Source organism: Callospermophilus lateralis, chromosome 2, assembly GCF_048772815.1.
Source record: "Callospermophilus lateralis isolate mCalLat2 chromosome 2, mCalLat2.hap1, whole genome shotgun sequence".
In the NCBI taxonomy this organism is placed as follows: Eukaryota; Metazoa; Chordata; class Mammalia; order Rodentia; family Sciuridae; genus Callospermophilus; species Callospermophilus lateralis.
In genome coordinates, this window is record NC_135306.1 from 41,778,792 (window position 1) to 41,922,970 (window position 144,179).

Genomic DNA, 144,179 nt, shown 5'->3' on the forward strand with positions numbered 1-144,179 from the left:
GTTTTATAGAAGAGAAAGTTTTTATTATTGTTGTTTATTTACTTGAGTTTATTTTAATTTATTTCTTCACCTTATATTATTTTACAAGTTATAAAATAAGATGTTGATTAAGTTAAACCTATGGGAATGGATACCAGAGTTTCTCTGACTGCCCCCTAGTATTGGCTTTTCAAGACCTGGTCAAATGTTACCTTTTAAAATTAAGTCATAACATTTTATTGATTTTCAGGTAGAAGTAAAAATTCAATGATAGCTAGAATATTCTAAATTTTAAGCTCCATTCCCCCAAAATATTCCCCTAGTATGATTCTATAGTTATTCAGGACCAGTAGATGACAAATTTAATGCTTTTAGTTGTTTAAATTTAGCATTTTTGCTCCAGTTGTCATCCTCAGCTGTCATATTAGATTTACTAGTTGATTCATATTTGTTTTAAATTCCTCAAACATTAGTAATTTTAATTTGTATTGGGTATCATTTTGTAGAGATATTAAGTTCTGATATGTATGTATATAAATCTGTATATGAATATATGTGTGTATCTGTGTGTATAATATTTATTAGAATATCTTTATCTAGATACTCAGTTGCCTAAACATGGGTGAAACAAGTTAATATAAGTATACTCTTTGTTGAACATATAAAGAAAAGGAGAACAATTCTTCTCTTACTCACTGACTATAATCACATGAGTTTAGAACCTGTGTAATTAACCTGTGTAATTAGCACTACCCCCACTAATAAGATGTTTTGCTTTCAAACTTGAATCTGTATCTGAACCACCTGCACAGCAATCCATTTGGTAAGAGTTGGTAAATCCAAATCAAATAAACCCAAAGTGGAATTACCTGAAAAGTTAGACCAATCCCAAGTTATAATCTCTATAATTTTGGGGTTTTCTAAATAGCCATTTATATAGAATAAATGTTTAGTCAAGCCTTTCTTAGATATTAGCTTTACAGCAGAAAATAATTTTCTTACTAGTAGAGAAGTATAAGTTGTTAAAGAACAGACTGTCAAATTTTGACAACTGAATTTTGGAAAGTTTCTAATATGAATTATGTTTACCTGATTTCTTGCTTTTGTCATTACTAACGGAGTCTTAATTGACAGGTAGAAGGATATCACTTGATTACCATTTTAAATGGCTTTATTGATTAGCAGATTTTCCTGTAAGTCCAATTGTCTTATTTCTCCCTCTTGGGAAGTATCCTTCTGGTTTTGCATAGGTGTTCCCATATGAAAAACTAAGTACCACCTTTCTAGCAGTAGAGTTGTAGGTGTAAATCTTTAAGCTATAGTGTTCATCACTAAACTCTCTTAATTCATCTAAGATTTATTGACAGTACTAAGAATAAGGTAACTATTTACCTGAAACAATGGTCATGATCATTTGCCAGAAAATGTGTTAAATTTGTTTATTGGAAAGCAATTTTTATACAAAGTCCCTGGAAAGAATTTCAAATTGTGCTAGAATCTTTTTATTACTAAAACCTAAGCAACTGATCAAGGAATAGGGATGAATGCTGTTATGAATTTGCTAACACATCTAGAACTGTAACCTATTTTCACTGTTTCACAAGAGATAACATCATTTAATTTTGCCCTATTATAGTTTCCTTGTTTCCTGCTAGTATATCTTATCTTTCCGTTTAAATGTCATCTTTTTCACTATTTCATATAAGTAACGACAAAGGCAGAAAATTTATTCCAAGGAAAAGGAAAGTTTTTCTCCTCTAAGTGTTCATTTCCTTCAAAATTAAACATTTGATGGGTCAATGAGGTAAATGCTATGATTTCTTCTGGGGGTAGTGATTAAAATTCAGTAGATACATTATGATGTTGATTATTTTACTTTCAGGTATAAAACCTAAGGTATGAAACCTAAATGACTTCTAAAAACTATTTATTTTACCTGTATCATTCTATGATTTTATGAGTAAAAAAATAAAATTAGGGTGGTTTTTAAGTCAGAGGTTAAAGACATATTGCATGATAAATTGAGAGGAAATCACCACTTCATTGACTGTAGTATGAAACTGCCCTCAAGTAAAAGACATCTTCGTGCACAACTTATTTTTTATCTTCAAAAAGAACTTGGTGTCTTTTTGCACCAGTAGATAAAAGAAAGTACACAAAATTAACCTATTGTAAGTAAAGAATTTTCAAAATCTTAGAAGGTAAATACTACAATAAACATTATATATGCAAGAAGGTAAGACTCATAGAAATAAAGCTCTCCCAGTCAAAAGGTCAAAAATGGGATTTGAACCTAGGACTCCCAGCTTCTCATGGTTATTGAAGTTCCTATGTTATATTTTCAGGAAATTGGTCCTTCCACTTTGTCACCTCAGGTGCTGCAAAGGCATTGGGGGATGTAAATAGCATTGCTTTGTTACAATGTAGCATGTAATTGACAATGTTCTTGATCTTAGTATTTTTACATTATATAAAAGATACACTCTGCTTTCAGTTTTCTGTATTTTTAATGTGAATATATTACTGTATGCCAAGGCTAAGAACACAATGCATGTTAATGAAAACATTGAAGTCTGCTTTCCGCTGCCACCTCTGCTTTACCTCCCACTTCCTGTTTGAACTTCCCCATTATAAACATTTTAAACAAGTTGGTATGCCTCTTCTAGAGTGTTTTCTATCTGCTATGTATTCCCAAAGAGCTTATGTTATGCATATTGTTCTTTAATTTAAAGTCAGCAGATCATTCTGGGCTTATTTTCATATAATTTGCTGCATTTAAAGGTATTTACATGTCATTTAAATATCATTATCTACCTCATTTTACTATCTACATAATGGTATTGAGTTATGATTTATTTCTTTATTGATGAATATTTAAGTTGTTTCCTACATTTAATTTAATAAAAAATGCTAGAGTAAATATGTTCATGAATATATTTTAATAAGCATTTCTGTAGATATCTAGAAGGAGAATTTTTAGATAAAATTACATGTTCACTTATAAATTTTTGATATTTTCCAATATGTAATCCAAAAGCATGAAAACTTACATTACTAGGAATAGAGAAAGAGTCCATTTCCTGACACCCTTGCCTCTCAAGCTTTAATTTTTTTAAATATATGCTCCTCTTCCCAGTCTTATGGATGAAATAACTTGTTACTGTTTTCATTTGCCTATTTTTTATTATCAATCAAGTGAAGCATAGTTTTCATATACTTGTGTGTCATTTATATTTCTTTTCTTATGATCACAAATTCAAATAATTTTTTCGTTTTCTGTTCAAAATCTTTTGACTACTTTATAGTATGTTTTTACTTATAATGGCTATTGACCCCTATTTTACTATATAAGCCATAACGTATTTTCTTTTTATCAGTTTTTTATGTGTGCCAAACAACTAAAGCATAGTCTCTCACTTCTAAGAGTCAAAGAATTAGCACAGAGGTAAACAGAGAAATTGTTATGCTTGCATTGTAACTTCTACACTAGCAGTAGGAACATTGGTCTTAGGGTTCTGCGGAAAAAGCTACAACTTCCTTGTGAGGAATCAGATAATATTTCTTAGTGCACATTACAGAAGAGCTGTTTCTTTGATGGCACACATAGAGCAGAGTGACAAGAAATAATGTTGGGATGATTTGTTTATGACGAGATTGTAATAAGCTTTGCTGGATTTAAGGTGAAAACAATGCCTAGATAAATTAGGTATTTATATAGTCTGAAAATCTCACATTCTCTTCAAAGAACATGGGTCGAAATTGTGTACTATTTCATTGAATTGCCTATTCACCTAGAACCAAAAAAATAACAAATTATTTGAGAGTGAAGAAGAAATCTTGATATAAATGGGCATTATAAGATATATGTATGATTCAGAAGTTTTAGCTCTGTTATTGAAATTTTGATCTATCATAATTTTGGTTTGAGCCTGACTGATCTAGACTTTCATTTGAAGACATATTTATGTGAGGTGGCAGTGGGGGAAAACTAAAAAGGGAAGGAGAGGGAGAAGATTATAGCCCACAGTGTCCTGGAGCTTGATATGCACTGAAGCAAAGGTTGATTCATGGCACCTGCCTTGTGAAAGTTGCCCTGTTGAAGAAGACACCGTTGGCCAAAATTACCAACTGCCAACTGGGGCTCTGAAAGGGCAAGGAATTGCCATTTCTCATAACCTTGTTTTCCTTTCTTCAGGCTTTGTCTAGCCACAGTTCAAATGCCGAATATTACTTACTGTTAACTCTTCTTTTCCCATGCTTGTTATTTCTTCATGTACATAATTAACATATAATTTCCTAAATGTTCCACAGAAAATTTGCCTCCTGAATTTTTCAAATGATATTTTCTTTACCTGGGATACCCTGCTCCTATGATCTTTCCTCCCACAAGTCTTTACTCAAGTCAGCTGATCACATGGTAAACTATTTTTAAACCCATAGAGAATCTAGGCTGCATCTCTTCTGAAAAGCCCTCTTTGACTCCAGTTCTGCCTGGTCACCTCTTCTCTAGAATTCTGTGCTTGCTTATCTATCACTGTACTAGAAATGTGTGCATAAACCCAGGTCTCAGCTCCTTGAAGGTTGGGGCATTAAGTATTTCCTTTTTGGTTCTTCCACGATTAGTGGAGTTTCTTCCACATAGTAGAAGCTTAATCTATCTTTGATAAAGGGATAATTAGATATTTGTCAAATCTAAATTTGAATCTAGTGTTCCATGCTAATCCTTGATAGTTATAAACATGTATTCGAAAAGTGTATCCATTATATTTTTCTCATGTTCAAAAGATAGTTCTGAGCTAAAAACAGGCATTAAAGTCTATTACATCATTAAATCAGTTAGGATCAAATGTCATCAAATAAACTATCAAAGGCATTATTGTCTAACATAGTCCATCAAACATTGTAAAGGTAGTGAGTTAAGGCTTAAATAATATGTTGCTTTTCTATCTTCATTGGAAAAACCACATGGCTAAGCTTAATTTTCAGCTACAAAATGTAATCATTGTGGTTTTGGAATAAAGTCAGTCCACAGGAACCAAATTATGTTTGCAGTTACTCAGCTGAACTGCTGTTCCAAATGTGAGATTTTCATTAATGAAGGGAATAATATTCACTGAAAGCATGTTTTTTTAAAAGTGTTTGTTTTTTTCCTCTTATACCATTTTCATCAGGACAATTGTTTTTCTCTTCAAATAAGTGGACAATTAAATTGACCAATAAAAACTAGGTGTTTAAACATGCAGGGAAGTTTGAAGTTGGATGCCACAATGCCACTTTCTAAGAGCATCAGTTGGAGTAGGGGATTAAAAAAAATCACATATACCAATATGTATGCATGTCCTTAGACACACACACACACACACACACACACACACATGTATTATTCACAGGAGCCCCTCAGTAAATGAAGATGTCTGATTTATAAACTTGATCTCTAAAATGTTATTCATTATTCCTTAGACTAATGATCTTTGAAAGTAAGCTAAACCCAGTACAGAAAGACAATATTCAACTCTTGGCATATCAAGTCACAGTATGATTTTTAAGACAAGAGTCTTTTTTAATGTAAGGAAGTTGAAAATCACAAATTAGGTTGATGAAGCTCTGTCAAGCTTCTGCAGATTGTTATGAGTTGGAAAAGAATATTTTATCATTGGCATATTATTTATCCCTATGCAAATGGGTATTTTACATGAAATCCGAAAAATTTTGTCTTAACTAAGCTAGATATTTCCCCTGAAGAATTTTTACTTTGAATATTGTAAGTTAACTATTTTATCATTTTAGATCAAAGGATTGTTTCATTATAAACATTATGCTTGTAAACCTTTATTTGATTCTATACATACTTCAATATAATTTATAATTCAAATTCCTTATTTCCACTTAATTTCCTTTCCTTAATAGATTTACGAAATGCTCTATGTAGCATTACATACTGAGAAGTTATGAGGGGAAGGCAAAACATAAACTGACCCTGAACAAATTGTTGTCTTTCTGAGTCTCAGTTTTCACGTATTAATGATGGAGAATCTTTATTCTCTGTTTTCAGAAATGAATGAATTAGTATAACTGCTATGTAGGAGCTGGGTATATGAAAGCTCTTCATGAAATACTTTTTTAAAATAATGAAAATTCAATAATTTTGTGAGTCTCCAATTTATTTTAAACTCTTACAGTGGTACATTACAGATAAGATTTTGACTATGTATATTTAAAATACTGTCATTTACTTTATTTATTATTAGAAATTATGTTAATTGATTATATAAATTAATAAACTATGACTTCAATGTCATGGACTAACAATGAAATAGGCATTCTTCAGTATCATCACCAGTGATGCAGTGTTACTCCTTGGTAGTTTTCCTGTGAACATTTTACTATTCTCTAATCAGCAGTAACTTGTTTTCATCTCCTGCTGTGTATTGCATTTTCAAGGTTTAGGGACAAAAGTAGAAGAAATTTTAACAAAAGAAGTGAAAAACCAACCAGTAGGAGGATTGTATTAACTGTGCATACATTTTTCATTTCCTGTTCTATTTTTATTTTGTGTTATTTTACTTGCCATATTATTTCCATCTTTTTAGCTGTTTTCACTAGAAAATGATGCAGGCTTCTTTGCAGCTACGCTTCCCACTCAGTTTACCAGCAGGGATTGTCATATTAGTAGTATGATATAGTCCTTAACTGCAGATGCCTCTGTGAGTTCTACAGCTGTTTTACTTCCTGTGAGCTGAAGTAGTTATTTTAAATAGAGTAGATTCTATGATCTATATTGTGATATTAGGACTACCTTTACTTTTATCTCTTTTATTTCAGTTTTCTTGCTTGGAGTGTTAAAAAATGTGAAATATAAGATTCTAAGAATAAGGATAAATCTATCAAATATAGTACAGAGTAACTCTCCATTTGGATGTTTGAATCAGAATTTAGATACTCACTTAACAACCCCTGATGACATTTGTCCTTTAATAGACTTGTGGATTAGTTAGAACCTTATTTTTTAAAAAATGTACAGTTAGCAGGAATCCATCAGGTTATAGAAGACTAGGGAAATGAAGTTAATTACCTGAATTCATGCTAACATTTGTGACCTTTCAGACTAGCAATTCTCAGGATTGATTCTGTTGGCAGAACACAGAAATATCTTCTACTGGGTACTACATAATTGCATGCAAAGTGCCACATTGTGTAGCACAGATCAGATTCATATCACCCCCCTCCTCTGTCCTGGATGAACGGGGTGTTTGCTTCCCTCCTCTAAAACCTCAGTAAGTGGAGCATGTTTTTTTTCATAACATTTATTAAACATTTTATGATACACAAGTACATGATAAGAATACACTCTGAGAAATGCATTATTAGGCAATTTTATCTCTGTGCAAATACCACAGAGTGTACTTAGATACACCTAGATGGTATAGGGTACTACACATGCAGGCTATGTGGTACATACCGAAGTATATATAGTCGATTGTTGTTTGAAACAACATTATGAGGGACAGGACTACTGTTTCTTATTGCAGATGAAGGTAACTTTGTGCACTGAATTCCTTGGGGTCAGGGACCTTATCTCCTCAAATCCTGAGCACTGGATGATTAAATGTTGCATTCTTGCTAACAAAGATGTTAGTAAGATAATAGAAAATGTCCCAAAGGTTCTTAATAACCTCAGAAAAAGAAAGTAAAACACAACAATGTGGTAATTCATGAAGAAATAACGAACTTCACTTATTTTGGAAGTCAAATAGTACAAGGGTTTTAAAAAATAGCATTTTCTAATTAATCAGTGCACAAGAAAATTAGTTCAACCAGAACATTTCATTCTCAGAGCACATTCTCTCATATAAAATTGATAGCATATTTGAGAGAAATGAGGGAGTTATTTTTTAAGTGCACTAATTCATTCTAAAGAGGGGCTTGCTTGAAGTTTTCTTGCCTGAAAAAGTGTAAGAAAACTCAATGGCTCTAGAGGCTGAGGCAGAGGATTGTGAGTTCAAATGCAGCCTCAGCTATTTACCTAGGGCCTAAGCAACTCAGTGAGATCCTGTTTCTAAATAAAAAGCAAAACAATAAATAAATAAGGAAGGAAGGAAGGAAGGAAGGAAGGAAGGAAGGAAGGAAGGAAGGAAGGAAGGAAGGAAGGAAGGAAGGAAGAAATGTGAAGGGGGTGAGGAATGTGGTTCAGTGGTGAAGTGCCCCTGGTTTAATCCCTGCTACAAAAAAAAAAAAAAAAAAAAAAATTGTAAGAAAAGGAAGGTTAAGTACCCAATCAGAATGTATCAGTAGAAACAGAAGACACACTTATTTAAAGAAAGAAGGGACAACAAGAAGGATGAAATACTATAAAACCCACCTTCAATTTTTTATCATTATTATTTGGTCAACTCAGTTTCCTATTTGGGTTGGGACAGTTATTCAAGACACCTAAGATCTCATCTTTTTTGTTAAACTTAAATTTTTTTTGTTTGACCTTTTTAGATATACATAACAGTAGAATGTATTTTGACATTGAGAAAAACAGGTGAGGCATTCTGTTTTCAAGCCTATGCCAGAGTCTGCAGTTATCTACTCCACCCAGTGGGGATGCCTGAACCTCAGAGAGAAAAATTGGCCTGGTTGCACAAGAGGTTTTGCATAAGCCAGAACCAAATGTGACACTGTTGAAGAGATCTGGAGAGCTGCCAGGTGAAGTGACACATGCTGTAATCCAAGATTCTGGGTAGACAAAAGCAGGCAGATCCTAAGTTGGAGACCAGCCTGGCAATTTAGCAAAACTGTCTCAAAAGTAAAAACAAACAAATAAAGAGCTGGGGATGTAGCTCAGTGGCAGAGTGCCCCAGGATTCAGTCTCCAGTCTCTCTCTCTCTCTCTCTCTACACACACACACACACACACACACACACACACACACACACACTTGCACATCCATGCAGAAGAGCTGGAGAGCATTGTATAACTTATTCCTTTACCCTGCACAACATGAAGATATACTGTCTTACTGTTCTATAGTTCTCTTCCTTCTATTTTTTCTCTCCCCAATTTAGTGATGTTGATGGGCTTTCATTTATTCTCTAAATATTGCATAGATCTTTCTTTCCAGATATATATCTGAAAAGACACACACACACACACACACACACACACACACACGGACGCACACACCACATTCCTTCTTCTTTCAACAGGCCACATCTTCTGTGTTCTTATCTGGCTATGACACTCCTACCCCACCCATCTCATTGCTAACTCTGCTGTTCTCCTTTCAGTTTTCTTCTACATGGGCCTTCCTCAGAAAAGCCATCCTTCGCCCTCTCACTGCTGGATTAAGTGACCTCTCCATTAGCTCTGTGGAAACTTCTTGGTGCTTTTTTACCTGTTTTTCTCAATTGCTTATTTTTTCTTGTTCAGGAATCCAGGGGCTGTACTGACTTTGCTCTTACATCCTAAGCATTTAACTAGAACTATGTCTGTCACATAATAGGAATAAAATAAATATTTATGAATATACAAATCATTTTACAATTTTTTTCCACTTCAACATTTTTCATATTTCAATTATTCAGCAAGTGTGGCCTGGTTCTTGTGTGTGCAGTTTGGGGAGTTATGGAGCACTGATCTATAGCAATAGTAATGAACTTCCTGGGAAAATGTATTTGTGAATTTCTGCAAAACAGTCTTTTAGTTAATACAGATACTTCATGATGTACTTTTAAAAAATGATATTATGCTTTCAAGGCCAGTAAGATTTATAGATTGTTTTCATTAATTATAAATAGAAATTTTTGGTTTCTTCTTGCTCTTTAGATATGTGTTATGGGGGCAAGCAGTGAAAAAAGGTGGTCAATTCCAGTGATTTCACTAAAGAGAGAAACTTTATTGAATATTTTTTTCCATTTTTTTCTTGGCATCTATCCTTTCTGACTTAAATGCAATGATGTATAACATAGGATTCGGTTACATAAACATTCCTGGACTTTAGCAAATCACATGTAAAATGTTTTCTTGAATACATATAATAGGAAAAACAGATGAAATTCATGTAAAGAGTTTTATAAAATATGAATATGTGATTACAAATGTAAAGCTAAGTAACTGAGGGTATTTTTAGAGCATATTAACCTAACAACACTTATACACTGTGATCTATCAGTGAGAATCATATGTAGTTTTCCTATTTATTTCACTTCCCTCTTCTGACAAGTGTATTAATAACCATGTTTTTTATTTCTATGAGCAGAACTGGACTTTATCATCCTTCATAATCTCATGCTAGTTGTTTCATTAGCAGTTCTTTTAAAGGAACTCCTTTGGTGCATAATACAGAAAACATTTATTTGTTTTAAAGCTTTTTTTTTAAATTTAAAATAAATATTTGATATTTCTTGTATTTTTTCAGTTAAAGGAAGATTTTGCCAAGTTGGATGTTTTCTTCAATTGAATGAGAATGCTGTTCTATCTAGCTCATCTGATACAATTCTATTTAATGTCATATGAAAGAGTATAAAAGTAGCTCAACTTATTTTTTCAACTTTCAGTGGAATAGGGTACTATTTTTATTGGATCATAGGTCCTGAACTTTACCCAAACTGTGAAGTGCTGTGGATTTCTTTGTGAATCACCATATCTAAGCTAATGTGGTGGTGGTTTACAAAGTAATTCATAGTGCTTCACAGGTGCTTCTGCATTTGATCTACACCTTGAAGCCTAGGATCCCTATAATGAGTCATTGAGAACAAAGCAATTTGTGTTATAAGACATAAAAGGTCAAGAGTTCATTGGTAAATACTATAGAATTTGATCACTAGATTCTTGGAGTTAACAACACAACTATCTCTGTCTCTCCAATTCTTCGTTGAACAGTAATTTGTAATACTTTTTGGTTAAGAAATATAATGATATATCAGAACCAGATCTGTTGAATAGTACCCCAAATTATAAGTATGCCTTTTGAAATTTAAATATTTTACTTTTATTGAATTATTATACATATATTATTAAATTATGATACATAACTTATACTCAATGAATGTATTAAGTAACTTGACTGTTAAATGCTTAGGGGTTTGTAACCATAATTGTTAATGCAGTGGTTTTGTAAATAAACAGTATTTAATTTTATTCAAATTGGGATAACATTGTTGGTATGGGTAAAGAAATAGCCCTAATGTGTAAAATTATACATTATGATGGCACTTACTAAAATTAAATATATTATGGATACCCATGTCCAGGTACTTTCTGTGGAACCAGTTTCTATGGTCTTTTTATGGTAGAAGAGATAGAAGAAACTTCTAAGATCACAAAGCCTAATTAGTTGCTGACATGTTTACTAAAATTTGTCTGTTGTATAGTAACTTAAACTTTGTGATCATTTTCATCCTTAGTATTACTGAGACTGATTGATTCTTGAGCTATGACTCAAGCCATTGACAATTAATTATTAACTAACTGGTTCAGGGTATAAATAGTCATTTTGGTTTTAGTATATTCTTTTTATTTACAGGACTATTACTCAGATCTTATCTAAATTCAATAGCATAGCCATAGACTTTTATAACTATGAAAAAGAATTTGACCTTTTATTTCTTAAGTAACATTTTTACTCATAAGTAATAATGATGCAAGCTTCTAAAATTGCTTCTGAATTCAATAAATCTATTGTATTCCTTATGACTTTATTTTTGTCTTATGTTCGAAGTTATGAGTGTGCTCTATAGAATTGGGTGACTTTAAATCAATTATTAGATTAAATCATGGAGTCCTTCATTATATGAAAAAACTCACTATACTATTTTAAAATATATGTATATGACCAAAATGATTAATCCACATGTGCTTTTAACATTAAAATATGCCTTATACAAATTTAAAATATTTTACACAAATATTGTCTTGCTACTCTAATTTAAAATATGATTGTTGCCCTAATTTTTTGTTCTCTAATTCAATAATATTTATAATTATCATTACTTCTCTAAACATATATGTGTGTGTATGTATGTATGTGTGATCGTATAATCTCCTTATTTATCTCAGGACTTTGTGTTTCTAAGTAAGAAATCTCCTTATAGCTGTGGGAGCTCTAATGCTGGTCAATGGAGATAGATGGGAACATACTCCAAGAAGACAAATTTCAAATTTCTAAGATCCAGTTTTCCTAGAGCTCTGATTTCTTCATTTTATATAAGAAGATACCAGTAATATTACCTTAGAGCTAAGCTTAGGTTTCAAAGAGAATATTTAGAAGTACAAGTGCATAAATTTAAGCAAAGTGAAATTTTTGAGAGCAATTTAAATTTACTAGAAATTAAATGTATTCTTTAATATATATCACAATTATGAACATATTCTCCATCATAATTCTAATCTCAGGTTTTTCATATTTATCATAGCATAGCAATATTTTCTTCTTATTCTTAACAAACCAGGTTTACAAATAGTAGATTAATTTATTAATACAGTTTTGAATAGGACATATGAAAATAATAGACTTGTCATCTGCTACTAGGGACAAAAAATGGCATAAAATTCTCCTAATATCTTAAGAAATATATAAGAATACGTATTAAATATTTAGTTTGTTGGTCAGGGTTCCCCAGAACAAAAGAAGCAATGGGATTTTTCATGTAGAGAGAGATTTATCTTAAGGAACTGGCTCACACAATTGTGGAGGCATTACAAGTTCAAAATCTGATTGGATTGCCCAGCAGGATAGAGACTCAAGAGTTGTAATTCAAGTCCAAGGGCATTTTTATGGTGGAATTTATTCCTGCTCCAAGAGAGTCAGTCATTGTTCTAATAAGACCATCACTGTAGAACTAAAGCCCATCCGTGTTTTGGAGGGTAAGGTGCTAATAAAAGTCCTCTCATTTGAATGTTATTCTCATCCAAAAATGACCTTCACAGAAACATCCAGAATAACATTTTTTAAAAATATTTTTTTTAGTTGTTGAGCTTTATTTTATTTATTTATATGTGGTGCTGAGAATCGAACCCAGTGCCTCACACATGCTATGCAAGCACTCTACCACTGAGCTACAACCCCAGCCTCTCAGAATAACATTTGACCAGATCTCTGGGCACCATCATGCAACAAAGTGGACAAAATTAACCATCACCATGAGAACATTGTTTTTCAATAAAATTATTTTTAAAATTAAATTATTTTCTAAATTTAAAAAAAACAAGTTGATGTCTCTTCTGATTTCCATATTTTCCTTTTTTTGCATACATCTCTGAGTATGTGATCATTAAAATATATATTATTTAATTTATTATTAATTATTCAGTTACTTTAGAAACTTTTCTTTGTAATAAATTTCCATTGAGAACATTCTTATCTGCACAAATTGTAGAAATAATTATAACCTAGGCATTTATTATTTTATTATTAAATATTCAAGTTTTACTATTTTTAATATTTTTTTTTTAGTTGTTGATACCTTTATTTTTATTTATTTATATGTGGTTCTGAGAATTGAACCCAGTGCCTCACACATGCCAGGCAAGTGAACTATTGCTCAGCCCCAGCCCCAGCCCTTCACGTTTTACTTTTATGGGAGTTCAATCTTTTTTTTTTTTTTTAAAGAGAGAGAGAGAGAGAGAGAGAGAGTTTTTAATATTTATTTTTTAGTTTTCGGCAGACACAACATCTTTGTTTGTATGTGGTGCTGAGGATCGAACCCAGGCCGCACGCATGCCAGGCGAGCGTGCTACCGCTTGAGCCACATCCCCAGCCCGGAGTTCAATCTTTTTAAAAAAGAAACCTTAGTTGTTTTGTTGTTGTTGTTGTTGTATTTTTTTAAGTTTGTTATTTTATCTTTCATTTTAATAGAATTCTCATTTTATGAGTTCTTTTGTGAGCTTATAGTACTTGATGTATAGTAGGTACCATATATTTGCCAAATGGGTGAATGGATGGATGGAATGTGAATATTATGTTTTTTAAAATATATTATTTCATTGATCCAATATGCACATTAACATTAATGGTACTACTAATTTTGTCCCTGATCCTCACTCACTTCTATCTAGGTGATTGCTATGCATGTGTCATACTCCTGGTAAAGTTCCAATATAAGTAAATCAACTATTTTATCTAAAAATCAGTGAAGTGAAGGGAATCACAGGAGCATATGTGAATGTCATATCAAATGTGAGTAAGGGAAAGACTTAGTCTATTAGCAATCTATGGGTTTGAAAAGGTACAGTTCATTTGAATGCTTACTTTTAAAAGCACTTCAGCTGAATTACTCAAATTCTGAAGATATTAGCTATGTACTAATTAGCAGTTAGTAGAATATCAGCCTTTCATTTTCATGTGGGTATACTTAAGTGGTATAACTGAGCAGCACTGTAATCAGTGTCCTAATTTCATCTCCTTGAGAGACTGTACTTTTACAGCCTGTTCCCCAAATAATAATTAGAGGAGTAAATTAAATCTCTGCATTTCTGCTTTAGAAAATAATGTGGTGAACCGTAATCAAAAAGAAGAATTGGGAAAAGTAAACAAGACCTCCTTTGAAAAAGAACTAAGATTTAGAGATCTTAGTTTACTAAATCTTCATTTACTTTCCAAGTACTCATTATATCTCATTTAACCTCTGAGTATGAGTGCTCCATTGTACAAAAGAATAGAAGTGCCCTAACTTCTAAATCTCTGCTGAATGTCATAGTGAGTATCTACAAAATACTCACTAGCCATATTCATGAAATTTTTCAACATACAAAAGGAAATTTCAGAATAAGAAAAAAATCACAATAGCTTCATTTGGAAAATATTTACTTCTGTTCTCCTTAGTACCATCAAATTCCTTTCTCTTAAAGCATCATTGCTTGTGATTGGAAATTGACTTCTCCGTTTCATCTGGAATGATGTCTTAAGAAATATTTATATGCCAATTTTGGAGAAGGATTTTACAAGCACATAATTATGTCTATCTGAGTTGTCTCAGGTAGGTGAATGGGTATTTTCCGGTGAAGTAGATGCGTGAATATGAGATAACCATTTTCCTGATTAGATTTAAAAGTTAGCTTTTTTTCCAGGGCTGGGGTTGTGGCTCAGTGGTAGAGTGCTTACCTAGCATGCACAAGACACCAGGTTCGATCCTCAGCACCACATAAATGTAGAATAAAGATATTGTGTCCACCTAAAACTTAAAAATAAATATTTTTTAAAAAGTTAGTTTTCCCTATCTAGATGATATTCTCATTTCAGAGACTGCAACACAAGGAAAGAAATTGAGTCCTTTGGTGAATAAAGCAAGTAGGGTATTGAGCTAAAGAGATAGAATGAAAAACTCAGGAAAAAAATTAAATATAGTATAGTAGGTATAATGTAGTAAGTTCATTTGTCAGACAATGGAGAAATTATATCACTTTCATTGAGGATAGGAAGCATATATAAAACCATGTACAGGAGGGACTGTATAGTTTGAGAAACTTTCCCAAATGGTTCTTAAGTGTTCTTATTGGTCTGAGAACTAGTAAGATAAAATTTTATGAGGTCAAAGACCTCAGAAACTCTTAAAGAAGAATAGAGAATATAACCATAAAATTATTAGGAAGTAATATAAAGCCAGAGGAGGGAATTCTTTGGGATTTAGAGTAAAAAGTATTTTTCTCTTCTTAAGGCAAGGTTACCATGGAAACACCAGAGAGGGCAGGGCACCAGCTTGGAGCTCAGGTCTGAATAGAATCTCCATGTCAAAGAGGGTATGATAGTGCTTATTCAGAGTTAAGAATCTAGAGACCAAATAGAAGAAATAGCAAGAACTGCGTTCAGTAGAAATATAACAGGAGCCAATTATGGTCATCTAATTTTTGTAGTTTTCAATGAAATTAAAAATATTAAAGTGAAAACTTGAAGCACATAAAATAAATTTTGATTTTATTTTATTTAATGCAATATATCCAATATATTTGATATCAGTATCAAATATTAACAGGATATAAAAATATAAAGTATGCTCTTAATATTTTATATTTTACTTTTTATTTTATATTTTATATATTATTGTATATTTTATTTCATTTTTATATTTTATATATTTTTTAAGTTTTTACTGAAAGGTCTCAAGAGACTGGTAGGTATTTTATAATATATATCTTTTACTTGTTCAAAAGTCACATATTGGGTGATAGATAGCTCTGGGCTTGGACCCTGTGGATCTAGAGGACAAATACAAATCTATGTTAACATCCTTACTTGTTTAGCTCAGGTTGCTCTGCTAGTCTTCCTGTGTACCTGGCAGCTAGCTAGTAGTGTCAAAAAGTGTGGGTTCTTGAGTAGATTGCCTGGATAGCCTACTTCTACCCCTGCGTAGCCATGAGACCTCAGGCTGCTCCCTATGTCAGACTTGGCTCTTCTGTAAAATATAAAAACAGTATTTTTCCCACAAGTTTGTAATGAACATTAAATAGATTAATATAAAAGAAAAGCTTAATTGTTAGTACATAATAACAATTCCAAAATACATAGGTCAATGATTGTTTTTATTGTTGAAACCTGGCTTTTGCATCTAGAAATTTCTTCAGTCTTAGATCTGAACTCCCTCATTATATCTATACCTTCTTTTAAAAAATGCTATTCATTTCAAAGCTTCAGTTCCCTACTCTCTGAAATTTTCCTCTAGGACTCAGACTTCACATTGCCAAACGCAAATAGCAAAAAGAACCCAGACAGATAAAAGTATTTCAATATATATATATATATTAGTTCTAGGACTTGCGGAGGCTTTTCCTGAATTCTGTACCTTTCCAAATAAATGAGTACAAACAGAGATCATCATTTTTATGTGACAAGAAGCAAAATGCATACACTGTTGCAAATCTGAAATTTAGAAATTTAGAAACCCTTGATCTGCTCTAACTTCTCATCAAATAATTTCCTCATTAAATAAGTTTCTTATATCCATCTACATCTTCTCAGTATGTCTACGATTATCAGCTTATCCAAGCCAATACCATCTCATTCTGAATTATTATAGCCTCTTAAATGATGTTATCTTCTTTTTAAAAAAATTTTAGGTGTAGATCAGATTCTTTTCTCCCTTCTTAAAATGCTTCAATAATTTCTCATATATTCAGAAGTTAATAACTCAACCTTTTATGTTACCTAAAATTTAGCACTGCTTCCCTTCAATCCTTTCCTTCGCCCTAGTAACAATGATTTACTTTTGGTTCTTTATGCCTCCTCTGGTGGCAGAAGATTTGCAGAAGCTAATCCATATACTCAAAATTCTCTTTCTCACTGGTTTCTCTAGAAAATTCTTACTCATGATTTGGGCCTCAGTTTGTGAGAAATAAGTTCACCTGTCCAAGCCCGAAGAATGGACTAAGAGAAACAAGGAACAGTAAAAAGAAAAGCTTTATTTTAATGATGGTCTTGTAAGATTGGGTGTCTAGTGGTCAGGGACCCACAGATTACATACAACCAGTGTTTTATCCCCTAGAGTACACACTCCTTTCCCCAGTTCTGCATTGGCTGAGTACTATGGGGTGTACCATGTTCCCTAATATCACCTAGATTACTGTCTCTATTGGATTATTTAAACAAATATACTTTTAGTTGTGCCCACCTCCCTTTGTTCTCTTGTGGTGGGAAAATCCCTTAGGATTGGGTGCCTTTGGGCACATAAAACTTTATCTCTGTTGGTCAGTTGGTCACTTCCTTCTCACCTTCTTCTTGTCAAGGGACTGTGAATTTTTGTACTCCAGTTTTAACTGCTTGTAACTTTCATTCTTCTCTCCCCTACAACTGGCTATCTTCCATCCCAAGCTCTTTTACATTTAGAGCTAAATACTATATTTTGAAAATGAATCACCAGACTTTTTATTTCTCACAAGTTCAAATGTCACCTGTCTGGTGTAATCTAGTTAGGACTTCTCTGGTTTCTAGCCTCAGAACACGCATAGCACCATCATAGTTTGTAAGATATTTGTTTATGAGGTTACATATTAATACTAGTCTCTCCTACCAGACTGCAGTCTTCACTAGAGAAGTTACTTTTATTTTAGTACATTGCTTTTATTTTCAGGATTGCATATAGGTAGTTTTATATAGAGGATGATCAATGCATATATAGAAAGAACATCAAGAATAAGAATATATTAAACTGGAAGCAAAACACAAAGTGTCCTGAGAAGACTGATTCTCATTGCAAGAAAATTCTGCTCCCCCAAGTTGATCCTGGCACAGGACTCTGTTACTATTTCTACCATACTTTCTATTCCTAGAAGTCACTGAAGTCTGCCCTATCTTCATTTCCATTATGCCCCCAGGAACATTAATAGGCTGCTTCACAAAACTTGATGTATCTCTAAATAAAATCTTAGGAATTTCTGCCTTTTGGTTATCTTATTTTCATCCTGTTTAAAGTCCAAAAGGGAGTGTTTTAACTCTGCTTCTGCCTAAGGCCCTTTAGTCCAGTCCAGGTAGAGAGTCAGAGCATTGCTCTAGGCAAGAATAGTCAGAGTTGGGAGGAAGGAACCAAAGAGGTTGGTCCCTAAAGTCTGAAAGCAAACTAGAATTGCTTTAACCAGTCTGGGACCTGGAGAATTAGCAAATTGCATCAGGGACAGATAATGCTTGGCACAGCTATAGGCATCTAGGTTAAAATGACTCATTGAATGTTTTTCTCTCATGAAAGGATGAAACTTAAAGGAATTGCTTGTATGTGTCCAGGCACCTATTTTGATACATTTTCTATGGTGTATCTACAAATCATTAACTTTCAGTAGTGACAGGAAAAATTTGAATAGCTAAAATGCATAAAAATGAATAGCATATAGGCAATTAGTTTATGCATATTATGTAACTTACCTGATCATTAAACATTCATGCAGCTTAAGGGTAAATATGGAGTATCCCATATTATAAACTCTAAGATTCAGACATATTGATGATAAAAGGAAAATATATATAACAAATGGCTTTTGGTTTAGAGTGCATTACTCTGCTGCCACTTCTATTTATTACAGCCGTTTCCAAAACTGTATTAGGGGTAGCTCTTTTTAAAAATCCATTTCCCTGTATTCTAAATCCTATAGTGAGGAGTGCTCTTTCCATACTTCCATTTCATTGGTGCAGTTTGCAATTTTCTGCTCTCTATTCACGTCTCTGGAAGATCACAAATTGGCCCATCAGAGCAATTGGGCATTTTTTTTAAACCACCTTGGGAAACATGCACTGATAAGGAAGAGTACCCACCAAACCATCACTGTTTATCAACCTCTGAAGGAAATATAAGACTATGCAGCCAGCCAGTAGTGTGAGTGGGTTTATATTTTAATATCATTTATAACTACATTTGTAGTGTGCTTTATAACAGAGAATTTCTTAATGTACAGCAATTTTGGCATTGTATTCATTTGGAGGTATTTTGAAGCTCTGTTTGCAACTTAATGATTGATTTTGTCCTAAGTTTAGGAAGTAGTTTTTTACTACTAGTTCAAGTATGTGGCTGTGTTAGTTATTTGTGCCAAAGAACATAAGGTTGAATTTGCAAGTATTGGCAACTGACAGTTCTTTTTTTATTTGGCAGTATTGGAGTTCCAGATTGAATATATTGATATTTATTCTTGTTTAATTAAAAAAAATGTCACTTAGATTTTGAATATTGAAAACCTGAGACATCCCTTCATATCAAAAGTAAAAAATAAATGGAGCACAACTTAAAGACTTCCATTTTTAAGAGGTGACTTTATTCATGTTTGTATGTTTATCTACTTATTCAATGGATACTACTACTTACATATAAGCTGAAGAAGTTATATTGCAGCTCTCTTGAAATTCCATATCAATCAGCAATTTTCTATTCACAGCACATAAGCTTATCTCTAAGTAGGCTGAGCAAGAACAAGCCTCAGCATTAAAACACAAGTGCAGTTTCACCAAAATACGAGTTTGACTCCCTTTCTTTTTTAAAAAAAATTATTTTCTTTTATTTGTTGTTTTTAGATATACATGGCAGTAGGGTATATTTCGACATGTTGTATATACATGGAGGCAAGCCATTACAATTTTGATCTCATTCTTGTGGTTGAACATGATGTGGAGTTATACTAGTTATGTATTCATAAATGAGCATAGGAAAGTTATGTCTGATTCATTCTACTGTGTTTCTTATTCCCATTCCCATTCCTTTCCCTTCCTTCCCCTTTGTCTAATCCTCCTCCCTAATCCACTTTGTCTAATCTACTTCCCCTCCCTACCCTCCCTTTTTATGAGTTAGCATCTGCTAACTGCTGCTAAGAGAATATTCAACCTTTGGATTTTGGGGACTGACTTATTTCACTTAGCATGATTTTCTCCACTTCTTTACATTTACTGGCAAATGCCATAATTTCATTCCTCTTTATAGCTGAGTAATATTCCCTTGTCTATATATACCACATTTTCTTTATCCATTGATTCATCTGTTCTAGGGGACGTACATTGGTTCCATAGCTTGGCTACTGGGAATTGAGCTGCTGTAAACATTGATGTGGCTACATCTCTGTAGTATGCTGATTTTAAACCCTTTGGGTATAAACCAAGGAGTGGGATAATTGGGTCAAATGGTGGTTCCATTCCAAATTCTCTAAGGAATCTCCATATTGCTTTCCAGAGTAGTTGCATCAATTTGCAGTCCCACCAGCAATGTATGAGTAAACCTTTTCTCTACATCCTTGCCAATATTTATTGTTGCTTGTATTCTTGATAATTGCCATTCTGACAAGAGTGAAATGGAATCTCACTGTAATTTTGATTTGCATTTCTCTAATTGCTGGCGATGTTGCACAATTTTTTTTATATATTTTTTTTGACGATTTGTATTTCTTCTTCTGTGAAGTGCCTGTTCAGTTTCTTTCCCTACTTATTGATATGGTTATTTTTGTTGTTGTTGTTTTGTTTTTGGTGTTATTTTTTTTTACTTCTTTGTATATCCTGGAGATTAATGCTGTATCCGAGGTGCAGGTGGTAAAGATTTTCTCTTGTTCTGTAGGCTTTCTCTTCACATTCTTGATTGTTTTCTTTGCTGTGAAGAGGCCTTTTAGTTTAATGCCATACCATTTATTGATTCTTCTTCGTTTTTAAAATTCTTTTATAGTTGTAGATGGACAGCATGCCTTTATTTTATTTATTTTTATGTAGTGCTGAGGATGGAACAGAGTGCCTCACGTGTGCAAGACAAGCTCTCTACCACTGAGTCACAGCCCCAGTCCTCATTTATTGATTCTTGATTTTACTTCTTATGTTTTAGGAGTCTTATTGTGGAAGTCTGTTCCTGAAACAATATAATAGAGAGTTGGGCCCCCTTTCTCTTCTAGTATGTGCAGGGTCTCTGAACTAATGGCAAGGTCCTTAATCCACTTTGAGTTGAGTTTTGTGCAAGGTAAGATATAGGAGTTCAATTTAAATCTACTAAATATGGATTTCTAGTTTTTCCAGCACCATTTGTTGAAGAAGCTATCTTTTCTCCAATGTCGTTTACACTACCTCATAATTGTCTGATGATAGCTATACATTGGCTCTTAAACACAAGACAACTTAGGGGGGAAAGTTTATTTGGGGTTCATATTTTCAGAGTTCTCAGTCCATAGATAGCCAGTTCCTTTGCTCTGGGCCTCCGGTGAGGCAGCACATAATGGGAGAATTGCCCAGAGAAAGAAAGCTGCTCAGCTCATAGTGAGGTCAGGAAGCAGAGAGAGAAAGATGAGAGGAAAGGGACCAAAGGGAAGATGCGCTCTTCCAGGGCACATCCCCAGAGACCCACATCCTAGAGCCATATCCCACCTGTTTAGGTACTACCTAAAGTCCGGCCATTCAAACTAAGATGGACTGATTAGTTTAGGGTTGTCTTGATGCAGTCATTTTTACTTGTGAATATTCATGCCTCAACAGGAGATTTTGAGTGACTTCTCATATCCCAATCATAACAGGGACTTTCTAAAATTCTCAGAAATAAACTAATCTAATAATTTACTGTACCTCCATGTTGCTTTGCATACAATGATACTGAGTGCACAGTAATTATTTGCAATTAAAAGTACAACTAATGGGCTTCTCAAGGATCAATACCTTAGCCATTTATGGGTGTGGTTATTATTATTGTATTGGTTCTGGACTATTTACTAATATTAATAATATGGGATGAATTTTGAGTAGCTTGTTAAGAGTGAACATAAATTAGTTTCTCAACTGTAGCAATATTGATATTTTGAGCCAAATAATTCTTTGTTTTGTGCATTATATTTTAGGAGCACCTCCCTCTAAATTGTGACACTAGAAAATGTCTCACATCATTCACACATGCCCTTTAGTTGGCTGAATTCCCTCAGTTAAGTAGAAAATGTCTTGTGTAAGTCATTTAATAATTAATTCTCCCAACTGCTCCATGATACTGCTATATATTACCCCCTTGTTTTTAAAGTGAAACCTGTCTTAGTTTGTACAGGTGGGAGGCAGTGAGGCCCTAATGTAAACAATGGGTATCTCCAGAACATGTGATCCTGATGAATAAATTGTGTTGTTGCTGAATTATGTTTTCTTTAATATTTGACAACTAATTGTCAAATGAACTTTTAATTTGTTTTAAGATTTGATGAGTAATACATCTGTGAAATGCATTCAAGTTTGATGGAGGAAGATAATACATAATTGTTCAGGTGAACATGACTAATAGTCAAAATAGTATTTTTATAGGTCTCCAGAGCATCCTCCTAATCTCTAAAGAAAATCTCTCTGTATCATCCAATGTGCAAGCATATAGAAACAATAAAAGTAAAATTCAATTTGAACATCATTTATGAATAAATTTGTCTATTAGAGATGATATATTTATGAAATGAATGCATTAATAACAAGTGGCAGCCTAGTGGCAGGTCTGTCACTTCCTCTACATTCCTTAGTGTCTGTTAGATACTGTTTCCTCCTTTGAGAAATGGAGGCAAAATTCCAGTCCTGGTAACCACACACCTGGTAATCAGGTGTGTATCCCTTGGGCAGGTAGAAAAGTGATACATGGAAATGATCCCTTCAACTCCATGTATTGACAGGAGAATTCAGAATTCATCTAAGGCTGTAAAACCAACCTCATTTTAGCAACATCAGTACATTTACTTTGGGTCTAAATACATCATAGTGCACTTTAAAAAACAATATTTTTTTGGATAATGTATTACCATGGCAGTACCAATGATTTTAGTAACTGTCATAATAACTCCCTCAGAACAGAAACTCAATATGGATGGGACTATATTTGTAGGTATATATAAAAATAACTTCTCGTGTATTATATGCATAGACATTTTCACTGATTAAAATGTTGATTAATTCAATGAAAATTATTAAAAATGGTATAATTTCTCATAAGTTTCTGTTCTAATGACCTCAAATACTTAGGAGTGGTTTGAACTGCTTTTAATGTGTCTCTCATCCCTCAAATAAGGATTAACATAACTATCTTAAAGAACATATTTGACAACTATTCTAGATAAGGTTATATTAAATAATGGCTACTGCATTTCATCAAATATGAAGCTGAGGAGTAAAACACACCCCCCAGTGAGTTTCACCTTAAAGTCAAGGTTATATGCAAACTCATACCCCCTATAAAGGTTTGTGTCCTAATCGCTGGATGCTGAGGATAAATTACCTTCAATGGCAAAGGGGAATTAATGTTGAAGATGAGTTTAGGGCTGATAAGCTCAAGACTATTCTGGTTTATCTGTGTACAACCAATACAATCACAAGACCCCTTAAAATAAAAGGGACTAGAAGAGAGATAACAAGAAACAGAGCAGTGTGAAAATAATTTTGTTCAACATCACAGTCTTTGGAGATAGAAGAAGGGGCGGGTAGTCAAGGAATATGAGTATTCTTTAGAAACCTGGATGTGAATATGTCCGTCAAGTTTTTGTCACTATAACCAAAATATCTAATAACAACAACTTAGGAGGAAAGATTGATTTGGGCTCATGTTTTCACAGTTTCAGGCTATTTTCAGTAGACTCCAGGGTATAAATATCACGATGGAAAGGTATAGCAGAAGAAACTTGCTGAGGTCATGGCCACCAGGAAGCAGAGAAATAGAAAGGAAGGGGTCAGGAACAGCTATAGTTGCCAAGGCCCTACCACTGTCCTCCTTCCTTCCTCTAGTCACACTCCACCTATCTACAGTTACTACCTCTCAGCCACCACTTGCATATGGAGAGAATACTTAACCCTTGGAGGAGTGGGCCGGCTAGCAGTAAAAAGTTTGAAAAGTAATATCAAGAAATAAAGCAAAAAAATATAAGAAAATATTTTTTAAAGCAAGAGCTTGAAGAGTGGTAAAGACCTGATGGGGCTGATTCTAACAAAGGGAAACAGCTAAGAATGCTTTATTTATAGTGAAACACACCAACGGAATTCGTGGTGAGGAGGGATTCTTCAAGGTAAACAAGCAGCGGAATTGACTTGGTTGGAGACTCATCACTTGCACAGTAATTCTTCCTCTTACAGGCAGCTGGTGCCCTAAGGCTGTTCAGGCACACTGATATTTATTTAACACAAGTCTATCAAGCATCTAAATTCAAAGCTATTAAATTCATAAATTCTACATCAGCCATGGGAATTTGCCCCATTAACAGAGGCAGACTGCCAGTGGGTGTCTTTCAGCACCATTGTACTGAGAGAAACCCAAAAGGCCAGTCTAGCTGTCTCTGGAGTTCAAAGCAATAATTTATTTGCAGCTCCCAACAACTACTATGTAGTCCATTCCATTATCAATGGGTTAATCCATTGCTTAGATAGGAGCACTGATCATTGCTTTAAAGTTTCACCTCTGAACCTTACTGCATTGGGGTTCATGTTCTCAACTCATGGAAAATTTTGAGGGACATTTAAGATCCAACTATAACAGCAAATAAACAAATGGATAGTCTCCTGCAACTTTCAGAAATGAAGAACCCCTGTCAGCATCTCAATTTTAACCCAATGAGACTCATTTTGAATTTCTGACTTCTAGAACTATACTAAGCTTAAGCAACTCACTGTGTGATTTGCTATGAAAGTGACAGAAAACTATTGCACCAAGTGAACTTTGGTTAACATTTTGTTTCAGTTCTCTCTCTCTCTCTCTCTCTCTCTCTCTCTCTCTCTCTCTCTCTTTATATTTAATTTTATCATGTTCAAACTAGGTCATGATTTATTTACTTATTTATGCTTTGTGGTACTGGGCATTGAATCCAGGGCTTTGCATAGACTAGGCAATCATTACTAAGACACAGCCTCAGCCTCTATTATTATTAGTTTTTTTAGTTTTGATTATTTTATTTTTGTTTGTTCTTTTTAGATCTACATGACAGTGGAGTGTATTTTGAGATATTATATATACATGGAGGATGATTTTCCATTCTTGGGCTTGTACATGAAGTGGAGTTACACTTAATATGGCTTCTCAGGAGATGTCATTACTCCTGGGACTTCTAAGTTTATGTTTTTAAGTTTTCTTTTTGATTTATTTTTGTGTAACCTAAGCAGAGTTCATTCAATTACTTTCTATCTTCTGTCAGGCAACTGGTGATTAACTTGGGGGACAGATAACTAAGTATACAGAAACATGCAATTTAATATAAGAAGCTCTTGTCACAATTGGCCATTTTTAATACATATTGTGATATATATATATATATATATATATATATATATATATATATACACATGCATATATGTGTGTGTATGTGTATGTATGTATATATATATATATATATATATATATATATATATATATATATACAGGTAGATAGATATATATGACATGGTAGTGAGAATTCTCTGTCTAATTGAAGTTTCCTTCTTTTGGGAAATCAGGACATATTGGGTATTCTTATTCAAACCACAGCACCAGAAGTAATTCTATTATTTAGAGAACAGTATGTCATGGATTGGTATCAAACAGTCCTATAGCATTATTTAGAACTCAACCCATGCATCATGTGAATGTGGGCAGTTGTAGGATGTATTTTCCATATTCACCTTGCTCTGAGACTATGGTTGATATGCATCCCATTCTCTGAACATTGCTTGTTGAGGTAGAATTTTTGTAAGATAAAGCTGGAAGTTCTCAGACTAGTAGTTAACTTCTCCAGTTATGTCATTTCTATCTAAATTTATGGGCCAGAAATAGTTACCTAGCCCAATCCAACTTCAAAGAGGGGGTGGCTAGTAGATTAGATTCAATCAATTAGATTTATTGAATAGTCAATAAATTATTCTAGAAAGAAGAATGATTTTACATATCAAACCCCTGTGTTTAACCAGTAGTAGACATTTCTCATTCTCACTTATCTATGTCTTGCCACCTTATTTGTAGTAATACATTTGTTATTGCTACACCAGAATTTTTAGGTTAGTTAGTATCATTGTGGTCTCAATTAGACTTTATTTTTTTTAAATGCTGATGTTATATTTTCTGACTTGCTTATTACTACTGTGAAACTGCTATAAGAGTGCCTCATGCAATCTGAATCACAGTTAAATGAAGAAATTAGATTTAAAAAATTAAATTTTCCATTAGTAAATTATCTATATTACTTTTTAAAAAAGCTGTTTGAAAAGGAAACTGTAGAACCAAAATGGTTCTGATAAGCACTTCTTCATTCACTCAATAAGCATTTTTCAAACTTGTTCTATGCACCTCTCTATATGCTAGATTCTGGATATTAGTACAGATAAAATAGATAAAGTATAATTACAAATTATAGCACATTGTGAGGAGTACTGTTCAAGCAAATTTGGCCTCATGCTGCCTCAATGAAGTAGAATCCCTATGTAGTGAACTGCAATTTAACTTTGCAATTTATAAATAAATAGCAAACTTAGAGTATATTCTTATAATAAAAAGCAGAGTCTTAATCATAGCCACCAAGCTTTAGTCAATTAGAAGCTTCTAGATGATTATACCACACCTATAAGGCAAATACCTCAACACCATGGCCAAGTAAGGCAAATGTCTTGCTGTAATTAAACAGTCTGCTCCTGTAATCACTTCTGTTTTGTTTCTGTAAAAAGAAGTGTCCATGTTGCTGATGGAGATCTCTAAACCTCCTTTGTTTCTAATTGCTGCCCAATTCATGAATCGTTCTTTGCTCAAATGAACTCTTGTTAAATTTAACCCATCTAGACTTATTATTTTAACAATATTGAAAGAGAGTACAGGCCACTCTGGGAGCACATATTTCATAACTCAGGTGTGATAATAGTTCAGAAGGATTTTTTTGGAAGAAACATGAACTGAGTAGAGAGCTTAAGGAGAGGTAGGAGTACTGAAGTGAAGCAAGGGAGGGTAGAGATGGATATAGGTGAGGAGGAGAGGATATTGCAAAGCTGGGAAACTACTAGTAAGTGTAAAGACCTAAAGGCTCAAGAAATTGGGACTTAGCAATTGTAGGCTACCTAGTATCTTAGAATAATAATGATTTAACTTTTAGCACTGTAAAAGTGGGAGCTTCCTCTTTTCTATTTGTGCACTTTGCTGTAAATGGGAATAGATGTAAAAGTAATGTGATGCTATTAGATCAAAGTTTTCAAAGTCTCTGTAAACTCCAAAGATCAGAAAGCTTTCTTCATCCAATTTACATCTTATTTTGAAGTTCAATGAAAACGTGGAATAGGCTGCATTCTAGATTATACTGGTGTTGTTAAATGTGGGTTCATGTAGTTCACATACACCACTGCCTACTGGTTTGCTCTACTTTCACAAGCTAGATATAGTGTTGAACTAGCAGGAACAAGGAGTATCTTATGTATTTGCAGCTTGCTATACAAATTTTATTTCTGTTTAGCACAAATGTATCCATTTTGAAATTGAAACTATTAACCATCAAGTAGAGGTATTTTATTTGTGTATTTTAAAGAAGAAAAACTTAAAAATTTTAAGTTCTACAAGATTTTTTGACCAAATTTACCTACTGGTGATGGTGGAAACATCTAAGCATAATACACTGGTGTGGATGTTGAGACCACCATTCTTCCAGTACTCTAAAAATGTTTTGCATTTAGTACTTAGGATGAAGAGGAAGACTCAAGAAAATCTATTTCCGCTGAAGAAAAGTTTGATTGGTTTCTTCAAATCGCTATACAGACTTTCAACAAGTTGATCTTATTGTCTTTCAAAGGCCCAACACAACGTTAATGAGATAGATATAATTTCCAAATCACATACTTTATTCATACAAATTATATAAAGCAATGGTTTTGTTGTGTGTGTATTCATAGAATTGTGGCAGAATCAGTTTTAGGTATTAAGATAAGTATTTTTCCATGTGTCCTTTCACCCTGCTCAGATAAGCTGTGTCATCATGGTCTTTTACCCTGGAGGTGTCATCTCAACATGGAAGACTTCAGGAAACTCTTTGTTATCCTTCTTCCATTGTAATCCTTCTAGCATTGACGTGCTAGAACCTAGGGTTATAAAAACCACTTGAATGTTGAAAACCTTGTTGATGTGAGCCCTTTGTTTGGGAGTAGAGCAAGCAGAAATGTTGAAATGCATAATAAAGAGGTTCAACATTTTCTATTTTAGTTGAACAGCATGTTTCAGTTTCACATTTATAATTATAGTGTCTGAAATGTATACTTAAAATTTACATAGAATAAAGGTGTGAGTGTGTGTGTATGTTGGGGTATTTACACAAATAACTGTATATGGATATGTAAATGTTTGTTAAATTTTGACGTTGAAAGGTTAAGCTACAATGGGCATTAGGCTCATTTTAATTTAGCTCATTTTAATTTTATTTTCTGGTCTTGACATGTGACTCTTGGGAGTCGGTGCAAAGCAGAAAATCACTTCAAATAGACCTGTGAGCTTGAATGCACTCCACAGGGATAAGAAGCACAAGAATTAAGAAAAGACAGTCATAACAGATAGATGAGAGCTGACAAAGCTGCCTATGAGTCTTACATGCAACTTAAATGAAATGATGTCCATACATTCAACCATGTGATTCTTGTAAAAAATCTTACATGCAAGGTTGTCTGAATAGAAAGTGGTCAAGTCAAACTGTATGTCTATAGAAGACACAGCTGCAGTAATTTCAAGTTTCCCTTCTAAAGCTGTGCTGGCTTCATATTGACAATGACAGTATGCATTTCCTTATCATCTTCCCAAGACCTCCACACTTGGATTGGAGTTCTTGGGGCAGAAATCTGCAAGAATGGTGTAGCAACAGGGGCCAAGTTTATAGTAAGTTGCCTCACTATTTGCTACTCTTCTTACTCTCCCAGTGAGAGAATTGTACTTCCTCATCCCACTGACATTCAGCTTAGCCACATTGCTTTGCTCTGGCTATGGACATGTGTATGGTCTGGTATTGCCTGTTCTGGGAAGAACACTTAGGTGATATCACATAGGTTTTACCCTTTTCTCTCTGCCTTGAGAACAGCAGCATATAAAATAGGAACATTTAATTATTTTTCTTTCACTCTGGATTCCAAACCATATAAGGAACAGAACATTATTGACCAATATTCAATATGGAATGTGACTGAGACATAATCTAGCTTTTGTTAGCTCTTGAGCATTTATCATAGTTAATGTAGCATAATTAACAGAAATGACTAGTACATCTCATATTCTTAAAATAGAAACAGGAAAATCAAATGCAATGTCAGGAACAAGATCAAGACCAGAAATGGTAACTGAGACAATTAGGTTACGAGCTGGACAAACTGTAGAACAGAAATGTAAGTAAGAATCAGGGTAGAAGCAAAGCCATGAGTACTCTTGCTAATTGCTGTGGTCAGATATGAAAGTTACCAAGAACAGTAATTTGTTATGTTATATCTTTGGCTGTAGTGTTAACTTGTTGGCAGTTTGGTTGTTTTTGGATTAATCCCCATTTCTCCCTAATATTTTGTATTCTTTTAGGGAAGAGAAATTCCCAGGAAATGCAACAAATCAGAGCTTTTAGAAATAACAGCTCCAGAACAGAGATCGGTTTATGGAAAAACATTCTAAATTGCCTACTTGGCCTCCAGTAATTTTGTTCCACTCATTTGGGGAGTAATTGGCTTAAACGGGGAAGAACTATACCACTGAAGCTTTCAGCAAGAGCCCATCAAGTGAAAAAGTATTAGTCATACTGACTACAGTTAAAAGCTTATAGGCTGATGGGAACTGCCACTGGTGTACAGAGGTCAGCCTTGTGGGATTCTTTACTGGGATGAGAAAGATAAATGCACAAGGAGGTCTTGACTGTGCTTTTGATGAGTAGATATAGACTTCACACCCAGTGTTTCATCATTATTTCTGATGGTTGGGATCTGTTTACATTTGCTCTTACATGTGTGCACAGTTGTATGTGTCTGTCTTTAATGAAGCATTATTTTATAGAATTCTATTATTATAACCCTAAAAGGATACTTCCAGTGGGTTAATTAAATTAAAGACTACCTAATGGGCATTGTCTCTGATCTCAGTAAGATCCCATGCACAGACAAAACTTAGGAGCTAGCTATATTTAAGCTTCTTGTTTTCAATTTAAAGAAATTCCTTATCTAAAACATATCGTTTTATCTTACACAAATTGAAAGATTTTTAGAAGAATTAAGTGGAAAAATCTATTAAATATTATTTCTCAGGACTATAACATTCAAAATCAGATTTAATATAAATATTAAAATATTTATATTACCAGATTTAATATCATATATAGACTATCAAATTTTAACAGGAATGAAAGTCTAAGAAAGGCCTGTTAATTTTTAAATGCTTCAATTAAGTTTAAAATGACAACATTATCTTTTCATTCCCCAATGCTACTTTTAATTATTCCTTTTTGAATTGGAAGTATTGGCTATAATTAATTTTTTGAAAAGATGCTATGGAAGAACACAATGTATAAGTGTTTTTCATAAGCTCTGTTCAAGGGACAGTTTTCATAAGACATAATAGGAAAATTTAATGAAAGGCAATTCTTACTTTATTTCTTCTTTAGTCCCAAAGGAAATCTTGATGCTAATCCTGTACTATCTCATTGCTTTTACAGAGTATTCAGAGATTTTATTAGGGGGAAAACAAATCCTTAATGCCAAAAAATGTTCAGTAGTATATTACAACAACTATCCTTCTACTCCCGATTCAAAAGCATCTGGATACTGTTAAGTGCAACTTTTTATTCCTTATCGTAAGGCTCCTACATCATGATTACTCTATACCTAAAGAGTGCATTAAAGAAATGTAGTACATTGGTTTGATTTGTTGGTGTCAAGGAATTTCAAATACGCATAACTTTTTAATGTACAGTAAACCCTCACCAGTTGTGAATGATTCTTCCAGGGAACTTGTCAGTCCTCAGACTCATGAAATGACTAAATGATAATAAGAAAGAAGAATAATACTTTTATGAGATGTGTCTTCTAGTTCCTCTCCTGGACTCTCTCACAAACTCTTTCAATCACTTTTCACACCAGCCTTCAAGTGCTTCCAATGATAATCCGTATTTTAACAAAATGTCAAACTGAGTATGTATCTTGAAACTTTGGGATGACTGCTGAAATGGCATCTATGAGCATTAGATCTAAAATGGCAGGAGTCTACTTTATTTTGCTGTAAGAATACAGAAAGCTGGATGGTAGACAATTTGTGCCCATATTGAAGTTTTGATATTAGAAATTATAGGTCAAGGACTTTAATGATCTAACAAATATCCAGCAGGTTTTAGGGATGGATAGTGACTTTAAAATAAAACAGTTCGGGATGGAACATAAAAAAACAGTGATGTTTGCCTGTTAAATATATGCAATACCGAATATTTAAATTAACATTTTTGTAAAGCATGAATTTCCATTACTCTTGCATTCTATACTTATTACACTCAACTTAAAAACACTCCTATGTCAATGCCCTAACATGACCAGTATTCTCACAATGGATTATTTCCTTGCTTTCTGTAAGGCATAATAATGCCTTTGAAATTTAAGATGTAATTATAGCTACGTGTGCATGGTATTTACTGATATTTTAAAACAAAGCATACATGGTGGATCCAGGTGGATAATTAATTCAATTTAAAAGGACACTAAACCCATAGAAGTTTCCCTTGTCTGTAAGAAGTACAGCCAATAATTTGAACCCAGGTTTTTGTGATTTTACAGTTCTGTCTCCCTTTACATCCTAAGCACAACAAAACAAAAAGAAACAGAACATATGCAAAAATTCATATTGATAATAGTAGATCAAATGTAAACACAAAAGCAGCCTCTCACCAACGGTGCTAAATATGTACCTTTTTAAGGAAGTTGGGACCTAATCCCACATGATGAAGATTAGGACCTACTTTTTCTTCTATTAGACGGAGAATCTCTGGTTTAATTCCTAGGTTCTTGATCCACTTTGAGTTTTGTGCATGGGGAGAGATAGGGATTTAATTTAATTTTGCTGCATATGGATTTTCAGTTTTCCCAGCACCATTTGTTGAAGAGACTGTATTTTCTCCAATGCATGTTTTTGACACCTTTGTCTAATATAAGATAATTGTAACTTTGTGGGTTAGTCTCTGTATCCTCTATTGATCTACCAGTCTGTTTTGGTGCCAATACCATGCTGTTTTTGTTACTATTGCTCTGTAGTATAGTTTAAGGTCTGGTATAATGATGCCACCTGCTTCACTTTTTCTGCTAAGGATTGCTTTAGCTATTCTGGGTTTCTTATTTTTCCAATGATTGCTTTTTCTATTTGTATGAGGAATGCCATTGGGTTTTTGATCGGAATTGCATTAAATCTCTATAGTGCTTTTGGTAATATGGTCATTTTGATAATATTAATTATGCCCATCTAAGAGCAAGGTAGATTTTTCCATCTTCTAAGGTCTTCTTTGATTTCTTTCTTTAGGGTTCTGTAGTTTTCCTCTCCTCAGTCTATACCCAAAGGACTTAAAAACAGCATACTATAGGGACACAGCCACATCAATGTTTATAGCAGCACAATTCACAATAGCTAAACTGTGGAACCAACCTAGATGCCCTTCAGTAGATGAATGGATTAAAAATGTGGCATATATACACAAGAGAATATTATTCAGCAATAAAAGATAATAAAATCATGGCCTTTGCAGGTAAGTGGATGCAGTTGGAGAAGATAATGCTAAGTGAAGTTAGCCAATCCCAGAAATACAAATGGTGAATGTTTTCTCTGATATAAGGTGACTGACTCATAGTGGGGTAGGGAGAGGGAGCATGGGACACGAATAGATGAACTCTAGATAGGGAAGAGAGGTGGGTGGGGAAGGGAGGGGGAAGGGGTTAGCAATGATGGTGGAATGTGATAGTCATTTTTATCCAAAGTACATGTATGAAGACATGAATTGGTGTGACCATACTTTATATACAAACAGAGATATGAAAAATTGTGTTCTATATGTGTAATAAGAATTGTGATACATTCTTCTGTCGTGTATTTAAAAAAATAAAAGCAATTAAATAAATATGCACCTTTTAGTGATGACTTTCACTTGCTTACAGTTCAGCATTCATGTAGAAAGAGAAATTTTCCTAAGCAAAGATATGTGTATTCTCCCTCCTTCACCTTATCCTTTCCCTCCATTTCCTTTCACTGGATAATATTTTTGATAATTGTTTTTCTCCATTTAACATGCTGCATATCATGCAGATTTTTCACTCTTTCCTTCACATTTCCCCAATCTTTTATTTTCCCTATTTTTTAGCCAATATTTTAGTTCTCATGTCTTTACCAGTTAACCATGCAATCATTAAATTTTCTGTACAAAAATAATACAGGCCAGAAATTGAATTTTTATTGGTGTATTATATAATAGTGGGAATCATTATGACATATCTGTATATGAACATGATACAATCTGATCAATCTTATTCCTCTATATTTCCCTATTTTTTCTCACTCCTCCCCTTAATTATTCTAAATATATATATATATAGAAATGTTACCTGTGGAATCTTAATATTAGGAAATAACCCACTTTTAAAATGTAGACTCTACATTTGATTTCAAATTGTAAAATCACCACTTAAATAGTTAAGAAAGATCAAATATTGACTATTTATTATAATTCAACCTAGTATTATTTCCTGAGCTTTGAATATTTGTGAAATATTTTTATTTTTTTTATCTATTTTAAGGTGCTACACATATTTATTTTTAAAAGATATTCACATGACTTGGAGAAGGTGCAATATAATAGCCTTAATCAGAATTTGCCTCACTGCTGTCATTAGTTGTCATAGTTCAGTTTCACGCCAGCATTTATAATATCCCTTTAAAAAGAGACCAGCTATTATGTCTCATTAGGAACATATCAAATTATTAATGTATCTCTTCTAATTGTCACATTTATGAGAAAACTCTCCAAAACAAGCAGGAGTCAGTAAACTCTTCTCCATAATTATTCCTTATCATCTCAGAAAAAAATAAAATACCTTCAGAGAGATAGTATTGGTATTGCAAAAGTGGTTCCAGGATTTCACAAGATTGCTTGCCGAGATGATAATTCCCAAATAAGGAAACCATATATAAGCACACCACATCTTATTATGTATGTTAAACTGCATCCTTATCCTTAGTTAAATATAATACTTCTATAACTAAGTTGCTTTGATTGACATTATACGGACATTCTAAATCTATAGAATACAATAGTGTATAGATTTTCAAATAGAAAATAATTTTTATTTGGGGGACTATTGTTTCGCCCCTTTAATATATTAGTGATGAATTTTCAAGTGCCAAACACTGTATCACATTCTTGATGGTTTTCTAGGATCTGGGAACTGAGGCTCTAGCATCTATTGGATAAAGCTTCCTTGGATGAATAAAAGAATGGATTGAAGAGAGGCCAGAGTAGCAGCAAGGAGTTCATTGAAGGGTCTGTTGTTATGTAAGAGGAGAGTGGTTTAAAAGTTATGGTGATGGAGTGGAGATGAGAGGTAGTAGAGAGGGCAAATTATTTTGTTACTAGAATGTATAAAAGCTTTGGTAATAGTAAGGATTTAGAAGAACAAGTGAAAGAGAAGAGTAAAAAGTAAAAAATGACCTCCAGATTCTTTTCTTGTGCAACTAGGAGAATAATAAAGATACTGAGATAGGGAAGATTAGATAAACCAGCAGTTCTCAAACTTCTGGTGTTGGGATATCTTAGCATATTATAAATTATGGAGAATTACTCAAGTGTTTTCTTTATTGTATTTTTTTAGTTTTATTGATTTTAGTTTTTTTTAAATATTCGACAGCCAAATGCATATTTCAATATTTGCCATGATTAGAATTAAAACTGGGAAATTTTAGAAATACATACTAATTCATATAGAAATAATATTGATAATCACATATTAAATGACAATGTATGAAAACAACTATATTTATTTACTTTCTAAAGAAAAAAGAAAAACTGGCAACACTGTCTATTTTTTGTCAAGTCTCTTAATGTCTAAGTTAATAGACTTCTGATATTTTCTGCATTCTATTTATTGTGATATCACACATCATGGAGTTTTTGGGCAATATCACTGTTCACTTTTGATGAAATGGGAGTGAAGAGGCATCTTAATATAATTATGGAATGTTTTTGACCTGTAGATCCCCACGGTCTTTGGACCACACATAAATATATGCCTCTGACTTAATGTAATGCATTATTCTCAGTTTTTAAAATCTTAACCTGACTTCATTTCACTTATTTAGAGGATCAAGAGTTTTACTGAATTTTCTTTGTTGTTCTTCCAATAATGCATTGCCTATATAGGAAACTGTAGTAAATTCAGATTAAGTTTAGTTAATGATTTTTTGGAAATCTCTCCCCCTCATTCTCATTGCACCTCCCTCCATTTGCTAAGCTTATACAAATTCCTGATCTCAGACCTTGGTTTCCCCATCTGAGCTTTCTCTGGCATTTTGTGATTGAACAAAAAATCTTCCACAGAACCAAAGGAAGCAACCCACACTGTCTGTCTATAAACTCAGTTCTCAGCATGGAGGCCTCAGCATCTTCCATTATCCTAACTGCATTTCTAATAGTTAATGTGCTCTATTTGGGAACTGATCCTATTGTGGAAAGGCAGACTGGAAACTACAAAATGTTATTAACCAAGAAATCAAACTACATATTCATATATTTGATTCCATTTTTGGCAGACTGAATGTTTTGTGCATTTAGATGCATGACTTTCTAATATTCAGTCTCTTGAGAAAGCTTCCTTTTATGTCCCAGCCATTGGCTTAAATAAACAAAATAAACATAGCATCAGAAAGAACTGAGGGATGTATTTGTAAAGACTGATCTTATAGTCAAAAAACATGCTCACAAACACAACTGTAGATCGTACACTTCCATTTCAAAGGATAATTTTGGCCCATAATGGAGATCTGGTCTTTGGGGACTAAGTGATAGAATCACACAAACTTCCTCTGTGCTAGCTACTATTTAATAAATTGTGATTCCCTGCATATCAAATGGAACTGTTATGTGGTAGACGAGTCCATTCACTTAAAGGGGGAAAGTTTTGTCCAAATTATCTGTTTTTATTAAATAGGAGTATGTCCTTAAAATGATGTAAGGGGGGGTTGATAAAATCTTTATTAGAGTTGTCACTAAATATGAAGTTAATGTAAGAAAGTTTAGAGTATCTGATATCCACATGCACTAAGTGACTACCAATGTCCCAGGACTTGTAAGACTCCCGATTTTCATTTGTTCGATTCTCATTCACTTCAGAGTTATGACTGTTACCACTCTGGCACAGGAAGCATGCGTTTTCTTCTGTTATTAGCAAGACATCTTCTTTATCAAGGGCTCAATCGCTCAGTCCTTATCCATTCAAATATTTATTAAGTATCTGCTATATTCAGGTTCTAGAGAGACAACAATTAAGAAGAATTGCTGATTACCATCAAAAACAGCACGTGCTTATAGAGAAAAAGAGCTGCAGAGAGGGTAAAGGAAAGAGTATGGTAGTTACAATAATACAAGTAGACTTAGGAAGACATTGATGACTGTAGGTGCCAGATAATCTGACTCTTCTCAGTCAGACCATCTTAGGGGTAAATGACAGTTGCTTTGGCCTTCAAGGTACTAGGAGGATTTGATCAGGTGAGAAAGAGAGGGAAAGGAAAACAGGAAAAAAAACATGAATAGAGAACATTTTGAATAGAAAAAGAGCATGGTGGCAATCTGATCAGGCAAAATAGACATTCTATGTTCAGTTGGACAGCTGGCTCTCAACCCCATTTCCACAGAAATTAAAACCTTAAGTAGTAAAATACGTATTATGTATTTGACAAGGTTACCATTCACTTGATCTTCTGGTGATACAAACAGGTTTCCTTTCTGAAAGGAAAACTGAATTTGAATAAAGTATAGATTCTGTGGGAAATAAAGGTAGTTAGAGTAAGTGACCTGTAGAAGCCTCATCAATATTTCTGTATTTGATACAATTATTCAATGATTATTTTATAACAGGAAGGGAAACTTATTTACGTTTTGTTTGGTACTAGTTACTAATTTCTAGGTATCCCTTGCTTAGGAAAATCTTTCAGAAAAGCCCCATATCAAGTATTAGTGATTTCAGTGATCCTTGCTTTGGGGCAGACAGAGTATATACCAAGATTCATTTGCTTCTTAAATTTAGTTCTCTATCCAAATGTCAAATGCATTTCTGATCCCCTGAATCCAGAGGTGTCAATTTTCAACTGGTCAGTACTGTCTCCTGCCACATTTCACCACCTCCTTCCTCACAGAAAGCACATCTACCTGTGCTTTTCTTCTTAAGTATTATGGGAAAAACTTCCACCCATATTTGGCTATGTCTTACCTTGTTCACTAGTTCATTTATTCCAAGACCATTCACACAGTATACAAATAATATATTTGGAAAAGCCATTAGGATGTAAAATAATATATTTGGAAAAGCCATTAGGATGTAAAATAAGCATTCACGGTCTCTGTCATGCAAACCAACATCTAAAGTCTTTTCTGGTATGAAAACTGAATTTGACTAACTTATAGATTTTGTAGGAAATAAGGATAGCTTGAATAAGTGAACTGTGGGGGCCTCACCAATATTTCTATACCCAATAAAATTAAGCAATGATTATTTTATATCAGGAAAGCAACATATTAATACTTTGTATGGTACATACTATTAATTTCTACTTATTCCTTGCATAGGTATATACTTATCAAGTATGTATTTATTTATTATGTCTGTAATAAGTACTGGAGATGAAATAGTGAATAATGTGTGACATGGTTTCTCCACTTTCATTCTAGTTGGCTTCTATATGAGACAACTGGAATCAAAGAATTCACCTATGCAATACTTCAAGTTGCCCCAAAATGAAATAGATGTAAAATTCACAAATAATGAATTTTGCATCAGATCAATGGCAGACTGGGAATAGTAAAAACATTAAACAAAATTAAAATTTACAAGGTCAGTTATGAAACAGAGTAGGGGGAATGAAGTCAATGGGACAGACAGGGGAATACTAGAAATTATCCATCATCGATCTTTTTAGAAGCACTCTAATCCACTTAAACTAAGTATTTTCATTAGTGCAGGTGCTGTTTATTATTATGGTTGTTAGATAACTTACTTTTTGATTAGAATAATTTTTATTAGGGTTAAGATTACAAACATGAAATCACTTTCACATACTTGAGCTTGGAAATACAATAGAAGTTTGATATAAAACATTCAGTATATAATTTTAAAATAGATGCATAGCAACATTTAAACCTTCCTGGCACCTCCCTGTGGAAATTCACATTAACAATTACCATAGTAACAGATTCTCTAAACTTTCACAAAATGTAGGCACTTAAATGTCTTGAGAATTATGAATCTGATATGATGGGCTTTGAAAGATTTCTTGTTTCTCAGCTCAGTGTCTCTTATTTGTTGTAAATGTAATCAGTCATTTATTAAAAACAGCTTTGTGGTGTAGCCTTAACTTCAGCCATTTTTCCAATTACCTTTTGAATTTAAAAGTATGTCTGATAAGAGCTAAATCTTGCTAGTTTTGGAATATTTATTTTAATCATTTATTCATTTAGTTACTGCACACTCAGTACTGGAGTAGGATGCAGAAAAAAATAAGGGTAAGAAATGTTCTACATAAGAATCTTATACTTATTTAGGATAATTCAGTATTAAATGAACTATAAAGTATGAAATTCCATGTATGAGTGCAATAAAAAGCAGGGAGACCAGTGAAAGTTGAATAAGGCAGACTTTGAGGTGGGATTGTAAGGACAGAAAAATGTTTGAGGATGATGACATATGGTACCTTATCAGTATTATTTTTACCAGTTATTTTGTCTTAAGTGGAAAAGGCGTTTTTTTATCTATCCTTTCTTATATTCTATTTCTGAGTCTTGATTGTATCATTTCCTGAAGTTCATATTTTAATAATTTTTCGAACTCTAACAAATCTTGTAAAGCTTATACAGGCTGTGAATTCTGAGTACCTTGCAGATATTTTAGAAAGTTACACATTTACATTTATACCATTGATTGTGGCAATGAATATGAAGGTTTTTCTGAAAGTACAGAATTCAAAAGTATTTTCTTAAAAATATCAGTTTGATATATCAGTTATGTACGTTTAGGTTTCTTTAAATATTAAAGGTTGGTTCTTTCTTTCTTTTCTTCCTTCTTTCTTTCTTTTTTTTTCTTGTTATTGTTTTACTGTGACATTTGATTGGCAAGGTTGGAAGACAACCTCAAATGGGTAGGGAAAGGGATAACAGCCTGAGGTCAATGTGAAGGAGTCTCTGCAGTCTGTTCATGGGAATCTGGGATGTTCAGTAGATCTCTGAGGTACTATTTACAAAAGGGTTTCATAAAGAAACTGTGAAGGGAACTTGGGGAATCATGGTCAGTCTCATGTCGGTGTAAAAGATGGGTGATGGATGGCAGGAGACAATGTGCTCATTGTATTGAAGGATACCGTGGCACTCTTTAACTTTAGCTCCAGGGTTAAGTGGAACATGCTACCTAAAATCCAGAGTAGAGCTGAGCTGTAGTATTCCATCTCTGCTTTAAAGGAAGATGTCTAGGTTTCCTGTGACTTTATTCATAAACACAAAATTACTAAGTTGTCTATTCTGATGGATGTGAGAAACTTTATGTTTGAAGACCATTCTATTCACTGCTTATTCTTTCTCCACGACATAAAAGATGTGCCACTTCAGTGAGCCAGTGCTGTAAAAGATGGACTGAGCAGCCCTATAAATAGATAATAATACAAAATGTATCAACACTCAAATAAAAACACAAATACTTAGGAAAAAAATAATTCTTCTTGAATAAGGTTCAGCAAAAGCTTGAATCAGGCAGTGCATTTTAGATTATTTAAAATTCTCTGGTAGATGGGAAGGCAAATATGGAAAGAAGGACAAGGCTGGGTCAGTATTCTTACATGGAAAATATGATTTCTTTTCCATATTAATGATCATGTAGGTTATGACTAAAATTATTTTTTTTGTTGAACAACTTTAATCCTTGGTTTATTTTCTGGAAAATTCCCAGGGACCGTTCATATTATCCAAAGGCACCCTTCTAAGGCAGATCGAACAGTTCTGTAGTTCTGTAGAGCAGAGAAGGCACAATGTATGTTTCATAAAGATCATAGTTTTTCAATTTGTGTCATAGTTAATGAATTGAGTAGGTCCGTTGGTCTAATTCCATATGACATTTCCTTTGTCCTTAAGTTTCAGTAAGAAGTCTAAGCTGCACAAGTGGTATGAGATATTTATAACAAGTTATAAAAGCATGTGCAGGTACAGGAAAATGTCATCAGCAATGGAGTATTAAGTGCAGGAACCGATGCATTTGTTTTCATTATGTCAGATAAATATGAAAGGAAATGCTAATAAGAATGGGTTTCCTTTTAACACTTTGACAACTCCAACTGCTTTTCTTTATTGATATTAATTTACCACTAAATGGAAAATAATTTGCTAAAAATCAAATTTAAATTGACTAAAAGGTTTTCACTTAACATGAGCAAGTCAGAAAGTTCTAAAATTAAACTTCAGAAAAATAATAAAGCACTTTTACACAGAATGAAGCAAATTGGAAAACAAAATGCTATAAGAGGCCTCCCTTTACCTCTACATGGTCTTTTCAAATCTGATCTTCCAAAATTTGCTTAAATGTTCTGTAAGAATCCAAGAAGAACAGGATGTGAAGGGGTAACTGTAGCATTTAGATTCACACTAAGGCTGGAAGTCACTCTCACTAGTTAGTTTTACAGAAGGACAAATGTCCCTGTGAGTGTGTCCAGACTCTGTACTGAGTAGTTACTGAGTCAAAGAGAACCATGACTCCTTTTTAAAATTGTTGATATTTAATTTTCTTTGTCCACTTCTCTTTGTTCAGCCATCCATGCATTTTCTTACATTCATCTGTACCTATCAACTCTTACTGCTTTACTTATTCTACAATTTCTCTTTTACTGTTCATTTCTCACCCTCTTTACACTAACTCCACATTTATTGTTTGCTACTAATTTTACATTTTGTCTCCCAAAGAAAATTTCTGACTGATGTGGAAGGTAATTCATCAGCTCTGAATTACAGTTTTTTGTTCTAAATTTTTTTTAAAAAAAAAGAAAATGATAGAGAAAAATGGAGATGATAGCCAGGCCCAGTGGTGCATGCCTGTAATCCAGCAGCTTGGGAGGCTGAGGCAGGAGGATTGCAAGTTCAAAGTCAGCCTCAGCAAAAGTGTGGTGTTGAACAACTCAGTGAGACCCTGAATCTAAATAAAATACGAAATAGGGCTGTAGATATAGCTCAGTGGTTGAGTGCCCTTGAGTTCAATCACCAGTATCCCCCCAAAAATGGATTTGGGGAGCATTTAATAACAAAAATGTGTTTTTTGGGAGCATTTGATAACTGATGTCCTTTGGTGAGTGTATTTAGTACTGTGCTGCCTTCTGTCAGAATTTTCCTGTTAAGTTTGTTATTTAGACAGCAATTACCTTTGCACACTGACTTATTTTCTGAGAAAAGTGTAAAATTCCTATAGGGTTATCTCATATGCATTCAGTGGGACATTAGTCATTAACAGAAGTAAGAGAACATATTAAACTCATATTTCTATGTTTGTGTCAGGTTAAACCACTAAGCTTAGCCAGTCCTAAGCTTATTCCTTTTTTTATGGAGTTACAGGAAGCCTGTGACTTTTGTCTTTTGCAGACTCCTTTGTATGCTAAAGGGAATCCACCAGGTCCCCGTTCTCCAGAGAAGGGACTTCACTGCTGAAAGCCGCATTGTGGTGTAGACCTTGGCTCTTCTCATGCTAGTTCAGTGCTGTCATTCCTTGTCCTTTTTAGTGTGTGTGTGTGTGTGTGTGTGTGTGTGTGTGTGTGTGAACAAGAAGTGTCTGTGATAGCAGAGGTTTTGTGGTACAGAAGGAGAAGGGAAGATTTATAGCCTCAAGAGTATATAAAATTATAAACTCTAATAACCTATTATAAATCTAACCAGAGCTATTACTAAAATATGTATTTCATTACTCCCTTTGGGGGACCTAAGTTCTCTTACCTGGACTGTCACATTAGCTTACAGGTCTTCCTGCTATAATCTTTATGTCAGTGTACTTTATGGAGTGGCCAGAGTTCTCTTCATAAAACAGTTCTGTTCACTTCAATTCTGTGTTCAAAGTCTTCTGTGATTCCCATTTGCTCTAAGATAAAACCCACGCTTCTTGTTAGTTCTTTCCAAGTTATCCACGATCTCTTCCACTTGTTTTTCACATCTGTATCCTGTATTATACTCCACTGCTTTGCCCCCACCCCACTTATCTAGTGCTACCGTTATACTCAGCTGTCCTTATTGTCGGGTTATACTCAGCTGTCCTTATTGTCGGAGAGAACTTTCATGACTCCCTGCCCAGCCTTTCATCAGCCCCAAAAGCAAGCATTTTCCTTCCTGTTCATTTGTTGAAATGTTACCCTTCCCTCAAGGGCTAGGAAAATGTTCCCATCTCTCATCTACTTCAGACCAAATTTGTCATTCCCTCATTTGTACATTTGTATTACTCTGTTTTTATCCCAATTATAGTACTAGGGATTTTTATTTTCAATTTTACAAAATAGTCTTGATTTCCAGGAATCTACCTTGTTGTCAATATTTCAGGAGAATTGATTCTGAATGTATATTACTAATGTTTGTGTAATTTGTGTTCTGCTTGATACTCTAAAGTATATACACAACTGATTTTCTGCCTCCTTTATTATATCTGTCTGATAAAAAAACAGTCTCCAAATAAATCATCATTTGATAAATCAAATACTTTGCCTTTCCGTTCTCATGCCCCAGATGTAATTACCTGCTGAACTGTAAACAAATATCATTCCTTCTGAGTGTCCTTTCTTTTCTCTCAGTTTAGTTCTTGGTAGCCCCAATTCTGTTCATATACAGAGTATCAGCTCAGTAATTACAGGTTGAAAAGAACTGATAAAATAAGAGAAAAAGCCCAACTGCCAAGTACTTCAGTGATGATCTCCTGGAGGCTTTTCCCTCTGTGAAGAAGCTGAATGAGGGATAAGAAGGTGAGGGAAAAGTCCTTGTCTGTGCAATACAAGCAAATATTCAAGTGCTGAGAACCCGGCCATGGAAAAACTTCTGCACTATTACTCAAAGGCATTTATCATTGTTTCTCTGTAGGTTAATCATACACATTTGGTGTTATTTCTGAACTTGTTATGCTCCATGTATTCCTCTCGATTATTTTTAAGCTCTCCTAAGAATTGAATGACCTTACTCATAGTATTTTTTGTTATGTGTATTTAATCAACCCAGAGTCTGGTGGGAATGTGGATAGAAAAATAAAGATACTGTCTGGCTCTACCAGAAACTAATCTATAACTAAAACTTAGCATGTTCTTCAATTACAAATGAAGACAACAAAACATAGTAGGATTTATGAAGTTATAACTAACAGAAACAAGAGATATTTTCATAGCACTTTATAGTTGCTGTATTTGAAATGTTTATAAGCCAATCACTGTTTGAAAATAAATTTTGGAGATTCTTATACTGCTAGATGATATATGAATACATTACAATATTTTTAACATTTTGAAAATGAATTTTTAAATATAATTCCCATGGTAATCCTTCATATTTTATTTTATGATTTTAATATCATTATTCTGAGATGAACATTTAACCAGACTGCAAAATGGAATGAAACAAACTAGTCATCTGGTTTTGTTGGTTTTAGAGCACATGGTTAAGAATATAATACTTACATTAATTAATGCATACTTAGTGTTGTAGTTTAGATATTAACAATCCCCCAAAAGCTCATGTGTGAGACAATACAGGAAAGTTTAGTGGTGAAATTAAATTAGAGATCATCAGGAATGTCATTAACATACAGGGAACCCATTCTATGAAAGTCAGTCAGTTACATGTTACAAGTTTTACTGACAAAAAGAAATTTACAGTTATCTCTTTGGGTATAATATCACTTTCTCAAGTCCCTCCCAGGTCTTCTCCCACTCAACTCAACAATGTTGGAATAATTATGTGACCACAATTTTTCACTTATATTCTGATAGATTTTTTTCCTGCCTTCTTATTTTGTACTCCTGACTTTCTGTTATTTTCATACTTTCTTAAATATTCATCTACCCACATTATAGTAGACATCTTATTGCTTATACTCATTGTGATGGTTTGGATATGAGGTGTCCCCTAAAAGCTCATGTGTGAGATTATGCAAGAAATATTAGAAGTGAAATGGTTGGGTTGTGAGAATGCTAACCTAATCAGTATATTAATCCCCTGACAGAGATTAACTACCTGGGTGTTAACTGTAGGCAAGCAGGGTGTGGAAGGTAGAGTGTAGTCCCTTTGGAGTCTGTGCTTTGCCTTTGTAGAGAGCAACTGTCTCTCTCTGCTTCCTGGTGCCATGTTCTGAGACACTTTCCTCTACCACATTGTTCTGCCATGGCATTCTCCCTCACCACTGGCCCTGAGGAATAGAGTCAATTGTCTACAGATTGAGACCTCTGAAACCATGAGCCCCCAAATAAACTTTTTCTCCCCTAATAGATCTCATCAGGTGTTTTTTGTCACTGCAAATGGAAAAGCTAAAATATTCACTCATCATCAGCACATTGAAAGGCAAAAAATCAAGATTGCATAGAATGGATATATTGCCTTGGCAAACAGGAATAGTCAAGAAATTATCACAAGTAGAACAAGAAATAGAGGCTAGAGAAGTTAGAACCTAATTCTAGACCAACCACGATTCTAGACCATCATACGGAAACTGAGAGACAGAAATACTTCATCAATTCCGTTACAGCTAAATGAGTTATTCACCACTAAATGGTTTTATTTTTCATCTCTCTTCCCCAGAGAACTATATTGTTGGTTTTTTTTTATTCTCTTTTATCTATTAAGGAGCTCAGATTTAACACAATATACATTTAAATAAAACTCTTGTGTGGAATTTGTTTCTATATATTCTCTTTTATTAATATGAATTTTAATATTACATTAATTAAAACTTTCACACAGTTAGGATGAAACAATATCTTTTCAGTTGAAATTTGAAAAGGATAAACATTCTTTGAAAATCTTTTGGCATTGTGAAACCAAAAAGGATTAACTGTCTAAGAGATGGAATAGGTAATAGAAATTTCTGTGCCTGGGAAAATTGCTGCTTTTAAAATTGTAGTTTGAAATCATTCATGTAAGGGGAGATATTTTAAAACCAAACCCACAGCCTTATAGAAAATACTCATTGAGTTCTGATGCTATATGATTAAAGAAAGACTACATTTGGGTGTTTTTGTGCACAGTGAAAATAAAGTGCTTTTTTCCCCTTGACTATTGATTCCTTTTTTCCCTAAAAAGCATAGAATTCACTTATATCAAAAAAGGTCTGATAAGCTAATTATGTCAATAATCAAGTTATATTTGCTTAACAAATTAAGACTCCTATTAGAGGGCTGGGGATGTGGCTCAAGTGGTAGCACGCTCACCTGGCATGCGTGCGGCCCGGGTTCGATCCTCAGCACCACATACAAACAAAGATGTTGTGTCCGCTGAAAACTGAAAAATAAATATTAAAAAATTCTCTCTCTCTCTCTCTCTCTCTCTCTCTCTCTCTCTCTCTCTCTTTAAAAAAAAGACTCCTATTAGAGATAAGCTGTGGTGTCAGAAATAAAAATGAAAAAAAAAAAAAGAAAGAAATGTGTAAACTCTTACTTATGATAGCTTTGTGGCAGTGAATTTGTGAACCTGTGTGAAGAAATCAGGCATCTGCATTTGTCTGAGACACCTGGCAATATGATGTGTGATAAATGCCAAATGCATCATGCTAAAAACATTGCAAGGTAAAAGAGAGAATTTGCTTTCTCAAGGTGTTACTTTCTCAGAATTGAGGATATGGATCTCAAAACATGAACAATATTTCAATAAGGGTCACAGGAAGAGAGGTAGGACAATGGATCTGAGGCTGTCATAGAAAACATGTTGTAAGTAGAGTTGAAAAAGTGTATTGAAAATTTGGGAAATAGCAAGTAGATCTATTTTACCACATAGGATGATTAATGTAGGATGGTAGATTTTAAAGTTTTTAATAAAAAAAAAACTTTAAATTCTTAAAAGAATGCAAGCATAAAAATTAAATATTAAAAATAAAGAGATAATGATGAGCTTCCCTGACTGAAATAAAGAAATGTAGAATGGCAAGATATTTGTGCCCAGTATCTCTTGCTCATTTAACTCACCACCTTTGACTCCTACCTGAATTCTCAACTCTCAGACTTGCAATTACCATGTAATTTAGATTTCAGCTTTCCACGTGGACCCTAGATTCCGTTCTTTTCTGTTAAGTTTCTGTTCTCTATTTTTGTCTGAGCAATTGTTCTCTACCATCTATTCCTCCTGTTTCTTCTAGCTGTCACTTCAGCCAATTCTGCTATCCCTTTTGACCAAGAAAACATACACATCCTGATGACAGTGTCATAATAAATGTATTAGGTAGTAGGAAAGAAACTGGGGAGACATTCATGGGAAAAGAAAGGAAGGACCCATTCTTTATAATGGAAGATAAAATAGTATTTGTGATGGTTTATTTCAAACAGTGAAGGGACTGGAACAATTTAGACTTCATAGTTTTAGGTCAATGAGGATGTGCCTTCATAAAATAAATTTTAATAATTAAGAACATCCATGTGGCTTTCACATCTACAAAGCATATTTGTATGAGTCCTTGTATCTGCCCTCATACTAACCCTATGAAGAGATTTTGTTTTCCTTGATTACATAAGAAGAGGAAGAGAGATGAAGTAGTTTGCTTAAGGTCATACTACAAGTTAGTCCCAACAACCAATTTAACACTAATTTTTAGACTCTAGATACTTTCTTCAATTTGTGGTAAATAACTGATAATGTGCTGTTCAAAGCAGATGAGGCATTCTGCACTTGCTTTCATGCTGGGCCTTGTGATGAGAGCCACATTGCAATGTTGCAATTAGTCACATTTAACAGAGGACTAGGAAATGCATGGTATGAATATTGAATGGGTCTATTTTTTTTTCCTCTTCTGGTGAAAGCCATCATTAATCAGATGCCCAAGCTTTTTCTGATGAGCCTGGATGCTCCCTCTTAGTATGTCTCAATATATTACTCCAGGCAAAAACTACTAATAAATCAGAGTCTTCTGAATGTTGAAAGTCATTTGCCATTCTGACAATGGAAACTTGAAGTGACACATCTGCTGTAGTACAAAACTCAAATGACATACTTAATTTCCAGTCCCATGGGATAGCCCTTCCTAGCTCCTCATCTGAGACCAGTTAACTCCTCAAACATTAGGTCACACTTGTTAAACCTGTCCTGACCATATGCCTACTAACTGAGCTTATACCTTCATTCCTAGGACCCTATTTTTCATCCAGGGTCTAGAAACAGATGTTCTTTCTAGTTCCTCTTATTTGAAGTTGTATTCTATAACTCATTTTCTTCAAGCTGGAATCTTATCATGAGTTCTCCCCTATATTCCCAGAGACTAGAGTCCAGTTCCAATTGTCTATGTTCTTTGACTAGATCAGTTATGCATTACAAACTAGTTATAATATCAATTTCTATTCCTATGAAACAAACCACCCCCAAAGTTCACAGCCTTGAGAGAATAACAAGTGTTAACATTTTTCAGTAACTTCCAACATCAATATATCTTTTAAGGAATTGTTCCTCTGTGATTCAAGGGCAGTCAGCTAGCTGGGTTTTTGTTGTTGTTGTTGTTTTGTTTTTTGGTTTTGTTGGCCTGGATTTTTTTTCCTGATATTTTTTTTCTTTTTCTTTATCCTGATTACCAGTTAAGTACAGAGTTTTTAATTTTATAGCTTAACTGTGAAGGGCCATACTCTAAAGGCAATACATATAATTAGCTTTTTGGTCTAATCTCGTCCATGTGCACAGCTGAAAATATTGACAATGCTAGAGGGTCTTAAAAAAAAAACACAACAAAGTATTTACAACTATTACCTTTCATCTCACACAGTGAGAATCAAGGTTCCAGACATGTCATTCAAATGGTAATTTGGTACTGTCTTTGGGAGCTAATTCAGGGAGATGGGCCAGGGGCTTCAGTTCCTCTCTACATGGGCCTCCCCATGGCTCCTTAGGCTTACTCTCAGGTCTGACAGTGGGTTCCAAGAGCAAGCTTTCCAAGAGTGCATGGCATCCTGTGATCTAATCTCAGAGCCACTTCTGCCCTAGTTGGTGGATCAAAGTCCTCACAAAGGCCCACTCAGGTGAGGTCATATATTCTATCTCTCACAAGGGAGCAACAGAGTTTTTAAAAAGCTACATATGTGGAGATATTATTGTGGTAATCTTTTGAAAATGCAGCCTGTCACAGCCCCCCACAAGATTCTATTGTCTTTGCCTGCTTAGTCATTACCATAATGCTTCTTCCACCTTTTAAGGTAATGACATCCTGCCTGTTGCTGGATCTCCCAGGCCCATCTGCCTGGGTCCCCGTTTAGCCACCCCATCATAGTTTCTAATGTTGTTATCATAATATGTCCTTCTACTTGTAATTCCTCCTGCTGCTAACATTTGGCGCACACCCACAATGTCTTTCTGTACTTGAGTTCCTGCTATCCTATTCTCAAAAAATGTAGGGTTTTCTTAGGAAGATAAGATTGAGAGAAAAAAAAAAATGAATCTTTTAAAAAAAAATTTTTTTAGAGCCAAGTGGATCTCTTTTCAAATACCATTTTAATGACTGAACTCTGGGTAATTTCTCTGAGTGTCAATTTACTTTTCTTTCTTGTTAGTATAATACAGTGTTAATCTCATCACTTGTGAGAATTACATATGTTTGTACAATTACAGGTTTATTGAATAGTCTGAAACACATGGGGTATTAATATAAAAATTTATTTATTAATTCAAGTACTACTTTGAATTATGCTCTGTCTTTACTGGTTCCTTTTCTATACCTGATGTTATCATAGGTTAATCTTTCCCATTTCTAACACTTCTGGGTACTTCAAGTCATTAACTTTTCATAATAGTCAAAATTTCTATTTTGTGTCTCATTTAACATGTCTTCCTCTCCATAGCACAAGTCATGTTTTTATTGGGAGTGGCTTGCCATGGGGACAGGGTACGGTCTGTTCCTCTACTCAGACTTCTATGTTCCATCTTAAAATAGAGACAGGAGAGTATTGAGTTTGAGTGTGGTTTGTTGAGAGATCCTTCTCCTTTCCCCTTTTCTGAGTCTGGCTTCAGTGGGATTGGAGGACATAAAGGTACATTGAGGTAAGTTTGTTGCAGTTATAGCTAGAGGCATCCAGGTCTAAAGGTTGAGGTTTTCAAGTGCTTCTTTTTGTAGACCTTCCAGACCTGTGTGAATAAACCCTAAGGATTTTCTTCATGACTTGCCTTTGTTGGGGTGGGCATCCCACCAGGAAGATCATTATTGCCACTCTCCCTCCTTATTTGTGTTTATAATCTTTCAACTCAGCTTCTATGCAGTCTTTTATTCCTTCATAGGTAGAAAGTCCCCCCAAAAACAAAGAAGCACAGTATCAGCAGACTTTAATAGGCAGTGAGAACATTTTTGTCTGAGTCTAACTGGAATTAAATATAATTGAAGGCCTCTCCAAGGTGTGCTTCTAGTCAGTGATCCCTGTTGATGCTCATTCAGAGAAAGGGGACTACCTGTCTCTGTATAACCAGCATGATGTTTCGAGGATTTATTTATTTTAGCCAATGATAAAGGCAAAGCGTTGCCTGCTCCTATTTAAGTTAGATGCTAACAGCTTCCTTGGTGTTTCTGGGCATAATAAAATACTAACTGTGAAAGCAGCAGTGAAGAAAGCTGCACTTTGTAATCCTCCTCATGACAGAACCCTCAAAAAGAAAGCCCTGAAGTCTGTTTTACAAGGATGGTGTTTCCTCCACTCCTTTCCAAGTATGTGTGTGGGTATGGGGTACCCTTCTGGCAAGCCCATAGAGCCATTGTTGTTGTGACTGCTGCTATTTTTGTGGTAAACTGATTATTGGCTTTCACTGAATATTCACAGCTCTATTTGCCAAGACCCCCACTGTTTCTCAGGGAGCAAAAACTGGGTAGACTTCCAAGTTTCTCTGCCCACTCTGTGCCTGAACAATGGCCCCAGGAATGCTATTTTTCAACTGTATCTAGAATGAGAAGTCTATTATATTTTTGTAGATATTTTGCCAACTATATTTGCCAAGTTTATTTTATTTTATTTTCAAATTACTTTTAAAGTGGCCTGCCCTTGATTTTTAAAGCAACAGTACTGTGGATATTGATAATGGGCTCCGAGATGAAACCTGTTTCTCGTTCTTCTAGCCTTGACTGATACTTGATATACGTCAGTCCATAAAATTGGATGATGTAGGGTTTTCTTAAGCTCTTCTACAGGATGCATCTTTTTCAGTATCTCAATAGACAAAGAGTGTTATTTTCCATTGGACTAAGGTTTCTAAAGTCCTTTTAATCATCTTTGCTTTCTTTTTTGAAAATTCTCTTCTTATGGTTTAGATGTGAGGTTTCCCCCAAAAGCTCACCGATGAGACAATGCAAGAAGGTTCAGAAAAGAAATGATTAGGTTGTAGGAGTCTTGACTCAATCAGGGAATTAATCCCCTGATAGTGATTAACTGAGTGGTAACTGAAGTAATTGTTAGATGTAGCTGGAGGAGGTGGGAATTGGGGATGTGGCTTTGGGGTATATATTTGTATCTGCCAAGTGGAGACCTCTGTCTCTCTTTCCTGATCATCATGTGACCTGTTTCCCTCCGCTATACTCTTCTGCCATGATGTTCTACCTCACCTTGAGCCCCAAGGATTGGAGCCTGCTGTCTGTGGATTGAGATCACTGAAACAGTGAGGCCTCAATTAAACTTTTCTTTCCTACAATTGTTCTGCTTGGTTCTTTTAGTCACAGCCACAACAAAGCTGACTAAAATGCCTCTAAAGGGTCCCTAATTGCCTTGCTTAGTGTAGCACATGTCCTTTAATAGTTTTGTTCCTAATTCTTTTTTCCATCTACTGTCAAGCACATATCCTTTCCAAAGCCAGGACCATCTCATTCTCATATTCTAGATTACTCAGGCAATACTCTTTTGATACTATGTTAATTATTGTCTTGAGTCTTCTGAATATTTCTTGAGTTTTAATCTCACTTCCCATTGGGTATCTCTAGTTAAAATAGTGATAAATCAAATTTGACATAGTCTACATATATGCTGCTGTATATTTTTAGGTTTAAAAATATTCAACACATTAGAATTAATTTATTGAAATAAGGTGATGATCATTTTACGTAGAGGGCAATGAATTTTAGTGAGGAGTAGTAGTAGGCATGGACAGGCATATTATACAGGTACATCATTCCCTTTCTTTTACCAAGAGCAAAGTGAAAAGTAAATGGAATATGTGGTTCCTGCAGTGCTAGAAGATTGTTATGGCGATTTTAGATACTTCTGACTTTGTGGTTACCACTAAGACAATGTACTTCCCTTTCTCCTGCCTGCTCTTCTCTCGTATGTCTTTTCTCAACCTTCCTCAGTGATATTTGTTCTGACCTTCATATTGGACAGTGAATACATTGATGGAAGAAGCAGCTCAGTTGACTTTGGTTCCAGTTGGAAGAAAGGTATGAGTATGTCTTTGACTTGAGGATTTTATTCTGGACAGAACTAGACAGGTCTATCACAGCCATGGTCATCACAAAATGCAACTCTATTTCCTTAGTTTTTCTATTCTCTACAACGTGAGTGCCAGAAATCACACTTTGTATCTCTTGTATTTACTTTGAAATCTCCCTCATAATTTCCCTGGCTTATTAAAAATTTACTTCATTTATTCATGGAACATTTCTGAACCCTTGCTATATGGAATCATTCTAATTTCTACTGATGAGATGTAAAAAAAAATATATAGAATAATTTACATTAACTATGCAACTTACAGTCACTGTACGTCCAGTAGACTAGCCAATGTGCATGTGATTGTTAAAATTGGAAATAAGAAAACAACTGAGTTTCATATCACCTGATCTACTTTTGTGTGTGTGTGATAATGGGAATTGAACCCACAGGTGCTTTACCACTGCACTATATCCCCAGCCTGTTTTTGTTGTTGTTGTTGTTTGTTTGTTTATTTTTTCATTAAGACAGGTCTCATTAAGTGCCAGGGATGGCTTCAAACTTATAGTCAATATACCTCAGCCTCCTGAGTTACACAGATTATAAGCATTCAGTACCACATCCGGCATATGAATCATTTTCAGTTGAAAGATCATTACCGATATGTGGCTTGTGTTTAGCAATATAGCAATATTGATAATATATTGACAATATAGCAATAAAACATTGCCAAAATCAGATAAAGAACTATTGGGCAGTGCAGTTAGACTCTGAAAGAAAAAATAAATACCTGTTGTTTTTTACTGAGCACATACTGTGGTAAGCTACTGAGCAATTGTTATGCATGTACTTTAATAGTCTAGTCCATATTTCTATGACAATAAGAGTCAATATCCTGGTTTTACAGAAGAGAAAGATGAGGCATAAAGGATTTAAGGACTGTCTTTTAAAAGTTCTACTCAGCTTTTAATGAGTCATTGGATGAAGAATTTAGTCATTAGTATCTTATAGCTAATGCAATGGAATCTCACCTTTAGAGGTAGACCAAAGGCTATGTGGAAAACTGATTTATAAGTGAATATAATCTATCAAGAGAGATCCAACCATTTGATATTTGTTTATTTTGCACCCAACCATGATTCCTTGTATAATGTCCAATTAGTATACATTCCAAGAAACAAAGCAAAACAAAACAAAAATTCACAATGATGCAGGCCCAAAAGTTCACGAAATTCATTCTGAACAAAAATTTAAGAATTTGACTTTGAAGGGACATCAGATTATTAACCTGCTGCTCCCAGACCTGTATTGGTCTGGGATAAAATGGTTCTTAGGGTCCCGTATCTTTGATAATTTAATGGTCTAGTGATGTAATTGAGCACCTCCATGCAAGTATTCATCCCCTCCTTAAGCCAGCCCATGCCCTATTCTGCCACAGGCCTGTGGCTAAGTGATAGAGATACACAGATAAAGAGCACCTCCTGCTCTCTGAGAGCTTGCCATTCAGTGAAGAACAGAAAACACAGTACAGTGTGTGTTTATGCACTATACTTGGTTTATACTCCAGAATATGGAATAAGCAAACAGTATCTCAAGAAAATCTGATAACCAGGAGAAAAAAGAATATCATACAAATAAATATAGCCATTTTAGCATTCAGAGTGTATAATAGTGGTAGAATATGTCAGTGCACCATATCAAATATTATATAATGAAACATTTTTTAAAAAAAAATGTTCTGGATACACAGAAGAAGAGACCTAGTTCCCAAACTTGGAGAGGAAGAGATTTATAAGGGGTGAGGATAAAGAATAGTTTTACAAAGATGGTGAGATTTGAGCTAGCCTCCAAAATTGAAAAGAATTGAATGAAAGGATATTCCGGACATAGGCTCAGCGGGATCAAGATCTTGCAAAGAGACTCAGAAGTGCAAGACCTATTCTCAGAACGACAGTGAGGCTGCTGTGATGATAGCCTACTTATAGACGGAAGTGCTGATAGATGAGGCAGAGGACAGTTTGCTGAGGACCTCAGATTGGTCATGCTGAGGGATGATGTATTTGCCAGTAACATGAAGAGCAGTCAAACTTTTTTTTTTTTTAAAAGTATTTATTTGTTTGGAAATAGATTGTTTTAGTTTTCTCATTGTGTATAAATATTGGATGTCCTTTCCACACCCCACCCCCAGGGCTGAGGACCAAACCCAGGGCCTTGCTCATGCTAGGCAAGCGCTCTGCTAAATCCCCAACCCACCCCCCCCTTTTAAATTTATTTTAAATAAATAAATAAATGGCAGCAGAATGCATTACAATTTTTATTACACATATATACCACAATTTTTCATATCTCTGTATATATAGTATTTTAATACCCAATTCGTGTCTTCATGCATGTACCTTGGATAATGATGTGTATCACATTCCACCATCCTAGCTAATCCCCTGCCCCCTCCTTTTCCCTCCTACCTCTCTTCCCTTAAAAAAAAATAAATAAGAAAGAAAGAAAAGAAAAGATTGAATGTGGCTCATCTTAAAGAAAAGAAACAAAAACACTTTGGCACAGACAAGGCTATTTTTCAGCTTTGATACTCTTTAGTTCAATAGTCTCCACCCTGGAATAATGCAGGATCTCAGCTTTTCTACATTGCCAAAGTGTAAATTAGAAAAATCATTTCTTTAATGTTTAAGCTTGATTCTCAGGAGCAATGGTCAACTTCCTATAAACTAATGTAAAAAAGAATTGATGCCTTATAAGGAAAAAGTTAATGTTGTAAATGAATTAAATTCCTTCTGCTCCAGGGGGAGTCCTCTGCTTGTTATCAGCTACTGTAAGCCCTGTGCATTAAAGGCATCACCTCTGCTTTCCAACCAGCCCCTAAAATACTCTGGGCATTGAATCAGACCCTACTAATGGATTGCTTCTATGAGGGACAGAATGAAAATCTACGACTCACACCCACCAGGGCTCAGTCCCAATCTGAAAACAGATAGGGTTCAACGTCTAAACTTTAAAATACAGGATTACCTCCTAGAAAGTTCATCTATGAGCTCAACGTCATACATCTCAGACTATGCTTGGCTTTGAGCACTTACTTATAGGACATCCTACTGTAGTTTTCTAATTCCTGTACAAAAAGGATAAATAGAAGAGTGAAGGGGCCGGGGAAGTGGCTCAAGCGGTAGCGCGCTCGCCTGGCATGCGTGCGGCCTGGGTTCGATCCTCAGCACCACATACAAACAAAGATGTTGTGTCCGCTGAAAACTAAAAAATAAATATTAAAAAATTCTCTCTCTCTCTCTCTCTCTCTCAAAAAAAAAAAACCCTTTAAAAAATATGTTAAAAGAGCCATAGAACTAGGAACCTAAATAAAGTGATATATTGACAGTTTGTGAATATATTGCATGCAATGGCAAACCAAGAAAGAGAAATCAAGAAGCAAAGCACATTAATTTCCTTATTCATTATATCTGACCTGAAGCTTTCTCATCTTCTCCCAAATATACACTCTTCCTTTTTGAAGACATTTTCCCTCTCCTTTTCAATTGTTATATTTTATTTGGAGCACCAATCTATTGGCTCTACTCCTAAGCCAAAGCTGATTCTGTAACAGGTTCTTTGCCCAAGCCTGTACAATCCATGTACTTCTTTGAGATTTTAAAACTATATTTAAGATGAGAAGAGGAACAGTTGTTTTCTATTGAAAATTTGAAAACTACACTTGGACTCACTCAGCTAATAGTCATCTTTCTTTGGTAGAGATGGCAGCATTAGGAGAAGACAGACACCATGTACAGAAAAGCTTAAATGAGGAATAAGAAGAGAAAGTCTTGAAGACATTCAAATATCTGTGTCATTGTCCCTGACCTGCTAACTCTCTGTGCCACTAAGATTTTGTGAAGTAGCTCAGTTTCCATAAATCAATTTTGTTTTCTGCTGAACTAGTTAACATAGTTTTCTATTAGTTGCAACCAAAACATTCTATGCTAATACAAAACAGTGGGTAACTGACCTTCTTTATCTTAAATCAAACTCCTACATAACTTGGCAGTAACTGAGTCTCCATTTAAGTTTTCCTTCTTTATTTTCTAGGGCTATGTATTGATGATAACTTTACATCTCTTTAATGTGTATGAGTTCTTTAATGCCTAGGAAAAACTCGTGAATCTGTTGAAATCCCAAACCTATAAAATTCCCATGTTACCATGCTAGGTAAAATATAATTTTCTTATTTGCTTCACATATGCACAGACACATTTCTAAAGAGTGTTTCAAGGGAGTATAATAAATTAATGAGCCTTGGGATCTAGTAGCTGAACATACTATATTGTGGTAAAGAAAAAAAAATATTTAAATGCTTCATTGGTTACTTTTCATTAGTTCCCATGTCTTGCTCTCTTTTATTAATTATATTATTGATGATTCACAATAAGATTAATTTTTTTTGCATTTAAGATCAGCTCAAGGGATAGTATTTACTTCTTCTGAATAAAGCAGATATCTAGTTCATTTTACAAGGTTTTGATTGTGTCTGAGCTCTTTATTAAATCATCTCTCTTTCTTTGCATTTGTTCTTAGCAGTTGCCAGGCAACTCCTATGATACTTGGCAAAAATATTCTGAGAAGATTTTTTTTAGAATAAAATTAGTAGAGGCACAGACCCCTTGTAATGATGGATATTACAGTTGTTCAGATGTAAAATTAGCCACTAAGAATGAGGGTTATTATTTAATGTTATGCTAAATGGGACTTTCTGTCCCATTGTAAGCTGGGTCTCCCACCTACAATTTGCCTAAATTGCAAAGAATATCTTAATTCCTGATTTAAAAAGAAAATGAGAATGATAAAAAAATGACAATGACTCTTTTATTGAGCTTAAAAAGGTGAGTAATGATAAATGAATCTGCCCAAGCATTTTTCTCACTGATTCAGTCCACTGCACCTTGCAAAAGGGTTCAGGGAAAAGCAATCTTTTTGTTTAAGATTTCCTACTGAGAAAGAATTGGCAAGACCAAGGTGGAAATTCAGTTCACTCAGGTTTCTTCTAGCTAAAGGCAACCCTCTATGAGATACATCCTAGTAACTTAATTAATACACCATTGAACCCTGAAGTCTTGTGGAAGAATCCTGGGAATATTAATCAGAAGGCCAAATGAGATAAGCTACATAGAAGTACTTGGGACACTTTTCAGGTTTAGAATTTTGTTACATTGGTGTTAGTGATGGTAGTGATTGTTACTTTATAAAGTTAAGAAGAAATTCAGCATAAACTATTTCTGAAAATGACTTCTATCTCCTGACATTTTATTCTAGAGTAGTTTGTTAGGCTTGATGACTGCAAAATGTAGGTAGATTGGGGAATATGAGTTAAACTTTGAGTTAATAAATATCCTCAGTTAGAAACCAAATGAATCAAGGAAAATAATTCTGTTCTGTTAATCATGGTGGACCACTGCCCCCCTCCTCTAAATCCCATTCCCTCTGCTTGCATTTTGAGCTATGCTTGGGGTCTCTCCTTTTACTGTATATTAAATCCCTACCTATCAACCAGAACTTTTCCATGAGTATATAAAGCTATCCAAATATATTAAATATTTAAAATAAAAGTGTAAGTGAATAATTATTTTATCTTTGGCCCTTGTTGGGGACTTTTTGAAGACTCACCTTCCTTTTAAAATGGAGTTTTGTGGCAGTACAGTGTGCCACGACTTAGGCCTCAACCTATTATTATTTGGTTTCTCCTCCCCTCTAAGACAACTTTCTCTAGAAACTAAAGTTGTTAATTCAGTTAATTTTGCCTCTGTACAGAATTTGAAACTACTGGCCATTAGGAATCAAATTTCTTCTTTAGTTTTTTGCTTTATCATTTGATCCTGCTTTTTATCCAGCTTTTTTTTTTTTTTTTGAAAAGTTCTGAGGGGTACTTCCTAAGTTACTTTTAAAATATCAGCATTGTTCATGAATCCAATCTAAACCCTCAACCATCTAAATCTGTTCTCCTCCAGTGATTTAGTCATTCTTGAGTTTCTATGACAATTTGTTCATGACCCCAAAAGTGTGTAGTGTATGTGGGGTGTGTGTGTGTGTGTGTGTGTGTGTGTGTGTGAGAGAGAGAGAGAGAGAGAGAGAGAGAGAGAGAGAGAGAGAGACTCTAAGTCTTTCTTAGCTCCAGAGCTATTCAGCCAAATTTCTTTGAATTTATCAGAGCCGGTTACCTAAAAACACCTAAAATGTAACACATTCCTAATGAATTCATTCCCCTCAATACATTTCCACATTCTCCTTATTCTCCTTTTCATAGAATAGCATGTATCTATGTAATATCACAATATTATATATTCACCTCATTCTTGACCCCTCTCTTTTCCATCCCTAAAACTCCATTCTGTCTCCTCCTTTCCAACATTGCTGTCTCTACCATTATACTTGTGTCATCTCTTTCCTGAGAGCATAATCACATGTCTTTAAAGGCTAACTATATGCTATCAAGACTCATATGGCTTATACTTATTTAATATTGACAGATTAAGATTAAAGGGAAAATTGTGCACTTTCTATTTTTCATAGTAGCATGCAGCTATTTTTAAGAAATCATATTATCTGAAAACAAATATTTGGGAGTTACCAGGGAAATACCTGTGATTTCCCTAGTGAAATATCAGCAAGTGGATACATTTGAGCATGACTACTGAAAAACATTTCATTTGACTTGTATTGGTGTGAGAAGGTGATTTTATGTCCATATGGATCTTCTGAACTTAGAGATGGTTCATATATTCACCTAAACCAAGGTATTTAAAAATACTAACTCAAGTCTTGACTTATGAATATGATCATCTAACTGTTCCAGTTTACAGCAGTGAAATGAACTTCCATCTGTGTCGTTTTGAATGGTTCTGCATTTCTTTCTCCTGCCAGAATTAAGTATGAATGATGTTTGAGCATCTTAGTGCCTGGTTTGGGAAGACAATCTGAAGCTTGACCTCATTTTCTCCCTGACATGGCAGACTTCAGCATCACAATCACACTTGGCATTACAGAATTGCAAAGATGTTGCAGTGAATTCAAAACATTTAAGATACTATATTTTGCTTCTAATTAATATAATTCTTCTCATCCAGGATTTTGAATTTATTGATTAACCATACACAGTAGTGATTTTTGTATTAGCAACATGATTACTGGATTTAAAAACAGGGGCAGGCAAATACCAGAAAAAAAAATGTCAGGCCTGTATATGAGAGATAAAGACATGCTTTATGTTTCCTTGGATATATTAAAAGGAGAAGAGAAGAAACTAAAAGAGGAGACTAGGAAAGGAAAAGTCAGAAGTTTATTCACTATAGAATTAAACCCTATGGAAAAATGTTAGTGAAACTGAAAACAAAATACAAAAAAAAAAAAAGAGTTAATAGAGGAGAAAAAAAGGTAGACACTGTTAGAGCAGGCTTAAGAAATTTGGCAATAAAACATTTTTAAAGTTACAAAGTAGCTAAAAAAATGGATTGGTTAAAAAAGAGTAGAATCTTACACAAAAATTGAGAATACCTTCTGAGGACCATGTAATAAAGTCTTCATAACTGAAAGAGTTACTTTGTTCATCTATTTTTTTCTCACACACCCTCTCTTTTCATTCTCTCTTCATCTATGTGTGTGACTCTATGTGTGTGTGTGTGTGTGTGTGTGTGTGTGTGTGCGCCTAATTCTAATATATCCATGCCAAGGATCTCCCTACCTGAGAACTACTGCATAATACATATGTAAAGCACCTCAACCATGTTATATCCCCAAACAGGAGGAATTTTGAAGATTCGGATATTCTCCCGAGGTGAGAGATATACTTTGATTCCTTGAACATGTTCAGTAGATTATCATTTCCTAAAGGCGAGGCTCATGTCCATAGTTTATATGCATCATCTTCAGTATCTGAAGCCAGGATACAGATACAGAACTTGTCATGAGGAGAGCAAAAAATCAAGGAAACATAGGAGATTGTGTCCAGTGTCCCTTCCTGGCTATTTCCATGCCAGGCAATATTTTTCTGTATCCCAAGCCAGGGAGACTCAGAATATCTGAAGATTTTTCATTTAATGTGTTCAATTAATCTGTAATATACCTTTTGTTCATTTTTTAACTGATGCATAGAGTCATAAAATTGTACTTATTAAGGAGTACCGGGCAATGATTCCATCTGTGTATTCATTGTGTAATGCTTAAAAAAGGTCAAGCATATAGCAATAGCAATAGCAATCTTCTCAAGTTTCTTCCTTCCTCCCTCCCTCCCTCCCTCCCTCTCTCTAATTCTTTGTTTCTGCAGTACTGATTATTTAACCTAGGAATACTCTTCCACTAACCTCTCACAGACCCTGCAATATATATATATATATATATTTGAGATAGGGTAACAGGGCTTTGCTGAATTACTGAAGTTGGTCTTGACTTGGGATCCTATTGCCTCAGCCACCAGAATAACTGGGATGACAAGTGTGTGCCACCATGACAATCTACTTTTCATTTCTTTATGATAAAAACATTCAAAATCCTTTCTTGTAGCTTTTGAAAAATTTATCTCATTACTGTTATCAATAGTCACCCTATTGTGTAAAACACATCAGAAGTATTTACTCCTATCTTACTGTAACTTAGCACCAATTGGTCAAACTTTCCCTACCCTATCCAACTCTCCCCAGCCTCTGGTAATAAGCACCACTGACCTCTTTCTGTGAGATTTACTCTAGGTTCCACAGATGAGTGAAATTGTGTGATACTCATCTTTTTGTACTGGCTTATTTCACTTCACATATAACCTCCATTTCCATTCATTCTGTCACAAATGATAGAGCTTCATTATGTTTTTATGGCTGAATAGTATTCCTTTGTGTATATCTGTGCCAGGTTTACCTTTCCTTTAATTGGCTGATGGGCACTATGTTGTTTCCATTTCTTGGCAATTGTGAATAATGCTTTAGTGAACAGGGGAGTGCAGATTATTTCTTGAACATATGGGTTTTCCTGCCAGCAGCTGTTATCTTCAGATTTTTTTTTAATAATACCCACTCTTTCTGGGGCAAAGTGAAATATCATTATGGTTTTGATTTGCATTTCCCTGATGATTAGTCATGTTGAACATTTTTTTCATGAACATTTTTGTCATTCATGTGCTTTCTTTTAAGAAATGTCTATTTAGATCAATTTCTTTTTTTTTCCCCCTTGGTTGTATGCAGTGGTGCATGTCTGTAATCCCAGCTACTTGGAAGTCTGAGACAGGAGGATCATGGGTTTCAGTGAGGCCTGCCTGAGCAACTTAATGAAACTTTGTATGAAAATTTAAAAAGTTGGTGGGGAGGGTGGGCTAGGGATTGAGCTCAACTGTAGAATGCCCCTGGACCCAAAGGCCAGTACAACAAAAAGGGAAAAAAATAGACAATTTATTAATCGGTTTGTTTTTATTTTTATTTTTTGCTATTCAGTTTCTGAAGATCTTATATATTCTAGATAACACATTCTTATATCTTTGTAACATATTATATAGTGATCCTTCAATATCTACAGGGCATTGGTTTCAGTGTTCCTCCTGATCATGCCAACAGGTCACAAATCCACAGATGCACAAATCATTTACCTAGAATAGTATAGTGTTTGCATTATACCTTCACAAATTCTTTCATGTACTTTAAATAATTTCTAGATTACTTGTAATACCTAATACAATGCAAATGATATGAAAATAATTGCTACACTGTATTGTTTAAAGAATTATGACAAAAAATGTTTAATGCACACACATTTTTTTGAAGTATTTTCAACTTCAGGTTAACTGAGTTTGAGGCTCGAGAATTTACAAATTTATTGGGGAAACTGTAGTTTGCACTTATTTTCATTCTTATCATCTTATGTGACCCCACTAATATATAATAATTTAAATGACTAAATTGGCATAATTAATAACTGACTCATTATCAGGTATATTTTGTAGAATCCCAGTCATATGTATTTTGTAGAATCCCACCATACCATGGCTTGTCCATTGAGCATATTCCAGAGAAAACATCTGTCTGGCTGGTTAATGTTGCTCTGTTTGTTAGAGTCTTATGGTGAGCATATGGATTTTCAGAGAAGACTTGGAAAATAGAAGAGAAAGAAGCAAATACAAGTTGAAGAAACTCAGTGGACACCATGACAACTGAGTACAGTTGACAGACAGGAATGACCCCTTAAAAATGAGAGTAATCTGCTGCCTCAGATTAGCTTCCTACAGGGTCTGTAGACTAACTGGATGATATCCTATGACTTCAGGGCAGCCACTTCCTGGTTGGTGTCAGCAACCCTAATGATGTCCAAGTCATTGGTCGCAGCCACAAAAGCCTTTTCTTGAACTCTGACTTTGTGTCCTCCTCATGGTTTGCTTAAAATATTGCTTACTGGTACTTACTTTGATTGTTGTTGTTGTTCTTTTGTTTTGTTTTGGGGGGCTTCTTTTTATTCTTTTTGTATATAATTCTTATTAAAGGGAAAAATAGCTCCAATTTTGGTTTTAGATTGCTGCTATAATGTCAATCTGGTTTCTTGATTTTATGCATACTGGACAGTTCTGGTATATGATATTGGCCAAGTGTGATGATACTAAGAAATCTTGAATGTGTTGAATGTGGTTAAAAAATGTTTTCTTGCTTTACTAGTATCTGAAAATAAAAATGAAAAAGAAAGCTTTATTTTTATATTGCATGTTTGTCTCCCCCCTAAAAATCTATCTTTGGACTATGAGGGAGACTATTGTAAGCATAGAGTCTTGGAGAAAGAGGAACATTTAGGATCATCATGGACCCTGGTCATAGTCAGGCTGTGGCTTGTAACCCTCTATCTATCTTATTTTAAAGAAAGCACATATTCTTTTTTCTTTTGTGTTGTGCTATTATCCTTTGTCCTATTTTGTCTAAAGTAAATACAATTTATATTACTGCCTTATGAAAATGAATGCAAATTTTGAAAGCTACTAATTAATTCCAACCTTTTATTTTATAGTTGACACAACTATTGTTGGATTGTTTAAGCAGTTTTTCTGAAATTATATTTTGATTTAAAAACAACTTTGAATTCTTGATCTTGTGGTTTTCTTTCATCTTTATGAAACTCTCTTTGTAATATATTTATTAACTCATAAGTGCCTACATCCATGTTCATAGTCCCTTTCAATGATTCTGTTTGGGCTTTTTTGACAGAGTTGCCAAACCACTGTGGCAGAGTATATCACTAGAGGTGGCATCCAAAAACTCCTGCTGTTGTCCTGTCTTCTAAGATTTACTACATGTGTGACTTGGTTCTGGTCATATATGGCCTCATGTGTCACATAGACTTCTGGGGATAAATATTCTTCATAATAATGCTAGGCTTGTTATCAGTAGATACTTCATGTATGTCTCCTAACCTCTAAATTTAGCTCCTCTTTACATCTTTGTGTAATATCAGGCTACTTGGACAACTATTCTATAATCATACTGCCTTCTAAGTTCTCAAACACATTGCAGTTTTTCTGCTTCTTGGTCTTTTTTTCCCTTTGATAAGAATATTTCTTACTAAACTTCTGCCTGGCTACATCCATTTGGTTTTTATATTTTATTCCCGAAGGTTTCCTTGACTTTCTAAACTTCAGTAGATTATTTTACTGTATCTTGCAATTGTTAATACCATATTTTGCCTTGCTTCTTGTATTTATAGCATTTGGTACAAATTAAAAATATTTATTAGTTTATTCATTCATTTATTGTGTTCCCAGAATCATTGTAAATGAGGGCCCTATTCTACCTTGTTCCATGCTGTATTTCCTGTGTCTAAAAACATAATACATGCTCATTAAATATTTATCAATGGTAGAAGGAAAGGAAGGAGGAAAGGGTTAATTGAACCTTACACGTCAAGTCCCTCATACATGGTGTTGTTGCTCACTATTGCATGTGAAGATACACTCAATACCAGTGCTACTCTTTAGATACACTGGTAAGAGATAATGTCTTCTCTATTATTTCAATGTAGCTGGCTACAGGATTCCAAACCTACCTCAGTATAATTATCCATAACCCTGTTGATATTAGATTATATTTTTGCATTGCCTAATACCTGGAGCTGTTAGAAATGTCATTCATAAACAAGTTAACACAGGAGTCAAGGTTGGCAGTACACACACGTGTCCTACGGGTGCTCCTCCCTAGATGTGTCCTTTCAGTTGTTATATAGGATACATCCTCCCAGGCTTGAAATTAGCTATGATCTCAGCTCATAAAAGCATCTTGCTCTCTTGTCTTTATCTCAACAGAGTAAAGAAAAGTTACTTTCCCCTCCTGTCATTGGAACTCTGAGAGTAATGAAAAAATGCCATTCATTGAGAAATCAATCCTCCACTGTGGACTTTACTGTTTGAATTAGTGGGTTATAATCTCAAGTTAAGATTGCTAAGAGAAAGAAGCATGTATGTACTCTCTCCTGGGACATGTGCTGGGGAATTTGGTGGCACATAATGGATATTTCTGGTTATCTAACTGGACCCTTAAGCATAGAAATTTTCTCAGACATCCTTCATTCTGTGGTAAATCTGATTTTCTGAGGTGAATAGGGCATAGCTTAAATAGGATGTGCCCAGAACAATAGAAAGTGATTGCACATCAGGAAAGGTAGGTTTTTAAAGAAATATATTTACATCTCATTTTTCTAAATTTGGATGCATTCATTAATGGAAAAAAATCCCAACTTCTAGGTAATTTCCAATGAAAATATTTATTTATTGAAAGTCTTTATTTGAAAGAAGATACGATCAAATAATCACACATTAAAAATAATAAATATGTATTTTAATTTGTCATATAGTTCCTCTACTTCCTCTAATTCCTGCTTCAGTTTCATTTTACTAGCAAAGATATATTTAACATAATTGTTTAAATATGTGCCAATTGATGGCAGAAAGATTGCTGCAAAAGATTTTGGATTGCCACAAGAATACAACCAAAGGTTCAAAATCTGCTGCAATGACATGAGAAGGGATTGAATTTACATTAAATGTAGAAAACTAATTTGAAAATGTAGTTTAATCATTAATGAATACTACTATATGCCTATTTATGAATACTACTATATCCCATTTGTTCTAGAAGTAAAAAAAAGCAAGACAAGTTCCTTGCTTTCATGGGTTCTATTTTCAAGTAAAGAGATGCAGAGAAGAATGAATGAATGAATGAATGAATGATGAATAAATAAACTACAAAATTTACTTATAAATTTATATAACCAGGACATAATAAGTGCTGTAGACTGAATAAAAGAGGGTGATAAAAGAAGTGAAGGGAGGTCTATGATTATTTACTGCTGACTGATGGTTAGAGAATTCAAATTTAAGCTAAATTCAGAATGACAGGTTCAGTCCATTTATTGAAAAAAATTCAAATAATGCAATGACATGAAGGAAAAAATGAGTATAACATGGTTGAGGAACTAAAGGCAGCTAGTTTGTCTGAAATAGTGAATGACAGGGTAAAGTGTTATAAAATGAAGATTCATAAGGGATGGGAACAGATCATTATTATGTGTAGCTTTTAGAAACTAAGGTTAGGACTTTGAGTTCATTTCCAAGCTTAATAATGAACCATTAGAGAATTTTAAGTAAGGATATGATGAAATTTTATTCCTGTAAATAAAAAAATTACTCTGGGTGCTATAGAAGGTCAAAAACAAATCAGGAAGGAGTCTAGTGAAGTCATCCAAAGGTAACTGTGACTGGGACCCAGGTGGTAGTCATGGAGTAGAAAAGAATGCATGGGTTCAAGGTATAACTTGTAGTGGATAGAGCTTGTTGACTGAATTTGAGAGATTAAGGAAAGAGAATAACCAAGAAAAATGCTAGATTATTGGATTGATATAATAGTATATTGTAGTCCCATTTACATGAATGGGGGAATACTGATTCAATACTATAATTTAGTATGAATCCAAAAGTTGTGTTGTTTCTATCAAAATTAAGTTTGAAATACTCACAGACTGTCCAGATGACATGAAGTAGTCATTTGGAAGTAAATGAAACAGAAATTAATTGGTATTTTTGTGGAGACATATGAATAAGCCTTAAGTTTTCCGTATTATAATATTTAAGGTCATGAGATGGAATAAAGTCACTTAAAAAGACAGAAGAAGGAAGACGAGCCTTGGAGAAACCCTTAGAGGTTAAGCAGAGGAGATGACACACCCAAAGGAGACTTAAGCATAGCCAGTAAACAGGAAAACACTAGAGAAAAGAAAGAAACTCTGGAAGTCAGAAGGAAAACAAATTTCAACTATTTTACATACAACTGGGGATTACTAAATATTGACCACATAGTGACCAATGCCTTAAGAAGAATTCCAGTTGTCATCAGTTGTGGGTGGGGCTTTCTCATTTCCTTCTGAAGTAAGTCTTCACCCCTCTTATCTCTTTTTCTTCATAGTAAAGTGAACCACTTTTTTCCTTGATTTCCTCCCAGGGAACCATCATATTCTTTCTTGATGAATCTAAACTCTGCACAAACTCCTTTTCAATACAGTACTCACCGCCATCCTGACTGACCTGACAAAGTTGGAACATGACATGACATCTCTTTATAATCCCTGCTATAAGTGTTTTCTGGATCACTTAAAACTGAATTGTTTTATGGTTGAAACAAGTTAATAATTTATCTTTTTAGAAATCAACATGAGTAACAGTCGAGTTTCAGTTTTAATTTCTGTGCATTGTGGTATGATCTTGGGAATTCTCCTCTGACTTTATATTTTATTATCTGAGGATTTGTAGATTTACCATATAAATGAAACAGAAATTAATTGGTCTTTTGTGGAGATATCTGAATAAGCCTTAAGTTTTCATTTCTTAAATTTCTTTTCAGTAATGATTAACCTTCACCTATATATGGCAGATAAAGCAAATAGGAATAGTGTGATATTATAATGGGAGGGGACCTAGTTTTCACTGTTGGAGTTGGAAGCCTAAGCAAAGATTTTAGGAAGATGATAAGTAAGAAGAACAGATAATTGTATATGTCAAGTGAAAGGTAGAAGAAACAAATTCCACATAGAAGGAATGGTGATGTGAAACCCCTGAGATGAAGAGCTTGTAGACTTTAGGAGGTCAAAGAAGACCCAAATAGTTGGAGTATGGTAAACCATAAAGAAGATTAGCCAATGTTCAGTTGGAAGACCTGAAATTAAAGTGTGACATATTCCTAACTAGCATTTGTTTTTTAGTTGCAATTGGACACAATCCCTTTATTTTTATATTTTATTTATTTATTTTTAATTTTTTTAGTTGTGGTTGGACATAATGCCTTTATTTTATTTATTCGTTTTTATGTGGTGCTGAAGTTCAAACCCAGGGCTTCTCAAGTGGTAGAGAAGCGCTCTACCTCTGAGCCACCACCCCACCCCTGCTAATAGCATTTTTGAACTCTCATTGTGACTATATTATGGAGAATAGATTGGAAGGAGTAATGAATGTTGGGAATGTTGGGATCTATATGGTAGTCTGGAAAAGGGTGATGATACCTTGGCAAGAAGTAGTTAATGGAGCGAGAACTTTGGAAAGATGCCAAGATTACATCAGTCTTTGTAATAGACCATTTGTTCCGTCAGTGGCTTGATATATTAGTCTCTTTTCTATTATTGTAACAAACACCTGAAGCTGAATAGCTTCAAATGGAAATAGGTTTATTTGCCTCCCAGTTCTAGAGGTTCAAGAGCATGGTACCAGCTTCTGCTCTGCTCCAGTACGGGTCCTCTTGACTGTGTCACAACACAGCAACAGGATGGCAGAACATGATGAGGGAGGGATCTCATGATAGGGTAAGATGCCAAGGAGCATTCAGGGTTAGACTTGCTCTTTTATAACCATTTATTCTTGTAAGAACAACTAACTCACTTTACAAAATCAATATGGCTCCTTTTGAAGCTAAGTTCCCCATGACCTAATATCTTTACGCCTGGACTAAATCCCACCTCTTAAAAATTCTGCCACCTTGCGGATCATGCTTAATCTTGGGAGTTAAACCACTGCCAAAGCATAGCACATGCATGTTTATTCCTATGAAAAGCTTGATACATATAAAATTGAAACATTTCTGCAATTCCTACTTTCCAAACAAATTTTATGTGATGTTCCAGGGATGGAATCTTTGAATCCCCTTATTAAGGATTAATAATTTTAAGTAAAATGCATAATTGCAAGATTTGTTCATATCATAGGTCAAACAGTGTCTATATTTATGTCCATAAATGTACATAATACAATAATAAAAATACTTAAATTCATAAAATACAGATGTGGGGTTATAGCCAACTCTACTCTGAGCAATGGAGAATGAGAGTTTCAGCCTATTTTTATTTTAATTATTTTTATTACTCGTGAAAATTTAACTTGTAGATGGATTTATATTCTTCACACAGATGTTATAAAAATCAAAGGATAAAATTATTATGAAAATATTTATTTGTTTTTAAGTCGTCCTTATGTACTCATCACAAAAATACCATTCTAAAGTATCAATTGAACGAATAGAACCCAGTAGGATTCTAATTCCATTTCTTTTTTGTGTAGTTGTCTAAATTTGGTCACTATTGCTGGACAGTTGGAATGCCTTTTTTTTTTACTGCTTGTTCTACCATTAAATCAATAGCTTTTGTCTTATCCCAGAGAGCTTGTGACAAGGAATGAATGGTCCAAACCTCACCCTTTCCATGCTAGGATCTTATAGGAGTCACTTCAATAAGGAATAAAATCAGGAGTGTGGTCAATGGAGAAACTTAGAACTTTCTTGAGATAATTCTTTGTTTCAATTCCTGAATCAGCAGAGGAGAATTCACACATGAGAACACATCAAACAGGTCAGAATGTTTATACCAAAGTTTTATAGAAACTTTAGCATTTAGAGTTAATAATGCCATTGAAAACATAAGAACAATAACATTATTGAAATTAAAATATGCTTTAAAGTAGCAGAGTTTAGGGGAACAAAAACAGTTTAAGACTTTTTTCCCTCTTTTTCTCTTTGTAACAAAGTACACCCAAAATAAGCAGATGGCATTCTGTGGGCTGAGGATGAATGACTAAGGATTCATGGCAGAATCACATCACAAGATTATGTGTAATTGATGCATTTAGCTCTAAAAGCTTTTGGTTTTGCAGAATACTTAAAGCATTGCTGAAACTGCATTGAAAGAAAAAAACCTGGAATTGATTCAAAATTACAAATGTGATAAAAAATGAGGTGTTTTTACTACCACTGCTTTTTTGGTCATTATGATGATTCTGATCATTGGTATTGCTCAAAGCTATGCAATGGATCATGCTTTTATTATGAATAATGAGGTCAGTAAGACCATTGTATTGGTAGATTTCTTCATTGTCTTGTTCTTATTCTTTTTTCCATTCACTCAGCAATTACTGACATCTTAACATGTGTCAGGCACTGTCCAAGCCTTAGAATTATCACAATGAATACTATTCCATTATATGTAATATAATGGGGAAAATAAATCAATAAATTTATAATCATGAATGCTATGATTATACAAAATCTTTCATTTTATACAATTGTTATAATAACAAAACAAATATCTTAAACACTATTTCCAGTTATTCTAGTTATTTCCTCTAAAAGCCTACATAGGGTAAAGATTCTCAACTATTTATTTTTGTCATTTACAATATATTTAGGTTAATTAACACTTCTATTTCAAATACATGCTATTTAGTTTAATTTTACATATTGTACAGATAGCCTAGATGCCTGTTTCAAAGTTATAAACTGTCTTAGCCAAACAAGACCAAATGCTTTTATGAGGTATAATTGAGGTGCAGTGGATGAGCATAGTTTTGGTAATATGAAAGTGAAGGAAAAATAAAGCTTATTCAGTTACATAAATTCTTATCAGAGAGACTGAAGCAGACTAGTTCTTTGGGTGTGATAGGCTTTTTCTAGCTGTAATTTTAAAAGCAGTTTTTCACATGAGACCTCATACAAAAAATGTTAAGTCAGAGACTCATATTATTCTTCTGTACCTAAATGTAGAAACAATCCTATTATGATTATTTCTTGGAATGGCTCTCTATAAAACCTTACAGTGAAATGATAATATTCAAATACCTGAGGGAAAGTGGTTTTACAAGAGGCTAGGCAAATGTGGTGGAGAAATATTGAGTCCTGCTGATCCAGTGTAATGTATAAAAATTAAATTAGATTTAGGAGTATGAAAAAAGAATAATACTGATATTAACTTATTATGGATTATTCCTGTCACCGTGGCTTCTAATGAGACTTGCAGAGAAAATGACCATGGTTATATTTTCTAATGTGGACATAATATCCTACTTCTCATGACTCTGGGGAAAGGCAGGTAAATTTGCTTTGGAAACCAGATAAGATGATAGGGTTAGCATTTATTTTATCATAGCAACATTATGTAGTCAATATGAAGTTGCATCTCCATTTAATGGATAATAACTGAGTCTTGGAAACTTTTCTAAACCTTGGGTTGATATTGGAACTCAAATTTTCTAATTTCTGGTATAATCTTATTATTCGCACACTGCTTGGAACTTGCAGAGGATAGAACACATGAACATTAAATACATCTGAAATAATAAGAGGGGATTTTGAGGGCAGCAATTTTTCTAATGTATATGAGCATGTTTCTCTGATTCACATTTATGAGTATATCTTTAATACTGCTAGGTCACTTTTCTAATTAATCAGCTATAAATTTCTAGGAAATCACTTATCAGAAGTGGAATAGATGGCTGTACAGAATTTTGGTTTTAGGTATTCTGTGATAAGCACCTATGCTTAGATGAATTATTGCATTCTGGTTGTGAACCAACTGGAAGTTTGATTAAGAGGTAACTCTGAAATCCTATCATTCAAACAATTGAGGATGCATTTTCATACACATTTCATATGTTTCATTGTAGAAAGAACGTTGTCTGTAATCATTTTCAGGGATACTTTATCAGTTTGTTTGTCATTATGTACTTTAAAAATGCAGCTAAAAAATTTTTTAAAAAAATAGAATACCATGGGGCAATGGGATGATAGTTCCTCCATATCTGGGCTATCTCAGGGATATGCAGTTTCTTATAAGCATTAGCATCATCCCTGAACCTCAACTCAGTTATAACTGTTAGGAGATTTGTAAAATCTAAGTCAACATTTTTACCATGATACTCTTAAAGCCATACAAAGCACTAAATGGGTGGAATTTCATATGAGAAAGGGTGTTACACATTGATCAACATGTATAAACACAGTCATTTGTAGTTAGCTAAATCTTAAGGCGTAAACTTTTGTAGTTACATTCTTAAAAGTCAGACAGAGAGACAGAAGACATATAGTAGATATATTGTTGTCAATGCATTAAAACTACAGAGAGCAGCCAACTTGTGTCCCAGAATAGAGTGTCATCTCTGAGGTCACAGAGTCACTGAGCAACAAAGAAGGACCTGGATTTCAAATCTCTGAACTCAGTTTACTTGTAAACCACTAATAAGTGTGGAAATGTAGGTAGCAGCAGATGATGCATAGAAATAAAATGTATCTAATGTGTTAAGGAAAAATAATGGAATGGCAATCTCAGACTTTTATATCCAAGTTAGAAGTATTATACTTCAACATTTACTCAAGGGCCAAAGGACTCTCTCAATTATCAACAAAACTTACTTATGGGATAAGTACTGACAAATTAGGATTTAAAGGGCAAATAGCCCAGTATGTTATAACTGGACCTGGATGTATAAAAAAAAATGCCATGAAATCTTAGTCTTTTCTAGGATGTTTTGATATATTCTGTTGTCAGCATTTTAAAATTGAAGGACATTCAGTACTGGAGCCTGACAAGAATATTATCATATATCTCAAAGGAAGCAGTAGGAATAATGTTATTGCAATTCTGACAAAAAAATTATAAAGATTATCTCTGATTGGCCAGAAGATTCAAACTCTGCTGTGATTTAATATAACAGCTCAGACATCAATTTGCTTAATGCTTTACTTTTAAACCTGCTTATCAGTGAAAATAATTGGATTTTAGTACCTTGTATTTTACCATAGAATACATACACATTATTTTAGAAGGGATTAATAAATAAAATTCTTTGATAAAAGTTTATATTAAATCACATTATTCACTGCTTTTCTTCAAGTTCTTTCTTGACCCAGAGAACCCATACACACATTTTACAACTATTGAAATTTAATTTAAATTCAATATAAGGAAATCATTCTCCCATTCCAACTCTTATTTTGTTGAATCCATTTAGATTGAGAATTTGGAGATTAACTAAATAATGCTTATTGGAATCCCTTCCATATTCAGGGATTGGTTGAATATTCAGACAAGTGATCATTTTTTTTTGGATTTCTTAATTGTTCTTTCAGCAACATGTAATTAACATCTATATTTGATTTGCATGAAGATTTCAGTTGGTTTTGGTGTCATTACTTTGTCTTTTTCATAGTTGCTTCCTTACATAAGTCTCAACTAATTTTATGTGCATGCATTTTGTACATGAAAGTCTGAAGAAGCCATTCTTTGTCTACTACCCTTCTCACTCCTCGGTTATCAGCATTTTAAATCTTAGTGTCATAGAATTGAAAAACAAGAGGACTGATGGGGCTGGAGTAGAAGATAGTGTAAGAAGAATGAATGAATGTAACAAAAGAGGCCCCATTCCCTAAACTTTAACTATAAAAAAAGTATGGATGTGCTTTAATTTTAGAGACAAATAATCACCATGGTATATTGGGAAGAAAGAATTCATTGATTGAGACTTACTTTTACAATTCTTTGAAGAAAAATGGAAAGTAGAATTATGTCACAAAATATTTTAAATGCTTTGAGGTAGAATCATGTTACTTCTTCACTATTTAAGTTAACACTAGTTATATATAGCATTTACAAATGCCACATTATCAGGGGCAAATTTTAACTCTATTACATTATGATCCCTTGTATGGTCTATTAAAAAGATATTTATGCTTTTTTATGTAGCAATCAGAGAGGAAATACCTTTATCTGGACTACTGGGAAAATAACTGGACTGGATGTCAGTACTTCTGAGTTTTATTCTACTAGTACTGCACTGTATGACTTTGAGAAAGTTAACTAATGTCTAGTGTATTATAGACAGTTAGAACATCATGATTTTATATTAATTGAGTTGACAGTATGCTTTTATTATCCCAAAGAAACATAATGGAAAATGAATGAACCTAAAATAAATAAGCCAAAATAAATTATAATATAGTTTTGCAAATTGACAAACACATGATTATATATATTTAAATTCACAAATACATCTGAAAATATTCCTATTTTGATGCAATTTGATTTTTATCATGTTCTATTTCTTTTTTATATTTGAAAGATAAACACTTTTTTTTGATGCACTTAACTGATTTAGAAGGTAAGTAAAATTGAGGATTTATATTTTGTGCTTCCAAGGAATGAATGGTCTATACTATGCGCCACATAGCTTCCTATAAGTGCTGAGTGTTCTGATTATTTTATTACATTTTCTAACTGACCAGTTCAGATCTTGGTTTCTCTGATGATAATCACTACTTATCTTGCTCTTTCCAAGCGTCATTATTTTAAAGATTTTTTTCAATTCTAAAATGATTCTAAGGGAAAGATACCTGAATCTGGAAAGTTAGAAGAAATCATTGACTCTAGAGACATGAGGACAAGGCAGCAATATCCTAAAGGTCTGATTTCCTTCTTTTGGCTTTCTAGTTTGGAGTTTCATTCTCCCTTATAGTAGTAGGTCAAAGATCCAGTAACAGAACAGTAGCTACAAATCCTCCTTTCCCCTCATCCTTTGCATTACAGATACACTTTGGACTTTGAGTATTGCACCAATAGATTTTAAAGTATGTTGACAAACATTTAATTTTTAATTACTCTCTTTATTACTTCCTTAAATTGGCTGGTAGGTAGCATTCCATGCTACCCAATATGATTTCATAAATTGTCATTAGTTTCTTTGCTGTTAGAGATATCTTTAAATACAGAAAGTACCACCATTCTGACAATTACCTTTGAAAAATATTACTTATATTCTTATTTCCATAGTTGAATTAGAAATTAAAATGCAAGCTGGTAGGATATCTTTATGGGTAATAATATAATGCAAGCCATTTCTATTAAATAATCATAGATAACTTCCCACCTAATACATTGTGGAATTTTCTTGTAGCAATTCATAGTTTCAAAAGTCTTTCCCTAAATTTTTTCTTAAATGACTTGGGTGACTATTTGAAATCATTAGTTTTTAAAGTATAGAAAAGCCAACTGTGAAAGAATAATGAAGTATTTCGCTCTGATAAATTGCCTCTTGTGTAAGATACTGTCTCAGTTGCTTGAAATATGCCTTTGAAAGAAACAGACAAAACTTTTGAAGGTAAATCAGAAAAGCTATGAAGCAACATGTTACTGGATTTTTAAAAATTCCAAATATAGCATTTTTTGTTCAAATATAACTGTTTCATGTGTATATACAGAAAATGTGGAGACTATGAATATCAACTTGACAGTTTTTATGTAAGAATTGTGCATTACAAATTATTCCAATGTAGTTAATTTGATTGCCTCTATTTTTGAGATTTCTTATGGTGAATATGTAATATTTTATCATAAATTTAATAAATATACTGTGTGTGTGTATGTGTGTGTGTGTGCATTGTGTGATTTTAATTTTACTTGTGTCTACTTCTGACTCTTTTGTTAGGTATGTGGCTTCCCCAATTCTGAGACCTTTTTAAAACATATTCTTACATAACCTTCTTTTCCAATGTCTAACAGTTTTTTTCCTTGATTAATTGAGCAAATGGTTGGGCAGCAGTGATTAACATAGCTACTGCCTGGAAGGAGTTTTACAACCAAGTGGTGAAATAGATATGCAGATGACTGAGATTACACAGCTAGGGCTCTAATCAGTGTGCAGACAAGGGGGACAGATGTGGACCTCATAGTAACTATATGGCTGAAATTAACTGATCATAAATTACCTTTGCATGTCTCTGGCCACCCTAAATTTGGACACCATAATTTTACATCCCTAAAGTAGATCACATCATGTGGTAGAAGTGAGCAGGGAATATAACCTTTAAATTCAGAGAGCAGTCTTGAAAAAAAGTTTATGAATTTGGATCCTGGTGAGGCTCCACTGCAATTATTTCTTAGTGTCTGACTTTATAAGTTCTTAATCAATATACACACATTCCAGTCAACTAATTTCTAGTGAAATGCACCAGCATAAAGGCATCAGCTTGTACCTACCCATCCTGAGGAGATTTCCTTTTCTGTTGGCTTAAATTTTGCTAAGCTTTGCCATTGGCAAGAGCTGTGATTACTATGGCAGGAACTAAAGATTGAAGCTGCTAGCATGATTGTTAGCTCCATTTGAGTGCTAATGCTTCAAAATTAGATCCTTTCTTATCTGGCAGTGTGATTAGGAAATGAGCTGGGCTACTGTAATTAGGGTTCAGATTTACTGCCTGTATCTGAGAGAGGTTCACCAGGATTATAACATCTCTAGCCAATCATGCCATATTGCTCAGCCTTACAGTATGGCTTGTTAGCTGTCCATCTGCTTTTACATGTGGCTTTCTATATCATCAAACAGTTTGAGGACATACTTCATGAACTTGAACTGGCTGGAAAACAGTTATATATCCATTGTAACATAACCTCATTGTTATTTACAGTTAATTAGAAAAGACAAGTCAGAGTATTCTTGCCTCTGTGCATAGAGTAAGATATCACTTTAAAGCTGGCATATTATTTTCCTTCACTTGATAAATGTTTACTGTCATGGCTCAATAAGAGATGAGCTACAGTCTGCTAGTTTTGGCAGTGTCTGCTTAGTGGGGATGTTTAGCTTGTCCTCCCGAATTACAGCTCCATTTATTTTATCCAGTTTCATTAATCTTCTGAGTACCTTTGTGGCCAGTGATATGGCTACTGCTAGTGCTGAGTGGAGAATTAATTACAAGTAGACTGGAGCAATACATCTATGGGAGCCAGAATCCAGATGATTTGGATGTCATTTTAATTAACATGGAACGGACTTGTAATAGACTGAAGAGTTCTTTGCAAAAGAACAATCTCTAGAGAGACAGTCAAGAGGGGTTGGGAGAGGAATAAATATGACTCTCAGGGAAAAACCAAAACTAAAAATATATTGTGAATTTATACTTCAAAATATGTTTCATCCTTATAGACCATATCAAACAATGGAGACATTTCTACATTTTCATGAAAGAGAATAGATTCCAGCTTCCAGAAGACATTTCAAAATGGCAATGTTGAGTACCAACTAAATTTTCTATGGGCTAGAAAGAGTTATTTCAATGGAAAAGTAACTGTGAACCTAAGTTGATTTTAGAGAAGTGCAATGAATCTTTAATCTCTTTTGTATTTCTCACTGCTGACATGTAAAATGTCATTTTGATTCTGCTCATCTTTTCATCAAAAGCATCAACATGTCAAATACCATGGAATCGTTGAAACATAGTCAATAAACCTAAGTTTTAAAGTAAGAGAGAAAATATGTGTCATTGTTCTGAAAAGAAAAAAAATGCTAACTGCTTTTTCTCTTTAATGGTTCTTATTTCCTCATCAGCTTACATTATAATTTCAGAGATGCATTTCTAGGAAGAAATTTTTGATTCCTAGAAAATTATAAGGTGTATTCCTAATGTACTCAGTATCTTTGTCAAACTAAAGGATGAAGATGAGGATGATGATAATAGCTAATGCTTATGGTACACTTAAATTGTTTTTCAGGTGCTAGGATAAATTCTTTATGTCTGTATCATATTTATTCATTAAAAATATGACATAGGGTGTACAATTAATGTCATATGTGCAGAAAGATTTTATTAATTATCACAAGAAACATGGAGTCCGAGGTCACTGCTGTTTCTGGCCTTCTATCTGTCATTCATTTTAGCATCTATCCCTACCCAATTCCATTTCTCCCATCTTGGTTATTAAAACCCTGCTAGTTTTCCTCAAAAGTTTGTCATCAAAAATAAACAAACAAATAAATAAATAAATGTTAGATAATTTATTCTTCCCAAATTTTTCTTTGCTAATTTTTAATTTTTGAACCTGTCTTTCCTCTGATGACATAAACTCACAAGCATCCTCCTCAATAGGGGAGTGTTCACTTTCACACCATTTGTATCATTTGATTTTGGCAGACTATAGACATTTCCTTGCTCATTATTGATGCTGCCAGACCAGCATCTCCCTTAAACCACCTACCTTTGAATCTTATGTTACTAGGTCATATGACCACTGCCTATACTTGTTGCAGCCTAGCCTTATCTCTTAATTTCTCGAAAATCCTAAATCATCATCCCTCTTTCCAGTGCCATTGCTCTTGTGATTCTTAATTATTTCATATATTTGTCAAGTGTCTTCCAATAACCTGGTCTCCAGCTTCTTGATCTCTTTGCCAATGACTTTACCCTATGTAAATTGTAGTCACTGACAACTCGTATCATAAATTTAATTATTACCAATAATGCAGACTTGCCATGATCTCAGTTTCTTTTGTTATCTCTTATCAATTCCTCTTCTCCTTCTCTGTATTTTCATAATGTATTGATCTAAATACATTGATCATATTAACATACCCTTTACTTCTTATACTTATGTTCTTATTTTTCTTCTCATCCAGCTTAAAATCAATAGTGTTACAATCATTTCTCTTATGTACCCACCCTCATTTGTATTTTGCTTCATTTTGAAAAATAAACACAAACACTAATTAAAACTAGCTTTCAACCTATTCTGTGCCTACAACTGTGCAGGTGAACTTGGCTTGAAGAAAACATAGTTTAAATTGACCAGCTTCAGGTTAGATTTATATTCATCGACTACAAGGGAATACATTCATTCTTACCCTCTCTTAGACTAATATTTCATACTTTTCCTTCATCCTACTTTTCAACCCATCAAAATCTCCTTTTTCAAATTATGGCCTTAAATCCTATTTTAGGGAGAAAGTAGATACAATCACAAGAAACATTCTACCGTCTCCCACCATCCATCTAAACAGCAGCTACCAGAAGTTCTCACATGCTCAGCTTTATCTGTGGTATCAGTGGGTGGAAGCTGCATATCAATACTGAGGGTCACCTTGTGTCACTGGAACCACCTTCTCATTTACTCAAAGGTATTCCTTTAGTAGTCTGTATTCTTCATCCTACATCATCATATTTTTCCAATTTTACCACATTATTCTAACTTGCAACATGCTCTTATTTCTACCATTTAAAAAAAGAGAGAGAAATAAACTTACTTGTGAGTATTACTGTTCATTTAGCTACTAAGCTATTTCTTTTTTTTCTTGACATCGCAGTTCTAAGAAACAATCATCCAGATGTACTCCCTCTTATTTCTTTCTCTTGAGCCCATTAACATCAAGTGTTAACCCTTACCACTCAACCAAAACTTCACTTGTCAAAATCACTTTTGCTAAATCAAGTAATCACTTGTCAGTTTCTATTTTACTTAACTAGTAACCAATTCCCCCCAACTTCATTGCCCATCCAGGATACTTTCTTGATTCTCCTCTTACCTTATTGGTAATTCCTTCTCAGTTGTCCTTATTGGTCCTTCTTTATATTGCCTAACATCTCGGTTACGTCATGTTTCAATCCTAGCACATTTTCTCTTTTGTCACTATTCTTACTCCTTGCACATTCTTGCATTTCAAGTGTCATTGATTTTGGTACCAACTTTATATCTCTAGCCAGGATCTCTCCCCTAAATTTCAAATTCATATGTTCAAGGATTTATTTGGATATATACAGGACATATGCAACTGAAAATGTCTGAATTCCTAATCCTCCCTTTTTCTCCTTTACCCTTCACATAGCCTTTTCTATATGATTTAAAGTCTTCTCTGTCCTCAGGAGCTCAGAAAAAAAATCTTTGAGTCATTGTTGATTTCCCTTTTTCTTGAGAATATGCCACATCTAATTCATCCGCAGAACATGTCAGCTCAACCTCAACAGTATATATTTAGGATCCAGCTATGAGATCACAGTATACTAGTTCCCTCATTGCCATCTTGAGACTAAGACCTGAACATCTCTCATCTGAGTTATTTCTGTAGTTTTCTAATAATTCTCCCTCCTCCCTTCTCTCTTCTATTTATATCTATATCTATATATGGATAAAATTTTTGAGGGTAAAGAATCATTTTTGCCTACATACTTCTCACCAGTGTCCAGAATTGTGCCTGGAATATTGGAATTTAATCAACAAAGACCCACAATGACCTGAATCTTATAGCAATTTAGAAATAATTCAAGGTTTGTGAATTAAATTCCCTTCCTAGTTTCAGTGCTATTTGCTATTATGTTACTTATTTTTGAATATTTCACTCAAATTATATTTTATGTACATCATACCTTTAAAATGTTGCATTGTTTGTCTCTTAGTAGCAAATTATTTTAAACATAATGATATATAGTCTAAAACATGCATACACATACATTCATATATACACACTACTATCATTGTAGAATAAAGTGTAGTTAATCCTCCAATCATAAAATATATCTCAAATACCTATGGAAAAAATGCAAAAAGAACATCATATAATTTCTGTATTCTATATGATGAGCCCCAGTATTTGATAGCAAATGTAGAGTCTTGAAGTGAGAGATCATGGGAATCTCTCACTTATACATGTAATGATTCAGAGAACTTTCTTTTCCAGTACTTTATAGTGATACTCTTTTCAACTATTTATAACATATCAAACAATGTACTAGTGACATAAAATCTGTAAACTTTACAGTCCTCCTGTGCTTAAAAATGTCCCTTTTTATTACTTTGCACGTAAAAATCATTTTGATGCAAATCTTGTTGACCTTAATGAGGTTATGCTAATTTCAGATACCCTTTCAATTTTCTTGTAAATAGTAAAAAAATGAGAATATTTCAGTATATTAAGGTATCATTTAATGGATTTTCTTTTTCATAAAAATAATCTTTAAGAATCCATTCATATATGATGTGCTTGTCCTGTGTTATGGCACCAGATCATTTTTATATAAACATCAAATTTAAAACGTGTGGATGTAAGATTAGAAGCATTTGAAATGTTGCTCATCTTCTGAAGATTTGGAGTCATATATACTCAAGGTTGTATCAGTAGACAATGATTATGTGTATCAAAGGGGCAAATATATACAATGGAAATTACTCAGCAATAAAAGAGAATAAAATCATGGCATTTCCAAGTAAATGGATGGAGTTAGAGAAGATAATGCTAAGTGAAGTTAACCAATCCTAAAAAGTCAAATGCTAAATGTTTTCTCTGATATAAGAAGGCTGATTCACAGTGGGATAGGGAGGGGGAGCATGGGAGGAATACATGAACTCTAGATAGGGCAGAGGGATGGGAGGGGAAGGAAGGAGGCATGGGGTTAGAAATGATGGTGGAATGTGATGGACATTATTATCCAAAGTACATGTATGAAGACATGAATTGATGTGAATATACTTTGTGTATACAACCAGAGATATGAAAAAGTGTGCTCTATATGTGTAATAAGAATTGCAATGCATCCTTCTGTCATATATAAATAAAAAATTAATTAAAAATAAATAAATTACACCATTTGATTCATATAGTAATCTAACATTAAAATGAAAAACAAAAAAAGGAATTATGCTCTGTTCAAATGTGAGTTCCCCAAAACATGAGGTAGTACAAGTAGCCCCTCATGAAAATTTGTGTTGGAAGTTGTAATGCCCTCTTAGTGCCTAACCTGTCTATAAATCAAGTTTTAAGTTATATTTACTCTGATATATAGTGAGTGGTCCTTGGTTTTAAGGACTTCTCTGCTCTATTTAATTATTTTCCTGAGGACGTTATATAATGATGATTCTCATGCAGTTTTTGTTCCTGAATTATGTGAGTGTGTTTGTGTGTGTGTATCTTCAGTACTAGTTATGTAGATTTATAAAACCATATATTTATTTTCAATTGTAATTCCATTCAGTAGGAGATGATTCTTGTGGATAGCTCCTGAGGCTACTGGAGAAGCATGAGTTTCCTTCTAGTTGCTCCTGACAACAGGCTAAAATTTTACAAAGATACTTTTTACAGAGAAAAAAATATACTGTGGAAATAGGAGAGGACATATTTTGAAGAATATGATGCAATCATCAAAATTCCAGAGAGGACTACTGATGATTTCTTGTTCTACTGTATTAATGTGTGCTTTTTTTAAAAAAAAAAAAAACTATTTAAACTTTTAAACTATTTATAATATGCTAAAAATAGACTATTGACATATTTCACAGGTTATACCACAGATATGCCATTTTGAAAATGTCTAAGTCACATGTTCCCCTTTAGGAATGTCAAGATGTTATTTTTGCCTTGAAGGTATAACTACAACTCAAAGCTCCTATTTTCTAGACTCTTTTGCTATTTTACATTTTTTTCCCTTTACAATACAAGACTTCCACTCTGAATATGAAAGTGTTACTGTTGGAATAGACTGAAAGAATTTATTTTAATTCAACTCAAGTCAGAAGTATATCTACTAATTTTGCTAAAGGTATGTAGGGCTATATCAGAAAAAGAAATAACAAAATAGACACATGGTCTTTGCTTTATAAACCTGTTGTCTAAGAATAGAGCTTATGTCCTCACAGAAATTTATCACTCCTGATCTTAATTATTTAAACTTTAACCATTTGCCTTAAATATCATGGTTGCACAATGCAAAATGCCAATACAGTCCCTCTGTCTCTTCTGAGAAGGCATATAGACAACACAGGTTTTTATAATTACATTCCATAATAAATTTTAGTGGAAGTCAGAGAAGACGCATTAAGTACATAGCTGGCGTGCTCCTGGAGACTGAGGGGGGCACTCTGCTGATAGCTAGAAAGAACAGAATGCTCAGACTGTCCTAGGAAGGAACAAAGACAACTCCTTCATGAATTAGACTGCAATTACATATAGCCACTCAGTTTGTATCTTCAACTTGGAAGAGCTTGTCCTCCTTGTATTGATCTGTGGATAGGCAAACTAGCTTTCTATAACTAGCTTTCAGTGTTTCCCCTGAGGAGTAATATAAACAGTCTAATTCAAAACCTCACAGTCAGAGCTGTAAGTTGGCTCATGCTTTTATTATGTCTTTTTGTTTTCCAAGGATGGTGGTAGGGTTTTGAGGAATAGGAAGGTAGAGATTATTTTAACTAATTTGATTTTTCTGGTGGAAGAACCAACAAGTTGTTGTGAGTTCTTGAAAACGATGTATCTCAAACTTTAATATGCAAACATGCCATTTAAAAATATTATTGAAGTTCAGATTGTGATGACCATGTCCAGGAGCTGGAGATACTGTTCTCTCACCACGCTCTGAAGTGGTGCTATCTGTGCTATTGATCCAAGACCCCAGCTTGGAGTAGAGAAAGTATAGGATATTTTATTCAGATGACTTCCTGATGTGTCATACTTCCTCTGTCTCCAGCTTTGAGGAGTTAATGGATGGAAGGATTATGATTTGTGGTTACTTCTGATGGCTTTCCCCTTGTCAATGTGCAGCTAGGGATTTGCAAACTTTATAAAATGGTATATAACTGAGTTGTAATATAGAAATGCATCAGAGTAAAATTTAGGAGTTGCACCAATCTGGGGAAAGTCCAAGTTTTCTTGGAATGAAATAATAATAACTCATCACAAAACACACATCATGTGAATGAAAGAGTGAAAGAGAAAATGGGAAGACTATTGAAAATATCATCTCATTTATATAAATAGGTAGTTTTTTAAATTGGATGATAAACTTTGGTCTATTACAGGATCTTTAATAAACCAGCTTCTTTCACACCCCCTCTTTTCTTTGGTACCAGGGATTGAACTGAGGGGCACCTCACCATGGAGCCACATCCCAAGCCCACTTTTATTTTTTATTTTGAGAAAGGATCTCACTAGATTGCTTTTATGGTTTGAAAGTGAAGTGTTCCCTAAAAGCTCACATGTGAGACAATGCAATAAGGTTCAGAGTAGAAATGTTTGGGTTGCAAGAGTCTTAACCCATTTAGTGAATTAATCCCTGATGTGATTAACTGAAGTTGTAGGGTGTGGCTGAGGAGGTGGGAATTGGGTGGTGGCTATAGGATATACATTTTGTATCTGGAGAGTTAAGTGGAGTCTGTCTCTCTCTCTCTCTCTCTCTCTCTCTCTCTCTCTCTCTCTCTCTCTCTCTCCTATCTGATCATGATATGAGCTACTTCCTTCTGCCACACTCTTGTGCTTCACCACAAGGCCGGAAGAATGGAACCAGCCTTCTCTGGAGAAAGACCTCTGAAACCATGAGACCTCAAATAAACTTTTCCTCCTCTATAATTGTTATTTTGGATCTTTTAGACACAGCAGTGAAAAAGCTGACTAAAACATTTGCTTAGGGCCTCAATAAATCACTGAAGCTGGCCTTGAACTTGTCATCCTCATGCCTCAGCCTCCCAAGTTACTGTGTGGCCATAGGTATGTGTCACTGCACCTAGCTTCCATTTTTCCACATTTTTATTGGTGCATTATAGTTGTGCATAATGGTGGTACTTGTTACATATGCATACATGCACCCAATATAATAAAATAATTTGACCAGTATAATTTCCCAGTATTTTTCATTTCCCTCTTCCCTTCCCTTCCCTGATATCTTTACTGTTTCCCTCTTCATTTGTCATGAAGTCCCAATGCAAATAACAAAAAATGACTCAAAATTACTGATCTTATAAAGTTTGTATTTGTCCTGATAAGTAATATTCAATATCATTGTTGAAAATCTGTTGCTCATTTTTATTCTTTTATCCAAAGGTGACAATATTATTATTGTTGTTGATGAAGTAAAGATATAAGATTTCTGTTTTATGAAGATAATTGATAAATGTTGAATTCATATATATTAGAGTGTTTGTGTGCGTGCACACACACCTGCATGTGTTCCTTTAATACTATCTAGATTTATAAAGCCATACTGACTAATCATTCTTCTTGTATGCATATATAACTCCATTAGGTGATAAATGATTTACATGCATTGTAGAAAGAGACCCTGAGGCTACTAGTTAGGTATGAGTTTTAAGCATTCATTGGATAAAGAATTTATCATCAGAAGCTTATGAACGTTAAGAATGTATGACATGAAGACAATGATTGAACAAAATATGACTTTCTCTTGCTACTCTAAATCTTTATAAGCACTCCAGTTATGTAACCAAGATGGAAATAACTTCACTTAAGTCATTTACTTGAAAACATATTGGAAAGGTGGAGCTGTGTTGTTTCTTTTATTAAGATCATACTCAACCAAGAGATTAGTTACCATGTATTCATATGAAGTTTTCCTGTGACAGAACAATTAGCTGAAGAATCTAATAAATAGCAACCCCATAACAAACACTCTCATTTAGATAATCATTACCTAAAACAAGACTGTCAGTGCAGTTCTCTTCTTTGTTTGCCTTCATTTTCTTTTGCATATATATCACCAGAAACTGTACAATTTTGTAGCTGAAGGTAAACGGTATGTTTATGATCATATTTGCTTGTGTTTGTAGATTTTAGAGGGATTTATCATTAGTTTTCAGGTGGTTTTGTGAAATCTTTAAAACCTTTGCTGATTAATTTGTATTTAAATTATTTTGGCTCAGAGATTTGTTTTTACAAATAAAAAATTATTCCCAATGTACATGTCTCATCTTTATCACTACAGAGTTGAGGTATATAAGATCTTTTACCCTCTTTCTTTTTTTTTTTCTCCTCTTATGAAGGTTTATCACATCCTTTCTCAATGCAATGCATCTGTGTTTATAATATGGCTTAGTCAAATAAATACATTTGCTTAATTTTTTTTGTTTTTTGTTCTATAATTTATCTATATGTATCTGTGTGTATGCATGTAAACACTGTCAAAATATTCCTCTTGTTCAATTCATTTAATCTCACTGATATCTGGAATCATTTTCATCATTACTATATTTTCATCTCCAAAATAATTAAAATACTTTTAGATTTGTGATAATATTTTAGTCATTCTTAGTGGATACATTAAACTTATCTTCAAGTTCATAATATAGTTAAAATTGCCCATGTTTAGTAGTAGTTTTTTGTTAATCAAGATATATAGGGATTAAAGTAGTCTGCATATTTTATTTGTTGATTCAAATTAGAATATAACCCATTTTCAACTCTAGTCATCTTTTCTGAATAAGTTTTACAGTATCTGACCTTATCTTAGGATGCACAGTAATTTCAAATTATCGATATTCACAGAGTGAATATTGGAATTGTAAAAGCACAGTTGGGGAATCAGTCCAATATGTTTTTTATATATTCTTTACTGTTTAATAGTTGCTTGGCCTAGATGATTTTCATGGTCTCCCAGCCACAGTAGATTATCAATAAACAGAATTTGATAACAGAACTTGGATATTGTGCAGATTATAATTATTAAATATAAAAGATCTAGCACAGATATTTTAAATACTTAGTGGTGATAACCACTAACAATGCTCTAGATCTTATATTCATTAAAAAAACACAGAATATTTAATTCAAAGAACCAAAAGTATCTTGTGGATGAATTATCCTTTATATTCCAGAAGAAACAGAGACATGGAAAAGTAATACATTCATGAGATATTCAGTATTATTTTGAATGCTTTGTGTTTTAATAAAAATGAACTTTTTGAACTTGTTTTTTTTTTCATATTTTCCTTTTCTGATAAAAAGACTACATTGATAGAGGGACTTGAAAGGGATCTAGTTAATTGTAGTTTCTTTTTATGTGCATTTATGTAGACTTCAGTATGTACATAAGTTGGCACATGTTTTCCTCAAATAAAGTATAAAAAAATCTTTGGAAACTGTGAGTTATATTTTGTGTTGGAATTCACTCAGTATTACGATAGTATGATAGTGCCTGTGTATACCATAAACTGTAATGTAACTATACAGGCACCATTTCTTATTTTTCAGTTATCCTACTAGTCAAGAAAGGGTCTTTGGGGTCTGAGTTTGTAGCTCAGTAGTAGGGTACCTGCCTATATACAAGGCCTTGGGTTCAATATCCAACAAAAGAAAGAAAGGTCGAAAGGGACAGAAACCTACTTAAACTATTGCAAATAAAAGGAAGTATAGAGTTTTTGTAAGAATATATTAATCTTTGATAAATATCAGCATGACTCATAATGTCAGACCTAAGAACTTGGAAGATTTTTAGGCTATTGGTTGCTTTCTCATCTCTTCTTTTGGTATGTGTGGGTGCATACTTTAACATTGAGCTACATTCCATTCCTTTTCAAATTCTATTGAAATAGGGTCTCCTTAAGTTGCCCTGGCTGGCTTGGAGCTTCTGACTCTGCAACTCAGCCTCCCAACTGATTGGGATTATAGGTGTGTGCCACCACACCTGGATCTGGCGTCTTAATTCTTAGGGACTATACATCTTCTCCTTTGTAGTCTCAATAGCTATTCTGATCCTCTACTTGTGGACTCTCATATTTTTCTTTACCTTCATAAACTTACCTTATCATTTCTAAATTTACTATGGCATCAATTTTAGACCCAACTCTTTATGACATTTCAGTAAAAGTACTCAACCTGAACAGCAACATATAACCAACTCTTTCCAGTAAACCATGAACTCAGAAGTTAGAAAATTAGAGAAATTTGGGTTATCTTTCTTTGAGATAGAGATAACCCCTGACATCAAAAATAGAGAATATAAATTAATGAAAAATTTAAGATATCTATGTTGGGCAAATAATGATCTCTCTTAAGTAAGAAGTTGTATTTTTTATTAACTTTACATAAAATATCCTTAGTTACTTACCTGATTTGCTTTCACAGCACTGTCCATCAAATAATTTTCACTAAGCAGATAGGAATATAATACACATCAGTGATTCATGACAGTAAGGGACCATTGAGATAATAGTTTCTGTTTATCAAATTAACAAAAACAAAAGAACTACTTATCTTCCCTTGCCTCAGAACAGGGAGATTCAATCATAGACTTCCATTAAAGAATACAGTCCCTTCTACCCATGTCCAGAGTCCTGGAAACAAGAAAAAACATTAAAAATCCTCAAACTAGTGATATTTGAAAGCCATAAATATATACTATAAGTACAACCTAAGTCTAAAATAAATGTTGTGTTGATGCCAAGCCAATAATCATGAATAGCCCCTTTGTCTAGGGATAGACACATGCTATGAGGTTTTGTATTTATTTTGCTGATAGTAAGAATAGTATATATATATATATATATATATATATATATATATATATATATATATATAATATATATGCTTATATATTAGAGAATTTAGATTAAGACATTATTTTTAACCTTAAAATCACTTCCATCAAGTAGTGCATGTTATAACCAAACAATATTTTACTTGTGTGATTTATCCACCAAATACCATGTGCTTTAATTCCCTGCTTCAGCAAGGTAATAATGCAGAAACAAAAATCTAAAAACCTATCAATAACTGTATTTTTTAACAAATTAGTGATCAGACCCTTACCAACATCAGAACAATCTTTTGGCCAATAAATAGAAGTTTCTTGAAAAAAATTGTAAATTTATTGGCAGTACACTGAAATCTCACTGACATTGATCACCCTAGAATAGTCACAGACTTTAGTTTTCAACCTCACATAAGGAAGTTTAATTACTAGTTTTCTAATGAAATTTAACTATAATATAGTTTTAGTTGAATGGTAAATTGCATTATGGCAAAATTCAATCTGAAATCTCTATCTTTTATAGCTTGATATCTTTGAGTTTTATCTTAATTTCTTTCTGGTTCTTAGTCCTTGCTAAATTGCTCAGATGATTTCAGATTTACTTCATTCAGGTCTACAACAGCGAAATATGTTTTATTTCACATAACTTATGTGAAAGTTAATACCCATGGTTGGTTAATTTAGGTATCATTTAAAGCATCTGTCAAGCCAAAGAGAACATGACTTTAGGGTTGAGACAAAGGAAAAATATTTTAGAGAATAAGTATGGGTATGCTTCCCCAGCAAAATTTTAAGTAGGATATATGGTAGTTTTCAAAAGTATTCTTTATATGGAGTTCTATGCATTTTAGCAATGATGAGAATTAATGAAAATAACCACATAATAAATAAGGGATGCTACGAGTTTAATCAACATTAATTAAAATGTGCAGTTGCCATATTAAAAGTTTCCAATAATCATACTAAATATTCTAAATGTGCAATAAAATATTGAGGAACTAAATAGTAATAGGCACTTTGTTTCCTTCTCATAGTTAGAATGTAAGCATATTACATCCAATTTTTACTCCAGATTTTTTTTTGATGTACTTGTGATAAGGCAGTCAAAAAATAGTTACTGGTGGAGGAAATAAATTTTTTTTCTCAATTCTTCTCCTTTCATTTAGCAAATATGTGAGTGTTTTGTCAACAAGATGTCACAGAATTTCTTCTATAGTAGGGCCTTTCAAAAGCCATACAGAATCTGGTGTAAGTGTTTGATTACTATGGGCACACTGGTAATTGAGCACCAGTTTCTTATCCATTGTAACACCATGGAAGGTTTCTAAGTGCACATTAAGTAACATGGTTTTGTAGTATATTGTTGCAGTTTAGATGCAGTGTCCCCTAGAAGCTCACGTGTGAGACAATGCAAGAAGGTTTGAAGGAGAAATGATTGGGTTATAGCCTTAACCTAATCAGTGAATTAATCCCTAATCGGATTGACTGAGTGGTAATTGGAGTGGTAGGGTGTGACTAGAGGAGGTGGGAATTGGGGTGTAGCTTTGGGTACATATTTGTATCTGGTAAAGTAAAGACCTCTCTCTGCTTCCTGATCACCATGATGTGAGCTGCTTCCCTCTGCCACCCTCCCTAGCCATGATGTTCAGCCTTACTTTGAGCCCCAAGGAATGGAGCCAGCCTTCTGTGGACTAAGATCTCCAACATCATGAGCCTTTAAATTAACTTTTCCTCTACAACTGTTCTGGTTGGGTCCTTTTATTCACAGCAATAAATAGCTGAGTAAAACATATGAAATCTCCTTATTTACTGCATTGTTACTGAGGGATTCGCTTGAAAACAAATGGTGCTGGATGAATTTCTTCCCCTCCTTCTTTCCCCATGGCATAAACCGACTATCAACTTCTGTGTCCAGCTAGGTCCAACACTTCATTAGCACAGCTGTTCAGTGTTGCATCAAGATTTGGTGATTTCATGAGGGTACATTTTAATAACACTCACACACACAAAAATAATGTTATCCCAGAACTTCCTTTTCTTCAGAGTGTTATTGTTTGCTCATTTTGACAGGAGAGTCATTCATCCATTATTAATTTTAAGCAGCCTTCTCTAAATTGAGAGGGAGAGATGCACAATGCCCTGAATTAATAAACTCTGGACTAGGAGGTTCTTTTTGAGTGTTGCTCCAGGCTACCTGTCAAGATCCTGCTCTCCCAGTCTTACTTTCTTCTTTTCACATCACACCTAGAAGTATTTCCACACATCCCTGTGGTTCTTCGGCTCTTCTTGCCCATTCAGTTGAAATTCTTCAGAGAACCTGACTCAAACCTCTTCGTTTATCAGAGCCTGAAGATGTGAGAATACAGACACTAAGCAAGTCAGATTTGGGGTTTGCAGGCATAAGTTGAGACTGAAAGAAGGGGAGGAAGGAATGTCAGTTTGTCTTTACTATCTCCAACCCAGCCTCTCTGTTGGAGAGAACACTAAATTATTGACACCACAGGCAAGTGATTTCTCTTTTATGTTTCAATTTGTTCATCTACATAGTGGAAATATACTAGCTATTCATGGAAGATTTACTCAACTAATATTTATATGTTTAAAAACTTCTGGATGCCAGGGATTTAAAAAAATAAATATACAGATATAGATACAGATGGCTCTTCACTATTTTTAATGTTTATCTGATGCATATTCTTCTAATTTCTCCTCAACTCTTATGTGTCCCCTGAAGATATAATGTCAAATTAAATTGTACCAAAATGCTGTTGTCTTATTCTTGGAGGAGGGAGGATTTTTACCAATAGTATACAGGAACAAACACACAAACAAACAACAACAAAAAAGCCACACAACTTCAGTTAACAGTAACTTCCCTGAAATAAAAGAATATGATAACTCCATAATATAATGACAAATAGAAAAAAATAGATTCTCATTAGTCATTAGCAACTTTGTGTTTACCAAAAAGGCCTTTTGAGGTGTGATTGTTAGTAGATGTATTGCATAAGGAGGACATCTAATGACGAGAGAGCTGGTCTTGTTTGTGACTCTTGTGAGAGATATGGACTATTTCAGTGCAGATAAATGAATTTGTAACAGAAGGTAATGGTTGGGCAGTTAGATACTCATTGAATTTGTGAATTTATTTTAGCATTTTTGGCGTGAAAAATTAGTATAAATCCCATTTCTCCCTTTCCTTCCATACCCATTCCAAACACTGTAAGCCTTCATTAGCTCATATCCTTCTATAGCAAGAAAGTGGGTTTTTTATTCCTTTCAGGAACACAATTAAATGTTGTATTCTATGAATGTGTATGTGTGCTTATACTCATGTGTGTGCACATGTAGAGTGGCATGTGAAGAGCCAGCAAGTACCTGCTGTGTGCCAGACACTGTTCCAAGGACTGAAACTATGGCAATAACCCAAAGTGAAATTTTCCTGTTCTTGGGAAGCTTAGTCTAGTGAGTGGAGAAAACAATTTCAAATAAACAAATTTGATCAACAAAGCAATTTCTGCAAAGTGTGGTACAGAGAATAAGAGGCTGCTTTGGTAGAGAGGTCAGGGAGAATTTCAGTAAGTTTCAGTGATAAGGACCCAGACATGCACTCCACTGACCAGTGTAGTCTTCCTCACAGCTGCAAGAGACAGGTATTTCTGGGTACTGTCACTGATGTGCTTGGGTTGGTATTTCAGATATTTACATTGGTGCTCACACCTCTTTATGATATGATGTTTTATCTGGTGTGTTTCATTACTTATTAATACAAAACTGTTTTCCTCGGACTCCCTTCTGCCATTTGACGTGCCTTTTCTAGACATATTCTCCTTCTAAAATGAACACCAAGATTAATGTTTTCTTCTAAAGATAATTTTCTTTCTTTTTATAATACCTCTCTAAATATCATTGAAGGGCAGCCCACATCATGCTCCTTCAGTTAACTGTTCCACATTTACTTTCATGCACAGTAGATTGAGAAATATTTACTGTTTATGTTGATACTAAATTATGATCATTTTGTATTGCTCTGCTGTTCTTACCTGAAAATAATTTTGAATGATAGGGGACACATTTTATTTATTTATTGAATATGAAGTGCATGCTAAACAACCATGAGACAAAAGGAAGTGAGACAAACTGACTTCTAACTCCAAGCCTATATCCTTCCCATTATACCACAGCTTCTCTCTGCAATGAATTTGTTTGTTTCTCAATGGAAAATCTTGTCCAAAATGTCTTCTTTTTTTGTCAAATTTAAGTTATAACTATGTGAATTATAGTAATGGATATATTTTATTAATAAATAAATAAGAACAAAAAAGAAATGCTAGTCTCTCCAATATAAAGATATACCAGTTTATCGTTTCAAAATTAGCATTAAAAGAGAATGAAACTTTCAGAGAATAATTTCCACAGATTCTTACAGAGTGAAAATTTGTGGGCCCCCCCATTATATAATGAAATCATAATATCCCCAACTTGATAGCACTGTGAGGGGCCACTGTGAGGAGGCATTAGAGCATGAGAATGTAGCGCTTTGGGTATTAGGGCTCTCAAAGTGGAAGAACGGACCAGAATTCTCTCTTTCCATCATGTAAGGACCTTTCCACAGAAGGTTATCTGCAAACCTTTAAGACTGCTTTCACCAGACACAAGAACTGCCCAGGTCTTATTCTTGTATTCCTAGTTTCCAGAACTGAGAGGAATACATTTCTGTTGTTTGTGCCACCCAGTTGGTGTTACTAGAGTACCTAAGACTGATTTTGTACATGTGGTTCCCTCTATCTGGAATGCCCTATGTTCTCTTTTCTGCCTTGTGAAATTCCACTTATCCTTACCCTTCAATGCCCAGTTTGAAAGCAATTTCTTTTAGTGCAGATTTCACTCAGTCCTCTCCTCTGGACAGACTTTTGGCTCTAGGGTTTGCATTTCCATATTGGATTTTAGACATTCTTATTTTTAGCAACTGTCCACTTAAAGGCAAGGGACATGAATTTTCTCTAGGTACTTACAGGTCCTTTCAATGAATCTTAGCCTAAGTTGAGCACAATAGGCTGAATTAGTCTCATAACATGCTTTCTAAGATTGTAGGCAGCAGAATGGACTATTGTTATTCATTGATCTAAGCTAATTCCCCTGATGCTAGGATGGCTTTCACAGAAGGAACACATTTTTTTTTTTTTTTTGGTGGAAAAGAAAAAAGAAGAAGAAGAACTCTGCATTACACATTTTATATTTGAATACTGGAATTTAATATACACTCCCTCTTGTCCTGTAACTCTTTGAAAGATTTTTCAGTACGATGCATAAACAGTAATGTGAGACCAAAAACTATCTCCTTATACTATTAATATGGCATACTCCAATGCACACTTTTTATCATACTCTTGGTATCATTTCTTTTTTATCCTGTTTATTCTTTCTCTGAGACTAGGCTCTACACATAGTCATCCTATTTTGGTCATACTCTAATCTCCCACATCCTCACAGCCTAGGACAGTGCCTAGTGCATAGAAGATGATGAAATAATGTAATGCACAGTGACAGAAGGAAGGGAGAGAGGAGGAAAAAGGAAGAAAGGGGTAAATTACCAATATATTAATTTCTGGAGCTAAAAGAATGTTTCCTATTTGGGGTTCCATGTTCTGTCTCTAACAGGTTTCTCATGAAAATTTCAGTATATATATATATATATATATATATATATATATATATATATATATACATATATATAAAAAACTATATATATATAAAACTATTGACTCCATTAAAGAGTCATGTCAGGCCTCATGACTAAAATATTTTGTCAATAAGTTCAAACCACTGGACAGAGTTTTCATGGTCTGGCTTGTAATCTGTTTTCTTAGGAATTTGTCTTATATGAGATATCTAGGTAAAGTGAGAAGTCAAGTAAGAAATTATGACTTTTCACTCAGTCCAACATTAAAACAAAACAAAACAAAAACACTACAATATTCCTACAAATCACTGTAAAAATATCAAATTCCCTCTGAGGTCATTCAGCCTTGGTATTTAAAAATGTTTGCAATTACATTTGAGTTTAAAGCAGATTGAAAATATTCATAATGTTGCCAATAAGAAGTACTATTGAGGTTTTTATTTATAATGTATAGACTGCTAAACTTGTTTTTATATATAGCATGGGATCAAGTGGGGCTTTTTTCCTTCCATCATACATTAGTTATTTCTCTGTATGCCTGCTAGGTGCTAATAGCTTTTGTTTTCACATTGCTTATTCCTTTGCTTCATGAACAGAATGAAAGTGATTTTTGGCAACATCTGTCCTTATGGTTATATAATGCCAACTAAATGAAATTCACTCCATGCTTTTTATCTTACCAGTTGTTCAAAAGCATGCAAAACTATAAGAGATAATGAAATATGGATAGGATTAATGGCTTATTTTTCTAAATCAGGAAATATTGCTAAATGTAGAGTAAGAAAATTAATTATTTTATTATTGGAATAAAGAACTATGGATGCTTTAGCATGCTACCTTTCTGGAGATGCTTTGTCTCTTTTCCTCTTTACAATAACTAATTTCAAATACAGATGAAAATGATCTTGATATTGGAATGCAGACCTGGGATATTACATGATCTAATCTCCCACCCTATTCAGGGGCTCTTCTCATGTCCCACAAAAGTCTGGTGGGCAGAGCCTGGCTATGCAGCTTCCTTCTGAACACCGTCGGTTCATGTCCTTTCAACCCAGACCATAAGGAGATTGGGCCTAGGAGAAACAAAGGGGCTCTAGGCTCTCTTTGTTTTAAATCTGTTGCAAAGAATGAGACCAAACCCTTCTGAACCTCAATATCCTTATATGTAAAATAGTAGTGTTGAAATTCAAGCTGTTTAAGGCCACTTCAAGATTAGACACTCCATAACTCTATAGATGAATACACATATTCCAATTTAATTAATATTACCATAGAGTTTAAACTTTTAATAACTTTTATTATACTTTCTGACTGATCCTCTTCAAGACTTCAAGGATGCATCAACTGATCTATCAATCTGGCCTCAAATTATTACATATAATATTAAGGTTGTATTTGAAAAAATCCAGCTGCTACTTCCAGAGGAGCCCTTAATTTGTTGAGGTGTTTTGATTGAAAGGACTGGCAATACAGAAATCCAGAAGAGAAAAGACTAGGAAAAAAAGTAACAACAACATACAATTCATAAAACTAAAATCACACTCACAATGATTAAAAAAAATTCTGAAGTCACTCACCTATAACTGATGGGACTCTGATGAAAAAAGAGGGAAACCAAGAGGAGACAATGAGAATTTTGTTCATTGTTCTAATGATTCTTAGATGCTGAAAAGGATTGTAGAGCATGCTCTTGTCTCCCACTTCCACATTCCTGATGTCTAGCCTTTTAGCTTTCTTTTAATCACTTTTAGTCAAAGGGAATAGCCACTGAATACTAAAAAAAATCTCACTGCTCAATATATATTATTTTTGATTTCAATTTCAATTAGTATAAGATAAGAACTAATTCTTTTTATAAGCAGAATTTTCAAAGTTTATTTATCCATACTTTTTATTGTGCATGAGGATTATATAAAATAGTGGGATTCATTGTTAAAACTTGGTACATGCACATGATATAACAATATAATTTGGCTGATCTGAATATTTTAATACATAGTCAAAATCCTGTAAATTTTATTTTTTGACTTCTGAATTGTCCATGGGTACAACAACAATAACAACAAAATATTCCTTAATGAAAGATATTTCATTTTAAATGTCAACTATAGGACATCTCAAACTTAAAGTGTGATAACTTAATCTGATTATCGCAGGGCATTCTGAATTTTAAAAAGGCAGGGTCCAGGGAAGTTCCCAAGTATTTTGAGTTCACTGACACCATTAGGTTCTTTGGGCAGGGGGCAGGGGGTTGGGAAAGTTGCTGGGGATTGAACTCAGGGGCACTCAATCACTGAATCACATACCCAACCTTATTTTGTATTTTATTTAGAGATAGGGTCTCAATGAGTTGCTTAGCACCTCACTGGTGCTGAGGCTCACTTTGAACTTGCAATCTTCCTTCCTCAGCCTATTGAGCCAGTGGGATTACAGATATGCCCAGCTGACAACATTATCTTTTAAAATAATAATAATAATAATAATGATTGCCCAGCTGACAACATTACCATTTAAAATAATAATAATAATAACAACAACAAATGATTCACACTTCTAATTTATACTGAGCACCTTAATAATAGTTTTATTTTTTCTTAAAATCTGTATCATTTTATCATAATGTGCTATTTTTAGCTGTGTATATGGAACAAAACAAAGAGTTTGATAGTATAAGATTAACTAATTTAGAACTTTTTGTTTTAGTGGTTTTAGAGAGAAGTAAAAAATACTAAACACATCTTATGCCTTTAAAATTCTATATACACTGTGTATCAGAGGGAGGGAGGGAGAGAGAAGTGGGGAAAGAGAGAATAATTGACAATGGTTTTATACTGAGTGAGACAGTATTAAAATGTTCTTTGCATCTAGATTCTTAGCTGGATTTGAAAATACATTTAGGGTGGAAATAAAATGCACATTAAAAATATCCTCCTATGGAATTTAAGAAAAGCAGTCAGGAAAGATTGTGGCCTGCACTCAGTAGTTTTGAAATATACCCTAAGATTTACAAAATTGACTCTGACAGAAGATGCACACCCTCTTTTATTCTAAACATGAATGTGGTGGCACAGAGATGTGTCCTCTGCTTTAAAAATTCACAACTTTGAAGTGAAATAATTTGTGAGCCATCTTCTCAGAAACAGTGATTCCCCCCACCCCACCCCGCAATGGAATGAAAAACACTGCAATAGGGGAAAAATCAATAGTTTTGCAATAAATGAACTGATCAATAATTCCAGGTGTTTTGTGTCCTGAAATGTGTCAAGTAAAGTTAGATGGCTTCCCTGCCATACCAGATCAGGTAGGGGAGGGGACTGGAAAGGACAAGGTCCTGGAATATCTAAATTATCTAAATAGCTGCCCAAGATAAACATGTTAATCTGTCCTGAGAATGTATAATAGCTCATGAGTATGTTTTCTACTTATCCTGAAGGAACTGCATATGAAACAGAGTTCAACAGATTTGTTTTTCTAACCTGCTGAAAGGTAGTTGAATATTACTTTGCAGGCATCCTGATAAAACTGGTTGATTTGTTTAGCTTTGTGAACTATGTAACAGTATACAACAGATGCCATTGGCAGCCATTTGTAGTTTAAAGCTCAAGCATATTTTACATGCAGTACAGTCAAGCATTTAGTGCACTGAGAACAGATCTGGGTTTTATTATTCCTCCTTTTTCTATTCTTCTCTGTGATCTTAAGTGAAATCAAATATGCTTATCTTCCATGTACAGCTATAGATTGTCCAGATGCAAAATATTTAATATTTTTAATCAATGTTATTATATTCATTCTTTTCAAATGTAACATTCTTACATTCTCAATAGATGTCTCTTCTAGCTCAGCTTAAAGCCACTTCATAGGAAAATGGTAAATTAAAAAATCTTTTTATAACTACCAAAGAATTACTTATCAGGAGAACATGGATATATTTTATTTTGTTTTGTTTTTGCAGAGAAAGTTGAAATTTTCTAACCTGGGCCCTAGGGTATTTCATCAAGAACAATCTTAAGTAAAAGCTTGCTATTCACTTTTCAAAAGTAGATTGTCTCTGCACTATGCTCTGGTCTTTCCAAATGAGCTGAAAATAATTTGCATGTGCTTTCTGGTTCCTTTAACTTGTAACATTTCATCCGGATCTAGTCTAACTTAATGGCACTTTTAGAGAATTGTTTTTGGAAAATAGCCTTAGCTGTTGAGTAATTTATAGCAATTAGGTGATATCCATATTAAAGGAGAGAGGTGACAATAAACCATACAGTATCTCCCTTGTTTGCTTGACCACTTTGATATATAACTTTCCCATAAGGAGATTTCTTTCTTAGTTATTGGTGAGAAAAAAATTCATGTAAGTTCTTTAGACCATCCTGTTTCTTATGTCTTTTTGAAGTCATGCCTAAATCTCAAGCATAGGGCAAGAGGAAATATTTTACCTAAATGAAAAAAGATAAAAATAAAATGGATATACAAGTTAAAAAGAGAGGGAGAAAATAAATTCCTGTAATACTGAAACTGCTTGCTTCTGTAGGAGTCAGAAGTGTGGAGTCACAGTCAACTAACTGTTCAGTAGTGGATAATTGCTGGAACAATTAATCTTTCCTGGAGAAGGCTTCTGTGCCACAATCAATCATATCAGAAAGACCACATGGACTGTGGACTACAGAGGAGGGTCCTTGTGGTACACATCAAAACTTGACATTCATGATGGCTCTCTAATGTAGCAAGAAGCCAGGGATGTGCTGTCAGAAAGAGATAAATCAGAATTCTAAAATAAAATAAAAATGGATTCAATACCTTGAATTTATTATTTATCCTACATGTGGAAATAACTTGTTTTGGCAGCTTATCAGAGCAAGCACAGTTATAGACAGGCCTTAATTCAAGCAACTAAACTGCTGATGGATCACAGATTTATAATAAACCCCTACCCCACCCTATTTTTTCTGTCACGTTCTCTACCCTCGACCAAGATATCTTTGTGTGAGATTATATGATGTATGTGCCTGCACACTGCTCTTTCAAAATTAAGAAATACTTTGCTTGTAACTTCCTTATATTGAGATAATGAAATCAAAATACATCTTTCTGAAGAGTTTCTGGGCAAAAGTAGCTTACTGCCTCACACATTAAGCTCAAGAAAAACTTTTGTTTTTCCTATATCTAATCTTGTACCATCTCATTTCTGGTTTATTATCACTTGAACTCTATCTCCATCTTTCAGTAGCTCTCAAAAAGAACAGAAATGAACACTTCTTAAGAATGGAGAACGGTGGTTGAGTAACTTACAATAGAACCTTGCTTGTTCCTCTGTACAGAGGCTATCAGCATTAGAAAATTATTCAAATTCTCTTTGCCTCTTTCTTCCCCAGAGAAGACTATTTTTATTGAGTTCCAGTTGTTCAATGTGCATGTACTTTAACATTCATATATTTCTTCAAATATTGAGGAAATTCTCTATACAAGTTGACAGAAGAGGGAAGAGACATCTGCATGACTAGTTTCTCAGAAAATCTATGGTTTCTCTATTCTGGCACAAATATCATTTTACAATTTTTGCTCGTACATTTGATTGATGGTCTATTCTGACATACTATGTGTGGTCAGGAAAATTTCTATTTGGATCATCATTACATTTTCTGAGCCAAATGTGGTATCTATTAGGTACCTTAATTTTATAACTGTTTGGTACATTGGGCCTTTAAAAACTTTTGTGGAATAAATGGAGGAAGTAAGGATATATGGAAAGAAGAAATTTTGGCTTGTTTTCCTGCTCAAAATATCTCTTTGACCATTTTCACTTTGGGGGAAAAAACAATTATGGAAGTATTATAACTACTGGTAAAATTAGTAATAATTCAGTATTGAATTTGAATAACTATCCTTTCAACTTTTTCAAAATTTCCATCTGGTATTTAGTTTTTGCCATAATTCTGAAAGCTAAACAGGACTGTTAAATGACTAGGTCAATGTTACAATTCCAGGTCCATTATTTAAATTTAGAATTTATGTGAAGTAAATTTTTAGTTAATTTGATATGTGGCTAGCACATGAAGTTTGAGAAGTTGGAAGCAAAGGAAAAAGAAGCATGGTAATAATCTCCTCTGGCTGCCTCTTCCCTCTTTCACCATATTATGTGCTCTTAAAATATTCTCCTAACATAAAATCCATTCCAACTAACTTATGTCTCACATAAGCCAGGGGCTTATTTATGGGATAACTTTGAATGATAACAGTATTCCACAAATTGACTTCTTCAAAATACCCAAAGCCTGGTCATGTTCAAGTCATTAATAAACGTGCCTACTTTCTCTTTGGTGGAGTTCCTGCTGTGAACGAGGAGCTGGGGACATGGTGATTGCTGGTCCACACCCTTTAATACTTCAAATGTTTTGCTGGATTCTGAGGCAAAATAAGAGATCAGATATTTGTGGGTTTGTTTTTATTTTTTTCCATTAAAGATGTGACTGGTTACATCTTTAGTTAGTTGCGCTCTAGTACCATAACTAATCCTATTTTCCAAACAAGGAACGAATGAGGTAACAAAGTTGGTTTTTTTCCCAAAACATATTTAGAAAATATCATAAAATTTCATAATGACCAATATTTGTGCATGGAGAATAGCCTAGAAAGTACCAGTTGTTATCAGTCATTCATATTCCTTAAAATTATTTCTTTAGTAGTTCTTAGCAGAGCTTAGTCATACTTTCTTCAGCTTAAATAGACACTTATCAATTCACTGAGTATTAGATTTATAATATTATGACTGTATAGTCCAGTGATCTCATTTAATGTCCAGAGAATGTGAGGCCCCAAGAGATATCCTTCTCTATGACATCTAGAACACAAGTGCCCAAGAACATTTATCTCTTAACTCTAAACCATGCTGATATTTAAAGATATAGCAAGCATTTTAGGAAACTATCAGGCAGGCAGGCCTTACTTTCTAAAGGTCTGTAACCTGAATGCAGAAAAGTTCCAGGGTCCTTGGGGCTATGAAACCCCAAAGGTCTATGAAGCAGTGAGATTCACAAATGGAAATGAGCCCTATTTGAAGGGAGTAGGATAAAGATGTGCTTGCTCAAAATCAAGTGGTCTCTCAGCTGTGTAATGCTAGGGATCAACAACAGAAAGCCATTAGAAAAGGGGTGATTTTTTTTTTTTTTTTTTTTTTTAGCCAAAGCCTTGGGAAGTCTTTTGTGCTAACAGAAAATTTAGAATTCAGCAGTGGCAATCAAGAAAAGTCACTTTTTATATAACACAAGTCATCATTCAGTCTAGTCACCTGTGGCCACATGGATAGCATCACTAGTAGTATCCAGTATCCACACACATACTTCATTGGTCACTCACCTCTCTCCCATCCCTCAGTCCCTCCTTTCCCATCACCTTCTTGATGTGCTCATTCCCAGGCATTTTGGAAAGGGTTTACAAATAATTTACTTGACAATTTTGACCTATGTGCTTTTTGAAATGAGAAACACATGAAGATCCAATGGCTTTATTCCAGTTGAATGGACACATAAATACAAGAAGCATCTGTTTCCCTTATTAATTAGATTTGAGAATGTACTATTTAATTTTCTTTTAAAAAATGAACTCTTAATGTTTTGTATTATAATTTGGATAGTATTAAAGACAGAATTTACTTTGATATTTTATCAGTGCATATTGGAGTGTAGATCTCTTCCCTCTTTATTTCTTCATTTGCAGAAATGTAGTCATATTTATCTGTAATCTGGTTTTAGTGACCTCTAGTGCCAGGAAAGCTCAGTACTCTTTTTTGATTCAGAATTGGCAGATTGTCTTTTAAGTCCTATGTTATTAATTAGAACACATAAAAACAAGAGAATAAACACATCACATTTCTGTAATGAGTGTGTGTATGTGTGTGTGTGTGTGTGTGTGTGTGTGTGTGTAAATAAATGCATGTCTAGGCATAAACATACGTATGCAAAGAAATTTTTGCTGTGCAACCAAATGAAAGATGTTTGTGGTATATATTTGAGCATTGGTTTAACAAATTCAGTTAACAAAAAGCACATTCCATTTCAGGAGGAGCCTATTTTTTTCTCATCCAGTAAACTATGGTAGGGTGCATTATAACATTCCAGCATAATTTAGATGTGTGATATCTGTTGTGTAAAAAGCCTTCAGGAGAATAGGAAGTCATTCTTGCTGTATAGCTCACAGTCTATTATAAAAATAGAGAGCTTAAGCTTCTACCTGTTTAACATGTTTGAAGTATTGTCTTTACAAAATTGAGTTTGAAATGTCATTGAGTCCACACATAAAACTTCTTTTAACCTATCAAAACATTTTAATCTTGCTTATATTTACAAAAGAATTAATTCCTCAGGCTGGGGGTACAGCTTAGTGGTAGAGTGCTTGCCTAGCATGTGTTAGGTGTTGAGTTTAATCCCTATCACCTAAATAAGTAAATAACCCAATTATCTTATTTGGTAATTTTCAGCATAAGCTGAGTTTTTTTTTAAATAAGTATGCATAGTTTCATAGCAAGGTATAGTGTGCATTTCACAGGATTCATGATGATTAAAAATTGTTCACAGTTAACCTAAGGAACTTCATATTTTCTCCAATTGAAATACCCTGTATATGCTCCTCTCCACAGTTTAAATTTGGTTTTTCACATATTTGCCTTGAGTGTTCATTGAGAACAAAAATATCATCTTACTATTTGGCCCAATAATCAATATTATTGTGCAAACAAGCAGCATGAATAATAGATTAACCTAAAAGCTTGAAGATTGAGGCTTCCAGCAGTGGGATTTGGAAGGAATTATACAGCATGCAGCCCACCATTAAATAGAGAAATGTTGACACTGTGGCACGTAAGTAGCAAAATCCTCTCCTCTTCCTCCTCCGCCTATTAATGCTTCTTTTCTTATTTGAATAATTCTCAGTATCCCCTCATTGTAAGTAGCCATGCTTCAAATATCACATCTTCAGATATAAGTCAATTTTGTTGTTTTTACTTATTCCAAACATAACTAAGCATTATACTCTTAGCAGATACATTTCATGACATTTTCTCATTCCCTTATAAAGGTAGTATATATGGAAGGAGTTTGAACCAACAGATTTGAATTCTCTCTCCATTTCATTGACATGCCACTGTGGATAAATTGGATTAAAAAAGGTGAGAGTTCAAGTTATAGATTGGTAGTTTTGACTCTTATGCCTATTACCTCACTATCACAGCTTTAGAACTCTTCCTTCTCTATTTATCTCTCTGGTCTGCAGTTTCAAACTTAACTTTTTTCTTGAAATAGTCTGGAAGGATGTAGCCTGCATGTACTGATTGTGTGCAAAGCTGCACGCTTAAGCAAGGGAGCATACTATTCTGAAGCCCAAAAAAAGAGAGTTAAAGGAAATTCAAGGCCAAGAAGATATAAGGTATGCTTTCAGCTCCAATGGGCAATTTTCAAGGGCCATTTAGTATTATCAATAACTACCCAGAGCATGGTTCCCCATTCATTTGCTGAGGAATTGCTAAGCTGGGGTCTCATTTTATTGCTTATTCAAGTGTGCTCAGAAGTAGCCAAAAGTGATTCTGATGTTATATACATGCAACTGGTCTTCAGTGGATAGCTGCAGACTTTTCTGCCTGCTAAAGACTGGTTTTCAAAAAAAAAGGATACTTCTAATAGAAGGATGTTCAGAAGGAAGGAAGCCAGAGAACTACACAGGCAGTGCCTCCAGAGAGGCATATATTTTGAGTACATTACCTTAAACTGGGGACTACCTGGATTTTCCAGGATGGGGAACTATATTTTATCAATTACTCACAGGTCACTTATTCATAATAATTAGTCTTACCAGGCATATCCAACTGCCAACTTATTAATTTACAAATGAGCAACAGTGATTCCCTATTCTTTATCCAAGGTATCTCCCTCTTCAGATCTACATATTTGAAGAAACAAATTAATTCATTTACTAATTCATTCAACAAATATTTATGGAGTGGCTTTGGGGCACTGCACTATCAGTAGTGAACAAGTTAGACATTCTTCATAGTTTCCTAGAGATCTTAGTTCCATCATGAATATAGACAGGTAAAGAGATAATGCCACTAAAATATATAAATGCTAAGATGTATAAAATGTAAGGTCTTGCCCAACTATTCATGGCCTATACTTAGATATATCCTAGGGAGGTTTCTGAACTCTAAGGATCAAAACTAATAATAATAAAACATTTTGATGTCTAACCTTTACTAAGTATTTGCTCTGTGCTGTATGCTGCTACAATATTAGAGATATGTATCATAGGAATGAACTTCACAATCTTCTGAGTATTAGGTGGTATTATTATTATTCCCATTTCAATGATAAGAAAACTAAGGATTAGAAAGAATAAACAAACTTCCTTGGTCCCACACTCAAAAGAGGACTTACTATGATTTTAAGTAATATGCATTATCTGGTTGAGTACAAACTTCATATTTTTGGTCTGCATATTATCATCCTTCAAAATTAAAAAAAAATTGAAACTGGGGAGGGGAAACTAGAATTTCAGTCAAAAAATACAAAAAGAGAGAGAGAGAGAGAGAGAGAGAGACAACCAACCAGACCAGCATCAGATTTCCTTTACATACAAGGGAATTCTAATACAGCAATCTTAAAAGATTTTAAAGCAGGATTTCTTTTAATTCAGATTATTTCTACTCAGGAAAAGTTTTTACTCATTGATTTTTTTTTCTCATTGATTCATGAAGTTAATCATTTAATGGCTCTTATATGGAATCTTTCAATATACCTAATAAGCTGACCACAAGAATTCAGGAAGAAAATTTGAAGTTCAGATTAAAATGCAAGTAAGTCTCAGACAGTGTTTCCTCTTGAAGTATAACCAGAGGTACTTAGAAAATTCTGAATTTTGATAAGATGAGGATGATAACAAATGGCCTTGAGCACTTAGCTAATGAGTACACTTGAAGTGTGATGGTTCTTGTCTACGCCTAAAATAGTGTCTTTTAGTTTTGCCATTAAATCAGGATGATTTTGAACATACAGACCCAGAGTAAAGGAAGGTGAAGAAACTAATCATGGAGATTGTGTCATTTGGACTAACCACCAGTGACTTCCTTGAACATTTTTTTTGTGTGTGTGTTAACTGTATGCTAAGAAATGTCAATATCATGCTTTTAGATCTTTGCAAATTCTCTTTTAAAGGATATTAAAAAAATTCATGCACAGCATTTACAACAGATACCAGCAGGTTCAATGAAAACACAGGCAGCTGTGAGTCCTGTGGGGCATCAGCATATGCCCAGCAAGACACACAGAAAACCAGTAGGGAGGCTGAGTTCCTATCACAGGAGAACCCCAGAGTTAAGTTGAAGGTATTCACTGGAAGGAACAGTGAGACCATTTGAGAATAGCTGCTGGAAATAATGGGATTCTGTCTACTTCAATCACAGATTGAGTGCCAGTTGCCCACAGCAAGAATATCTGGAGGGAGTGGTTTCATCTACATCTAGTGTATTTTCAAAATTTACTCCTTGGAGCACTCTTGTCTGACAATGCCTCATGCTAGAAAAAGCATGGTGGCGGAGGGGTATGATGGTAGGATAATCAACATAAATCTGAACAGGGACAGTGGAGTCCAAGGGAAATTAAAAAAAAAAAAAAGTTTAGATAAAAGTAGGGAAGAGCCAGAAAATTTTAGAACACATGATAGCATATGTCTGAAATACCTAAAACAACAGTAGAGGGAGTTCTGTGAAGTTGGCAAAGCTATCTACGGCCAGCAAGATTGAGGATAGGAAACCAAGATCTATTATACTTATGATCAGAGTGCTTGAACAAAACAGAGGAACAGAAAGAGAATGGATTTGAAAAAATTTGAATAGCATACTGTGTATTTGAAAATTATAATCCAGAATACCTGACATCAAAAATTTTAAATAAAACTGTGGACCTTAAAAATGAAAATGTTGAGAGTCATTTAGGTAAAAATAGCATTTAAGCTAAAGAGAAAACTGAATTAATTTTTCATCACATTTTTTTTAAAAGCAATGCCCTTGCCAAAAGAAAAAAAGAATAACATTTAAAATGCTCAAGGAAATAAAAATGTGTGCCAAAGATATTTTATCAGTTAAACTTACTTTTAAGTATAAAGGGCATGAAAAATATTTATCAACATTCAAGAATTAAGGAAATATTTTTCTGTTGAATTTTTCTTGAAGAGTATAGGGAACAAATTTCATATAAACAAAATATCTATGAAAACACTGATTTCAAAAAGCAGAGGTGAGCAAGAAATGCATTCTTACAGAACTAATATTAAAATAAGTTTTAAATGGGATCATGTATATATTTATGTGCATATATTTTGACATTGTAGATGTAGAACAGCCTTAAATTTAAAAATGGGAAGGAGATGGGATAGCATATGCAAAAACATTTAAATGTATTTAAGAAAAATTTAGAATTAGAACTGAGCTCTTTGATTTCCAAAAACAACATTTCTCCCTTCCTCTGTCTCTCCCTTTTTTCTTTTTTTTTTTAAGTTTTATTTTAACTTTTTAAAGGTTAGCTGTCTTTACATACTCAAGATGCTAATATTGTAATAGTTTCCTAGGGGTACAATAAAATAGATATTAAATGGCACCATTAAAAAATATCTGTTTTAATCTATCCTAGATTAGGAGTGTTATCTTCATTTGATTTTAAAGTTTTTCTAGAAAACAGGAATGTCATTATCTGACATATGTTAGGGAATTATAATTAAAAACAAAACCTCTCCACCAAGGTAGAGAATAGAAAATAAATACATATCATAACTGAGTAACCATTAAATTAGACATTTGTATTATGCACAATGTGCTAGGAGATGGTGGAGACAGAGCTCACCCTTTTATACAGCCCGAATGATGACTATGTCATCATTACATCAGCCAGGCTGATGACTGTACCCATTACATACATATTTTCCAGAAGAGCAACAATTAGTTCCCATGTAAGAGGACTTGACATCACTGTTTGCCACAGAGAGTTCATCCTAATTTTACCTGGCAATATATCTGTGTTAGTTAAATGACCTTATTCAGAGGGTGGACAAATTTCTCACAAGTTTTTGACAGGACTTTTCTTTTTCTTTTCTTTTCTTTCTTTCTTTCTTTTTTTTTTTTTTTTTAACAGCCTGGAGCTAGGGAACAAACTGATTTGCTCCTAACCTCACACAGAAACTGAAAGAGGGAGGTGCAAGTCCCTTGATGTTTATAGTTCATAGAGATGGCTCTCATGTCCTTTGATAAAGATATTCCTAAGTCATAAAGCTGACAAAAAGAACCATCTGGTTTTTAAAACATTTGTACACATTTGAAATAGAAGAAGAAATATTTACAAGTTTTCTAAAATAAGTGCTTAAATAAAATTTATAGTTTTCCTTAGTTATATAAGGGTATCACTGTAAGACATTTTCTCTAAGGATATCACTAAAAGATGTCACTGTTTTTATTGTATCTTAGTAAGCTTGCCCTTTTTTTTCTGTTAAACTTTAAACTCCTCAAGGGCAGGGATCATGTTGGCTTTTCTTCTGTATTTCCTGGCGGTATCTAGTGTAGCCTTTTCATGCCCAGTGGATGCTCAATAGCTATTGTTCAGCCAACTGGCAAAATGTTTGTTATCTGTCTTGGGCACTAGGCTGATGTTTAAGGCACTGTTGCTTGAGAAATGACTAAACCTATTTTCCCAGTCATTTACTTTTTCCTTGGTTAAGAGTAAGTGCATCCTACGATTATCTTTTTTTTCATAAAAATATTTTTATATGAAGGTTTGCTACATTAAAAAGAAAATTGGCTTTTACCGGAGAGGCAAAGAAGCCAAAGTTTTTTGATATAGAAATTCTTATTTGGAGTCCTAGTTTCTTTTTCTCCAACTGAGAAATAGTACTTGTGAAAAACCATCAATGATGATTGAAATGACCTGGCAAGGGCTAAACATGCAGATTGATTGAATAAATTCAACATCAAATAGCTGCTTAGAAGTCTCTACTAACTCATAGGAATATTATATTTATTAAATTTTACTTCTTTTGAAAATAATGACTTTTCCTAATTATCATTCAAATGCTATTTTGCTAAAAGAAATTCTCTAGTTTGCTCTTAGTATGCCCAGTATCTGTTTTGTAAATTAGGTACTTTATCCCAGAAACAAATATTTCTACTAGATTTTGCTACTGACTAAGAACATTTGTAACAGTGTATTGGAATTATCTATATAGTACATTTCTCAAGGGCAGGGATGTCTTCCTTTTGGATCTGTATGACTTAGAAAATGACAAACTGAAAAATAAATTTCTTGAGTTTATTAGTAGAAAGTCATATACATGATGGTGTTTATTAGGCCGAGTATCTGATTTGAAAGTTGAATTTGACTATATGATCTATCTTCTCCAAATTTTTCTTTTATATTTTTGGATAATTCAGATTATTAGAAGAAGCAGTGTTGCTCACCACTGTGAGACTCAAGCAGAGCCACCAGGAAACAGCAGGACTTTTAAACAGCATTACCGGAGCCTGATAGCTGTGGGCTATTCTCATCAGCTCAATTTGCTGGGCAGTTCTACAAATTACAAATACTTTTCAGACAACATTGCTTTTAGTGATCTACCCAGAAGCCCTGTTAGCCCTATACCTCCTGTTCTCTGTTTTCTATAAACACACACACACACACACACACACACACACACACACACACCTTTTACTGTACTTGAGATTTTTGTCTTCCTTGAGACAACCTCCAAGGAGCAGCCAGGAGCAGAAAGATTCAAATAAGCAATCAATCACCATAGCACTTATACAGTCTCTCTCCTAGTAGTCCACTTTTTGTTGACATGCTATCAGAGCACTTTACACTTGACTAGAGAGCCATGAAAATAGTTACTGGGTCACTAACAGGAACTATAAAAAAAAAAAGTCCTTCTAAGATAGCACCCTAAAAATTGCTAAAGCCATGGCATCCTGAACTAAATGCAAGGTTCTGTTAGATAAGACTAACAGAAAATACACAGGACTATATAAAGGCAATGCATATGAGGTAAAGAAAAGAAAATATTGTTTATATTTAGGAGTTATCTTGACTTTGATATTATCCATCAGTCTTTCAAGATTTCATTGGAATTTCACTGTGTCAGCAGTTAGAAAATTGATCTAGTAAAGAAGCATTATTATATAAATCAAAGCTGATGATACCATCTATACTTGGTAACCATATTTATGGTATGGCAAATAATTATAGCATTAAAACACAGGTAAATAGAGACCTTAGAGAAAGAATGGTTTGCAATTTTAAATTGTACTGTGCCTAAATAATTTTCTGAAACCATCCAGATGGCATGGAGTAAATAGCAAAGGAAAAAAATGCAGGAAGCCAGGATATTAACAGGAGAATATACATTGCTGGCATGTTTTCCTTAGTGGCGCAGAGAGCTGATAACAAGTATGAAACAAAGTAGATTAGGGAAAATTTAGCAATGCCATTCTGTAACTGGTTACATAGTTGGTTTTATGGGGGCAATTTATACTCAGGGGCCAGAAAGAGACACATGGGACCTTGTCCTGTCATCCTTCTATGGAATGGTATGGAATCCCAGGCAAAGTTGTTAAAGCCACAATTGCTTTATACTCTGGGGGAAGGAGCCTGCTTTTTTGTGGTCTTTCTTTTTTAAGGGCAAGAAAGTGAACACTGTTGTCTTTGGTTCAGGGCAAAAAGACTACCAGGTTTCCAAAAGAGTGGGTTTCGAGGCCAGTTTATGTGGGAGTTCCTTGGGACAGCCCACGTACTTGGTGAGTTTGGAGCTCTTGGGAGGTCATAGTCACCTCTATTTTGTGGGAAACTGAGTTCAGTATTACTCACCCCACAAAAATTATGAGCTGTATACATAGCTTTGTATTTGTTTATTTTACAGATGGGGAAACAGGTATCTTAGAGAGGTTAAGTCATAACATCTGGGTAAGAGGCCTAACCACAATTTTAACATAAAATCCATGTGCTCAACATTATATACATGGCTCCAAAACCAATGCGCTTTCTGATGTGAAAGTCCCTTTCCACATCTGGGAAATTGTAAAGGCTCAAAGGGACAGAGTTGTGGAGAAGATCAAGGGAAGGTTATAAAAATGGAATTAAAAAATACTGAACTCTGAGAAAGATCAAAAAGCATATTATAGAAATTGATATATGAGTGTAAGTACTAAGTTTGTTTTCAATTAAGGAAAATAAGCAACTATGACTTAAATGTACCTACCTGTAAGAAATGGAGATTGCCAATATTGTAATAAGGATACATTAGACTTTTATAGAATTTATAGAGATATTAAATAAACTGGTTAAATCTAACAGTTGAAAATAATTATAACCATCATTGGACTTAACACTTTATTGATAACCTTTATTATAATTACAATTGCTAGATCTTTTTATAGTTTGCACATAGCTTCTCTCTTCTATGGCATAGTTATAATCACCTTTTCTTGAGATGAGAAAATTAAAGTTCAGAGAATTTATGTGAGAGCTAGACTTTAACCCAAATCTTCCTTTTTGTATTTTTATTGGTGCATTATAATTATGCTTAACAGTGGAATTCACTGTTACACATTTGTACATGCACACAGTACAACAGTATAATTTGGTCAATTTCATTCCCTAGTAACGCCCCTTCCCATTCCTCCTCCCTCCTCCTGGTTGCCTTTCTCTACTCTACTCTTAACTCGGATCTTCTTGCTCATTTTCAGAAATCATAAACAACTTTGGCAGTTATTTTTTATGCACCCTGGGGCATATCTAAGACGCTTTTGCAAAGTAGTTTTATATGTTCCAGTTATAGAAGGGGTAAAGTGACTTTGGGTCATATCCTACCTCTAAATGAGTTGCATCATGAAAGTTATACTTATTGTACACAGCACTATAATTATTGCCATTATAGTTTTCAGTCCTATTCTTATTCCTCATAATTAAATTTTTTACACTCCTGATAATCAAGACATTACAAAGCCATTCTAAGAGAACTAACTTAGAAGATGATTGCCAAGGTCTATGAGGTTGCTATTATCTCCACCAGTGTAAATGATCAGAAATAGCTGTAAGCAATAGACCTTTATTGCAGACATGTAGGAGAGAGATTTAAGAACATTAGGATGATGTCCTTCATTTTCCTCTGTTAAAGAGGCTTTGTAGATTTAAACTCCTACTAAGTAATTGGTAACACAAAAGGAGACATTCTAGTTTAGTATCTCACCCAGGGGCCATGCACCATTTCTGCCTTCTTGAAAACACCACTCTTTTGCTTAATGGAGAACCAGAAAGAATTAATGGATTCAGACTTGGCAGAGAGAAAGAGCCAACTTCTATGGACATCATAATAGTAAAAGCTACTCATTTTTATAACTGTATGAGTTCATTTAGAAACCACTTGTCAATTTTATTTCTTTTAATAAATACATTAACCCTGAAAGGGAAATATCATTCCATTTATTAGTTAGATGGAATGACTAGGAACCACGGAGTTTAAGATTTGCTCAAGGCCACAGAGCTTGTAAATTCAAGAGCTTGGACTCTTCATGTCTTGATGCCATAGACTGCATGGTTTATTCTGTGTTCCAATTAATAATATACATTATTTGTACTTTAAAAAACACTTTAACTTATTTAAACATTTGTATGACATTGAACATTTTGTAATATTTTTTAGTAGAAAATGTAAAGGTCAATTTGACATAACTACATTACTGTCATTAAATATTTTACAGCATTTTTAAAATCAATATTCTGTAGGCTTTCCCAATAGTGTATCCTTACCTTTCATAAATATTCAGAGTTAATTGTGTACATGTTGTTAATAGAAATTTAATGTTACAGGAGTTTCTATCAAAATCTTAGTTTGTTCCAAAATGATTGTTTATTAAAAACAAACAGACAAAAAGTTCAGAACACTAGCCTTTGTGTTCTGAAATGACGGTTCCCAAATTTTACCTGTGGTAGAATCATCTGGGGTTTTCATTAACATTGAGCTTCTGTGGTGCTCTTTCCTGTACATTTGGATTTGAAGGAAGCTCCAGAATTTACATTTCTAGAAAGTATCTTCAAGATTTGTTTGGTCATGGAGGTTTGTGAAACATTCTTCTATAGTCACAGAAAAAGACTTTTCACATCATATACATGTGTGTTCCAGTTCAAGCTCTAACACTTACCAGAAAGTGACTTTGGCAAGATGTTTATCCAGATAAGAAACCTTCTTTGTAAAGTGTGAACAATACCCACTTGAAATAGGTAAGCACCTGGTATAATATTTAGTAAAGTGATACACAGTAAATGTTTAGTAAATAGCTGTTCCTATTTATTCCTTATAGCATATAAGAATACTTGGGAAAGACTGTGAGGAAATCCAGATAACCTAGATTCATTAGAGAGCATTTTAGGCAGCCATAATGTGTGTGTGTGTGTGTGTGTGTGTGTGTGTGTGTGTGTGTGAGAGAGAGAGAGAGAGAGAGAGAGAGAATGTGTGTATGCGTGTGTTCTCATTTAATAAAAGTTAAAGTAGAAATAATAGAAATCCATGCAAAGTTAGAAATATTTGGAATGCAAAAAAAAAAACAAAACTAATTTTCCTCCTGAATATTTATTAAGATCTGGGTACTTCTTACACACTATCTTGTTAACCTAGATGGCACCCACATTAGTATCTGTTCCTCACTCAACGGTACACCTGACAGGGCATAGAAAGGATCAGCCATTGCCACATTTACTCTCTTTGACATAGACGGTGGCACAGCTCACTCTAAGTTAATTCTCTTCACTGTCTCTTTGCTGCTTTTCCAGATGCACTTTACCATTACTGACCCCAAATTCACTTTGTTATTTAGAGTTAATTAAATATAAAGATCCAGAAATTGAAAGCCTTCCCCATGGCCTCTCCATCCTCAGGTACACTGTAGCTTATTCTTGGAGCTGTAAACAGCTCAGGCTTAATTGCCATGGAAGATATTAACTGCTCAGATTTAGGGCATAATCTTTCTTTGAGGACTGACTCTGGAGTGAGTAGTTAATTTGCCTCCTTGATTGTGTCTTCACATTTTGCACCCTGTTGTTACCACTGGCCTTTTCTCAGTGAGAAGGTAAGAGCTGAATAAATGGAATATTTTTCTCTGAAGATTTAATAGAGAGAGAGAAACCATCCTATTTCAAGTCAAAGGAAGCTCCAATATGTTAAACAAGACTGTAGCCCTGACTCAAGGGCACCTTGTTCCCTGGGGTTATTTTCCCTGTGTTTTTACTCTTAGAGTGCAAGTGTTCACCTGGGGTTTTGAGTGAGTAATCTTCCTCTGAGCCATGAGAGGAAAAACTCTCTGGTTGATTATATAGGAAACGAGAGTGCCCGAATCAGTCTACCTCTTCCACTGAAGAGCTGTTGTGACCTGGAAGTGTTGATGATGTGTCCCATTTACTAGGTCTACTGTGCCGGACACAATGATATTTTCCAAGGAGAATTATTATTTCAATTTTATATATTATAAAATAATAGAAGTTAAATAACTGATCTTGGCCATAGAGGCAGAAAATGGGAATGCCAAGATGCAAAAATTCGGTTATCATTCTCCAGAGTCCGTACTCGTATCATTATAACATCCGTACAGCTGTGGTACCTTGTGTTTAAGAAGGCGGAGGAGTTTTGCCTGAGTTGGCAGCCAGGGTGAGTTTTCTCTTTCTTAGCTTCCTGAATCCATTGTGTTCAACTTGGTAACTATGAAAAGGATCTGTTGAATTGCTTACTTCCTGTTATGTTCTATGGGATTTGAAAAGCAATCTGGACATTCTCTGCAGACTTATTCACGGAGAGGTTTTATACTGGATTTCGTCTGTGGAAAATATATGCCCTATGTTTATGAACATGTCAAATGCAGCACAGTGATTCCCCATGTGTCTCCCTTGCAGCTGTGGCAGCTGTGACATGAACACTATATGGCAAATTTCAGTTTGCAGCACACCTGCATCAGGTACCTCCAGGTTCACAAATGAATGACTCCAGAGTTACTTCTCTTCCTACTTTCCTTGATTGATAATTAACTGTGTGAAGAGACAAGGAGAAGAGCCAGAGCTATCTTTGATAAATTGCCAAGAAAGGTTTTTCAAAGGGCTGTTCAATCTATACTACACTTAGGGGTCTCTCATCTGGTGCCACCAGGAGAACAATACTTAAATGATATGTTTAGTTTATTTGAACCTGAGTCTCAATATTATTATTTAAAATATTCATTTAACAATATTGGTCTTATGATTTATTGTGGTATTAATTATGTCAGGGCCTTTTATTAATTGCTCTAATGGGCACTTTTTTACCCAGATGAATAAAAATAGTACTATTTAATGATTATCCTTTGTTCAGTATAAATTATAAAATGGCTTTGATGGTGAGAAGAGCTAATAAATTCCATCTACGCTGATAAAAGAAACCAGATTCTTGAGTCAGAGACAAAGGACTTTATTATTAATGAAAAAATTAGCAAGACTACTATCACAGGTGTGCTATTTCTCTGAGCTCCAAATCGCAAAGGGCAATATTCACATGGTCTCTTTTTTTACAAGAAAAGAACCCTGAGTTTAGAGAACCCATAAGTTTTTCCTAGGTATTAGTGGTTAAAAATGTGAAATTTAGTCTAAATTAAATTACTATTTACAATAGCATCCAGCATGTGAAATACTTTTGGAAAAGTCTAACAAGATGTATTAAGATTTGTTCATGTGCAACTAGATAATATGCTGACAGAAAGTTAAGGATCTTAAGTAGTGCAGTGAAACTCCATGTTCATGGGTCAAGGTATGCCAGTATGCCTAAAAAGAAAGAAAAAAAAAAAACACTTTTATTATAGCAAGCAGGTGTCCTGCTAGGCTACATGATGAATATTCTTTCACTTCCTCTGTGAGACAGCACTCATAATCCTGTGATTTTGGCAGTTCAGTACGAAATGTAGACACAAATATGTCTGACTCCAGTCCTCTTGTTTTTCCACTCTATAAATCATTGCTTTTCTAATTGGGAAAATGTCACAATAGGGAAAGTTGTCAGGTTGACACCTAGTGAAGTAGTTCTGAAGACTCTCATATTGCTTGACTCAGTGTTTCTCAGGTGCAGGAGTGTCGGAGCCTTCTTCATAGGCATTCCCAGCCAGAACAATTTCAAAGCCCTGTGCACTGGGGACTGAAGCAGACTAGACAATCTCATAGCAGTTTTCCTTTTCCCTCCTACTTTCTGTGCTCTGTGTTTCTCTTCCCACTGAAATTTGGTTTAGACTCCCTAAGAGGAAGGTAGAATCTTGATTTACTCCACATGATTGTTCCATCTACAAAAGATGGTCCTGGGAGGTTGTTCATAGCAAATGAAAAATGAAAGTTCACTATTCTCAGCTCTCCTGCCAGTTCATTGCTTGACAAGACAGGCAATTCTAAGTTCTTCAGATTTCAGGGCCAAGCAATTAGTGCCAGAAAAATGAAAAAAAGTATCATACTTTGATGCCAGGAAACCTAAAAAGAAATCTTCATTCTTTAGTCTTAAGTCTATTTGTTCAAAGACAGAATTAAGCTAAATGATCTCTATGCAACTCTTAAGTTTTTGTTTCTTCAGTGGGGCCTTAGAACAACTTTCCACTTCTTCCTGTTGCTTTTTCTTTTCTTTCTTTTCAGCTAATCCTAAGAGTTACTTAGTTTGACTGTATAAGAACAATACTAATTAACGTAATTTATGTGAACCCTTTAGCAATTATTACTAATCACCTTGTAACACAATAATGATTATGCATATCATTAAGTATGCATCAGATTAATTTGGTTGTTATTTGATTACAAAGCTAAACTCTTCACATATTCATTCTTCAGAGTCTGTTGCTCATCATCATCTGCTTACAAATTTAAAACTACTATGAGCACTTTGAAAAGGTTCCTTCCACAGTATAGTCAATGACCTTGGGCAAATCACCTACCACCTCTAAATGCTCCCTTTATTCATTTAATTTAATTCAGTTTTACTTTTTTGCAGGGCTGGGAATTGAACCCAGACCTCACACATGCCAGGCCAGTATTCTAGCCCTGAGCAACCTCTCCAGCCAATCTCCATTTCTAAAATTCACAGGTGTCTTTCATAGTTTTCTTATGATATCTTTATTTCAATAGCAATTTTCTTTAGGTTCCCTTTCCCATCTTCATCTTTCCTGCTATATTTTTATTTCTGTCTTTTAATTGAAGGACAGAATTTTATTTGAAGAGGTAAACATAGAGATGAAACAGTGTCAGTGCATTCAAAAAAACAAGATATAGAAATTAAAACTAATTAGCTAAAAATTGATAGAATATTTCTTCATAAATTTTGATTGACCTCTAAGCAATTGGTTAAAGTTTGGTAAAGTAAACCAAATAATTTGTAACTATATCTAATACATAAGGCTTATTTCATCAACTTAGCTTGTAAATGAACTAGTATTCTACAGGTCCTATGACCAATGGGAATAGGTTTATAAATTGAGTTTTCTAAAATAAAATCCCTAAAATCCCAAACTCATTACTCTCTCTCTATAGATCCAGTGTAGATTTTTGAGTAAAAGTAAATATTCTTAAAATAAATTCAGAGAAGTCACGTGGGAAAATTTTAAATAACAAAGAGCATTTTCTAGAAGGGGAGTTATCCTGAGTGAGTTATCATTACCACAGAGAAAACATCTTTGTGTCTTTACACAATGTCAGAATTCATTAAATAAAAATTAATCCTCAGGCTACACCACTTTCATCACTGTATACTGTGGGTCACCTGGTAACCATTAGCCAGGCAAACACTAGTTCTTCTATTCCAATCCTAATTTCTAATATCTATAATGCTCAGATCACACAGCATATTTCACATGGTGATATATCAATAGGTCACAGGAAGACTGAGAAAGGGTGGAGGTGGCTCCAGGGTTATAGGATGCTGAGCCAAGAGCACTAGCAGAGAGATATGAATACACAATGATCACTTAATTTATTCAGAGTGCAGAACTGTCAAAACACAGGAACTTACTCAGGCCAACATCTGAATGGACAGCAGTTTTATAGTGGCAGTTTGGAATGGGCTATGTGTGGTTAATCACAGACAGAAGAAATCACATTCTGCTGAAGATTGCTTGGGACAAGAAATCACCATTTGTCGTCCTGGGATTTTCCTTGGCAAGGTTCATGACAAATGTCCAGGTGATGGAATCAGGGTGTCAGTCTCAGGGGCTTCTTTCTTTTATGGGTTTTAAGTGAGGAGGTTCATCTGGTAAGGTTGATAAGCTTCTATGTCTGGTGTTTCTAATGTGATCTGGGATGTATGGGTGTCTAGGTATTCCTTGATTTCGATTGACAAATTGACACGTGCATTATTTATCAGTTTGTGCCTGTTTGTGGCAGGCAGGTAGTGGTTGTTTATTTGTGCAAACCAGGTGTAGAGCCATTCTAACTTGGGGCTGGTACTGAAAATGGAGTAGCTTCTGGTAAACTACCGCTTCACATGATAGAGTAACTCAGGTTTAGGCACAGCCTGTTCTCCACAGGAGGGTGTAGCAATGAATCTGCTGCATGTGGAAAATGCTGAAGTTAGAAATGTGATACTACCAGGTTAGTCCTGAGAAAAAGAGTGAGAAATACAGGTCTTACGATGAATTAAGAGACAGACAATATAATGGAATACTATGAAAGTTGTGTATGATTTTTTTTATCTGAATAGATTAGTCAATTGCATCTGCATTATTTTTTGTGTGATTTTAGTACATAGGAAAAAAAAAAAAGACAAAGATGGGGCTGCTGTTCACAATTACACCAAATAGGATTTCTTGAGAATGACTGAATATCCAAACAGTTGAATTTATATGAAAATTTACAATTACCATATGCTAGACAATTACTTGCACCTAGTTCTTTATCGATCTCTGTTTTGATTTATTGTTAATCTTATACTATTTTGTATCTTCACTTTTGTCAATTTAGTCCATACTTCTGCTAAAAGGTTGGAGGATGTTTTTATTAAGAGAACATAATTAGACATATGTTATCCTAATGAGTCCATAAAATTACCCAATTGTATGCAGCATTGTGTTTAAGAATCGCAAATTTGATAGTATTCATAGCAAAGAGAATTTGATGAGTTCATGAAATTCTCAGGCTATTAGGAACACTGGATTCAGGATAGCCATCTAGGGGTAGTAGAAAATACTTGTTCTTTGCTTCTCAACACAGCAGTGTTCTAGTAATGAATCATTTTCTAATAACAGTTTGTCGTTTTGATGTGTCATTTTCCCCAGTTTTCTTGAATTCTTTTAAGACATGGTTTCTTTCTTAATAAGAAGTGTTGTGTCCGAAAAATTCTAATTTGCTGGAGCTATCTTATTAAAATGAGTCGATGTTCATTATTATTTTTATAATTATAATTTATTAATTTCCCCCGAAATGAAAAGTCAAAATCAAATTCAGGCCATGTCAAACCTCCATTTTTCCATCTTCTAGGAAACAGATTAAAGAACACATAACTTATTTGTGTTCCCAAACATCTATATTTCTCTATTTTTCTTTTTCCTGGAGTAGTATTAGAACTATTATCCAGGTGTTTAGTGTCAAAAACAGGCAGAGAGCTCCTGTGGAAAGAATCACTACAGTTCTCAACAAGAGCACTGTCACCACCTTTGAGAGAATGCCTGTATTTAATCACTGTTAAAATTGAAGAGGACGACTGTCCGTTCCTTCTGTGGTGTCAAGCTCCTACCAGTAACCATCCCACATGAAGTATCAACATTTATACCCTCCTACTTTTAAAAATAAGAGCAGCTGCATTACTGACACATATTTGTTCTTTCGTGTTTATAGTTTTTCATTAAATCATGTAACCAGATTGCTTTCTTATGATGGTTACTTTCTAAACTTATTCTCCGTTGTTTTGTTAGGACATATAATTGTGCCTCATTTGATAAAGCTATAATAATGGCCAGCTTTTTAGGGATTCCCATACAAAAGTACTTTCCTAAGTGTTGGACACAAAGAATTTAGTCCTTACAATAACCAGGAGGTAAATATCTTGATATTTTTCATTTTACCAAGGGGAAATGTAAGGCACAGAAAAGTTAAGGAAGATTCCCTGGTCATAGTAAATAGACCATGGCTCAGCATAGGCCACTGGGCTCCAGAGCTCACCTACTCTCAAAGAGATAACAAAAGTGAAACAATTATCTGTGCTTACTACTCATCAGCACTGTTCTGGGTGACTTTTATTTTTGATGTTGTTTTTGATCTTACATTAAAGAAGGTAGATAGCTGGGTGCAGTAGTGCATGCCTGTAATCCCACCAGCTCAGGAGGCAGGAGAATTGCAAGTTCAAAGCTAGCCTCAGCAAAAGCGAGGTGATAAGCAATTCAGTGAGACCCTGTCTCTAAATAAAATACAAAATAGAGCTGGGTATGTGGATCAGTGGTTGAGTGTCCCTGAGTTTAATCCCTGGGACCAAAAAAATAAAATAAAATAAGGTAGATAATACTAATTTTGTGGAAATAAAAGCTGAAACTTATGGCTTCAATAACTGGTCTTGAAAGAGCTGAGATTTGAATTTAGATCTTTCTCTAAAGTCCAAATGATTAATGACTACATTATTGTTCTATCATTTGTATGTTTATGCAGTAACTTTTAAAAATGCAAGCACTTTGGAAAATATGTTTACCAATTCAATATGAAATTTCCAGACTTATGTGAAAACATGATTGCCTTCCCTGAATCTAAATCAAATTCTAGAGGAAATCCCCTATGGTATCTTCCAGTGATATTATTTCTTAGATATTATTATATGATATAGAATCAAGAGGCATTGAAATTAAGTACAGGAATAAGTAGATCTTGCCTTTTAGAGATTGGCTACTTAGGGAAGAGTTATGAATCAAAAATGAAGAATTAAAAAATATGTATTACTTATTTCCTTTGACATGATTATCATATAGTGGGAAAATATATATCTTTAATTTTGGAAAATATGTTAAATTCCTCTTTAATATAGTTTTTATTTGGCTGAACTCAAAATTATCACTTATAATTTACTTCCAGCAAAATCTTAGAATAGGATTCCATTACTGATTTTGTCCAAAATGGTTTCCTAGTTTGTTTTCTTTCACAGTTTGTGCCTTTTTGATCTTGTGTTTCACAGAGAGTACATAAAGAAATTTTTATAACAAATTATTTATATCATTTTGCCGAAATGTACTTTAAGTTTAATCATTTGGTCCGATTTTTATTATTGTAATACTACCATGAAGAAATCTAGGATAAAAATTAGAGCATAGATTTTTGAGTCAAACAAAAATAGATTTGAAGCCAGATTCTCACACATTTAAAGTGTGTGACATTAATAAGTTACTTGTCCCACCTTGATTTCTTGATTTTTAAATTAAAAATCATAGTATTTCAATAATTGAAATGTCCCCCCAATACATACCAATTTTTAATAGAGTATTTGAATACATTAATTTTTTCAGAATTAGAAAATCAAGATATTGTTTTACTTTCTTCGCATGACAACAGTAATTTAGTGAAAATTATTTTAAAAATTAAAAACCTAGTCAAACAAGGTTTCTGGCAGTTTTCCCAATGAGAATACATTGAAGAAAACTTACTAAATCTTGGTGAGAACAGCAACAATCTTTCATCCAAATCATGATCCATTCTATTACCTTCACCCCATCCAACCACAACTCAGTATTTTGGAAGTTCAACTCTTCAGAGGCAATCAGAGAAAGATGTAGGCAGAAATAAAGATGTCCTTTAATCTATATGTACATCAACCAAAAAGAGCTGAAGCCTCACTGGCACACAGAACTTAACTACAAACCTCTCATCAGACAGGGATTAAACAATAACATACCTTGACTCAAGGACGACTCCTAATAAGCTGGGCTGAAGAATCTCACAGTTATTCATGGAAGTCTGGAAGATTGTTCATGCCAGAGACTTCATTCAGGATGACTCCTGGGCAGTATGAATAAATGATAAAAATGAGGAGAGATCAGGAAAGCAGAATCGCACATTGTGGAGAAAATAGACTACAGAATTAGCACAGTCACTAAAGTAATAAACAAATGACCAAACAAACAAAAAGAACCCCATTAGAGGATTCACATCCAGAGTTGATAGAATATATTATTTAAGACTGTTTGAACAAAAATATATGAGATATGCAGGGAAATAGGTAAGTATGACCCAAAAGAGGAAAATGAAAGAGAGAGAGAGAGGGAGAGAGAGAGAGAGGAGGGGGAGAGAGAGAGAGAGAGAGAGAGAGAGAGAGAGAGAGAGAGAGAGAGAGAGAGAGAGAGAGAGATATGAAATGGCAGAAGAAAGAATAAGTGAACTTGAAGATAGGTGAGTAAAGTTATGCAATGTGAAGAGTAGAGAGAAAAAATAATTTAGGAAAAATAACCGACTAATAAAGAATTGCGAGACACCTTTAGTGACATCAATGTATATATAATACATGTACCATAGAAGAAGATAAAGTAAGGGACAAATTTACAAATAAATAATGTTAGCAAACTTCCTAAAGGTGATGAAAGGCATCATTCTACTTATCCAGTAAGATCCATGAAATATAAATTGGATGATCACAAGGGGATCTAATCCCAGATAGATCATAATCAAAATGTTAAAAGATAAATTAAATAGAAAAATCTTGAAATCAGTAGGAGTAAAACTACTCATCATGTAAAGGATGATCCAGATCCCATAACATTAACTCCTCAGAAACAAAAAAGGCCCAAAGGCAGTGGGGTAGCATCCTCAAAGTGACGAAAGTACAAACTGTGAGCCGAGAATCTCATATCTAGCAAACTAACTGAAAAATGAGGCAAATGGAGATATTCATAGATGAACAAATAGTTACAGAATTCATTTCTAAAAGACTTGTCTTATAAGAAATAGTAAAGTCCTTAAGGCTAAAATCCGGTGGCACCAGACATTAATCCAAAGTTACATTAAAGGAAAAAAAAAAAAAGACAGAAACTCCACAGAAGTAATTATACAGGTAATTAAAAAAGCCTGCAAAATTGCATCTTTCTTACCCCAAATTATTTTAAAAAATAAATTACATAAGAAATAGTATATCAATAGTATACAATTTTATTATTGGGCCTAAAGTAAATAGAAAAGTAATTTGTGTCATTGACAATAATGGCACAGAGGAAATAGGTGGAAATAAATTACTGGAGAAAGGAAATTTGAGGTGGTGTCACAAATCCAGAGGAATAAACAAAGAGAATCAGAGAGGGTAAATTAAAAAGTTAATGTAATAAATCTACAAATAAATAGTTGTTCTTCTTCTTTCAGATTCTTTAAAAGATATACTATCCTACAAAGTAATAACTATGATTGTTATTTTGGTATTTTAACATAAGTAGATTTAGTAATATATATGAAAATAATAGCAAAAGGAAGTGGAAAGGAATGGAGTTTATTGAATTTCAGGGGAATAAATCAGTATAAACCTGGAATCAATTTTGAAGTTAAGAGATATATTTTAGGGGCTGGGGAAATAGCTCAGTTGGTAGAGTGCTTGCCTTATATGTACAGGCCCTGGGTTTGAGCCTCATCACCACCAAGGAAAAAAAAAAGAAGAAGAAGAAAAGAAAGAAGAAGATGATGTATATTTTAAGCCCAAGAGTAACTACTGAAAAAAATAATTCCAAATTTGAGGAAACCAATGCCAGCAAAATGGAAGAGTAGGATATACTAGTACTTCTTTCTCCACAGAAACATCAGTTTGTACAACAATCCATATGAAAAATGGCACAAAACCCACAAACACATATCTATACCAACACTGAATGTTAATGGTCTGAACTCCCCAATTAATAGACATAGATAGCAGAATGGATCAAAAAACAAAATCCAACTACATGCTCTTTACAAGAGATCCATCTTATAGGAATGAACACCCACAGATTGAAGGTAATAGGATGGGGAAAAAGTGTTCCATCTAAACAGACTTCAAAAACAAGTAACTGTTCTCATACTTAACAAAGCAGATTTCCAGCAAAAGCTAATTAGAAGAGACAAAGAAGGCCACTGCATCCTGGCAAGGGAAAAATCCAACAAGAAGATATAATGATGGTTAAATGTAAGCCCCAAGTATCAGTGTACCCAATTACATTAAATACAAAACAAAACAGAAAACTCCATGAAGATAACCCCAGAACAATAATACTAGGTGATTTCAACACACCCTTATCACCAATAGGTAGGTCATTACAACAAATCCATAAAAATATTTCAAACTTAAATAAAATTATAAATCAAATATAACTAACAGACAATCTACAAAATATTTGACCCCAAACAATTGAATATACCTTCTTTTCAGCAGCTCATGGATCTTTTTCTGAAATAAAACATACTCTACATCACAAAGTAAATCTTAGCAAATACAAAAAAACAATATAATCCCATTCATCTTATCAGATCATAATGGAATGAAACTAGAAATCAACAGTAAGAAAAATAATCAAAACCACATAACCACATGGAGATTTAACAATATTCTATTAAATGAAGAGTGGGCCAAAAAGAAAAGAGGGTAGAAATCGAGAAGTTATTAGTAAAAACAATGAAAACAGAGGTAAAACATACCAAAATTTCTGATATATTATGAAAACAGTTCTAAGAGAAAAAAAATATAGCACTGAGTGCTTCTTCTGAAAACAAGAGAGACCCCCAAATAATTAAGCTTATGCTCTACCTCAAAACCTTAGAAAAAGAGCAACAAACTCTTTCCAAAAATCAATAGAAGACAGGTAATAATTAAGATGAGAATCATCATTATTGGAATTGAGAACTAAAAAATGCATAGGATCAATGAAATATAGAGCTTGTTCTTCAAAAGATAAATAAGATTGATAAGCCATTAGCCAAACTAACCAAAGAAAGAGAAGGCCCAAATCAGTAAAATTAGAGATGAAAAGACAAATTTCTAGACAATGTTTTGAAAAAAGAAATTAATAACAGGTGGAATCACTATTAAAAATATATGAAAGTCACACAATATGCAAGCAAGAAGAAATTAAAGATTCAATTTCATAATGCATTGAATAAGTGAAAATGGATGCAAAACATACTGAAACATGTGGACTTTAGCCAAAGTAGTTCAAAAAGGGAAGTTTACAGTATTTAATGGGTACATTAAAAAAAATCTCAAATGACTTAACATTATATCTCAATGAGTTAGAAAAAGAACAAAGCCACAAGTTTGTAGTAGGAAGAAAATAATAAGGATTACAGCAGGAATAAATGTAGAGGACCATAAAAATAATGGAAGCAATCAAAAGGACTAAAAAGTTAGTTTGTTGAAAAGATAAACAAGGGGCTGGGGATGTGGCTCAAGCGGTAGCATGCTCACCTGGCATGCGCGAGGCGCTGGGTTCGATCCTCAGCACCACATAAAAATAAAATAAAGATGTTGTGTCCACCAAAAACTAAACTAAAATATTGTTCGACAAGAAAAATTTTCTTGTCCAACGCTTTAGACAAGAGCAGCAGACCAACCAAAAGTATTTTGTTATTGAAGCTACAATATCTACTCAAAAACAAAAAATGGGAAGTTGCATTACTGACAACCACCCTGGGAAATATTAACTTTCAATATTGTGAATTCTGATTCCCAGAAGCATTGAAACGAACTTCACACTTTAGGAGATGGAAGATCTTCAATTAAAGACCCCAATGAAGCTGGGTGCAGTGGCATATGCCTGTAATCCCAGCCGCTCAGGAAGCTGAGGCAGGAGGTTTGTGAGTTTAAGGCCAGCTTCAGCAATGGCGAGGTGCTCAGCAACTCAGTGAGACCCTGTCTCTAAATAAAATACAAAATAGGGCTAGGGATGTAGCTCAGTGGCCAAGTGCTCCCTGAGTTCAATTCCTTGTACAAAAAAAAAAAAAAAAAAGAAAAGAAAAGATGAACAAAATCTTTATCTAGACTAAGAATAAAGGAAAACAGTTGAATTCAAATAGATGAAATCATAAATGCAAGAGGAGATAGTCTGAGTAATACCACAGAAATACACAGGATCTAAAGGACCACTGTGAATGATCATGTGCCAATGAAATGAACAACCTAGAATAAACTGACAAATTCCTACACATATTAAAACTAGCAAGATGAATTTGTGAATTAATAGAACAGACCAATAATGAGGAAAGTGACTCAATCAGTAATAAAAAGTCTCGCAGAAAAGTTCAGCCTGATTTCCTCACCTATGAATTATACCAAATATTTTGAGAATAAGCAGCATTTTTTCTCAACTGTTCAAAAAATGAAGACCACAGAATATTTCCAAACTCATTTTTGAAGACCTACATTTCCTAATACTGAAGCTGATAGGCATACTACAAGAAGAGAAAAATTCAAAATATGATTCCTAAAGAACTTAGATGCAAAAATCCTGAGCAAAATGATAGAAAACCAAATCCAATGGCACATTTTAAAAATACTCACAATAATCAATGAGATTTATTCCAAGGATATAATGATGTTTAAGTATATACAAATCTATAAATTTGTTTCATCATATTAACAGAATAAAGGACAAAAATATATACCAATGGATGCAGAAACAGCATTTGAAAAAATTCAACATCATTTCATGATCAATTCTTTTTTTTTTTAAACCAGATTATATATAGAACGATAGTATCTCAACATAATAAAGACCAGCTATCACAGACCTACAGAGAGCATAAACACTCACTGGTGAGGAACTGAAGCCTTTCCTCTAAGATCAAGAACAAAACAATGAGGCCCACTCTCACTGCTCTGTTGAACTTAGTACTTGAGGTCCTCGCCAGAGCATTTGCAAGAGAAACAAACACAGGTGTCCAAACAGGAAAGGAAAAAGTTAAATTGTATTTGTTTGCAAACAACATGATCTTATATATAGTAGCCCTGAAGACTGTACCCCAAAACCACATTATATAAAAAAAAATGAATTTAATCAATATAAAATCAACACATAAAAATCAGTACCATTTATACACAGTAACAATGAAACATTTTCAAAAGAAATTAAGAGAGGGTGCTGGGGATGTGGCTCAAGTGGTAGCGCACTTGCCTGGCATGCGCAGGGCGCTGGGTGCGATCCTCAGCACCACATAGAAATAAAATAAAAATGTTGTGTCCACCGAAAAACTAAAAATAAATTTTTAAAAAATTTTCTCTCTTTCTCTTTAAGAAATAAAAAAGAAATTAAGAGAAAAATCCTATTCACAATAGCAGCATCAGCATCAAAATACTCGGTAATAAATTTAACCAAGATTGTGAAAGACTGTGAACTGAAAATTAAAGAAAAATTGATGAATTGATAAAGACACAAATGAAAAGATACTCTATGTTCAATAATTGTAAGAATTAATATTGTTAAAATGTCCATAACTATCAAAGTGATATATAACTATAGTAACAAAATCCCAATTACATTTTTCACAAAAATAGAAAAAAAATTTAAAATTCATGTGGAACCACACTCTAGACAACCAAAGCAATCTTCAAGAAGATAAAAAAAGCTCATAATAATATACTTCCTGACTTCAAAATAAACCACAATACTATAGTAATAAACATGAGTAAAAGAACAGGTATGTAGACCAATGGAACAGAATAAAGAGCCCATGTATAAACTGACACATTTACTATAAATTGATTTTCAACAAAGCTTTTACAAAGTCACAACTTAAAAATAACTGGGGTTAGGACTGAACAGCCATACATAACAGATTGAAATTAGCCTCCTAATTCAAGCCATCTACAAAAATCAACTGAAAATGATTCAATAACCATTCATATGTCAAAACATCAGTTTGTATATGACAAATCTATATTTTTGTTCATTTTTAACAATATAATATAAAATTTACTAAGGAATTAAAATGTTCTACCATAAAATACACAATAACAAAAAATGAATAAATGAAGAAATATAGATACAAAAACGACCTGAGACACATTAAGAACAAAAAGCACAATGGTAGATTTCATCCAGCCATATCAATAGTAAGATTAAATATGAATGAGTTAAACCAAAGAGCCAAAGGCAAGATAGTCAAGTTGGCAAAAAGGAAGAGAGAGAGAGAGACAGAGAAGTAAAAGACAATTCAACTATATACTACCCTCATGAGATATACTTTAGACAGGATACCAAAAGTGTGAGACTAGGTCTGGTGGTATAGCTTTTTGGTAGAACACTTGCCTAGCATGTGTGAGGCCCTAGGTTTAATCCAAGCACCACAAAAACAAAAACAAACAACAAATTATATATAAAAAAAGGAAACGATATATCATGAAATGATAACCATGGGAGTTGGAGCATATATAGTAAAATGTAGACTTTAAAATGATATATCGAATAAAATATATCAATATATAAAATTAGGGATATTTCATAATAGTAAAAGTGTCAATCCACCTCCAAGATGTAAGAATGAAAATTAAAAATTAAAAGAATACATACATTCTTAACAACTGAGTCCTAAATAATATTATGCAAAAAGCTGATATAATTTAAGGAAGAAATAGGAAATTCAAAAATAAGAATTGGATATTTCAATGCCAAAATGTCCCTAATGAATAGAATTCCTGAAGAGACTATAAATAAGAAAACAGAAATTTGAAAACTGCTTAAAACCAATGAGACTTGGTGGACATCTATCCAATATTATTCTCTACAGTAGCAGAGTACACGCTTTTGTCAAGAACACAGTGAATGTTTTGTAGGATGGTAAGACCATATACTAGTCCATAAAGCATTTTATCTAAGAAATTGCTATCCAATTATCTAAAAAGACTGAAACCATAAAACATATTTTTCCCCAGTGGCAATGGAAGAAAATGAGAAATAAAAAACAAAAGGAAATTCACACAAGTGGAAATTACACAATATAGTCCTAAATAATACCAGGGTCAAAGAATGGGAAAAAGAGAAGTTAAAAAACTTGAAGTCAAATATGAAACCTCATGTATGAAAAATTATAGAATTCAGTTAAATCGGTGTTTAGGTGGAAAGTTTTAGATATAAAATCCTATATTAAAAAGAAGAAAATATGCAATCAATGATTTTATTTTCACAATAAGAAAATAGGAAAAAGAGCAAATCTAATCACAAATTAAACACACACAGGAAGTAATAAATATTAGAGCAGAAATTAAATATAAGAGCAAAACAATTGAATACAAAAATGTGTTCTTTGAAACAATGAACAAAATTGACAAATTTTAAACTAGATTGACCAAGAAAAATATAGACTCAAATCATGAAAATCAGATTTGAAAGAGGGTCATCTCTTTCCCAGAAAGACATGAACTACAAAAACAGATTCAAGAACAAAGAAAAAACCTGGATACATCTTTAGAAAGTCAAGAGATTGAATTATCAAATTAAAAACTTACCCAAAGAAAAGAAAATGCTCAAAAGCCTTCTATGGAGAGTTCTACCAAATATCTTCACAGAAAAATTAATAATTATCCTTCACAAATTTCTACAATAGAATAGGTGTGGACATTTCTTAAATTATGCTCTGAAATCATAATTTACCATAATTACCATAATTTCAAAAACAGACACACAAAAAACACACAAAATTAGAGGTCAGTATCCTCTCTGAATATGCATGCAAAAATCATTAACAAAATATTAGCATGTGGAATCCAGACATATACATATGAAAACATGACAATTAAAATCCATAAATCAATCAATATGATATACCATAGTAATAGAATAAAAATCAAAGACCCATGTGAGCATTACAACAGACATGGGAACACACACATACACACACATACACTCTTGACAAAACACAACACCAGAAACAGAAGGGAACTTTCTCAACTTCACAAAAGGACAAAAGGTATCTCTGAAAAACCCATAACTAATATTATACTTCATGGTGATAGACTAAATATTACCTCATTAAGTTTTGCCACTCTTTTAACACTGTGTTGAATAGTTTAGCCAATGAGAAGTCAAAAAAAGAACCAAGAAAAAGAAAAAGGCATCTAAATTGAGGGGAAAAAATACACACACACACAAAAAAAAAAAAAAAAAAAAACACAGTAAAACAATCTCTATGATTGTGTGAAAGAAAAATGTAAGCAATTTACTAAACAAACAAACAACAACAATAACAAAAAAAAAAAACACCTATTAGAGTCAATAGACTAACTAAGCAAGGCTGCAGAATCCAAAATATGAAAACCAATCATATTATATATTATCAATGAACATTACAAAAAGAAAACTATAAAAAAACTCATTTATATTAACATAAAATTATCTAGGAATTAATAAAATTACTGTAAAACTTATAGGCTAAAAACTACAAAACATAGTGGGAAGAAATTATGGAACATCTAGGGGCTGGGATTATGGCTCAGTGGTAGAATGTTCCACCTCGCACGTGCAAGGCACTGGGTTCAATCCTCAGCACCACATATAAATAAATAAAATAAAGTTATTGTGTCCAATTACAACTACAAAAAATAAATATTAAAAAAAAGAAATTAAGGAACATCTAAATAAATGGAAAGACACCCCATGCTATGAATCAAAAGGTTTACTATTAAGATGACAGTACTGCCCAAATTGAGCAATGGATACATTACCCCTTCAGAATTCCACATACCTGTGAAAAGAAACTTACAAGCTGATTTTAAAATTTTCATTGCAATTCAGAATAGCCAAAACAATCTTGAAGAAAAAGAATAAAGTTAGAAGACTCACTCTTCCTGATTGCAAAACTTACACAAAGCTACCCTAATCAATGTCATAGCTGTTATAAACCAGAGATAAAGATAAACAGAATGAAATAGAGAGTTCAGAAACAAACTCTCCCATGTGTGATCAGATGATTTTCAAAAACATTATAAGACAATTTAAGAGGGGAAAGTGGTGCTAAGAGAATTAGGTATTCATATGCAAAAGGATGCAATTAGATCACTGCCTCACTGCTGAATGCCATAGACAAAAATTAACTCACGATGAATCATAGATTTAAATATAAGAAGTAAACTATACAATTCTTAGAAGAAAATGTAGGCATAAATTGTCAAGGCCTTGGGTTGGAAATGTTGAGTGCAACACGGAAAGCACAAGGAGGAAACGAAAAATTGATACATTGGATTGATGAAAACAATGACAGAATGAGAGAAAATATTTGCAAATTATATATCTGAGAAAGCATTTGTGTACAGAATTGATGATATGGAGAGTCACTGGTGGTGAGAATGTTCAGAAAAGTTTGGTAATTCCTCACTAAAGTGAATAGTTACCATATGACTAAGCAAGTCAACATTTTAGTATATACTTAAGAGAAATGAAAATTATGTTCACATACACATGCTGTTTTAGTCACTTTTTTTTTTTTTTTTTTTTTTTGGCTGTAGCCAAAACACCTGACAAGAACAATTTTAAAGAGGAAAAGTTTATTTGGGTCTCATGGTTTCAGAGATCTTAGTCCATAGATGGCCGATTCCTTTCCTGGCCTGAGGTGAGGCAGAATATCATGGCTTGAGTGTGTGGTGGAGGAGAAACAGCTCAGGACATGAAACCAGGAATTGGAGAGACTTCCCTCACCATGGACAAAATATATTCTCCAAAGGCTGTTCCCCAGTCACCCACCTCCTCTAGTCACACCATACCTGCCTATGATTACCATCCAGTTAATTCATATCTTTGATTAATCAAATGATTGTGTTAAGCCTTTCATAACCTAATTATTTCACCTCTAGGTTTTCTTGCATTAGACTTACATATGAGCTTTTGGGGGATACTTCAAATTTAAACCATAATACATGCCCACTAATATTTATGACCTAATTATCCAAAACAGCTCCAAAGTGGAAACAATCCAAATGTTGATTAATTGAATAAATGAATGAGTGTATACATACCATGAAATACCATTTGGCAATAAAAAATGAAGTTTAGACACTTGATCTAATATGGATGAGACTCAAAAGCATTATATTAAATGAAACAAGTCAATCACAGGAGTAAAATACTCACATTGTCATTTTATTCCATTTATAAAGAATTTATAAGGACAGTATATAGATTAGTTGTTTCTCAGTGCTGCATTGAGTGCATGTAGAGTACAGGGCAGACCTGGAATTGACTACTTAATAGACTAGGGTTTCACTGAAGATGCACAGACATGTTGTAAAGTTGAATTGTTTCAGTGCTGACACAATTCTATAAGCACACACAAAATTGGAATGTACTCTTTAATTGAATGAATCATATAGTCAGAGTATTAAGTCTTATTGAAGCTCTTTTCTCTTAAAATATTCTTGCCTATATATCTTTGTGTGTATTCATTACCATAGCCTCTGGGTGAATTTCTGGAAGTAGAATTATGGGATCAAATAGTACTTTAGGGCTTGTAATGCAAGTTGATAAATTTGCCTTTTTGAAATTATGTCTTATGTCACATTATTCTTTTGCTTTTTTAACAGTATACATTAACCAATATTGTGTATCATCATTTCATGTATCTTTCTCAATTTGATGAGAGAAAATAATTTATTTCAATTTGCATTTCTATTGAACTTGAATCTTTAAATAATTTTAATTGAGAGTTTCAATGTCTACATCTGCGTGTGCACATGTGTACACTTGTGTGTAGATAGATATCTATATCTAAATTATACATGCATACTTAGACAAATTCAACTCCAAAAATAAATAGTTAGCTAAATATTTCTCAAGATTTTTTACTTCTTCTTTTTGATTTTGAATTCCTTTGAAGTAGATATTTCACTTAAATTAATCCATCCCAATTTATTCCATGTCATTCTTTTATTTTTTATTTTAAATGCTATTTTTGTCATATATTTAATTATTTAACATATTGAGACTGTATGAATATTCTGTTCATCTTTTGTGTTTATTTTACTGAAAGAAGTATATTATTGTCATGTTTAACTAATTAAAATAAATTAAAAATTAATAAAAGTGTATTATTTATTATAATTTCATGATATTTTCAAACCTCTATAGTAGGGCCCTCATAGCTTAAAAAAATCCTTTGGGGGCACTGGGGTCAGAGCTCAGCAGTAGAGTGCTCACCTAGCATGTGCAAGGCCCTGGGTTCAATCCTCAGCACGACATAAAAATAAATAAATAAAGTATTGTGTCCAACTACAAGTAAAAATAAATATTTTAAAAAATATATACTCAGGGGAAATTTATGCCTCTTATTCTTCTCAGTAGGTCTTTATTTGTTAGTGTTCCTTAGAACTTCATTTTTTTAAAGTTGTAATAAATGTATAGATTTTAATAATACTCAGTCTTCCCAGTCATAACTCTCATTTGTTCAAAGCTCTCATTTTATTACTAATAGATTTTTAGTTGGTGTTCTTGAGTTTCCATTTGACAATCATCCCATGCAAAACTTGGTATAAGTGTTGGCTATCTTTATGATGTCCATTATTCCCTGTGTTTTTTCTCATTAAATCAGCTCACATTAATATGAAAATACCAGTAATAATGAAATGTGTCTGTGAACATTATTATTTTTCCTGATTTTAATAGGGTTATCTTTATTATGGCATTTGGTTCAGTGTATATTTTTGAAATATAGTGCCCAATGTTGCTGAATAATTAAAGAATACTGTTGTCTAGTAGGAAATGATGCATTTCAGAACCTCTTAATTCAGTATCCCTTTTGGGATATTTGAATGTAATGATCGTGAAAAGAACTGCTGTAACATCATTTTTTAAAACTGCCTTTTTCAAATGAAGTCTAACATAGAAGTTTCGGATGGACAGGAGTATTAAAGTTGACAAAGCACAGTTTGGGAAATAGTGGCTTTGAGTATGATGTTGACTCTTGATTTTACAAAATTATTATTTCATGTTAAGAAATTAAGCTTTTTTCTTTATCTCCTTGAAATGTATGTTTTAACAATGGATGTTCTGTTTTATCAAAAATATCTACTACTCTTGCAAATATCTCTAGTTTCTTCATTACTTTGCTGACAATATCAGTTGATTATTCTTTTCTTCTACATTTGGATACAGTATTTTATATTAATAGATTTCCTAATTTTAAATCTTCCTTTAATTCTAAGAATAAACCAAATTTTGTAATAGTCTATTTTTTGTAATATTTGCATAACTTTATATTTTATTTATAACATTGTGTGTGTGCTCATCAGGAAGATGGACATGCAGTGAGTTTTGTTACTGTTGTAATTTTCTGTTGTCAGGTTTTATTAGGATTATGCTAGCCTTGTGACTTGTGACTCACTCTTATTTTTAGTTAGTTCTGAATTCTTGAAAGCATCATAGGGCCTTGTGAACAATGTGTTTTATGCAAAGTTTATGTATGCTAAATTGTTAACTGATTGTATAACTGTAGTTTTAGACTGTTGATACAGGGGATTATCAGGCTTTTTAAAAGCATATTCGAATGGATATGTGTATTAATATTGCTTCTTTTGTTGCCCACTTTGGGAGACAGAGAAAAGGAAAGAAGGAGAAAGATTATTATAGTGGAGCAGGGATAGATTTCAGGATTGCAAGGAAGGCTGAAGCAATTGACAAACCAGAGATTTTAATGACTGGAGCTGCTTCACAGTGTCATTCAGGTTAATTCATGTGTTGTTGTCCTCACTGGGCACCATAACTCATATTCTGAGAAGAAAGTATTTGCTTTCCCCAAAATGAGTTAGTATTTCTACCTTAGAAAAAGGAGGCAAGAGAACTGCATGTTAGCTCCTCTATCACAAGTTTTCCAGTTTTGGGGAGGAAATTTCAGAAAAAGGAAATAATGTATTATTGTAACAAGAAGGTGGAATGCATGCCAGGTGGCCCGAATCCAGCAAATGTCCATTAAACAATGTATCCATACAAATTCCACTTTAGAATATGTACTTTCCCTCCTCATTATCAAGTTTAAATTTGAAGTATATGTATAGCTCTTATAACACCCTTTGAATGAGTTACTTAGCTTTTTGCTTTAGAGGTATGTCCAACAAGAACCCTAGTAGAAGAATCTGGGCCAGATTCCAGAAAGACACCTGAAAACTGCCCCCAAATCTTGATATCTAGGTTGTTGTGTCAGGGGAAAAAGAAAGAGCTTTTTAAGAGAACAGAGGGGTCATTTACTTTACTAACTATGTGGGTGGGCTGTAACTGGGAATTGGTCTGACTCCTGATCACTAATGCTCTGGTGGGATCCCTGCTCTTCTATGTGTTAGATGTATGACTTCATAAATTGTTTAAGTTATCTTCACTTTGCCTTATTCATGTATGAAATGAAAATCATAAAAGTTAATTGATCAGTAACTATGCCAATTAACTAATACTGTAATGAGTTACCCCAAAACTCCATAGCTTAAGAGCCACTCATTTGGTCATGTGTGGTTAGTCTGGGCATGGCTCCTATTGTTAACTTGTTTTTGCCCCCTGTGATGTTGAATGGGCTCATTCAGAATTTTTCCATGAGCTGACAGCTTCACTCTGGCTAAAGTATCACACCTTTGACACCACAGCTTGAATGATGGCAGTGACTGGGGATTCCCTGGGACTCCTTTGCCTTGTTGGTTTTTTGTTTGTCCTTCAATGTTTTGCTTTCTCTCTAGGGCATTTCATCTTTGAGGGGATTAGCCCCACTTCATTCAAGGCATCTCAGGAAAGCAAAATAAAAATAGAATAAGTTATATGCTTCTCAACACTGACACCCAGTACTTTCCTATGATCATTTCTACTGCCATCTATTCATCTAAACAAGTTCTAAATGCAGTCCTGATCCAATGAATATAGGGACTACACAGGTCTGAATTTTTTTAAAAAAAGGCATGATCCCTTGGGAATTATTTTATAGCAGTATGCCATAACCATATAGAATAACACCTGCAAACCATAAACAGGAAACATGTCATTTTAACAACATTCACTGTAAAACTACTAAGAGAATTACTTGTTACATGAAGTTTAATCAGCACAGGAACCACATGAAGAAAGAGTTCATAAATGAGAAAACAAACTCAGAGAGGTTAATGTGTTTAGACCACGTGGATACTTAGGAAAAGACTGTAAATGCCAAACTGGTCTGACTCCTAATCACGAACTATTAGCCTCATACTGGCCTCTGTCTTCATCTGGTATAAGCTGATTCAGGCTAGAGAACAGGATAGTTTTGGTGAACTCACAAAACAATGAGAATCATTTCAGGCAGGGTGAATCTACTGATCTTCTCATGGTTCCTCTCCCCAGCTTTGAGCTACAGCATGCACATTGTTTCCATGATGAATACACTGGGTGGGTTCTGACAGAACTAAGACTGTTGAATCCTGTGTAATTGCTTTAGCTAGAATAATCTTGTTTCCTGAGACAAGCTCAGAGAATATCTTCTTCAGCTTTTCTTGTGCTATGTAATCATGAACTATTGATCCAACTGTTTATGTCTATTGTATTTTTTAATGACATTTTAATTTTTACATGACATCCTCATCTACAAGTTCAGTGGGATGGAAAAACTCACATGTTTTGTGTGACTGTGGACAGTAATTTTTAGACTCTTTAATTATCATCTGGCCCCTGTGTCATAGTGATAGTTGACTATATTTCTCATTCAAATATATGATTGCTTCATAATCTCTGGAAGCTCTTTGACAAGATGGTTTTAAAGTAATGAGATTTTTTTTCACCTGTTGTAGGAAAGCAGATGTGATAATTAAAACAATGTTGTTACAGATCACCAATTTTCAAACAATGTGTAAAAATTATTTTTAAAGAATTTTCAAGATATTTAAATATAGAGATGTTCATTATCAAAAAGAGTATGCTGTCATAAAGGAATCAGAGAATTTTCTTAACTGTCATGTAATTTCAGGATAATTTAAAATAATTATAACTTAATTTGACACATAATAGAAACCTGCATGATACCACCTAGTGGGCATATACATAATTTGAAATATTTCCAAAGTATACTCAAAGAGAAAAAGAGATACTTTAATTGATAAAGCATCATCAGAATAAAAATTGGAGGATGTGTGCCAATTAAATCTATAAAATATTGTAAAAAATATTGATTTATAAATGTTAACATAGTATTTAAATATATGACTAATTGAAGAACTGATTATGTGCTAGACTTCACTTTGACCTTTAGAGTAATACCAGTGAGATGACATGCAGACCAGAGAAAGCGTAGTTTTCTGTCTCCTTCCAATTTACCACCCATCTCTCCCCTGTCTTCTTCCATCAGACATTATAACTCATTAAGTTTTTGTGAAGAATAGTACAGAAACATGAACTAGAAGGAGCACAATGATTGGCAAGGTACAATATACAATTAAGGTCAAAAAATCGAAAGGTGAAAAAACGGACTCAGGTTGGGTGTTCACCTATAGAATGCATAAACTGATATATCCATTTTATGGATATAATGGAACAGTGCTCAGAAATATGATGCAATGTGAAGAATTTTTTTTTTTAAATTATCTGTATTGAAAGACTTCTTACACAAAAGAATACATACTCTGTCCCTCAATATAAATAAAATTAGAAATAGGTAAAATAAATCCATGTTGTAAAATAATCACAGTAGCAGTGTTGTGTTGGAAAGCAGGATTTACTGGGAAAGGCAGAAGGGAATGTTTCTGAAATGATGGTAGTTTTATACAATTTGATAGTGGCTAGGGTTACCCATGTATATCATTTGTCAAAATTCTGTTAAGGCACATTTAAGATTTATTTACTTCATTGTTGTAAACAGTGTGCTCAAGTCTTTAAAAAGTCTTTTAAAAAACCCAGATCAAAAATAAAATAGCATGTAGGCTTCAGTCTTATGTATAATTTTTGATTCTAACACTTAACTGCAGTGTGACACACTTGACTCTATGCTTCTCTTTCCTCCTCTGAAACAGAAATGACAAAATATTATTTCTTAAATCTGCTGTGAAGATAAGCACAAATACTGTCTACAAAGCTTTCTCACTTAGTGATAATGTTTAGGGTACTATTGCCACTCCATAAAGGTCTCTCTGCCATTCCTTGCTTAGTCACAATGAAGAATAAGGATTTAAGTTGATATCTTCAAAGTGCAGGTGTGAAATGCTGGAGTATTCACCGTATTGCAGCAAAAAAAAACACAAACAAACAAACAAAAAAAAAAAAAACAACCCTGGAAGAAGACTAATGTGTAAATCTGCAGCTGGGAGGTGCAGAGGTTAACTTGAATAATGGTAGATATCACAGGAGAGACAGAGAAGAAGGTGGGCTGATTACTGCAGTCCTAGTGGCACTCACAATTTTAAAGGAAGGAAAGAGGAATCAGGCTCACAAGGTGACCTCTCCTAAATGCATTAGGCGAGAAGGGGTAGAGCAGATGGTCATGCACACTAGCATTTCCCTCTAACCTGAAAATTACAGGAGGATGACTAGGGGCTGGAAAAGAAGCACTCATCAAATGTCCATAAGTGCACTTAATGTCACCATCAATTTTCTACAATATTTTTTGATGTGAGATTTTCCAGTAAGTGATATAACCTTTCTTCAGCTAAAAATATATAGAAAGCCAATGCAATATTATTTCCTTAGAGCCAAACATGACTTGTATCTCTTTACATATGACTTTCTGTCTGTTAAACTGAAGAATAAGGAGAAGAAATTGATGCTAGTAATAGTCAATTGATTTCTTTAGCCTTCCCTTTCTCTCTCTGTCTCTCTCTCTCTCCCCCTTTCTCTATTCCAGACACCAATTGTGGATAAACAATGGAAAGAGTAATTTTAGATTTCTAAGACTGAAGTTAAACCTGTTGAGGTGCTGTGTGGATACTATAAATATCATCTTAAGCAATATAATATGAAGTGCACTATTAATAGTTTTTCAATATTTTTTGCCTAGAGGCAACTTGTAATCATATGGTGAGCCCAGATGGACGGGATTTACAGGTCCTTTAATCAGTGTGCTCATGGATCTGGTAGGCTTTCCTTTCAAAGGGTTGCTGCTTAATATGGGTTGCTCAGGGTCTCTGAGCCTAGAATTAGGGTTTAAGCTATTCATCGCAGGTCCAAGAGTATTTTCAGGAGGAAAACTAAGGCAGCCACCAAGGTACACATACCCATTTTGTTTGATTCAAGGCACTAAATGATCTCCTTGGTCAAGCTTTAGCAAAAATAATGTAATAGGGCTGGGGATGTGCCTCAAGCGGTAGCACGCTCGCCTGGCATGCGTGCGGCCCGGGTTCGATCCTCAGCACCACATACAAACAAAGATGTTGTGTATGCCGATAACTAAAAAATAAAAATAATAATAATAATATAATAGTGAAACTGAAATATTGAAAGATTTTCCATATTTAATTTGTTTTACAATGTGTGGCCTTGTTATCACCATGAAGGGTTCACATAGGAAGAGACTGAGACTTAGAGGAGTTAAGGTAGACCTCAAGCCCCAGAGCTGAAAAAATATATTGGAACTTCTCACACTTGGAGAATATAATGTCATCTATAAACCAACCCATTAATTTTTGTATATTACATTTCAAAAGCAAATTTTAATGTTATTCACTATACTGATAGTATTAATTATATAAATAATATATATTTATTATGTAAAAAGTCCAGATTATCAGCAACAACAGCAAAAATATCATACCAAATGGAAGAAATAACTTCTCCTCACATTTAGATATATAATAAGTTCATTTCATATGCTAAATAGTATATATACTACTTATGAATAAATATCATATTTATACTGATAGCATATGAAATTGTTATCTTTCAGTAGTTCCTTATGCTATATTCTAGAAAATGAAATGTGTTAGGCTTTATTCTTGCTAGTTAATGTGTGATTATAGATTTACAGTCATTTTCTTTTTCAATTTAAAGAAATTAATCCAATTTCTTCTAGTCTTTATTGCCAGTATTAAGTATATTATTATTTCGTTTCTGTGTGTTATTTGCCATTTCCCTTTGGTTGCTCTTAACTATTTGTCTTTAGTGGTCTGTTTCAGGATGTTTTACTATTCTGTGTCTAGGTGGCAGTTTATTTTCATTTCATTTGGTTTCTTAATCTGATAATTTATCTTCCTCCTAAATTCTGGAACAAGTCTGTTAATATTGTTGGATACTATTTTCTATTTTTTTCATTCTCTGTATCTGTGATTCTGATTTAACATAGATTATTTTACTTTATCCTATATATTTGTTTACATCCCAATTCTGTCTTCCTCACTCTCTCTCTCTCTCTCTCCACATACACACACACACATCTCCCCCCCTCTCATAGTGCTGAGGATGGAACCCAGGCTCTCACACAATCTAGGCAATCTAGGTAAGTGTTCCACTACTGAGCTATACCATCCTTCCATATCTTCTATCTCTGTCTCTCTTGATTGCATAATTTAACACTGAGTCTATTATCAAGTTCATTAATTCTGGATCCTTATGTTTCATCCTTTACTTAATATAGACATAGAACTGTGATACTTGACCATATTTTCTCATTTCTATGAGTTCATTTCAGATATAATTTTATACCACTTACAGTATTTATTTCTTAAGATATTTTTAAAAGAAATCTATACTACCATTTTTGTCAGCAATTGTACTATGTACTATGTTGTATTTTCTTGTGGGTATGGTATGAAATGTTTCTATTAATTTTTGTCTTTTGGGGATCCTATATTGCTTTTCTGTGTGGTTTTAAAGTTTTTATTATGGTTAATTTACATTGGATTCTTTATTTCACTTTTGAAATTATGTGAACTTTTGTTGTATAACTATTTATACAAAGGATTTTCCATCTGAGTTTCAACCTAAGTATTAGGTTGATTCCTTGGCTTAAGCATTTCCAGGACTGCATGGAGAGTTTAAATAAGGAACTACAGAGCCACAGGGGCTAAGGCACAAACTTCTTTTTCTTTTCTGGGAGACATTGTTTCATTATCCACAACCCTGACCAGATTCAGTGATTTTGGTTGATTTCTTGGTTACTGGAAATCAGTTGTTATAATCATTCCTTTTTCAAGGGGCAAAATTTTGAGGGTCTTGGAAGGCTGCGATGAGATTGAGATGTAGTTAATTTCTTTATTTTTTTAATTTTTTGCCATTTTAGAATCATGGTTATGTTCCTATTAACAATAAATTGTGTTCCTTTTCTTCTCTCAGTCAAAATAATCTATATACTTATTTTAATTTAAAATGTTATTGATATCATTGTAAATTCACATGCGGTTGTATAAAATAATACAAATATCTTATGTACTTTTTGTTCAGCTCCCCACAATAGCAGCATCTTGTAAAACTTGTAGTGCAGTATCTCAGGATATTTACAATGCTATAACAGTATTTTCCAGGATTGCTTTATTTTACTTATACTTCTGTATGTGTTGCTGTGTGTTTAATCCTATAAAATTTTATCACAGTGTGGGTTTATATATCTACCACCACACTCCACACAGAGAACAGCCCCACACCCCAAGTGTCCTTGGATTTATTATTTTATGATCCCATCCGTGCTTCCTCCCATCACTAACACACTGGCCACTAGTAATCTGTTCTCTATTTCTAAAGTTTTGTTATTCAAAATGTTATAAAAGCAATCCTCTTTACATGGACTTTTACAGAATCAGTTTTTAATTTTGTTGAGTTTGAATTATCATCTCTATCTTTTGTGGAACATGCCTTCAAAGTTAAGTTGAGCTCTTTGCTAAGTTCTCATCCCAGAGAACAATGAAGGGTTTGTCAGTGACAACCCTTGAGGTGGTATATGTCTCTTCCTCCCACTTGTACATCTAAACTGCTCTTTGTGCACAACTCTGCCTGGACTGTCCTTCCACAGTCATACAGGATTTCATTCTCTCTCTCCCATGTAGAATCTCTATTATCCCTTTATTGTCCCCTCTTTTGATTTACACTAGTAGATTTCCTGTGAAAGAGTGGATGCCAGACTCTTGTGTGAGAACATGTCTGAAAACATCTTTTCTCCATTCTTATATTTAGTCAATACTTAGATTAAATACTAAGTTAAAATTAATTTTCTTTTAGAGATTTGAAAGTACTGCTTCCTTCAGTCCTTGTAGCTACTGTTGCTTTGAGATGGCCAATGACATTTGAATTACTGATCCTTTGTACATGATCTTTTCCCCCTTATCTCTGGATTTTTAGAGTACTTTATTCCTTTCAGATGCTCTAAATTTCAAAAGATTGTATTTTCATGAAAGCTTCTTTTCATGCATTTTGGGGTCCTCAGTGGTCCCTCTGAATTTTATTTTTTGCTGAGAAAATTCTTTCGAATGTATTTATGTCTATTATTTCTTTTTGGAATTCCTTTGAAAAGTTGGGTGTACTGGGGATTTCTTCAACTTTTATTTTTGAAACTCTGTTTTGTTTTTAGTTTTCATTTATTCTATTGTGTTTTTAATTTTCAATGGTGCTTTTAGTGGTGTCTTTGGAGTGTTTCTTGATATATAGATGCACGAAGCATGGCTCCTGTTTTTCTGCCAAAATTTTGACACTACTGATTGCTGAGTCTTTGGAAGGCTTTATATTACATATTAAGATACTTTTCTCTAAAGTTAATCACCATTCAACAATTTCCTTTGGACTTCCAAAGTTTGGCTTCAAAAGGAATGCATAAAAGAGAGGAAATAAAGCCTCTCATATTGTTTTAATACACACACACACACACACACACATAAATATATAATTTTTTTCCTTTTAATACCACTTTAAAGCAGGTATAGTGCGGTGGTAGGACTGGATGAAGGCAATATTAGACACATGTATTCCATCCTAATTTTTAAGTGAGAATGGAGCTGGTAATTTACTGAGGAATCCACTTTTTATGACTTTCACGTTGCAATTTACAGATATAGTTTTAATTATATTTTAACTTATTTTTATTAATTTTTTAGTTGTAATTGGACACACTACCTTCATTTTATTTATTCATTTTTATGTGGTGCTGAGGATTGAACCCAAGGCCCTGCACATGCTAGGTGAGTGCTCTACTGCTGAGCCAAAACCCCAGCCCCTCATTCTTTTCTTAATCTGATTAACTTATATTTCCTTAGGCATCATCCACTCATCCCCTTAATTTTCATATTCACATGTATTTTCAGGGGTTTATAATTCTTTCACTAATATATTTATGGTTTTATACTTTTTCTTTTCCCATTTTTTGCCTATAGAGAAGACTCTCTGACCACCATTTTTTAACATGGGCTTTCAACTCCAGTTTCCTGCTGGAAGTGATGCACTCTCCAGGTGCCCATTTCTAATTCTCATCTTAGCCCCTGCTTCTGTATAGTAGTTCATCTCCTTACTGACTCTCCTCAGAGACCTCAAGGCCCTATCGGGGCACATAGCTGAAAGAGATGTCAGTAAGAGGTCTCTAGTACTGCATTCCTTTTCTCTGTGGTTCTTGCTTACGGCCTCAATTGCATCTTCTTTATTTCTACATCTCTCTACATCCACATCTGGTTCGCATTCCTAAATTCTCTCTCAAAAGACTTGAGGCAACATGAGGGGAGGTACTGCACTTCACCTTCCCTCCCTGCAGGCAAAAAAAAAAAAAAAAAAAAAATACTTGAATTTCCCAGTTTTAAAAAATATATATTTTTGCAATCTCCAATTCTCTTGTTTGTCCAACTTTAATAATTCATAACTTATAACTTCAAGGGATAAAAGACTAGTGGAAACAGTATTATTTTTTAGTTAATTTTAGAGATCCTACATAGTTTAGCTATCTAACATGTGTCAATCTTCTTATTCTTTAGAGTTAGTTTTTTGGGCCTCTGCCAAAACAGAGATTAGGTGTCTTAATTTTAATATCCTGTTAATAGTGTGTAGTTTTAAATTTCATATAAGTATGTTTATATTTATTTAATTTTTATAAAATCTTTATAATTAAATACATTATTCAGGAGTACAGTAAGGAATAGAATTCTATCCAAATGTTTGTACTGGATGCTAAAAATGCTTGTTCTGGGCTGGAGCTTGGGCTTAGAGGTAATGCATTTGATTTGCATGTGTGAGGCACTGGGTTCGATTCTCTGCACTGCATAGAAATAAAGAAAATAAAGGTCTATCAAGAACAAATAAATAAATAAATTAAATTAAATTAAATTAAAAAATGCTGTTCCTGAATTTCTAATCAATACCTCTAGTGGCCAGAAAAATATCAGGACATGTGTGGATAAGGGAGCTCCTATGCAAGGGTGCTCAAAACAGAATAGAGAAAATGGCTTGGTAGTGGATGGAAGGCTACCAAATGAAATATTAAAAGTACATTACTTTCCTGTTATTTCAATTCTTAGTGATATATTTAGATATATATCATTGTAGTCCAAAATATTAATTGTACTATATCTACATTCCTGAATCTTCTAAAATATTTTCAAAAAGACCAGACCACCAATCTTCCTAATTTCCTGATATAATTATTAGTAGCACATTATCTGCTATTTACTATCAGTCTGAAATGTTCTTTTTTACAGAGATACTTAAAATCTGAATCCACAAGTTTGAAGATTGTTACAGATAATCTATCTGTGCCTTGCCTTTTACAGACATTATTTAATAGTCTATTTCCATCATTTCATGAATATTCTTAAATGTTATTAATTTCCCTTACATTGGTACACACAGTTGACCTGCTTAAATCTAAGGAACTCTCTGCTGAGCTTCTATTATTAAGTTTGTATTTATCCTGTCATGGTCAGAAAATGTGAGTTGTATATTTTCTACATTTTTTGTAATTTATTATTTTCTCTGTAGCCCCACTTCAGCAGGCTATATTTGTCTTGATTATATTAATACAATTTAACACATTTATATATTTTTTCTACTCTTTTTCATAAAGTAATAAGAGAAATATAATGAAATATTCAAATCAACTAAAAATATAGCTATAAAATTTAAAAAATAGGGACTCTGTCATCACATAACATTTTACCTGATAAGCAGCATCACCCCAGGAGGTCTCAAAAGGATTGTCATCATTTGATAAAGTCAGTATTCGGCTTAGGAGACCCTCATGCTGCATGCAATGCATGAAACCAGAGCCAAGTGAAATTGTATTTTCCTACATAAAAATATTTTAGCATGCATTATATTTCTTTCACATGAAAGCCTTGTGACACTATTTGACTGAATTCTTCCTTTTCAAAACAACAAATAACAAATAAAATAACAAATTTTCAGCTTTTTAACACATTCTATGCTAATAACCTTAGTTTTTAACACACACACACACAAGTTTTTTAATTGTTTAGCATTATTCCTAGAGTGTTTGTCCATTATCATTTTCAAAATTCAATTTAGTTTAATGCATGTTACTTCTAATTTGTTTCATTTTGTTTAATCTAAGAGGCTTTTTTCTTTCAATTGCTGAGTTAATCACCTTGACAAGGATCAGACATGTTCGGTATTGAAGACAGTCTGTTGTAGGGACAGATGAAACAAGGCACGGAAACAGTTATATTTGGCAGCAGCCAGGTTCAGAGGGCACAACTTTTTCTGTAATCAATCAATCCCCTGAACCCCGAGTTCAGGTAGTTTCAGAGTTTTATACCCAGCATGTAAGGGGAGGGGCTCGGAAGTTCACATAAAAGCAGCTTTTTCCTTCACTGTTCTGGACATGTTACTCCTTCAAGGACTACACCTGAGAAGGGGAGAGCTTCTCCCCTGTCTTTCCTCCCCTTGCCAGCTGTTACCATGGAGCCCAATTGGTAACTTATCTTAAAAATGTAGACATCTCTGTGAAGCCCAGATCAAGGCCAGAGGCCTTGTTTGCACATTTCTACAAACTCCTATACTGGATATGTTTGTGAAAAACTAGTCAGGGGGTGTCTAACACCTGGAGTGCTGGTATCTTCTCAGCCAGTGGCCAAGTAAAACAGGGCGGCATGAAAATAGGAAGTTTA